Source organism: Megalobrama amblycephala, linkage group LG15 (assembly GCF_018812025.1).
Source record: "Megalobrama amblycephala isolate DHTTF-2021 linkage group LG15, ASM1881202v1, whole genome shotgun sequence".
Classification (NCBI taxonomy): domain Eukaryota; kingdom Metazoa; phylum Chordata; class Actinopteri; order Cypriniformes; family Xenocyprididae; genus Megalobrama; species Megalobrama amblycephala.
Genome location: NC_063058.1, coordinates 21170412 through 21293267, shown reverse-complemented (window position 1 = coordinate 21293267; position 122856 = coordinate 21170412). Strand labels below are relative to the sequence as shown.

The 122856-nt window shown below is 36.0% G+C and overlaps 2 protein-coding genes across 3 annotated transcripts; one reads left to right on the top strand and one right to left on the bottom strand.

Annotated features, from left to right (window-relative positions):
- Positions 1 to 1966: 1966 nt before the first annotated feature.
- On the bottom strand, positions 1967 to 13855 carry znf277 (zinc finger protein 277). The gene is made up of 12 exons (XM_048158750.1): positions 13724 to 13855; positions 12651 to 12861; positions 12457 to 12545; positions 8405 to 8487; positions 7172 to 7263; positions 5906 to 6016; positions 3247 to 3379; positions 3075 to 3142; positions 2896 to 2992; positions 2756 to 2798; positions 2484 to 2658; positions 1967 to 2323 (listed from the first exon to the last, which is right to left on the bottom strand). The coding sequence occupies exons 1-12, from the start codon at positions 13755 to 13757 to the stop codon at positions 2137 to 2139; spliced, it is 1323 nt and encodes a 440-aa protein (XP_048014707.1). The 5' UTR covers positions 13758 to 13855; the 3' UTR covers positions 1967 to 2136.
- A 69-nt stretch (positions 13856 to 13924) lies between these two features.
- Positions 13925 to 119840, top strand: dock4 (dedicator of cytokinesis 4). 2 transcript variants are annotated; one of them, XM_048158748.1, is made up of 52 exons: positions 13925 to 14098; positions 35704 to 35787; positions 39866 to 39906; positions 40110 to 40165; positions 40644 to 40740; positions 42934 to 43082; positions 45444 to 45528; positions 48181 to 48332; positions 50192 to 50273; positions 51641 to 51701; positions 52368 to 52500; positions 53017 to 53105; positions 63683 to 63808; positions 64686 to 64810; positions 67661 to 67823; positions 67964 to 68070; positions 68515 to 68671; positions 71412 to 71509; positions 71623 to 71706; positions 73617 to 73717; positions 82539 to 82620; positions 83625 to 83795; positions 87654 to 87846; positions 88167 to 88291; positions 89401 to 89535; positions 89626 to 89724; positions 89809 to 89903; positions 89995 to 90070; positions 91306 to 91406; positions 92521 to 92579; positions 92668 to 92816; positions 93239 to 93324; positions 95360 to 95386; positions 95485 to 95580; positions 95694 to 95754; positions 95931 to 96024; positions 97737 to 97885; positions 98253 to 98339; positions 98738 to 98842; positions 100647 to 100788; positions 104131 to 104297; positions 104418 to 104504; positions 104712 to 104888; positions 109240 to 109323; positions 109691 to 109810; positions 110226 to 110353; positions 110591 to 110711; positions 114789 to 114870; positions 115035 to 115144; positions 116691 to 116763; positions 116866 to 116927; positions 119091 to 119840. In XM_048158748.1, exons 1-52 carry the CDS (start codon positions 14062 to 14064, stop codon positions 119493 to 119495), a joined length of 5775 nt encoding a protein of 1924 aa, XP_048014705.1. In that variant the 5' UTR covers positions 13925 to 14061; the 3' UTR covers positions 119496 to 119840. The 2 variants fall into 2 exon arrangements, with proteins under 2 accessions (XP_048014705.1, XP_048014706.1); XM_048158749.1 differs by lacking the exons at positions 13925 to 14098; positions 35704 to 35787; positions 39866 to 39906; ... (3 more) ...; positions 45444 to 45528; positions 51641 to 51701 and having other exon boundaries at positions 48275 to 48332.
- The last annotated feature ends 3016 nt before the right edge of the window (positions 119841 to 122856 follow it).

Below are 122856 nucleotides of genomic sequence, written 5' to 3'. Positions count from 1 at the left end.
CACAGATCCAGCAGCACAGCATGGAGTGCCTCTTCTTAACTGCACTAGACAAAGCACAGCCTTATATTTGGCATCTATACAAGGGACGTAGTGTGCATTTAACACTATAACCCACATTCAGTCTGTCTATTGGAGGAGTGTATTTGTTTTATTTGTTTATACAAAACAAGGTTTTCTACTGCCCTTTATAAATTGATCAATTTATATTATTTTGTATACTTTGGTTGGTCTCATTTAATTATATTTGATTCATTTGACTAATATTTTGTGTTGCTAGCACTTATAACGGTTCTAATCATGACAGTTTGGGTTGAGTGTTTATACTAGTCCAAGTAACATGTTCTGAAGTGCCTTGTGTAAGACTAGTCCTCACCAAAAGAGTGAAATATGCAATATTTATTGATTGATTTAAGACCTAACGAAACCTGCGAATGACTTCAACAAAGAATGAATGAGAAGCTGGGATGATTTCAATGATTGTTTGCGTGTATGAGATCTGACAACATGAGAATGAGTTTGATATGAATAAAAGAGCTGCTCTTTCTGCAACCTCTTGTACGGAATTGTTTTTATTCTGCTGACAAGTAAATAAAATAAAACTATTAACTTGCTGCAATAGTCGGTGTTGACGGCGGTACCGGTTACATGACTTGCCCACTGGTGCACAGCCCCCTGTCATTTTGATTTTTTTATAGTAATAAAAATAATTTAGTTCAGTTAGAGAACAGACACTACAATTAAAAACTAAACATGTCTGCTCAATGCAGCATGAGCCGAACGAGTCGCAGCACAGATCAGCAGCAGCAGTCAGATTTCACCTCACTCTTGACTGACAAGACAATGGCGGAAGATTTGGTTTTAAAGCGAAATGTAAAAGCGCCTATTTAAGTGAGTTAGTACGGTGGCCCAGTAGTGCACAACACATCGAAATTTAAAAAGCAAACATAAGTTCACAACACAACGGAATAAAGCCACAACACAACGGAAATGCTCCCTACCACTAGGGGGCTCTCAGAGCTCGGTATTGTTAGTATTCCTTGCCAATGTTTTATAGAGTGATATGAATACCACGATTAGTTTCAACAGTATATAACCACTGTATATCGACATGAAATATTAATTCAGAATCACCTACATAATATGAAAATAGCTTCATATTTATACCAGTGAATGATTTGACGCGCTACCATGATGGTAATGATGAAGGGAACGTCTGACAATTCCACCAAGTGGTTAAAACGTATAATTTGTATTCATTACAATGACTTTGTTTAACATTTAAAAACAGACATGTTCAAATTCCAAAGCTTGTTACTTCCTGTTGGTAAGATTGACAAGCTTTGTAATTTGAACATGTCTGTTTTTAAATGTTAAAAGTAATTTTAATGAATACAAATTATACGTTTACTTTTAACCACTTGGTGGAATTGGCAGACGTTCCCTTCATCATTCGCCGTGGTAGCGCGTCAAATCATTCACAGGTATAAATCATAGACTGTAGCTATAAATATGAAGCTATTGTGCACTCAAGTGATTTTTAATTAATATTTAATGTCGATGTACAACGTTTACATACTTAAAACTAATCATGGTATTGATATCTTTGTAAGACTGTCGACTTTATAGAACTTTGGCAAGGAATACTAATATTAACGAGCTCTGAGAGCCCCCTAGTGGTCGGGAGCATTTCCGTTGTGTTGTGAACTTATGTTTGCTTTTTTAATTTCGCTGTGTTGTGCACTACTGGGCCACCGTAAGTTTGTCAATGTACTGTTTTGTTGTTGTGTTTTTCATTAAGAATAATAATGAACCCAGCATTCAAGCAATTGCCACCCCCGAACTGCTGTCAAATGTAAATATACTACTAGACTGCACTTTCCAGCCATAAACCAAAATTTCCCAAAAAAACGGCAATGCAAGATATTTTCAATTCCTTTTGATTAAGGTTTCCAATGATCCACTGATGACATATGTAAATAAATAAAGTTTATTTGACTTCATTTACATGATGTGAGCATTGCCATCAAAATATATGAATAGAACTGAATAGTTACACCATTAAATTGAACATATTATTTTTACATTGAAAACAACAGGAACATCATTTAAACATAATTCTCTGGGTGTCTGTCATCCTCAGCTGGAGCCGCCCCTGTCTTTGAGAAGTTTGCCAAGCACACTGGTCTGTTTTAAGACCTTCAGGTTTGAAATGTCTTCAGCAATAACAGGAACTTCAGAGTTGCGATGTGGACCTTCAGATTCGCCCTCGCTGTCCGACAGAGCTGTAAGAAGAGCGTCGTTCTCATACGTAGGAAAGTAGTATCTGGAAAAACAAAAATATTTTTGAATAATATTTTAAAGAGACCCTTTTATGAAGTCTTGATTTTGTTTTTGGGGTCAACTAGAATCGGTTTTAATGCTTGTAATAATACTGCATAATATAAAATACTAAAGAAATGGTCATGTGAAGATGTAATACTCACTGCGGTTGGTCCCAGTGAGAGACCTCAGGCAGCTGCATCACATGACCTTTGTTAACAAGGTGTTGCACTAGTTCCTCTTTGGTTTCGAACTTCTCCTGACAGCAGTAGCAGCGGCACTGGTGAAGCTCACGGCGGATGTAATTCACTAGTTTGACTTGTTGATAAAACCTTAGGTCTGGACAAATTACACAAATTACATTAAAGACCTTCTGTGTGGTCATGGGTTCTTCTGAAAAACAGGCCAAAATTTCTGTTTATGCAATTATACTCACTTAAGTCTGTTTTTAATTTGTGCAAGTCAAATTCATGAGTTTCCTAGAGGAAAAAAATGTGTTATTATTATTAATGCTGATGTAAAAATGCATAGAAATAATTTTTATAAGCACTCAAATACATAAGTGGCATCATTTACCTCCATGTGTGTGTAAATTTTCTCCATCGTCTCTGCCTGCTGCTCACAAAACAGACACACGGCACACACGGGATGGGCCTGCCAGTCGGACCAATCGCTGTAGGGATTGCAGAATATCAGGATTGAGAATAAAACTGAAAACAGCCTCTGAAGATCAAGTTAAAAGATGAAGGCCTTACTCATCTTCATCTTCAATCAGCTCCCTGTCATCTTCAGACTGCACCTCTTCCCATGTCTTTCCCAACTCCTGCAACATTAAAACCACATAATAGTGTAAACTGGGTGAAATAGATTTCATGCCGAGTATTTGTTCAGGTGAGAAACATACTACAAACCAAAACATGGACATACCAGGTAATTGATGATGTAGAAGCGATCATAGTCATGGTTTCTGGCGTTTATTCGCCGATGCTGCTTTTTCCTCATGTGATCTTTCAATGTAGTTTTGTCTCTGAATGTCTTCTCACAGTACAGACACTGCATGCTACATAAAATAATAATAATAATATTAATGTTTAGTTTTACAGTCTTTTTATACTTTTACAATACAATGCTTATTTTGATGTCCTAATGCAATTTAAATATACAATTTAGTTTGTAAATTAAAATGATTCAATATTTAAAGGGAAAGTTCAGCCAAAAATGAAAATTCTGTCATCATTTATTCACCCTCAAGTTGTTCCAAGCCTGTATGAATTTCTTTGTTCTGTTGAACACAAAAGAAGATATTTTGAAGAATGTTGGTAACCAGACAGTTGATGTGCCCCATTGACTTCAATAGGATGGAAAAAATTACTATGGAAGTCAATGGGGACCATCAACTGCTTGGTTACTGACATTCTTCAAAATATCTTCAGCAGAACAAAGAAATTCATACAGGTTTGGAACAACTTGAGGGTGAATAAATGATGACAGAATTTTCATTTTTGGCTGAACTATCCCTTTAAGTAAACAGTTTTAGTTATCGAAAACATTATGCTTAAAAGTGCCAAAATGTTATATGGGCCAATTACAGAAGAGGATTAGGGCCAAGCAATAATAAAAAAATAAAACCATCTCAAGATTAAAGTTGTTAAATTTTGAGAAAAAAAGTCTAAATAAAATGTTGAGAATAAACTCATTAAATTACGAGAAAAAACTCGTTAAATTTCGAGAAAAAATTCGAGATAAAATGTTGAGAATAAAGTCATTAAATTATGAGAAAAGAGTCATTAAATTACGAGAACAAATTCGTTAAATTATGAGAAAAATGTCGTTAAATTTCGAGAAAAAAGTTGAGATAAAATGTTGAGAATAAACACATTAAATTATGAGAAAAAGTCGTTAAATTATGACATCGTAATTTATGATTATTGTAATTTAACAACTTTTTTCTCATAATTTAATGACTTTATTCTCAACATTTTATCTCGACTTTTTTCTCGAAATTTAACAACTTTAATCTCGAGATGGTTTTATTTTTTTATTATTGCTTGGCCCCAATCCTCTTCCGTAGTTAATGGATCAAACAAACAAAAGGATATTGTCAGTCAATGGATTCAATAACTCATAGGAAAACTAAAAAACTTTAAATAAATATATACAAATACACTACCAGTCAAAAGTTTGGAAACATTACTATTTTTAATGTTTTTGAACGAAGTCTCTTATGCTCATTAAGGCTGCATTTATTTCATAATAAATACAGAAAACTATAATATTGTGAAATATTATTACAATTTAAAATTATGGTTTTCTATTTTAATATACTTTAAAATATAATTTATTTCTGTGATCAAAGCTGAATTTTCAGCATCATTACTCCAGTCTTCAGAGTCACATGATCCTTCAGAAATCATTCTAATATGCTGATTTGATACTCAGTTATTATCAATGTTGAAAACAGTTGTGTTGCTTAATATTGTTTTGAATCTCTGATATATTTTCAGGATTCATTGATGAATAAAAAGGTTAAAAAGAACAGCATTTATTCAAAATATAAATCTTTACTCTCACTTTTTATCAATTTAACACATCTGTGCTGAATAAAAGTATTCATTTCTTTAAAAAAAAAAAAAAAATAATAAAATACTGACCCCAAACTATTGAACAGTAGTGTATATTGTTACAAAAGATTTCTATTTTAAATAAATGCTGATTTTTTTTTAACTTTTTATTCATCAAAGAATCCTGAAAAAGTATCACATGTTATAAAATAATATTAAGCAGCACAACTGTTTCCAACATTGATAATAACTGAGTATCAAATCATCATATTAGAATGATTTCTGAAGGATCATGTGACACTGAAGACTGGAGTATTGATGCTGAAAATTCAGCTTTGCATCACAGAAATAAGTTATATTTTAAAGTATATTAAAATAGAAAACCATCATTTTAAATTGTAATTTCAATATATTATTGTTTTTTCTGTATTTATTATGAAATAAATGCAGCCTTAAAGAGCATAAGAGACTTCGTTCAAAAACATTAAAAATAGTAATGTTTCCAAACTTTTGACTGGTAGTGAATATATTTAAAAAGATCTACAAAAATACATAAATAGATATACACAGTATAAAATAACTTGCATTATGCCTTTAAAATGTTTATTTTTTGCTTCTTCTGTCTATTTATTTGTCACTGACCCAAAAATTAACTAATGCAATGACAGCAAGCACCAAAAGAGGGCGTTCACACCTTCTCCATCTCTATTTTTAATTATTAAATTTATGATAATAATAGTACGGTCATTAATTAAATTAATTAATTAAAATATTTCTAATATATGTATATATTCTGTGCAGTATTGCAGATGTCCCATCCCATATATATATATATATATATATATATATATATATATATATATATATATATATATATATATATATATATATATATATATATAGTCATTAATACTAATACAACCATCTATGGTCATAGGGCTGGTGCCTATCGCAGTATATTTATAATAAAATAATTAATTAAAATTGCACATATATAATTTTGGATTACATCTTAAAACACTCACTTCTCCAGTTTCCACTCCAGAGTATCGAGGAACTCTGTGCAGTAGACAATGTTGTCGGGCAGGCCGATGCTGAACGAGTGTTCTTTAGCCATGTGGTTCAGCAGTGAAGACCTGCAGTGACAGCACAGGGAACAAATACAGCACTTTAAACCTGAACATGTAGTGCTGATGTTTGATACTTTGAAAACATTTTGTACTGTACAAAAAACACATCATAAAATAATAATAAAGCAAAAATAGCAGTTTATATCTAGATGAGCGTCAGAGTGGAGGGACGAAGATCGGTGGCTTGTGACGTCACTATACATGAATTTTGCTGAGCTCATTCTGACACTGCAAGGTAATCTGTCTAGGGGCCATTCAGTCAAATTAGCTAATTAAAGGGTTAGTTCACCCAAAAATGAAAATAATGTCATTTAATACTCACCCTCATGCCGTTCCACACCCGTAAGACCTTCGGGTTATTAAAAATTAAGATATTTTTGATGAAATCCGATGGCTCAGTGAGGCCTCATAGCCAGCAATGACATTTCCTCTCTCAAGATCCATTAATGTACTAAAAACATATTTAAATCAGTTCATGTGAGTACAGTGGTTCAATATTAATATTATTTGGTGCGCCAAAAAAACCTAAATAATGACTTATATAGTGATGGCCGATTTCAAAACACTGCTTCAGGAAGCTTTGGAGCGTTATTAATCTTTTGTGTCGAATCAAAAGTACATTACTTTTAGTACATTAATGGATCTTAAGAAAGGAAATATCATTGCTGGCTATGAGGCCTCACTGAGCCATCGGATTTCATCAAAAATATCTTAATTTTTAATAACCAAGAAGGTCTTACGGGTGTAGAACGACATGAGGGTGAGTAATAAATGACATTATTTTCATTTTTGGGCGAACTAACCCTTTAATATTCAGAACCTAGAATTAGGATTAATCAGAAATGAGTTTAAATGCAATTGACAGTGGTAAATTGCATCATTTATGAGATTATGTTTGTGTCTGACCCATAGACCTTATTCACAGCAGCGTCATCTTTGATGTTTAACAGGAATGAAAGTGAAGCTTTGAGGGATCCACATATATCTCTTCAGCACTATTACTTAATGTGTTTGTGGACGAAACACTGCAAATATATCTTTCAAAGAAGTTTCAGTAGTCAAAATGAACTGTGGAAAATTATAAGTGATCTAGGAGCTCTATACAGCTTTTTACAGTCTCGTTTCTGCTCTGAATAAGGTCTATTCAGAAGCAATAGTCACCTGTTTCCTGTAAACTCCTCACTGCAGAACATACACGTGCGATGAAACGTTGTATCGTCCCTCTCTTTTTGCTGCTGCTCCAGAACTTTCTCCTATCAAAACATATCAAACTTCATCACACACTTATCTAGCATTATAAGACCTCACACATTATAAATGTGGTTACATAATTATGAGCCTATAAACAATATTCATAATTGATATGAATCTCAGTGTGGTGCGTTTTTATCATTCTGCGTTTCTGAAAACCCGCTGTTCGATTGCCATAATCATCGATAATTAGCACAGATGCAATCTGCAAATGATTGGTGTTTAATAAACAGTGCTAATCCTCTCGGCTCGAGTTTCATCGACGTGCGGCGTGTCACCGAATGATTGAGAAAGGTCACAGCTGCACTGTTAAACAGCTGGTCGCCACACTGCAGAGCGACTGCAGAGGTGCTGAGAATGCTGGTTGCCTAGCAACCACAATCGCAGATTTTTGCCAGAGATGAAATGTGTGTAAGATGACTATGTTGACTCATAATATCTCTGCAAAAACAATCTGTAGGGGGGAGGGGATTGGGCTTTTCACTGAACATCGCGTTAATCGTTTCGTCAGTACTTTCAGGTACAGTACGTAACTACTGTGGAATTTCTGGCTACCCAAAATGCTTTAATTACACAGCCGCTGGATTTCAGCTGTAGTTCTTTTGTTACACAGTAAGATTCTTGTTTTGTTATATAACAAGACATCAAAAATTATGCTTTTAAACTTTCCAAGTGATACATCAGTTCACATTATCCATAAGTTTTTAAAACAAAAATAAGTTTGTTTCAATAATCTTTTAACAAAATTTAATAACATTTTCAATCTATAAAATTACATTTCCTGTCTGACATAATAGGATTTGTTGGTAGGAAAAATTATTAACCAAAATATCTATTCAATAACATTTTCTTTACATATGAAAATATGTACTATCATTATATGTCACTATTATACTACATTACATCTGCATTTTTCAATAACATTTTCACCATAAAATTATACTCATCATAAATATTATATTCAAAATACTGTCTGAAAAGAAAAAATACACAATGTCTTCCCCTCATATTCTAGGGTTTCTGCATATTAGTCTGACTGGAATCTGTGCTGCGGTTGGATCAACTGTTGCATCTGGGAACTGATCCCAGAGCAGCACTCCTAAACTGACAGTCGCAGGTCCTTGTCTTTTTACAGACACTCACCAGTCGTCTCTGTTGTAGCTGCTCCCTAAGGATTCTGTCCTCTGGCAGCGCATCACATAATAGGAAGTAGAGCTCTTGTTGTTCTAAAACGACACAAAGCAGCTTTTTGGTTATCAGAGTCCAGTCTAAAAACGACACAAGACTTCACATTTAAATCATACAATTTAAAGGGCAATTTCTCAGACCAGTGTTATTTTAGAATTATTTATATGCTATTATTGTATTTATTAATATTTTGAATTAGCTTTTATATTTTCAGTTTTTAATTTAGTTTTAGTAATTGTAGTACTTAACTTTATCTCAGTTAGTTGCCAAAGGCAACATTTCTCATTTTCGCTTATTTTTTTTAAGTTGTTTTTCATCTAACCATTTTTTTAAGCTTAATTTCAATTAATGAAATTGATTTTTATAGTTTAGTTAATAATAACAACACTGCCCAAGACTTTGAATGAAAACTATAAACAGCTATAATGGTAGATTTGTCCATAAATATTCCACTTTTATCCCATGTCTCAGCAGGCACTTTGTTTCTTATTTTCAATTTATTTTGTAGGAGGTTTGCCATTTCCTCACTTTTTGCGATTATACAGATGAACAGAATTTTATGTAAGAACTAAAAATATGACATGAGAGGAAAAAAAAATATTTCAATGCTTTTGTGGTCTCACAATAGTTTTGCATTCCCCTGACAAACTTTGCATTCGCTCTAACATTTTTCGGGGGAACGCAAACATTTTGTGAGCAAATCTATATAAATAGTTTTATGTTCCCCTGAGAAACTTTGCTCACAAAATGTTTGTTCCTCCAAAAATGTTACGTTCATTCACAAAATGTTTGTAACATTTTTCGAGTGAACACAAACATTTTGCGAACGAACGTAACATTTTTCAGGGGGAACAAAAATTGTGCAAGCATATGTAACATTTTTCGGGGGAACACAAACATTTTGCGAATTAACGTAACATTTTTCGGAGGAACGCAAACATTTTGTGAACAAATCTAACATTTTTCGGGGGAACACAAACATTTTGTGAGCAAACGTAACATTTTTCGAGCAAACATAACATTTTTCAGGGATCACAAACATTTTGCGAGCAAAAGTAACATTTTTCAAGGGGAACAAAGATTTTGCGAGCAAAAGTAACATTTTTCAAGGGGAACAAACATTTTGCAAGCAAACATAACATTTTTTGGGGGAACACAAACATTTTGTGAGCAAATCTATATCAATAGTTTTACATTCCCCTGAGAAACTTTGCTCACAAAATGTCTGTGTTCCTCCAAAAAATTTTATGTTCATTCGCAAAATGTTTGTAACATTTTTCGAGTGAACGCAAACATTTTGCGAGCAAACATAAAATTTTTTAGGGGAACAAACATTTTGCGAGCAAACGTAACATTTTTCGGAGGAACGCAAACATTTTGAAAGCGAATGTAACATTTTTCGGGGAACGCAAACATTTTGAAAGCGAATGTAACATTTTTCGGGGGAACGCAAACATTTTGAAAGCGAATGTAACATTTTTCGGGGGAACGCAAACATTTTGAAAGCGAATGTAACATTTTTCGGGGGAACGCAAACATTTTGAAAGCGAATGTAACATTTTTCGGGGGAACGCAAACATTTTGTAAGTGAATGTAACATTTTTCGGGGGAACGCAAACATTTTGAAAGCGAATGTAACATTTTTCGGGGGAACGCAAACATTTTGTAAGTGAATGTAACATTTTTCGGGGGAACAAACAAGTGAATGTAACATTTTTCGGGGGAACGCAAACATTTTGAAAGCGAATGTAACATTTTTCGGGGGAACGTGAATGTAACAAACATTTTGAAAGCGAATAACATTTTTCGGGGGAACGCAACATGAATGTAACAGTTTTCGGGGGAACAAACAAGTGAATGTAACATTTTTCGGGGGAACAAACAAGTGAATGTAACATTTTTCGGGGGAACAAACAAGTGAACGTAACATTTTTCGGGGGAACGCAAACATTTTGAAAGTGAATGTAACATTTTTCGGGGGAACGCAAACATTTTGAAAGCGAATGTAACATTTTTCGGGGGAACGCAAACATTTTGTAAGTGAATGTAACATTTTTCGGGGGAACGCAAACATTTTGTAAGTGAATGTAACATTTTTCGGGGGAACGCAAACATTTTGTAAGTGAATGTAACATTTTTCGGGGGAACGCAAACATTTTGAAAGCGAATGTAACATTTTTCGGGGGAACGCAAACATTTTGTAAGTGAATGTAACATTTTTCGGGGGAACAAACAAGTGAATGTAACATTTTTCGGGGGAACAAACAAGTGAATGTAACATTTTTCGGGGGAACAAACAAGTGAACGTAAAATTTTTCGGGGGAACGCAAACATTTTGAAAGTGAATGTAACATTTTTCGGGGGAACAAACAAGTGAATGTAACATTTTTCGGGGGAACGCAAACATTTTGAAAGCGAATGTAACATTTTTCGGGGGAACGCAAACATTTTGAAAGCGAATGTAACATTTTTCGGGGGAACGCAAACATTTTGAAAGTGAATGTAACATTTTTCGGGGGAACAAACAAGTGAATGTAACATTTTTCGGGGGAACGCAAACATTTTGAAAGCGAATGTAACATTTTTCGGGGAATGCAAACATTTTGTAAGTGAATGTAACATTTTTCGGGGGAACAAACAAGTGAATGTAACATTTTTCGGGGGAACAAACATTTTGCGAGCAAACGTAAAATTTTTCGGGGGAACGCAAACATTTTGAAAGTGAATGTAAAATTTTTCGGGGGAACAAACATTTTGCGAGCAAACGTAAAATTTTTCGGGGGAACGCAAACATTTTGAAAGTGAATGTAAAATTTTTCGGGGGAACAAACATTTTGCGAGCAAATGTAACATTTTTCGGGGGAACGCAAACATTTTGAAAGTGAATGTAACATTTTTCGGGGGAACAAACAAGTGAATGTAACATTTTTCGGGGGAACAAACAAGTGAATGTAACATTTTTCGGGGGAACGCAAACATTTTGAAAGCGAATGTAACATTTTTCGGGGGAACGCAAACATTTTGTAAGTGAATGTAACATTTTTCGGGGGAACAAACAAGTGAATGTAACATTTTTCGGGGGAACAAACATTTTGCGAGCAAATGTAACATTTTTCGGGGGAACGCAAACATTTTGAAAGTGAATGTAACATTTTTCGGGGAAACGCAAACATTTTGAAAGTGAATGTAACATTTTTCGGGGGGAACAAACAAGGGAATGTAACATTTTTCGGGGGAACGCAAACATTTTGTAAGTGAATGTAACATTTTTCGGGGGAACGCAAACATTTTGTAAGTGAATGTAACATTTTTCGGGGGAACAAACAAGTGAATGTAACATTTTTCGGGGGAACAAACAAGTGAATGTAACATTTTTCGGGGGAACGCAAACATTTTGTAAGTGAATGTAACATTTTTCAGGGAACACAAACGTTTTGCAAGCAAACGTAACATTTTTCGGGGGAACAAACATTTTGAAAGCAAATGTAACATTTTTACAGGGGAATGCAAACATTTTTCCGGGGCACGCAAACATTTTGAAAGCGAATGTAACATTTTTCCAGGGAACGCAAACATTTTGTGAGCGAACGTAAAATTTTTCCGGGGGACCAAAACATTTTTTTTTGGTAAAGGGAGAGGTCCTCTTTCCTCCCATCTCATATTTTCTTCCATCATGTCCCCTTAGGGGCTCCACCGAATTCATTTTATATAAGGTTTGCAATTTTTGGAACCCTATTACTAAAATTCAAAACTCTTGTGTGATTTTTTAATTCTAGCAATAAACATTAAAAAATACAAAATTACAATAAAATTTTAAAATAAATAAAACAAGATTTTCTAAGGTGTGTATATAGCAGGGTTGCATTTTTTGCCATGGATTTGATGTGTTATATGTCAGATAATTGCTCACAACAAAAAACATTTCCTTTTAAATTAGTTTATTGTAAATTCCATAGCAACTATTACAAAGTGCAAATACAAACTTGTTCAGCTCAAATGTGTCTTACCTTCAGGACCTTCAGAATTGGTCTTGATAACACTGCAGAAGTCTGTGATGGGTTGTTCTGTAAACCGTTTCTTCCAGAACAACATGTACCTGCAACAAATCAATGAAAAAGTTTTATTATTTTGTGTTATTTGTATTGTTCCAGTCTAATATCTCTTTAGAGATATGCAGGTTACAAATCAAGTGAAGTCTCACCGTGGAAAGTCTGCGATGAGTTTGACATCAGCAATGACCAGTTTGTGATCCATCACCATGTGCTTGAGAAGCTGGTCTTTTTCGGAAGAGGGAAAAGAGTCGGAACAGAGCACACAGGTCACCGGATGGCCATCGCTGGAGGAGGCGAGACAAGCGCTACCACACAGCTGCTCGGGGAAACAAAGCGGCTCTAGTATACAATCCTGCTCACCTAGCAATGAGAGAAAACACATTCATTAAAATATGACACACAAATATCTTTGTGTTTTTTAATGACTGAAGCCACTAAATTAATTCTCATTCAATTTATATCTCGTACAACCTTGCATGTTGTCACCACACAAACAAGCAGCTGATTCACACAAAATAAAGGTGTGACTCATGTAAACAGCAGGTTATCCTTTAAAAACCTGATACATTTGTGCTCCTAAGTGCACTTTATGAGTTATTTTGCCTCTAAGAAGTGAGCTTTTGCAGATCAGCTATTAGAAGATAGTTCATCCATAACAAGCTATGGTAGGTTTTGAAGCTGGTTTGAGATGGTTTATGCTGGTCCTGGACCAGTTTAAGACCAGCATGGACCAGCATAAACCAGCTCAAACCAGCTTCAAAACCTACTTTAACCAGCATATGCTGTTTTTTTGAACAGGGAAAACAGCTTAAACTAGTCTAAGATGGCCTACTGGTTTGAGCTGGTCAGTCAGACTGGTCAGTTACTGTTTTTAAAGAGTTTTTGGCTGCTTTCCATCTCTAGAAGACCAGATTTGCAGGGCTGAGAGACATATAAACAAACTTTGACGAGTAAACCCCCAATCCAGACCAGTATTACAAAAGGACAAGCTATTATCCGGTGTCGTTGTCAAAGAAAAACCGCATCATGCACATGTGCCATAAAAAGCAGATGACAAACTTGTTTCATTAATGCAGACTAGCTGGCATTTGCAATAGGCAGCTGTCGGGCATGTTTAGGAAAATCAAAACAGAACTTTTAAAGATTTAAACATTAAAATAAACTCAAACAAAGCAATATAATGCCAGCAAATCTAACAATGTGTTTAATTTGGTTAACCAACCTGTCAAATTAGTGTTGTGCATCTGAGCTGCCATGTTTTTTTTCTCCAAGTCACGTGACCTGGGGAATGACTCATCGACCAATCAGAGTTAAAACACCGCTTGGTGTGGGGTTTATGGGTATTGTAGTACTCAAACCAAGCTCTCTCATTCATTTCCTACATCTCCCGTGAGGCGGTGGTGTTTTCTTCAGGGCTGAGAAGTGTGGTGTATGTGGGATGCTGCTGTGGCTCTGCCCTCAGAACAATACAGTGCAACCCTGTGTAACAACAATATGGATAGTATCCGCCGTAATTGCCCTGTTTTATAGCACATTTTATTTTATTTGACGCGGAAAAAAATGTGGATACCGACTGAACATGAAAAATATGGCGTTGGTAAGTAATATATTTACATTATATTGCCGCATCGTTAATAAAACGCAAGTTACATCGCTGCAGGTGCGATAATGAGCCGTGACATCTACAATCTGATGGCAGATGAAATGTCACATCATGATTTAAAATATTCAAGTGACAGAATAATGCATATCGAGCGTTTTTATTAATTTTATTAATTTTAATTTTTCGACCGAAATTATTTATTTTGATTTCCTTCATTAATTGGTCATCTTGAATTGCTCTCACATGCAGCAATAACAAGAAATAGCCGCAGTAAAGGCTTATCTTTTGTCTTTCTTCAAACAGACGCTATAATTCATTTACTGAGAATATGATTTTACATCTAAAATCGAAACAGTGCGGCTTTATTTGAAAAATATCAGTCCTGTCTGTTATTACACCAATAGCGTATTCATTTACGTTCAGTTAATATGTATTTAATGTTTATATATTGACATTTTGTTAACATATTCACATTTAAATATTTACATTTGTACATTATTGTGTGTATACCTATCTGTCTGTCTGTCTGACTGACTATCTGAAGAGTTTTTAAATGAATCTGTAATCTTTCATCTCCCTGTATGTGTACACACACACACACACACACACACACACACACACACACACACACACACACCCTGTTTTCATAAAGATAAATCAATTATGGACTAAATTGCATTAAATATTGCTTGTATTAAGTGCAACCAAATCTTCAGGGCAAGTTAAATGATAACCACATTGATTTTATTTTGATGTATTTTTTGTAAGTTTGTTGTGATAGCAGCTGACAGTTTGAAGGATGATTTTTGGCAGTCTGGAATCTGCTCATCCCTCATTGGCTGACGGCTAGAGACAAAGTCAGTTGAGCGGCGTGAGGAGTCCAGTAGTACAGAGGAGTTCACATGGACCTCGGGTCTTCTGTGATTTCGTTCACTACTGCTTTGCTCAAACGAACAACAGGATGACATTTGGTCATTTCTTCACTTAGAAGGAGAGAAGGTCATAGCAAAGAAGAGAGGTGGTTTGAAGGGGCAGGGAGGGTTGGACAATAAACAAAGTGCTTAAAGTGTAGTTATATTATGGCAAATCGGGAAATTATTTTCTTTATTCACATTCGTGACAAGCCACATCTGGAGCATATTGCACTGGAAAATGGCTGCATATTACAGTGCTGCTCTTGGAAAGTGAACACAGCTACCGAAACCTTTATCAGTCATGAAATATGGATGGAGTCCAGCCGGGATGGCACACACACACACATAAATGCATGCATACACATTTACACACAGGCGTGAACCGTAATCTTGGCCTCTCAGCCCTTTTGGTTGCAAATTCAGCTTAATGAACCATCTGCTATTTACAGTAAATGTATCATTAAATGCAATGGCATTTCAAACAAGAATGTGTCTGTTGATCATCTTCCCACACCTGGCTTTTCCAAGCTGATGAAAGGAAATGAAGCTATTAAGAGAAGAGAATTTTGCCAAAAAATAAACATTTTTGTCATTATTTTCTCATCTTTAGGACTTTTTTTCTGTTGTGGAGCCCAAAAGGACAAGTTTTTGTCCCTACAATTACATTAAATGGGGACTGGAGTGTTCAAAATTCAAAAAAGGCCCAAAAGCACCTCATACATTTAGTTTATATGATTTGTGTGCATTATCCCAAGTCTTCTCAATTAATTCAAGTAGTGTTGTGTGAGTAACAAATGAAAACTTAAAGATATAATTAACCCTGTAAATTCTGTAATCATTTACTCACCCTCATGTCATTCCAAACCTGTTTGTCTTACTTTCTTCTGTGGAACTTGCAAGAAGATGTTTTGAAAAATTGTCTTGGGCATTGTGTCCACAAAAGCATTTTTTATTTTTTACAGCGGCTAGCGTACTTTTCCAATTGTTTTTGCCACGTTTTTTTAAACGCCAAGAGTGTAACGAGGCACTAAGCGTCTTTTTCATGCTCTGCACTTTTTACTGGTCGCCTCGAGTTGAAGAATGTTCGACTTTGAGTAAAAAGCTGAGTGCTTTTTAACCAGCCGTCCAATCAGAGTGGACGAGGGGCGGGACAAACACAACACTGACCAACTGTCACAACATTCTGCTTATACAAGGTCAACAAGAAGCATAATAATGGAACAAAATCATTTAAAGATGCCATTGAATTGAAAATTGAATTTACCTCGGCATAGTTGAATAACAAGAGTTCAGTACATGGAAATGACATACAGTGAGTCTCAAACTCCATTGTTTCCTCCTTCTTATATAAATCTCATTTGTTTAAAAGACCTCCGAAGAACAGGCGAATCTCAACATAACACCGACTGTTACGTAACATTTGGGATCATTAAAATGTACGCCCCCAATATTTGCATATGCCAGCCCATGTTCAAGGCATTACACAAGGGCAGCCAGTATTAACATCTGGATCTGTGCACAGCTGAATCATCAGACTAGGTAAGCAAGCAAGAACAATAGCGAAAAATGGCAGATGGAGCAATAATAACTGACATGATCCATGATTACATGATATTTTTAAATTGTCTTTCTAAATGTTTCGTTAGCATGTTGCTAATGTACTGTTAAATGTGGTTAAAGTTACCATCGTTTCTTACTGTATTCACGGAGACAAGAGCCGTCGCTGTTTTCATTTTTAAACACTTGCAGTCTGTATAATGCATAAACACAACTTCATTCTTTATAAATCTCTCCAACAGTGTAGCATTAGCCGTTAGCCACGGAGCACTATCAAACTCATTCAGAATCAAATGTAAACATCCAAATAAACACTGTACTTACGCGATTAGACATGCTGCATGACGAACACTTTGTAAAGATCCATTTTGAGGGTTATATTAGCTGTGTGAACTTTGTTTATGCAATGATAGAGTCGAGAGCTCTGGGGGGGCGGAGAGCATGAGCAATTAAAGGGGCCGCAGCCTGAATCGGCGCATTTCTAATTATGCCCCAAAATAGGCAGTTAAAAAATGAATTTAAAAAAATCTATGGGGTATTTTGAGCTGAAACTTCACAGACACATTCAGGGGACACCTTAGACTTATATTACATCTTGTAAAAAATCGTTCTACGGCACCTTTAAAACAAGAGCCAGAGCAAATACTTCACATTGTATTGACATTTTTTATATAGAAACAGTACAGAAACAAACACTTTCACGGATATTCCGTATCATAGCAAGCAACGTGTCTCAACTGAAAAAACAAAACAAAAAACGCTGCGCCGCTGCAAAGCGCTCTCAAGCGCTGACAGCTAGGCATTTTCAGCAGAGCATCTTGCGTTTTCAGCTGGCTAAAAACACTTTGGTGGATGCACGGCACACAATGAAAGTCAGTGGCCAGTGTTGTTTTGGATCCCATGTATGGACAAAAACAGTAAAAACATTCTTTCAAATGACATGAAAATTTTCATGTTTGGGTGAACATTGAAAACTTGAAGTCACATCATCCTGAATGTCATCTCTGCATCCCTGTTGATCGGCTAGCGATGAAAACCACCATGTGGAATCTGCAGACAACAGCTGGGAACAGACAGTTTGACAAGACCATATTGGTTTATAATTATGCCATAATGTTCAGAACATTTAATCAGTAAAGTGAAAGCTAATGTCACCAGCACATAACACTTTTCTTGTTACTTCTTGTTCCAGACACCCACATGTGTATCAGCACCATGTGACATCTCTTCCGATTGTTGAAGAATTTAGCATAATTGAAACATCAACCACTTTACTTAGCATCAAACCAAAAGCTGATCTCAGTCAAAGTCTAAAGCTGATAGTCTGGGATCGCCGCGTCCCGTTCCCGTGCTTCTCGGTTTGGATTTATGATGGGAGCGCATTCGGCATACAAATGAGTCTGTCGCTTTTGTCACATGCTGACTGGGCGCCTACTGTGCCCTGGTCAACAGGCACGCTGCCACTCCGAGAAAGAGATAAGATTGACAGATAAAGCTAGAAGAGGCCTAGTCAGCTGCTAGATCTGTGAGACGCTGGTGGGAATTAAATGAGACTTCCAGTGCACACATAAGCTCTGTCTCTAAACCTAGTGAGGCATTTTAAGGCATCATGGGATGCAAAAGCTGTTCCGAAAGGTTGGCAGCAACATTATGTGGCCCTCTAAGATACCTAATTTTGGCCAAATCATGAGGCAGCACTCCATGTACCCTTCACATATAGACCTTATGTGCCAGAGATGCAAGCGTGCAGCCATCTTTTGAATTTTGTGTTTGAACTTCAGTTTTTGCGGGAGCTCTGTATATTTCTATGGCATCGCTGTCGAAGAGTAATAATCTGGTGAAGTGGATTTGCTTATTGTAGGGTTAACGAAAGTTATCATGAGCATTGTAATATTTGAAGCGTATGTCATAACAAATGTCAGTAGACGAGGAAGATTTGGAAGGAGTGGTTCATACATAAATCCGTAAGCAGTATTGGGGAAAGTAATGCATTACAATATTGAGGTACTTGGTTACTTTTTATGGAAAGTAATGCATTACATTACTTTTGCGTTACTTTTTCTCATCTGGGCTGGGCTGTTTGCTTGTTTGTTTTTAAAACAAAAAGTTATATTTTTGGCCCTTTCACACCAAAAAGTGAAATGAATAAGCCTCAGACTGAAAGAAATGCAAATTCACACCTGTACAGTAGAGGGCGCAGCTCAAACAAACAAGCCTTTCAGCTGTGCTGCTGTTCTGCAATACAGAATATGACACAGGAGAAGTAAATGAGTAAATGTATGTTCACATTTACTTGTTTAAAAAAGTAACTCAGATTTTTTGTTGTAAATTTAAAAGTAATCTGTTACTTTACTAGTTACTTGAAAAAAGTAATCTGATTACATAACTCGCGTTACTTGTAATGCGTTACCCCCAACACTGTCCGTAAGATCTTACCTTAGCAACATGCTAAAGGCCCCGATATACTTCAAACAAAATCGAAGAAAGAACTGATGTGACGTCATATCGAACAAAATCAGGCCAAAATGAAGTTCGTTTTGTGTTCTTTTTGGAAGTTTGAAATGGTTTGCCAAAGTGAACTTTCAGGAAAAGTTCGCTCCAGCTGCAAAACACCTTCGTACTACCATTGGTCCGTGACGATAACGTAATAGAGACAGTAACGTAAATATCGCATGCGGTTGTCACGTGCATTTCGTCAGTAAAGCCGGTTCCCTGATTACCGCTAAATCGCCATCACCTGCTTTCAAATGGAGCGGCATATAATAGACAGAGCCGTAGATCACTGACAAGCTACGCAATATTGCATTATCGAAGGCGATTCATCTGCGATAATGAACGCGATATTGCGTAGCTTGTCAGTGATCTACGGCTCTGTCTATTAAATGCCGCTCCATTTGAAAGCAGGTGATGGCGATTTAGCGGTAATCAGGGAACCGGCTTTACTGACGAAATGCGCGTGACAATCGCATGCGATATATCGCCCAGCCCTACAATCCAACAGTCCCCATTGACTTTATATAGCTTGAGGCTGCCTTTTTTTCATTTCTGGCTTATAACAAAAAATAGAACAATGTCTAAAAGCTGCTATGTGACATTATGTACTGCAAACAAGCTAAAAAACTTAAAACTAAGTTTTTATAAGCTGTCGACCCCAAAAAACGAATGTTTAAGGACACAAAATTGGAAACAGGCAGTGAGACAACGGGTCAGAAATGCATTGGAGGGGAACGTATTCGGCAACAGGTGAAATAATTCTTTGACATTGTTAAAAATAATGAATGTTTTTTTTTCTTTGTTTGTTTAGCATAACCTGTCGCCAATTACGACCCCCTCCAATGTATTTCTTATAGTAATATGACCCGTTGTGCTCTGTCTCACTGCCTGTTTCCACTTTTGTGTCCTTAAACATTCGTTTTTTGGGGTCGACAGCTTATAAAAACTTAGTTCTGGGTTTTTTAGCTTGTTTTCTATACACCATGTCACACAGCAGCTTTTAGACATTGTTCTGTTTTTTGTTAAAAGTCAGAAATGACAAGAAGGCAGCCTCACGCAATACAAAGTCAATGGAGATGGTTGGATTGCCTCCCCCCCCCCACGCCTTCATTCGCGTGGAACTGTTCTCTGACTCATTTCGTCTGTAGAATTTGTTGAGGTAAGATCTCCGCGGGTGAAAACATGAACACACTGGATAGCTGCTTTATAGTACAAAATGAAAGCTTGCAGGCGATTGTAAGTAAAGGGCGGGATTTATGTGGAGAAGTCCTGCATACATCACCAGAGATGGATAAAACATTCACAACAATGCAATAAAATGCATTTAGAAAATAAATAAGGTGAATTTTCATTTCATACCAACTTTATCACGTTGTTATTGTAGCAACATGCTAACATCAAACTCTGCGAATCGAGTCTCTTATACGCTTACCGTGATTGGCACTGTTGTTGTTAGACTAGTTCAGTCAAATTTTAAATTGACTTTCACCCAATGTTTGTGTGTTATGTATATGTATAATGTTGAAGTAACATGCTGTTATCTTAGCATCATGCTAACGTGAAACAGTATTTGTGTGACGAGTTGCTACCGATGTAGAGCAATTCAAAGCACTCACTTATGAAGTTTAATTTCAGTAGGATGCTGTCTTTGTAGGCAATAGATAGCAAGACAGCTTGATACGTTTTGGAACACATCTATACTTCATAAATACTGACATATACTTAAAGATTTGTGAAAGCTTAAAGGTTTATGGCCCATAGCGAGCTTTCACAGTTCAAATAGCTGCATGTCACAAGAATCACAACAAGGTGTAGAAGTGTCACTAGTGAGTTCTTTGAAAGCGATGATCTAGGAGCGTATTTTTAAAAATATCCTGTCATTGCAAAGACTCAGTTTAGAGAGAGAGCAGAATAGAGATTTGAATCATTCATGCAACAATCTCAGCAGCTCTTTCTGCATAATTCATTGCATGGTACCACTTCAATAACATACTACGTGCTACGTTCTCAGTCACTGCCAAAACAATCGTTAGCGTTTTATTCTTTGTTACAATCAGCTCATCCAGCATCCTGTTGCCAGGATCCACTCATATTTTACTCCCATAATTCCTTTCGCCCTCCAGGAGATAGCAAAAAGAAGCCAATATTGGATTCATTTTTTCTGTGGCCTTGCCAGGAACAGGAATCTCTACAGATTTCAGGCTTTGAGCTTTTGATACTTCAGAGCTTCTTTCTAAATTATCTCATGGGTTTAAAGGGATAATTTACCAAAAATGAGAATTTTGTAATTATTTACTCACCGTCATGTGGTTCCATCCAAATCCATGTGCTGGTTCCGAAATTGAATATTTCCCTACTACCATGGGATAGTAGGGAAAAACAGTATACCAAAAGAGTAGTATGTCCGAATGCAGAATAAGTCCCCGGATGACCTACTGCTGCCAGCGAGATTCTGAAGTGCGCATTCAGTGGACACTTTAATATCCCATGAGGACACGGTAGAGGATTTATAAATGGAGGTGAAGCGACACAACTGACGCTGGTAGGTCACATGATAATGACGACATTGCAAATGTAGTTTGTCCGGTTTACATTCATATTACACACATTCATACTATTTAGAACATACTTTTTTAACAGTCGTGAGCATTAGATGTAATCTAAATGTAATGCATTTAATACGTTGAAACTAGCACGTACAATTAAATATCCAATACTGAACAATACCAATAAATAAAAAAATATTGTGTATTGGCCACTTGTATGGATTGTGCGTTCACTGTGAATACACATGCTTTGGCAAATAACTTTTTTGGTCTTTTTATGGAAAGAGTTAATATTTTTCTCATTTGTGACTGATGGGTGAGTAAACAATGCTCTTCATTTTTGGTTGTACTGTCCCTTTAAATCCATCTTTGCTTACAGTAGTTGAGCTCTAGGTTTTTTGGCCCTCAACTGTTTTAGTAGATTTCATGTTTTATGTGAGTTTTGAAATATCCAAGGATGAGAACTGACCGTATGCGCTGGAGCCTGTCTGTCAGGTAGTTTACAGTGTGACTCGAACAGTTGTGCTCGTTGGTTGCTGTCAAAACGCATGTAGAGCATGGCTGTCTGTGTGGGAAGGGTTTGAAAAGGCCACTCACTCGCCAAACTGCTGCCTTTGTGCTCGTTACCATCTGTCAGAGCTCATCGGCTGTTTTTCATAGCAACCACGTTGAGAGTCAGGTGGATTTACTCTCACCTACTGGTTGGAGAAGTTGCATTTGGTTTGTTATTCTCTGAGAAACCTGTGAGGCCGTACTTGACATGCCAGTTTTATTATTGGACCCAGTCGACAGGCAATAATCGCATGATATATAGTGATGGGAAGTCCGATTATTTTCCGGTGAACAGGTTCTTTCGGACGGTTATTTTTAATGAACTGGTTTAACGCAATGACATCATTCACGAATATGCAATTCTATTATAACAGGATTAGTTCATCAAATAATTAAGATTCTGCCATCATTTACTAACCCTCTTGTCATTCCAAACCCGCAGGATTTCACAAATGAAGGTCTTTCAGTGAATTCTAAGAGATTTCTGTCCCTCCATTGACAGTCTACGCAACTACCACTTCAAAAAGTTCATAAAGAGTCATTCAGTCAAGAGCACTGAGTGATTTTTCTCTGTCTTTTGTTGTTAGATTAACATTGAGGCAAAGACAGCAGCAGGTTTATTAGGCTGCTGTCACTTTAAGAGCTGCACGTATCCAACATGCTGTTACACACGTGTGTTCTTTCTCAACTGTTTGTTCACTTAAGACATAACCGACTATAGGTGCGTCCCAGTTCACCTACTTATGCACTATTCTATAACGTTTTTAAATATAAATAGTGCGAGTAGTGTGTTCACACTGAAAATTCCAAAAAGAAAAGTGCACTTTAAATACCTGGATGATGCACTAAATTAACAGAAAAAACGAAGTGTGGAATGGTGGACACTTCATGCACTCTACTTTCATAGCTTTAATAACATAGCGGAGGGGAAAGGGCTGTCAGACTCCAATGTTTAAAGGTGCCCTCGAATGAAAAATTGAATTTATCTTGGCATAGTCAAATAACAAGAGTTCAGTACATGGAAATGACATACAGTGAGTCTCAAACTCCATTGTTTCCTCCTTCTTATATAAATCTCATTTGTTTAAAAGACCTCCGAAGAACAGGCGAATCTCAACATAACGCCGACTGTTACGTAACAGTCAGGGTGTACGCCCCAATATTTGCATATGCCAGCCCATGTTCCCAACATTATGAAAGGCATTAGACAAGGGCAGGCAGTAACGTCTGGATCTGCACAGGTGAATCAACAGACTAGGTAAGCAAGCAAGAACAATAGCGAAAAATGGCAGATGGAGCAATAATAACTGACATGATCCATGATATCATGATATTTTTAGGGATATTTGTAAATTGTCTCTCTAAATGTTTTGTTAGCATGTTGCTAATGTACTGTTAAATGTGGTTAAAGTTACCATCGTTTCTTACTGTATTCACGGAGACAAGAGAGCCGTCGCTATTTTCATTTTTAAACACTTGCAGTCTGTATAATTCATAAACACAACTTCATTCTTTATAAATCTCTTCAACAGTGTAGCATTAGCCGTTAGCCACAGAGCACAGCCTCAAACTCATTCAGAATCAAATGTAAACAATATAACAGTATACTATACTCACATAATCCGACGCATGCATGCCGAACACTTTGTAAAGATCCATTTGAGGGTTATATTAGCTGTGTAAACTTTGTTTATGCACTGTTCAAGGCAAGCGCGAGCTCCGTGGGCGTGGAGCATGAGAATTAAAGGGCCAGTAGCCCTGAATCGGCTCATTTATAATGATGCCCCAAAATAGGCAGTTAAAAAAATGAATTAAAAAAAAGCTATGGGGTATTTTGAGCTGAAACTTCACAGACACATTCAGGGGACACCTTAGACTTATATTACATCTTTTAAAAAGAAGTTCTAGGGCACCTTTAATGACAAAATAACCTTATACAATTCACAAACTACATGGATGAGTACATAGTGCATAAGTACATAGTGTATAAGTGCATAGTGTATAGTGCGTCATTTGGGACGCAAGTTATGTTTTACAAGGATACTTGCCTATATGGGCATTTTGTCAATTTTGTGTGAATTTGTCCGTTCAAGTGCAAGAAGTGTAATAGGCTATTCACACGCTGTCTGAGAGGCAGCTTTCTGGAAGCATTCTTCAGATGTTTGCGCACAGAAAACATCTTGAAAACATCATGTGATTACTGTACCGCCTTCCTGTAAAAGTGTACGGAACCATTCATTTTGCATAAATCACATAACAGTTCATGTTTTTATGATTTAGTTTTAATCCAAATGACGCATGTGTACTAAGTAAGCGATCAACAAAACTAGCAGTTAACAATAGTAATTTGCTCTTCGTTTTCCTTTCTTTGCTATTGCCATATCTGGACTACAAACTTTCCAGCGATGTCTACAAAAAAGGGATGTGATCGACAAGCTCGGGCGTCTGTGCTGCTGCGCACTCAATCCACTCTGCGTGTTTCGCATATCAGCTCACGCACCGCAGCTATAGCATGGATAATTAGTTTGTCATGAATATTTTGAATATTTAGTCATGAATATTTTTATTTTGGTGTCACCATTGTCCTGTGCATTGGGTTACCAGCACCAAGTTCAAGCCTATTCATTTCCACCCCCAATGTAATAGCAAATGCAGCATTTTAATCAATCTATTACTATATGTCTTGGAGTATCGCAATAATATTGTATCGTGAGTTCAGTATCGCGATATGTATCGAATCGTGACATGAGGGTATCGTTACATCCCTACAGCTAAGCGATTAATGCGGTTCTGAAATGTTACATGCTCTAGACTTTCTCAGACTGTCAGTACAGTTTCTCTGTCTTCTGTAACAGAAGTGACAGCCGAAGACAAACAATTCCCAAAAGTGAGTTTGCTGTGTGTTTTTCACCACTCTCATCCAGTTCTTTCTCTCCGTCTCGGTTGTTCTCTCTCTGGGCATTTTGGTAATAACGGCCGTCCTGTGCTCCATGGAGACATTCCCATCTGAGTGCCATGCTTCACTAATGAACACAGACTACAAACACATTTAGACTCCATTCGGTTGTCAGAAAATCATCTGAGGATGCTCTCTTATTTAATTTCGAAACTGTGAAAAAATGTTTGATATTTCTTAATAGATTAAACAAGGAAAAAAGATTTAGGCTATTCACTTGCCAATCTTCACTCAAATAATGACTCTTTGCAAACAGGTTTCCAGAACACTCACCGGTCTTTCATTGGTCAGTTGAACAGACAGCCACTCCCCCCAACTCACGCTATTGGTTGAGCCACTGTTGCTATGTCAGGATGGTCGGGGTTCTTAAACAAACAGAGCAATGTTTCGATAGTACATCAGAGCCACAGTGTTTACACTTTTGGGGGCTTATTTATAAGCTAGGAGAGGAAAGCCTGGGATATATTTTGATGTGTTAGAAACATCTTTTGACAAAAGTCAGTCACTTTTATCAAAGAATCATTGTCAAAAAGGCCCTGACTCCTCCAGTATAGAGGTTACTTGGGTTTATTTCTCTGGAGACAAATCTGGAAACTCGCAAAAGTCTTCATTTTAATAGCGTTGATATCTAGGAGAAACAATTGAGATGTTAAAAACCTTTTTTTGTGATTTCTCTTCTTTTTAAGCCTGCTAATCCTGTATAGTAGATTGCTGACAGAATTGATTTGTTAATCTAAACGTTCTTTGTGCATAATAGTGGCCTGTATTTATTTTAAGTGAGATGTCTTTACAGTGATGGCATTTTATTTTTGTAAAACTACAATAGGACCGGTACTGTTTTATATGCAAATAAAGTGTTAATATAGAAAGATGTTGTGCTCTGGGAGCGAAGAGAACAAAGCAAAATACGTGAGAGATGTAATATCAAAACTAATATTCTCATTACTGCACACAAGGGCTGAGTCTGGGAATCATTACCCATCAAATGAGAAAACTGCACTGCTGGTGTACCTCTGATACATGATTTTTATTAAAGTTTGTTTTTAGAGGCTGGCTGAATCATTTTCGGCCAATATATTGAAGTCACGTCGACTCCTAATGTGTGATTAAATGAACCAAAAGCTTTATCATCATCCTGTAGATTTTCTAGGCTTCCAGCTTAACCCTATAAAGCCTAATGTATCATATTTGATATAGTAATAATGTCTAAAGGTTCAATAAACTGTTCCATTTCCAAAAATTAGATTTTTCAGACTATTATTTCATATGTCAGTCTTTATAGTTTTAAAAAATGGCTCGATGAGCGTAGTTTTGACGTGTTTCTTATTGAAACATGAACCGGGATTTGCTTTTTCCTTTGTAGGGGCAAGTGGTATTAGGGGGAAGGGCATTGTCATTCTAGAGTGCATTTGATTGAGCAAAAATATAGACGCCCCAGAGTGCAAGATGAGTCATCAATGTTTTTCAAAACATTCTCCCACAATTGAAACACTGTAGACTAATTATACAGTGCTTCCCACACATAGACTTTACTTGGGCGGGCCGCCCAGGTTTATTAACGGCCGCCCAAGTATATTTGGAGACATTTATGCTTTTATTATTTTTATCCTCGTATACTTTTGTGTCCGCCCAAGATAATGGCGGTAAAGGCGGCGCTGTTGTGCGTTCTACAGGCTCGCGCAACAGCGCTTCAGACTGCTTCAAAGTGATTCTCAATCAATGAAAAGCGCGGATTTATGCCAAGCGATTGCTAATGAACTCAAGTTGATGAATTATGAAAATGTCTACTTTATGGCCTTTATATAATATGTTTTAGATGATTGTAAGAATCTGAAAGATCAGCCTGCAATTGTGTAGACATTTCAAAATAAGAGTCCCAGTGAATTTCGGGCTTGTTTATAATTAAAAGTCACACATTACGTTTTTTTTTTTTTCTTCTTCTGGGCATTATTGGTATTTTGGTTACACAATAAATTGTATTTAATTTTAATTTAATTCATAGTAAATTATTGTAGTCTCCCCCACAGGAAGAAAAGACTAAGAACATAATTTGACAGTTATATTATTCATTATTTAAATTTTACTAGTAAAATCTGTGTCCCAGTCACTGAGAGAGACACTATATAACATAGCAAGGAGAACATAGGAAAAGGATAACAATTTAAATGCTGTAATTTTGAATAATTTACAATGCATAATAATACATAATATTAGTATGTAATTAAATGTAATAGTATGCTATGTAATTAAAATTAATTTCAATAAATAAAAAATCCTGTTAAAAATCTCACATTATTTGTTTGTCACATACAGTAGACCATTTTTGTGCCGTGGGTAATAGGAGGATTTTTCACCCGACTACCACCGCAAGTATTTTTCAAACCTGTGGGAAGCACTGTTATATATGTATATATAATTACAATTTATAAATTGTATATTTAATAATATAAATAATAACAACAATGATGATTATTATTTAATCATTTATAAATTCTAATTATATATGCTTATGCTTAATCATGGCTTTTACATTCAAATTAAGTTCCAAAGGAAACAATCGTATGATCAAAAAATTTATTAAAAACACTTGAAATATTTGTGATTTTATGTTACTGCCACAAATCTTACAGGTATTTTTTTGAATGAATTAAAATTAAAATTAAAATGAATTAAAATTTCTGATAATTTACTCACCCCCATGTCATCCAAGATGTTTATGTATTTCTTTCTTGCCAAAATTAAGGTTTTTAAGGAAAACTTTCCAGGATTTTTCTCCATATAGTGGACTTCAACGGGAACCAATGGGTTGAAGGTCCAAATTGCAGTTTCAGTGCAGCTTCAAAGGGCTCTACACGATCCCAGACGATGAATAAGGGTCTTATCTAGCAAAACGATTGGTTATTTTCTAAAAAATCAAAAATGTATATACTTTTTAACCACAAATGCTTGTCTTGCACTAGCTCTGCGAAGCGCCATGAATTACACAATCACATTGGAAAGGGAAGTGGAAGTACCGCGGTAGGGTGAAACACTCATTTTCTCCTCCAACTTCAACATCGTTGTTCGCCGTTTGACTTAATCTTTGCACATTCTCTTTGTAGGCTAACTCTTGCTCGGTACTTTTGCCTACGCCATGCGTGACCTTTCCAACATGATTACACAATCCTTGGTGCATCGCAAGACAAGTATCTGTAGTATATAATTTTTATTTTACTTTTTAGAAAATGGCCGTTCATTTCGCTAGATAAGACCCTTATTCCTCGTCTGGTATCGTGTAGAGCCCTTTGAAGCTGCACTGAAACTGCAATTTGGACCTTCAACCTATTGAACCCTGTTGAAGTCCACTATATAACGTTTTCCTCAACCTTAATTTCTTTTCGACTGTAGAAAGGAAGACATAAACATCTTGGATGACATGGGGTGAGTAAATTATCAGGAAAATTACATTCAGAAGTGAACTAATCCTTTAATTGGAGCAAACAGTGTTGTAACATTAGGTCCTGTCCAGCCAAATCCTTGTGGTCAACCTCTCCGATTGTAGTCCAATCCCATGTAATATTTAGTTGTCAATCCCAGCCTCACTCACTACAAGAAAAACTGCAGGACTGATCCCAGACGTACTCATACAAACATCCCTTCCATTAGCATTCTAAGTGTTGTGTTAGTATTTCTGTGTATCAAGAGTATCGTGCTCTGCCTTCGGCTGGCATTGTCCTCTCTCGAGGCTGACTCAATGCAACATTACAGCTAGCGTCAAAAAGCAATATGAAGAGAGTTTAGTGCGCACACCCATCCATCACACTGACATGCAGACAGATTTCAGCCAGCTCTGACTGTCTACAGGGGATTCATTCTGCTGCTGGATTAACGCTCTGACATCAGCCTTTTACTGTCTCTGATAATGGTGATAAATGGCATTTGCATTGAATACGTTAGTACATGTAAAATATAGTAAGTAATGATGGAACTATAGATTGTACAGGATAAGTGTTTTGTAGTAACTTTTATTGTGTCAGATGATTAGATCAGTGGGATTTTCAGTTGTGTTTCCCATGAAGCCTTCAGTGCGAGAATGTTTCAGGCCAGTTGATGGTACCTTCATTTGCCAAATTTGATTAGTGCTTGTGCTTTAGATTTGTCAAAATTATGGATGTATCAAACAATTTAGTAATGTTTTGCATTGTATGAATTCATAACTTTCATAAAGTTACAGTTACTATTGTAAGTTTTAAACCCTAGTAAATTGTTGCTAAGAAAATTTAACATTAAAATAATATTATATACATTTTTTATTTATATATTAGGCCTATGTATTAGTTAGCCTATATATTAGTTAGTGTTAGTTAATAATGCGTTAACTAACATTATCAATGAGCAATAGCTAAATTTGTTACAGAAGTTATTATTCTTTGTTAGAGATAGTTTAAAAATACAACTTTTCATTTTAGCTCAGGTCCATTAAATAATAGAGTTACAAATGTTGAAATTAAGATGAATAAATCATTTAGAAGTATTTTACACTGTCAGTTTATGTTAACTGAATTAACTGATGTTAAATAATGGAGCCTCGTTGTATTAAAACAATGTCTAGGGCATGTTGTAGTCCAGATTAAAATATAAAAATGTTTAAGTTTGAAAATAAATAGCCTTAAGTCTTTAAGAATTTGGTGCTGTGATGAACACACTAGCGAATACAAAAATCTGAATTTATAACATTTATAGACCTTATGTAGCCCCGCCCCTTTTCAGCGTTGCGCTCGTTGTCTTTTGACTTCAGGCTTGTATTTCCACAGAGATCTTATGTATTTATGAATGAACTGCTCATTTTAAAATCCTCCCGTTCTACTGTCATTTGTTAAGACACCCGCTTTAAACATTACAATGCTCATGATAACTTTTGTTAACTCTACAACATGTAAATCCACTTCACCAGCTAATTATTCTTCAACAGCGATGCCATAGAAATATACAGGGCTACCGCTAAAACGGAAGTTCAAAGACAATATTCTAAAGATGGCGGCGCGCATGTTTCTCTGGAAAATAAGGTCTATAACTGTTTATAACATTTATACTGTAGTAGCTGTAGCGCAGCTGCTTTGTTTACAGGGGTTACTGGGGTAACCGCTGTATTTCTGCTGTTCCTTCAGCGCCAGCTGCTGTCATGTGCATTTTCATTCAGTGTGTCTCCTTCACTAGTTCGTCCATGCGTTGCTCATGCACGTTGGGCTTGTTTACATCAGTGTGTGTCTCTTTGATGAAGCATACAGCTGTGTTGTGCATTTTAAACGGTTGATGGATAAAGTATTCTTAAATGCATTCTAAAAATCAGAATAATTCGTAATATATTATTCACAGTATTGTGAAGTGCCCACGATAACAATATTGTGTATTTTGTGCATTATCGTGATATACCGTATTACCGTATACCGGTCTGGCACGTCTAATTTACAGTACCTGTCAAAATATTGGAAACATTACATTTTTTTTGTAAGAAGTCTCTTATGCTCACGAGGGCTGCATTTATTTAATCAAAATACAGTAAAAGCAGCAATATTGCGAAATATTATTACAAATTAAAAGGACTGTTTTCTATTTGAATATTTTTAAAAAATGTAATTTATTCCTGTGATTCAAAGCTGAATTTTCAGCATCATTACTTCAGTATTCAGCATCACATGATCCTTCAGAAATCATTCTAATATGATGATTTTGCTGTTCAAGAAACATTTATTATTATTATCTTTTTCCAGGATTCTTTGATTAATGGAAAGTTCAATGAACAGCATTTATTTGCATTTATTACATTTATTTATTAAAACCATTTATTGAATAGAAATCTTTTGTAACATTATAAATGTCTTAACTGTCATTTTCGATCAATTTAATGCATACTTGATGAATAAAAGTATTAATTTTTCTCTTTTTTAATCTTACTGCAGATGTTTGAAGGGTATAATTGTTTCCACAAAAATGTTAAGCAGCAAAAACTGTTTTCAACATTGATAATAATAATAAGAAGATATGTTTCTTGAGCATCAAATCAGCATATAAGACTGATTTCTGAAGGATCATGTGACACTGAAGACTGGAGTAATATGCTGGAGTAGCATAAGAGACTTCTTTCAAAAATATTAAAAAATTGTAATGTTTCCAAATTTTTGACAGGTACTGTAATATAAAAATGTTTGCTAAAAAGTAAAATTATGTTCATTTTGTAATGTGGCTATTAACTTAATATTTCATGTTATGGTTGGTTATCCAATATACAGTATAGTCTGTATTAAAATTCAAAACTATTTTGTCCAAATAAATAAAAAATAAAACACAAGTTGTTTTAAATGGTACAAGTGAATTGAGGCACCACAACATTATAATGTACAGTTAAAAAAATTATTTTAATCTGCTAATTATATATTTACTTAATATACATGTAAAAATAGGTTTATATAGGTTACAATACTGGCTCACAAAAAAAAATCTGTAATATCGGCTGATATTTTGTGCATCATATACTATACTGATTATATTATGAATGCACAAGCTAGAAAGCTTTGTACATACCTGAATTTTAATTGTTACACACTGTTCATATACAGTTCATAACAGTCTAATTTGAGGGGAAATTATTTCTGATAGCAACCGGAGTGATGCAAGGGACAATCACTCAGTCCATCATCACCTTTTTCCCAAACATAGCCAGCTCAGAAATGTGCTGTGTGTGTTATTCCTCATATCCACAGAGATTTAAAAGCTGTAAGTACATAATATAATTCAGTCTCTAAATGTGGCCACATTAATTAATGCCACCTTAACCTTTCTAAAATGCTTAGATGTCTAATAGCAGCCGCATTATCTCAGAAGCAACCTGACTGAACCTTCCTGCATTATGCCTGTAGATCACAGCCACACGATTGAATCACAGGGACGGCGTTATAGGGGTCCGGAGGGCTCTTTGCACCTGGTAAGGGTTATGCGAGACGGGCCTCTGGCTGCCCTGTCTCTCTGCCAAGCAGCAGTGTGTGTCCACAGCGCTGACAGCAGGACCGTGGGAAAGCGTTTAGCACAGGCGCACAGCTCAAACGGGTTTGCTCGTCCTATTACAACAGAGCTTTTGTCACTCCCGTTGGCGATGGCTGAGGTTCAAATTGAGGTTTAAGCTGTAATAAAAAATCATATGCAATTTAATATTTGACTCTGTGAACTAGATTTGTGCATTTCCTGAAGACAGTGTGACTGTTGTTTGTCCATGCAAACTCACCGCTATGACGCTTGTAGGTTGTTGCCAGGGTGTTGCTATGTGCGTCAGACTTGTTTGTAAACCATAGTGAAGTTCAGTTTGTGAACAGTTGTTCTTTTCTGGTTCACAAAATGAGTCATTAGTCATTAGATTCATCTGAATCAAAATGATTATTAAAAATCCTTAATCCAGTCATTCTATATGATTGGTCATGGAAAAGACTGTGGAAAATTCATTGGTTAAATAGGATATTTATACACTGAACAAAATTATAAACGCAACACTTTGGTTGTTGCCCCCATTTTTCATGATCTAAGACTTTTTCTATGTACACAAAAGGCCTATTTTTCTCAAATATTGTTCACAAATCTGTCATAGCTCATAGTTCATGTGCAGTAAGGTCTGAAGAGCCAGTCAAGTGAGTTTGTGGCAAACCTTTTACAGTGCTTGAGTATTGTTGTCTTTTACTGCATATGATAATTCATACTCGGGAAGTAGAACTGAAATGACATTCATTACAAGATGATTAGTTAAAATATTTCAAACCACCTACAGACTATTTTTCTAGTCATGTATTTCGTCATATTCAAAATACTATGTAAAAACCTCGTCATGTCTCGATCTCGCGAACTCCAACTCCATCTCCATCCATGAATTTGATAAACTAACACAATACAACAAGACGAAGGCGTCAGCTAACATGACATTACAAAGTTACCATAGTATAATATTGTGTAAGTTAATAATGAGTTAAAGGTGCAATATGTAAGAATTTTGCTGTACAATATCCAAAAATCCCTAGGCCAGTGTTATATATTTTGTTCACTTGAGTACTTACAATATCCCAAATGTTTTCAACTATTTGTAAATCGTGAGAAAATTGCAGTTTTAACCAAGGCTCCGGGACGTGTGAGGAGTCGCCTGTCAATTGCGTCATACCCGCGTTACCTTCAGTTTCCGCTTTTATTTTGTAGAAACCATGGAAACACCAAAGACGCTTTAATATTTACAACTGTTTAATATTTTACAACTGGACAACTGTTTTGATATATTTATAGACAGAAAACTAATTATTGTTATATAGCTCAAAACGTTTAGTCTTATTGTTTAAATCTAATCTATGTTTTTTTGCGAGTACCATGCTTTACCATGCCTCAGAGAAAAACACTATTTTGTGAAGTAGCTAACATAGCATAATCAGATGCAGCTTTATTTTTACTAACAGTAATACAGCATTTTCTCCATCATACAATACGTTTTAAAATTAATTGCATGTCATTTATCAACACAAGCCATCCAGCATTTAATATGATAATCTAAAATCAATCTATCTTACTGCAGTGTGTAACAGTGTCTCACAGCAGCCGCCGAGCGAACGCACAGAGTAACTTTATAACATTTTAAACACACTCAAATGTATCTAATATGATAAACAGAGCTGCGTTACCTCATACTCATGACCGGAAAAGCGGAAGTGGCGCCTGCGACTGTGTCATAATAAAAGTCCCGCTGCTCATGAGGTGTGTGTTGCACAATCGCTCCAGCTCCTCATTCAGCTCTCACAGCACTCGGTCCTGCTCTGCTTCATACTGCAGTAACGTTAATAATCGCATCCATTGACATGATTTCTTCCAGAGTCCTATCCCGATTCTTTTGCACCGTCCGTTGAGGTGAAGACCACATGTCCCAAGATTCCGCACTCAAACTTGGCGTCATCAAGCTACGCCTTTGTTTTGAATAGGCCTCTAGCGACCTCTAGAGGACAGAAAATCTTACATATTGCACCTTTAATAGTCAATACATATAAAAACACAACATATTCTCATCTGTGAAAGGTTATCCCATTTCTTCAGGAATTTAAAGGTCCCGTTTTTCGTGTTTTTTTGAAGCTTTGATTGTGTTTATAGTGTGCAATATAACATGTGTTCATGTTTCGCGTGTAAAAAAACACAGTATTTTTCACATAATTTACTTATCTGTATACCGCTGTTTCCACTGTCATAAAAACGGGCTGATGACTTCCTTGTTCTATGAAGTCCCTCCTTCAGAAATACGTAACGAGTTCTGATTGTGCCAGCGGTTCCTGTGTTGTGATTCGACAGCAGCTTAGCGCTCCTTGACCGGAAAGGTCACGCCTCTTACCATAACGTGGAGATGCATGCGCTCAGTGTTATTGTAAACATGTCTTTAATTTTACCCTATCAATCTGAGCCGGAATCAGACCAGGTGATTGGACTGCTGGATGAAAATAACAGCGTTTCGACGACATGGCGACAAACACACTCTACAAACGCACCTCTTGTGTATTCCTGTGGGCGGAGGTTAGTCAAAAAACTGTTTTAGTGACGTCATTAAAGAAGGAAATAGAGGGATGTAGTCCAAACTGGCCGTTCGATGTAGGCGACTTCTGTTAAATAAAATATCTCGCTTGGCATTGAACTTTGAGCTTTAAAATTTTACAGATTTTATTTATACTCTAACAACAACATTACACACTAACTAAAATTTGAAACATGGGATCACGAAGAACGGGACCTTTAAATCTCAGCTGTTTGACAACCAGAAGCTACTCGATGTTGTGGCATCATTGATTCCTATTCTGAGTGACGACATGCTGACATTGCAAGATGGCGGTCATGTTGACGTGTCTGGAGAGGTCAAATGTGGCATCTATGTATACATATCTATGGTTGCCCTTCCCTACTTGCAACATCTCTTGTGGGTTCAGGACGAATGCTGTGCGTTTGCTTCACATCTCTGACAGGCAGTGAGCACAGCAACACATCTCGTCTTTAAAGGCTGACGTGGCTGTTTTGGCAGCCTGCTTAACCTCTGAGCAGTGTCAGAACTCTGTCAGTTTTGTTTATGCATATGATTATTTATTTATTTCCATGTCAGATAGTTTCCTAGCCCAGTTGATATGCAAATGAGCACTCAAAATTAACATATTTGTGCATAAAGAGTGAACGCATATGGATGCAGAAAGTGGTTGATAGATTGAGCCTATGTGCTCCTGTGTGGAGAGATCTTGTACTTGTTATGTAACTTGTGCTTTGGGAGGTGACTCAGGGTTTATTTAAGAGCAGTGAGATAATGTTAGAAGTGCAGATCTAAGCATAGTATGGTTTATTTTTCATAAGGAAATGTGTGGTGGGTTGGGTGTTATTTAGAAGTGAATTGAGAATCACTTTAAATTCGCAGTGAATATTGAATGTGATGTTTATGAAATCCAACTAAAGTTTTGTGAAGACAGATGGTTTTGTCACCTTGTGGTCTGTCAGAACTGTAACTTTGCTCATGAATCGCATGTTGTTTTACTCATTGTTTGTTTGTTTTTCCCTCAGTGCTGGCAAATTTTCGAGGAATGGTTCAGCATGGACTCCCGCTGGAGATCGGCGACACAGTGCAGATTTTGGAGAAATGTGAAGGTAGTCAATGTTGTTGTCGTGTTGCTGACAATCAACTTCTTTAGAACTGTAGATCTTCAGCTATAGAGACAGATTCTGTTGAATTTATTTGTTGATATGCAGTCAGTTGGTAGATTTTAACACCCCTCTTTACAGTTGATTCCTCTCTCAACTCTCTCAAAATATCTGAGTGGTTGATGGGTAGATTCTTACTATTCTTATGTTGTTTACATCTTTTTTTTATGGGTGCTTCTTCAACTATGACCACTTTAATGTCCTGGGGTATGATTTTTAACAAACAGTATTTATTTATTTAATGTTAAAAACTAAACTAATTGACTGAACAATTTTGGTAACTTTTAATGGCAATTATTTATAGATTTGTACAGTACAGTCCAAAAGTTTGGAACCACTAAGATTTTTAATGTTTTTAAAAGAAGTTTCGTCTGCTCACCAAGGCTACATTTATTTAATTAAAAATACAGTAAAAACAGTAATATTGTGAAATATTATTACAGTTTAAAATAACTGTTTTCTATTTGAATATATTTCACAAAGTAATTTATTCCTGTGATGGCAAAGCTGAATTTTCAGCATCATTACTCCAGTCTTCAGTGTCACATGATCCTTCAGAAATCATTCTAATATGCTGATCTGCTGCTCAAGAAACATTTAATGTGTACAATTGTACAAAATATTTGTGTACAATATTTTTTTTCAGGATTATTTGATGAATAGAAAATTCAAAAGAACAGTGTTTATCTGAAATCTAATCTTTTGTAACATTATAAATGTCTTTACTGCCACTTTTGATTGATTTAATGCATCCTTGCTGAATAAAAGTATTCATTTCTTTAATTTCTTTTCAAAAAAATAAAAATAAAAATTCTTACTGACCCCAAACTTTTGAACGGTAGTGTATAATGCTACAGAAGCTTTGTATTTCAGATAAATGCTGTTCTTTTGAACTTTCTATTCATCAAGGAATCCTGAAAAAAAAAAAGTACACAACTGTTTTCAACATTGAAAATAATCATAAATGTTTATTGAGCAGCAAATCAGCATATTAGAATGATTTCTGAAGGATCATGTGACACCGAAGACTGGAGTAACGATGCTGAAAATTCAGCTTTGCATCACAGGAATAAATTACTTTGTCAAATATATTTAAATAGTACACAGTTATTTTAAATTGTAATAATATTTCACAATATTACTGTTTTTTACTGTATTTTTAATTAAATAAATGTAGCCTTGGTGAGCAGACGAAACTTCTTTTAAAAACATTAAAAATCTTAGTGGTTCCAAACTTTTGGACTGTACTGTATAGATTTGTTTTTTAATTGAAGACCTTTTACACACATTATGACTGTCCCTTAGTTTAATTTTCGCCACAACCAACAATTTTAATGAAGTTTTATCAAGTTCTTTACTTGAACAACTTTGACAAAAGTAAAGAAATATGAGACATTTGATGTATGAAGAAAAAAAAAATCAAGGTAAATATCACATGAAGATTAAATATTATATTTTGTGTCAGTAAATTATGTGTAAAGTGTAAAAAATATAATTTAATTGTGAGTTTATCATTTAATAATAGAGTTTTTTTTTTTTTTTTCAAATGTCATTTCCACCACAAAAATGCTATTAAATATGTGTTGGAAATGAAATTGCATTGGTTCAGAGCAATGATGGTTCAGAAAAATGACAATAATTAAAGGATTCTCATTAGATATGCTCGCTGTTGGACATTGCTAGCAAACAAATCAAATAAACTCTCATAAACCACACTTTTCACACTCTCACTAGTAGGGCTGCACGATATATATCGTTTCAGCATTAACATATGTGCTTTGTATTCCCTGACAGTTTAAACATTTAAGCATGTTTAAAGCATTCAAGAGCAAGAAGACACAAAAGAGAACTCAATTCGGACAGCACGTAAACACCGAATTCATTTCTCTTTCTCGTCTTTTTGGGCCTGAATGTACACATACGCCTCAAAATTATATCAAAATGCCCATTTCTGCTGTTTGCTTCATTAATGTTAAAGGTGCCCTAGAATCAAAAATTGAATTTACCTTGGTATAGTTGAATAACAAGAGTTCAGTACATGGAAAAGACATACAGTGAGTCTCAAACTCCATTGCTTCCTCCTTCTTATATAAATCTCATTTGTTTAAAAGACCTCCGAAAAACAGGCGAATCTCAACATAACACCGACTGTTACGTAACATTTGGGATCATTAATATGTACGCCCCCAATATTTGCATATGCCAGCCCATGTTCAAGGCATTAGACAAGGAAAGGCAGTATTAACGTCTGGATCTCTGCACAGCTGAATCATCAGACTAGGTAAGCAAGCAAGGACAATTGCGAAAAATGGCAGATGGAGCAATAATAACTGACATGATCCATGATATCATGATATTTTTAGTGATATTTGTAAATTGTCTTTCTAAATGTTTCGTTAGCATGTTGCTAATGTACTGTTAAATGTGGTTAAAGTTACCATTGTTTATTACTGTATTCACGGAGACAAGAGCCGTCGCTATTTTCATTTTTAAACACTTGCAGTCTGTATAATTCATAAACACATCTTCATTCTTTATAAATCTCTCCAACAGTGTGTAATGTTAGCTTTAGCCACGGAGCACTATCAAACTCATTCAGAATCAAATGTAAACATCCAAATAAATACTTTACCCACATGACCCGATGCATGCATGCAGTATGCATGACAAACATCTTGTAAAGATCCATTTGAGGGTTATATTAGCTGTGTGAACTTTGTTTATGCACTGTATTATAGTCGCGAGCTCGGGAGGGCAGGGAGCACGAGATTTAAAGGGGTCGCGCGCTGAATCGTTGCATAGTTAATGATGCCTCAAAATAGGCAGTTAAAAAAATTAATTAAAAAAAATCTAAGGGGTATTTTGAGCTGAAACTTCACAGACACATTCAGGGGAAACCTTAGACTTATATTACATCTTGTAAAAACTGGTTCTAGGGCACCTTTAATCAAATGACAAAGAAAAAAAATCACTTTTGTAGCTTTAACAAAGATTAATTATATTTCATTTATACAGTTAAAGGTGCTAAAGAGGATGTTTTGTTTTACACATTTTTGCAATATTACTTGAAACTGTCTTTACTAACTGATAAAAGACGATTTATTAGGTGCACTGAAAGGAATAATATCAATATACATCATCTGTGCACGAGGTAGGGCCTTAAAAACATCAGCCAATCGTTTACGTGATCATCGCTTAAACGATTGGCCCTCTGGCTTGTCAATCACTGCCGTGACGTTCCTTGTGAGAGACGAGCGCGGCTGCGCGCTCCAGTAACTTTCCACACTCCACAGGCACTGCATGCAATGTTTTTGTCAAGAGTAACAACTGCAGATTATGAGTTACCTGCGGTGAGTCCGACATAATGAATCCACTAACACGACACCGCGAATGCCGGTGGTAAACACTCGTGTTCCAATACTCGCGCACGAGTTTTGGGAGGCGTTCCCTCAAAATGAGCTGTGAAGGAGGAGGGTTGTTCTTACGCATGCGCTCATTTCAAAAACTCACTAACGGTCTTTGGTTTCTCAGTCGACGAAAATATCCTCTTTAGCACCTTTAAGTCTATGCAGTGTTATTTTACATTTGACAGTTTCTCTACCTGAACACTGTTAGACTTGCCTGGAAAACATAAAGCCTTGTTTATTTCCTTTATATCTTTGCTCTATTGGTGCTTGTAATTTGTTTATTATTTTCTATGCAGATGCACTCAAATCACCCCAATCATTCGATAATGATTAATTCTTTCCAGCTATTCAAGTCATCAGGTGAAATTGTTTACATACAGAAAAAAATGTCAGTTTTTTCCAATATACCTACCGACTCACTATTATATGTTGTATATAAGTCCACAGGGTCAAAAGTGCCCAGAGTTGAAGAAACACCCTTAGTGAACCCTGTATATTTTTTTAGTATCACATGCTTAAAGTTTAAATGGTTTGGAAATGGATTATATAATACATAATCCATTATGCTGTTGAAATGCTGTTGAAAGTGTGAAATAATTATAAATGGCATTTTATAGGATGGTACAGAGGATTCATCACAAAGAATCCAAATGTAAAGGTGAGAGCTATCCTACGTCACTTCATGATTGACAGAAACAGTGTGCAAAATTGAAATGATTCCTTTATTTTTGTCTGTTCTTTTTGTCTCTGCTTTGAATCTCAGCATATTTATATACAGATGGTAGTGCATGTTTGTTTACTCTTGTGTGTTTTACATGCAGTAATTGGCTCGTTAAATACCTTTCTGTGGTTTCTCCCCAGGGAATATTCCCAAGCTCCTATATTCACCTCAAGAATGCCCACGTCAAGAACAAAGGGTACGAGTCTGGAAAAAAAAAAAAGACCATATACTGTAATATATTGTAAATAATGGTAATTCTTACATGTACAGTATTTGGACAATTAAGCCACAACTAAAAATGTAAATGAAATTGTTATTGCATTTATTTAAAAGAAAGACAGTTTAGAATCGGTTAAAGTAAGGGATAATGTGTTCGATCCCAGGAATTGGTGACCCATGAACTGGCCGGCTAATGAAATCTCACCTTTGACCTGCCACTAGTGCCCTTGAGAAAAACACTGAAGTGCTACTATAGACCGTCTTTGTGCGTGACACATCTGCTGTATTGAAGTGACAGGAGCCTTCACTATCCCACAAGCCATTGCAAATGTATTTGCGGACATGTCCTTGTGAGTCAGTGTTACTCCTCAGGGTCATGTGAGGTCACTGCTCTCCATCCTGTACTTGTGCAGATGAGTGTGTTTGAATGTGTGTTTGTGTGTCTTGCCCCGCAGGCAGTTTGAGACCGTCATACCCACAGAGGACTCGGTCATTACAGAGATAACTATGACCTTGAGAGACTGGGGCACCATGTGGAAGCAGCTCTACATGGTAAATATCACTCTTTGTGTTACACTGAACAAATTTAATTGTCAATAATTGAGTGAATTTATTAGGAATAGATATATTTACATGGTTCACGAGGTCATGGGAAACCTGGAAATATCATGGAATTTTTAAATTGTGGTCTTCAGGCCTGGAAAAATCATGGAAATGAATTAAATCTTAAGCCTAAGATTTTTTTTTTAGTGGTTCAAGCACATAGTTGTTAAAATTTCCAAGGATCAGCATTCTCCCCTAAATCAGGCAGACCAAACACAACGTCAGCAAGGCTCGCCCCAATCGGCCTGACGGGGGCGCTACAGTGGTGAAAAGTACGTTATTGTGTGCCGAAAAGTACGAGTGACATATATCATTGGAATCCTTGGCTCAGGATGGACAAATGCATGCCTCAGATTTGATCGTCATTTGCTTTGGATTCGATTCGGATTTGCTTCGGATTTTTTTTGAAAAACCTATTTTTGCGAACTGGTCCTAGGTTTTCAGCCCGATAGGAACCAAACCAGTGCAACAAGATTCTCCGGAGTCTGGTTGTCAATAATTATCAAAAAAAGTTGTAATTTCTATTCACAGTCCCTAAAGGATTAGTTCACTTTCAAATAAAATTTTCCTGATAATTTACTCACCCCCATGTCATCCAAGATGTTCGTGTCTTTCTTTCTTCAGTCGAAAAGAAATTAAGGTTTTTGATGAAAACATTCCAGGATTATTCTCCTTATAGTGGACTTCAATGGACTCCAAAAGGTTGAAGGTCAAAATTACAGTTTCAGTGCAGCTTCAAAGGGCTTTAAACGATACCAGACGAGGAATAAGGGTCTTTTCTAGCGAAACGATCGGTCATTTTCTGAAAAAAATACAACTGTATATGCCTTATAAACAAGTGCTTCCGCTTTCCGCCTTCCGTATTCTTCAAAAAGCTTACGCTGTATGTGCTACGCCTTCCTTATTCTACTTAGGGAAAAAACGAATCCAAATGTACACCGCGTTTGTTCCGTAAGTTGAATAGGGAAGGCGTATGACATTCAGCGTAAGCTTTTTGAAGAATACAGAAAGCGGAAGCACGTGCAAGGTGATCATTTGTGTTTATAAATACAGTTGTATTTTTTTCAAAAATGACAGATCGTTTCGGTAGATAAGACCCTTATTCCTCATCTGGTATCATTTAAAGCCCTTTGAAGCTGCACTGAAACTGTCATTTTGACCTTCAATCGTCTGGAGGCCATTGAAGTCCACTATAAGGAGAAAAATCCTGGAATGTTTTCATCAAAAACCTTCATTTCTTTTCGACTGAAGAAAGAAAGACATGAAAATCTTGGATGACATGGGGGTGAGTAAATTATCAGGAAAATTTTATTTGAAAGTGAACTAATCCTTTAAGTTTGACCAAAACATGTGGGCAGAGCCACTTCTATTAAAATGTCTATAACTCGGGAATGAGATATTTTCACCAAACTCAGCACACCTATGTAAGAGTCTCATTCTGTGGTCGCGTGAAAAAGGACGCAGCGACTTGCCACTTGGTGGTGCAATAACAGGAAAAAAACATGAAAACGGCTATAACTACTTCATCATTAGTCCAATTGACTTGAAAATTGGCATGCAGTGTCTTTGTCCAAGATGCCAATCTGAGCAGCTTTCAGACAAGGTTAATGGAGGATGATCGGAATGAAACTCGCTGGGCTTGTTTGACTTTAGAGGCCTAGTGTTTTGGCTCAGCCTTGATAACTGTTAAAAAGCTTTAAAAACATATATTTCCTATGATAAATTGCCTGTATTGGCTGTAAATGGTCTTTTCCATCTATGATCGAGATGGTTACAGGCTTGTTAATTAAAACATAATACCTTTTTACACATGTGCTTAAAGGTCTTAGTGCTTGAACCCCAATAATTGCTGTATATATTTTTTACTTAGCCAGAAATTACAACTGACTGGAAAAAATGACTTGGTGTGTGTGTATATATATATATATATATATATATATATATATATATATATATATATATTATTATTATTATTATTATTATTATTATTATTATTATTATTTTTTTTTTTTTTTTTTAATGACTTGATGATTTGAAGCCAACTAGATGATTTTGATTTTCTTTAAGAGCTAATTTACTAAATTGAAACTAAAAGGTAAACAATTTCTCTGTCACCCACTCTGTTTTTTCTGTATCTCTCAGAGAAATGAAGGGGATCTCTTTCACAGACTGTGGCATGTGATGAATGAGATATTGGAGCTGCGGCAGCAGGTTCTAGTGGGTCACCTCACTCACGACCGCTTGAGTGACATCAAACAGCACATCACGGCACGGCTGGACTGGGGAAATGAGTGAGTTATACCATTAGATACACCTCAAGAGCTTGTGGTGACCAAAAATACAAATTCTGTCATTATCATGATGGTATTGGTATCGAATACTGAAATTTTGGGTATTGTGACAACTTTAATGCCATGCATAATCATTCGGTTTGATTCATTTATGCCATTAGAGATTTGCTTTCCTGTCATTGCCACATTGTGTTTTTTTTTTTAAGTGATTGCAAATGTATTGTGCAGTACACATAAAAACAGTGGGTGTAACGCAGTGGCGGGGACGGCCATGATGAATTGCCGGCAAATGCTGGGCAATCTGTCAGCCATGTGCTCAAATGCTTATATGCTGTTTTTCTCTAAAAAAAAATAAGTCGCAGATGGTAGTAACGAGTGGGACGTGTTACGTATGGTTTTTTTGTGTCTCTCAGTACATTGTCATTTTGGAGGGTTTACAATGAAACTGATTATTCTCACATTTGATTCATGCTATGTGAAAGTTACTGCAGATTGTTGTCTGAAAATTACTTGGGTGGTTGTCATAAATTGGGTCCTATGATCCTATGATTATGAAGTGGAAAATGTGGACGGAATCCAATTTACTGTATAGTGAGGAATGTCATGGAATTTGGCAAAATTTGGATGAATAAATCAAAAGTATGGCTATAAATTTCGAGTTGCGATATGGACTAGTGTCTGTAAATATTAAACAGAAACACTGCTATTTAAATATGAAGTCTGCATGTTCTGCGAACACATGAACTTGAGTCACTTCACGAGAATTTTACCATTTCATTTGATTTAAACTGTTGTCATCATATACACACAGAAACTCAGAGGCCTCTACGACAAACAAAATAAAAGTTCAGTTTAACTTGAGAAATTATGACACAAATATATTACTATTGTACTTCTCAAAGTGATATCAGTAATAATACAGTTTAAAACATTATTTACATCAGACAATTTTTGTCCATGTTTTAATTTTAACAGTAAACCTCTGTTGAAAGGAATTTTCAGATTTAATTTGATTTAATTTTTGATTTAATTATTTAATTTTAATTTCATTTACACCATTTTTAATAATAAATTTGTATTAAATCATAAAACACAGAATCCAGAAAATTGTAATACATTATTAAATTGCTAGTTTTATGAATTCAATTATTAGAGTAAAAGATTTTAATAAAACTGTTGATTTAAAATCAGTTTCATTCATTTGAATAAAAAAATATATATATATAAAATATAAAAAATATTATATAAAAATGTGTCCATGAAATAAAAATTAAAGTGTAACTAACAAATCTATTGCTAAACTAAACTGAAATTAAAGGTGCCGAAGAACGTGTTTTCAAAAGATGTAATATAAGTCTAAGGTGTCCCCTGAATGTGTCTGTGAAGTTTCAGCTCAAAATACCCCATAGTTTTTTTTTTTTAATAATTTTTTTTAACTGCCTATCATTATAAATGCGCCGATTCAGGGTGTGCGGCCCCTTTAAATCTCGTGCTCCACGCCCCAAGAGCTCGCGCTTGCCTTAAACACCATAAACAAAGTTCACACAGCTAATATAACCCTCAAAATGGATCTTTACAAAGTGTTTGTCATGCAGCATGTCTAATCGCGTAAGTATAGTATTTATTTGGATGTTTACATTTGATTCTGAATGAGTTTGATGGTGCTCCGTGGCTAAAGCTAACATTACACACTGTTGGAGAGATTTATAAAGAATGAAGTTGTGTTTATGAATTATACAGACTGCAAGTGTTTAAAAAATGAAAATAACGACAGTCTTGTCTCTGTGAATACAGTAATAAACGATGGTAACTTTAACCTCATTTAACAGTACATTAGCAACATGCTAACGAAACATTTAGAAAGACAATTTACAAATATCACTAAAAATATCATGTTATCATGGATCATGTCAGTTATTATCGCTCCATCTGCCATTTTTCGCTTTTGTTCTTGCTTGCTTACCTAGTCTGATGATTCAGCTGTGCACAGATCCAGACGTTAATACTGGCTGCCCTTGTGTAATGCCTTGAACATGAGCTGGCATATGCAAATATTGGGGCGTACATATTAATGATCCTGACTGTAATGTAACAGTCGGTGTTATGTTGAGATTCGCCTGTTCCTCGGGGGTCGTTTAAACAAATGAGATTTATATAAGAAGGAGGAAACAACTGTGTTTGAGACTCACTGTATGTCATTTCCATGTACTGAACTCTTATTCAACTATGCCAAGGTAAATTCAATTTTTGAATCTAGGGCACTTTTAAAAGTAAATCTAAAACTAGTATTAAATGCAAAACTGTAATAACCATGGTGAGACTTGATGGGTAGAATAAAATGTGTATATTTGTGTGTGACAGGCAGCTGGGTTTGGATCTGGTCCCCAGGAGGGACTTCGGCATGGTGGACCCTGATGAGATCAGCATCACAGAGCTGTATCGGCTGGTGGGTAGTCATACATTCACGCTCACGTACATGCATACACACACACATACACATTCCCATTACCCATGAGTCACCTCAGCTCCCTCCTCTGCCGCCCATATTCTTTGCTGTGTTACTATGGCAACTGCAGCTCGACCTGACGCCAAGGCTCTCTCTCGAGTGCTTCATCCTCTGTTTTAACAAAGAGACACACACAAACACACACACACCTCCAGTCGCCTGTGCATAGGGAAATGATAGTAATTAAGAACAAGAGAGAAATGCTAAATGGCACATTAACAGGCTGTTTGCAAACTGCAGAGACACTTCACGCATGCAGTTTCCTGCCCTTATAATTTGGCATACATGCAGCATCATTGGCACAATTGGTTCAGATCTCTCAAAGCCACAACAGTGTCTGTGTACAGATCTTTGGAATATAATATTGGTTCCAAAACCTACTCAGCTGCCTACTGCCTACCTAACCAGTTGCCTTCTAAGGGAGCATCCTCCTGACTGACATGGAACGACATAGTTTGTGATTTTATTTTATTATTTTTAATACTATAAATGGTGTTTTTTTTTAACAGTGCCTCTCAGTATGGCATAGCACACATCAATTTTTTTTATTTGATTAAGTTATTAATTACTTTATTACTGCCTACATAAGCAGTTGCCTTCTAAGGAAGCATCCTGACTGACATGAAACGACATAGTTTGTGATTTTGTTTTGTTTCATTATGTGTTTTTATTTTGTTTTGTTTTGTTTTATTATTTTTAATACTATAAATGGTGTTTTTTTTTTTTTTTTTAACAATGCCTCTCAGTATGGCATTGCACGCATAAATTTTTTTAATTTAATTATTTTATTACTGCCTAAATAACCAGTTGCCTTCTAAGGGAGCATCCTGACTGACATGGAACGACATTGTTTGTGATTTTATTTTATTTTATTTTATTTTTTTATATTATTTTTAATACTATAAATGTTTTTTTTTTTTAACAATGCCTCTCAGTATGGCATTGCACGCATACATTTTTTTTATTTAATTAAGTTATTAATTATTTTATTACTGCCTAAATAACCAGTTGCCTTCTAAGGGAGCATCCTGACTGACATGGAACGACATTGTTTGTGATTTTATTTTATTTTATTTTATTTTATTTTATTATTTTATATTATTTTTAATACTATAAATGGTGTTTTTTTAACAATGCCTCTCAGTATGGCATTGCACGCATACATTTTTTTTTTATTTAATTAAGTTATTAATTATTTTATTACTGCCTAAATAACCAGTTGCCTTCTAAGGGAGCATCCTGACTGACATGGAATGACATTGTTTGTGATTTTATTTTATTTTATTTTATTTTATTTTATTTTATTTTATTTTATTTTATTTTATTTTATTTTATTTTATTTTATTTTATTTTATTTTATTTTATTTTATTTTATAAATGGTGTTTTTTTAACAATGTCTCTCAGTATGGCATAGCACACATCATTTTTTTTATTTAAGTTAATTTATTTTATTATAAATTTATATTTATTTATTTTAATGTATTTATTATTAAATATTTTAAATACATATTATAAATAAAATATATTATTATAAATGATTAAAATACATATTATTTCAATTATTTAAAATACCATAAATACTGTTGTTTTATTATAATTCCATTGCTTACTTAACAGTATTAAATATACATATTTTTATTTTTATTTATTTATTATTATTTATTTAAAATACTATAAATAAAATAAATATTCATTATTTTAAATAGTATAAATACTATTGTTTTATAACTACACTTATATCTATAATCAGTATTAAATATACATATCACACAAATTTGGGGTAAAATATTTTATTTTATTATTAATAATTTTCAACTTTTTTATCTATACTTAATACTCTGATTAAATAAAACACTTTTCTCACATATTATTGCATTATGGAATTTCATTCATTCTCTGCAAAGGGAACATACAGTTCTGCATTTGAATTCCGTTAGAAGAAAGCATCTTAGTAGCCTGCATTATTAAGTTAAGCCTTTGTATCAGGAGAATTCTATAATGCCTTAAAATGCCTAGCTCACTAGGTTTTCAGAAGATTGCTAGTGAGACGACTTCAATGTAGTTAAAATTCTCTTTCTTTTTCTCTGAGCTGCAGCCCTGACCACACGTGTCCCAGTTTTCACTGGTCCATGGGTGGGCAGAGGTGTGGGGGTAGGGGTTAAAGGAGGAAGGAAAGAAACAACAGAGAACAAGATGTGGGTGAAGATGTACTAGACTACAGAGAGCGTTTAAAGCATGGATAGTAGGAAGTGAGGGCGCAAGCAAAAAAGACACCAATGTGGCGTCCCCAGGGTTAAGTGCCTTTTTGAAGGTTCTTTGTTTTTCAGAACAACAAAAGAAAGGTCCAAAACTTAAATATAAAACCACAGTGCTGGGGTCTGTTTTTACCTTATATAACATAATAATGTTAATGAAAGTTATTATAATTTGAAATATATTTTAACAACAGACAAATTTAGTATCTTACACAGAGATACAGTATGTGCAGGCGTGGTAGGTATTGGGGTACTGTTAGATAATTAACGAAAATTTTGAGTGATCTTATTGTTGTAAATGTCTTTGTCATTGAAATGATGTTTTCTTTTAAATAGATGGAGAGACGTCATCGGAGACGAGAGGCTCCCCCGCAGGCCAGTATGCACCACCTGTTCCTTCAGATGAAGAGCATGATGAGCTCAAACCTGGGGGAGGAGTTGGAAGTCTTCTTCTCTGTCTATGACAGCAGGGAAATGCGTCCAATCAGGTGCCTTCTCTGACCCTAGACACCCTATCTCAAATCTTTAATTTAACTAAAGTATGATTAATTCACCCACAGATGAAATCATTATTCAGTCATTCTCACGTTGTTTAAACCTGTATGAACACTAAAGAAGATATTTTGAAAAATATCTCATTTTCCTCACAATGAAAGTGAATGGGGTTCAGTGTTGTCCATTCAATTTCATTGTACTAACAAATACAGCTGAAACATTCTTCAAAATATCTTCTTGCATATTTAAAGGGATAGTTCACCAAAAAATGAAAATTCTGTCATTAATTACTCATTCTCATGTCGTTCCACACCCGTAAGACCTTCGTTCATCTTCGGAACACAAATTAAGATATTTTTGATGAAATCTGATGGCTCAGTGAGGCCTCCATTGCCAGCAAGATCATTTCTTTTTTCAATGCCCAGAAAGCTACTAAAAACAGTTCATGTGACTACAGTGGTTCAATCTTAATATTATTAAGCGATGAGAATACTTTTTGTGCGACAAATAAAAAACAAAATAGCGACTTTATTCCAAAATATCTAGTGATGGGCGATTTCAAAACACTGCTTCATGAAGCTTCGAAGCTTTACGAATCTTTTTTTTTTTCGAATCAGTGGTTCAGAGCGCCAAAATCACATGATTTCAGTAAACAAGGCTTTGTTATGTCATAAGTGTTTATAAATTTCAATACTTCACATGACTTTGGCAGTTTGATACGCGCTCCGAACCACTGATTCAAAACAAAAGATTCGTAAAGCTTCGACGCCTCATTAAGCAGTGTTTTGAAATCGCCCATCACTAGATATTGTTGAATAAAGTCGCTATTTTGTTTTTTTTTGACGCACAAAAAGTATTCTCATCACTTTATAATATTAAGGTAGACACATGAACTGTTTTAAATATGTCTTTAGTAGCTTTCTGGGCATCTGAAAGTGTTAATTATCTTGCTGTCAATGCCTCACTGAGCCATCGGATTTTATCAAAAATATCTTAATTTGTGTTCTGAAGATGAACGAAGGTCTTACGGGTGTGCAACGGCATGAGGGTGAGTAATTAATGACCGAATTTTCATTTTTGGGTGAACTAACCCTTTAAATACATAGACATTTGCGTTAGTAATCAAAAGGTTGTAAGTTTGAGTGCAACAACAGTCTGTCACTGTTGACTCCTCACTAAATTCCACCAGATCTGGCAAAAAAAAAAAAAAAAAAACACAAAACAGAAAAAAATTCAGTCTGACCTTGATTTCATTAATTATGAATCGCTGTATTCCTTCTAGCTGTCTGAAAGACGTCTCCAACCCCAACCAGTCATCCCTCAGTGCGTTTACCTTGAGTATATTTTTATGACGTTATCAGACTATTACGTTGATCGTGCCACTGCTGGGAACTAATATCTGGAACTCAATTCGGCTGTGACGTCAATGCATCTGTTTACCACTCTACATCAGCCTGAGGGATGTTTTAGTTTCACATCCATGATGGAACTACGGCCTTGATGTGTTTGTTGAATTTTTCATTGGTTTCTGTCTCTTTTTTTCTCCCTCCTTCTCTTTCGCCACTCGTGTTAGGGAGTGTACTGCTCAGGCACCCCTCCTCGTTGTAAATTATTCAGAACGAGTGACGCCCCAGGGCACTTAGTGAAAGTGAAGGAGAATCGAGGAGATATTGAGCCTCAATGGGCCTCTCCTTGTAATTACCTAGCACAAGTGTCAGAGGAAACCCACTAACACATGCAGTTGTGGATGCACATGTACACACTCACGCTCACACTAGTCTTGCTGTGATTCCTTATGCTTCATGCTGTGTCTGAGGTGAACCTGACCATCTCTCTCTTTCTCTCTGTGCAGTGAGAGGTTCTTTGTGCGCCTCAATAAGCAAGGGCTACCTAAGTCTCCAGAGAAGACCGAGAGGCAGTGTACACTCTTTGTTGTAAGTATGGACTTTTTCGAGGTGCACCAAGGGCGTGTCCTTGGTCCTTTTTGCTTGTTTTGGCTTTAAATGGATCTGGTGCTGTTGTCGATAAATAGTTATCCTTGACTTAACATTATTTTTGAAAATGTGGGAGGTTTTTAATTTAATTGTGAAGAAAGATGTCTTTTGTTTTTTTGCGATGTGAGAAAATAACTATTTTAGATGTTTTCTCAACAGTTTACATTTGCTGCCAAATTTTTATAATTTAAGAAATTAGATTTTTGTGGCAAGACATTAAATCAACATTACAAAAAGGATTTAAAAAATATTGTTTTGTTTCGCTGTTTATCAGGATATAATGTCATGAACACCCAAATATTTAAATTGTTGTGCTCCTGTTGTTGTTTTGTTTTGTTAGTTCTTTTATTTTTTGTTCTGTTTTGTTTTGTTTTGTTTTGTTTTGTTTTTGTTTTGTTTTGTTCTGTCCTGTTTTTTTTTGTTTTGTTCTGTTCTGTTTTTTGTTGTTTTGTTTTTGTTTTGTTTTTGTTTTGTTTTGTTTTGTTTTTTATTTTGTTCTGTTCTGTCCTGTTTTTTTTGTTTTGTTCTGTTCTGTTTTTTGTTCTGTTTTGTTTTTTGTTCTGTTTTGTTTTTTGTTTTGTTTTGTTCTGTTTTTTTGTTTTGTTTTGTTCTGTTTTTTGTTCTGTATTTTGTTTTGTTTTGTTCTGTTCTGTTTTTTGTTCTGTTTTGTTTTTTGTTCTGTTTTGTTTTTTGTTTTGTTTTGTTCTGTTTTTTTGTTTTGTTTTGTTCTGTTTTTTGTTCTGTATTTTGTTTTGTTTTTTGTTCTGTTCTGTTTTTTCTTGTTTTGTTTTGTTCTGTTCTGTTTTTTGTTTTGTTTTGTTCTGTTTTTTGTTCTGTATTTTGTTTTGTTTTTTGTTCTGTTCTGTTTTTTCTTGTTTTGTTTTGTTCTGTTCTGTTTTTTGTTTGATTTTGTTTTGTATTTTGTTTTGTTCTGTTCTGTTTTGTTTTGTTCTGTTTTTTTGTTTTGTTCTGTTTTTTCCGATTTATTTTGTTTTGTTCTGTTTTGTTTTGTTAGTTCTTTCTTTTATTTTATCACTATTGTTTTGTTGCATTGCATTGCATTGTTTTTGTGTATTGTTTTTATTTATTTATTATTTATTATTATTATTTATTATTTATTTATTGTTTTTATTTATTGCATTGTTTTTGTTTTTGTAGCAGTAAATTACATGAAACTGACAACCCTAATTTTCAGATTTTTATTTGATCGATTAAATAGTAACTTTTAAACAGAGAAGGTTTAGAGAAATGTTTGGTACATGTAATCTAGTAAATGTTGCTCAATGAAACGTTTGTCTTTTTTTAAGGATTTGGGAAGTAGCGATCTTCGCAAAGATGTGTATGTTGTAGCTCATATTTTTAGAATAGGTAAGAGCTGTTGGATGCATATCACCTTTCTCGCCGAGTGACCTGTCATAATGCCTCAGATACACTATCATAGGTGTCATATGGATCTCACAACTTGATAGTGCACAACCTGATGCTTTAAGATTTGAAAAAGTGACAGATTACATCAAATTATGTCAATAGTTGTGGCTAAATGACAGGCCACTTCAAGTCAAATGTGACTAAGATGGTGTCTTTGTCTGTAAACGTCACTTTTGTGTCTGTGTAGCAGTCGTCGCTACATGCATGACCTGCATTGGTACAGAAACTGTGATGTTACAGTATAGATTAATGCTCATTTGCATGTATGTAATTCATGTCACTGTGGACTGGGAAGTGTTTGTTGTGTAACGGTTGTTGGTATGTCTTTTTGTGTTTTAAGCGTCATTATAAAGTTATATAAGTGTTAATCATTCTGCCATAAGAGCTACATAAAACTGACAAGTCAGCTAGAGTTTCTGGGTAAGACACGGCTGTAATGCTTAAGTGTCACATGATGCATTCTCTCTTGTGACAGTGCTATGTGTTCTTTGAGGCAGAATAAGAGAACATCTCTTTCTATGTTGCAAAATGACAAGTCTGTTTGTATTAGAATATGTATTTATTCTCATACAAGCAGTGTGTGACACTCAATGTGTGTGTTTGCAGGGCGAATGGTTGCAGGAGAGAAGAAGAGTGTGAGTAACACACAGTACAAACGTCCATATGGATGTGCCGTGATTAGTGTGGCCGACCTGTTAACGGCTGACTTCAAGGATGATCACTTGCTAAAGATCTACTCGTGAGTATCGCACCCTAACTTTTTGAAGTGACTTTATGAAGCTAAATAAGTACAATGCATTTTTTTAGGGCTGGGTGATATATCAATTTTCTACAACTAGGGCTTAGACAGAATTAAAGAAGCAAATTGGTGCTCCAGTTCAAATTTTGTTCATAATGTAAATTATAAATTATTTTATTTTTTATTAATTTTCGCATTCAATTTTTTTTTTGTTTTTGCTTTGTTTATTTTTAATTAATTTTATTTAATTTTTTTATTCAAATTGAAAGTTTGTAAAGTTTGTATCTTACCAATATCATTCTTGATTCGTTTCAGTTTTTTGTTTTGCGTTTGATGTGAAATGGCTTTAATCCTATTTATGTCTAAATGACAGAGTGATTTGAAAAAAGTGCATTATAATCAATGCTGTATTCCCAATTTTCCTTCATTTCATATTACCAGGTAAATCATATTCATATACATCACATTGTAAGTGGTTACATACTGTAGTAAACGTGTGGTGCATTATATTTACAGATGTAACACAGAGAGTGAGTGGTACCAAATCCATGACAGTATTATCAGGAAAGTCAGCTCACGGTACAGCCATATTGGTTCAAATACAGGTAAGATCCTCACAATCCCAAATTCATTTTGCTTGTATTCTTAAAGGGGTAGTTCAACCAAAAATAAAAATACTTTAAATTTTAACTTCGCAGATTTTTAATCCGCTTTGTATTGTTACAATTAAGGCTGGCTATTGACACAATTTTCACAATTCGATTCGATTACTATTCACATGCTTTCGATTCGATTCGATTATGATTTCGATTCGATGTCGATTATTTTGGATGTAGTATTTCAGTTACAATACATTTGGCACATTTATTTGGCAGACTTTTGACAACTCAAGGGTTTTCTACAGATTATACTTCAGCATTTTTTTATCCCGCCCACGGACAGTCGGATTAACAAAACTGAAAATTGTATCGTATTATGTCTACTCTTTAAACAGCATTATAGTAAAAATGGAACTCTATGGCAACAGCTTTCTTACCTGTACATGACAGCATTTTGCTTCGAGCGGAACTGACAGAACGGTCGTTTCTTTCAGTTTTTCCCCAGTGTTCGTGGTCATGCAGTTTGAAATGTTGACTCGGTGTTGAAATCGGTTTTTCCGTCGCAGTGTTCTCTCCGTATTTACAATTTTTCGCAGCCTTTAGCCACTGCCTACAACACGCTGAATTCTTCACAGGAAACTGAAACTAACTCACTTACGCTTTACTCTTTGATTCTTGCACCTGGAAACAATACAAGTTGACACCATTATGACTAAAAGTTTGCTAAGAAGTATTTCCTACTAAAGCAAGGCGGTATTTGACTAGTTAGCAGACTGTTGGGAGTGTCCTTGGATGGCAACATGCCCAGTGCATTATAGGTGTTGAACTTTTCCAAACTATTTGGAAGACAACAGACTTTTTTCTCAGTTTTCTCTAGTCAGGTTGTACCCATTTCAAATAGTATTCGCCTTTCTACTGCATAAGCAGCCAAGTTTTATTGAAAGCCCATTTTTGCACACTCTCATGTCATTCCAAACCTATATGACTTTCTTTCTAAAAAAAGAAGAAATTTTACGGTCTGTTCCTCTCACAGTTTTCTTACAACTTCATAAGACTTGGACTATAACTTACAGAGTTTCCAATTTTTGGTGAACTGCCCCTTTAAAGAACATTTTGTCTGTCATAGCAACAGTGTTTTTCTGAACCAAGTGATCCATTTAATTGAAGTATTCAAATCGTACCAAATCATGCTGCAGAATTTCTTTTCTTCTTGCTCTTAAGATATAAATAGCAGAACTCTTTACAGAGAAATGCTGGGTTCTCTCCTAGCAACAGGTTTTGAGAAGCAGAAGAAGGCTGCAGTCAAAGCATACGCCAATATGTATTCAACAGAGAGACCGAGAGCTGTTATTCAGGCGCTTTTGTTTTTATGACGTCTGTATGACTCAAAGAGCTGCAGTTTTAAGCATGTTGCTACACTATGTGGTGGCTACAATGTTTGTTTGGAAATTGTTTACTGGCCCAAGTCAAGAGAGTCCATCTTTGATATTCTGATCTCTAAGCCTCTACTTCAATGTGATCCAGTCATCTACAGTAATTCAGTTACAGTAAATGAGTTTGTTTTTATCTGCTGACCATTAGTAGCTATTAATCAGTCACACACACATCGGCTATCAATGTGAACTAGAACGCCATATCGATCGCGTGCACAGAGAGCAGTTGACCCTTTTCATGTCATTGCTATCACTTGAGATGTTTTGAACGAGTAAATCGCCAGTGCTTCTAGCTAATCGCTGGGATAAAAGCCAAATTACTGTTATTGATTTTATTGCTGAGTTAGAAAACCTAACAACAATGTTCGTTTTAGGTTTAAAAAGGCAAACAGATGAAAGACGAAGTGGGGTCTCTGAGTGCATTTTGTTGTGTTGTTGATGCCATGTTTTGTGGAGGTGGTGGAGTAGTAGTTATGCAATCTTGGTGTGCATCATCTCGCAAGTGGTTTCAAAATGAATGGACTGCTGGTGATTTCACTCGTGTGGGCAGCTTACTCTGAATACATTACGAAACCATAATGAAGCCATGATGCTTCTAGAGCTTATAAACACATCAAACCTCATCTATGCAACCCAAAACTGAAAAATTACCCAGAATGCATTTGTAATGTCTGTTGTTTGTGAGGTATGGGACAGAATGGAAAAACTCAAGGACCATGAGGAAGACATCAGAGGCTTAAGCAGGAAGAGGGCCAGATAAAAAAAAAAAAAACGGAGATAGTCGATCAATCAGGAAGGAGATTATGCAGTTTCTCATGTCAATCTAAACCGCAGGCTGTGTCCCTCAGCAGATGTACAGCAGGGTTACACTTGAGATGAAAGTCATTCAGACAAATGAAAGAATGGGCGAAATTTCCATCTGTAAGAACTCAACATCTAGCTCGGCTTTGTGATTAAATAACTCAGAAAAAGAAAAAAACCCAAAAGTGTTTCTTCAAAGAGACTTGGGACTTTAAAGTGTAAATCTAGTGCATGGATGTCAAAATCATTGGCTTTCATCAGTAGTATAAATGAGGGAGGCAGAGAAATGCTTGTCGTTAAATGTGGTGGAACACAATAAGATCTTTCTGATTCGATGGAGCTGTTATGGTAACCAGCACAAATGTTACAAATGGGGATTAAGGCATTGGATTACCCATAATTCATTTACTCAAGAGGCAGTCGGGTCATTCCTGTTATGCAGGACCTTTTTAAATGTAACTTAAAGGGATAGTTCACCCAAAAATGAAAATTTGATATTTATCTGCTTACCCCCTGTGCATCCAAGATGTAGGTGACTTTGTTTCTTCAGTAGAACACAAATTATGATTTTTAACTCCAACCGTTGCCGTCTGTCAGTCTTATAATGCATGTCAATGGGAATTCCATCTTTAAGAGTCAAAAAAACATGCACAGACAAATCCAAATTAAACCCTGCGGCTCGTGACGACACATTGATGTCCTAAGACACGAAACGATCAGTTTGTGCGAGAAAACAAACAGTATTTATACTGTTTATAATTGCGTTCAGCATTCGTTTAGTGAGGTCTGATCGCGCTCTGACAACGGCAGTGATGTCTCGCACTTATACTTCAATGAGTGCTAGACATTACTGCCGCTGTCAGAGAGCAATCAGACCTCACTAAACGAGTGCTGAACGCAGTTGGACATAGTGGTGTTTTAGAGGTAAAAAATGATATAAATACTGTTCGTTTTCTCGCACAAACCGATCGTTTCGTGTCTTAGGACATCAATGTGTCGTCACGAGCCGCAGGGTTTAATTTGGATTTGTCTGTGCATGTTTTTTTTACTCTTATAGACAAAGTTCCCATTGACATGCATTATAAGACTGACAGACGGCAACGGTTGGAGTTAAAAATCATCATTTGTGTTCTACTGAAGAAACAAAGTCACCTACATCTTGGATGCGCTGGGGGTAAGCAGATAAACATCAAATTTTCATTTTTGGGTGAACTATCCCTTTAAGATGAAAATTTAACAGGGTGGATCATAACAGAGTGGAAATAAAACAATGTAGCTGTTGTTTAGAAGGATTGTATGGAAGCTTGTTTCCCCCACTAAATAAAAAATAAAAAAGGTAATTGCGACTTTTTATCTTACAATTGTGACTTTTTTTTTCTCGTAATTGTGAGTTTGCATCTCACAATTCTGACTTTTGTCTCAGAATTGTCAAGTCAAGTCAAGTCAAATTTATTTATATAGCGCTTTTACAATTGGTAATTGTTTCAAAGCAGCTTTACATATTAGAAGCACAGAAAAAAGGGAAGTGGTTAAAAATAAGCTGTACAAACAAGCGTGGTAATATGTAACATATACAAGATGGTGCTACATTAAGCCAATGTCGGCTGACTCCCAGGGGTGGAAAAAACCCCCTAGGAGAAAAACCCAGCGTGCTAACACTGGGAAAAAAGTCCTAGGAGGGAAAAAACCCCTTGGAAGATATATATAATATATGTAAATGGATATGGAGATCAAAATCTGAATTATACATTTTTATTATAGAGATTAAAAATAGATTATATATAAATATATGTAAGCGGATACGGGGATTAAAAATCTGAATTATAGATGCAGCCAGAACTGGATCTGTAGGCCCATTGTCTCCTGGGCTACGTTGTAGTCAGGTCCAGACACAGGTTCTCCATCTGATCTGGATACGGCCTGGATCCAGCACCCGGCAAACCTCAGGATAAGCAGAGAGACAGATATTAGCGTAGATGCCATTCTTATTCTGATGTACAGGTATATCTAGTGTTATAGGAAATGTTCTCGGTTCCGGCCGACCTAATTATTGCAGCGTAACAATCCTTTAACGGATTTGAAAAATGTTAATGTATTGATAATGTGTTATGTGTATGCAAGAGCAAAGAGATGTGTTTTTAGTCTAGATTTAAACTGACAGAGTGTGTCTGCTTCCCGAACAATGCTAGGAAGATTGTTCCAGAGTTTAGGTGCTAAATAGGAAAAGGATCTGCCGCCTTCAGTTGATTTTGATATTCTGGGTATTATCAACTGGCCTGAATTCTGAGATCGCAATAAACGTGAAGGACTATAATGCATTAAGAGCTCACTTAGGTACTGGGGAGCTAAACCATTTAGAGCTTTATAAGTAAGTAGCAAGATTTTAAAATCTATACGATGTTTAATAGGGAGCCAATGTAATGTTGACAGAACTGGACTAATATGGTCATACTTTCTGGTTCTAGTAAGAACTCTAGCTGCCGCATTTTGGACCAACTGTAGTCTGTTTAAAAGCCGAGCAGAACAACCACCCAGTAGAGCGTTACAATAATCTAGTCTTGAGGTCATGAATGCATGAACCAACTGTTCCGCATTTGTCATTGAGAGCATATGTCGTAATTTAGATATATTTTTTAGATGGAAGAAGGCGGTTTTACAGATACTAGAAACATGACTTTCAAATGAAAGATTGGTATCGAAGAGCACACCCAGGTTCCTAACTGAGGACGAAGGTTTAATGGAGCACCCGTCAAGCGTTAGGGAGTATTCAAGGTTTTTTCGTGAGGAAGTTTTTGGTCCAAAGATTAGGATATCAGTTTTTTCTGAATTTAATAATAAGAAATTTCTTGTCATCCAGTTTTTAATGTCAGCTATGCATTCTGTTAGTTTTGTGAATTTGTAGGTTTCGTCAGGGCGCGAGGAAATATAGAGCTGAGTATCATCAGCGTAGCAGTGAAAACTAACACCATGCTTCCTAATTATCTCTCCTAAGGGCAGCATGTACAGAGTGAAAAGCAACGGTCCTAGTACTGAGCCTTGTGGTACTCCATATTGAACTTGTGAGCGATACGACATCTCTTCATTAACTACTACAGACTGATAACGGTCAGATAAGTACGATTTGAACCATGCCAAAGCAATTCCACTAATGCCAATATAGTTTTCAAGTCTTTTTAAAAGAATGTTGTGATCGATAGTGTCAAAAGCAGCACTGAGATCTAATAACACTAATAGAGAAATACAGCCACGATCGGATGATAAGAGTAGATCATTTGTAACTCTAACGAGAGCAGTCTCAGTACTATGGTATGGTCTAAATCCTGACTGGAAATCCTCACAGATTCCATTTCTTTCTAAAAAGGAGCACAGTTGTGTTGAAACTGCCTTTTCTAGTATCTTTGACAGAAAAGGTAGATTCGAGATTGGCCTGTAATTTACTAAATCTCTCGGATCTAGTTGAGGTTTTTTAATAAGAGGTTTAATAATAGCCTGCTTAAAGGTTTTTGGCACGTATCCTAGTGTTAAGGATGAATTAATTATATCAAGAAGTGGACCTACGACCTCTGGAAGCATTTCTTTCAGTAGTTTAGTCGGCATTGGGTCTAACATACATGTCGTTGATTTTGATGATTTGATAAGTTTAGATAATTCTTCCTCTCCTATAGCGGCGAATGATTCTAGTTTTACCTCAGGGACACTACAGTGCACTGTCTGAAGCGAAACTGTGGACGGTTGCATGTTTTTAATTTTCTCTCTAATATTATCAATCTTGCAAGTAAAGAAGTTCATAAAGTCATTACTGCTGTGCTCTATGGAAACGTCAGCAGTTGAATCTCTGTTTCTAGTTAATTTAGCCACTGTGTCAAATAAATACCTAGGATTATGTTTGTTTTCTATTAAGAGATTTGAAAAATAAGTAGATCTAGCATTTCTTATAGCCGTTCTGTACTCAATCATTTTTTCTTTCCACGAAAGGCGAAAAACTTCTAGTTTTGTTTTCTTCCAACTACGTTCAGTTTTTCTAACAGCTCGTTTTAGAGCCCGAGTGTGCTCATCATACCACGGCGTTGGATTAGTTTCCTTAATCTTCTTTAGACGTAAAGGAGCGACTGCATCTAATGTGCTGGAAAAGAGAGAGCCAATAGTTTCTGTTGCAGCATCGAGTTCTTCTAAGTTGTCAGGTATACTAAGGCGATGAAACTGCTCAGGGAGATTATTTATAAAGCAATCTTTAGTGGTAGACGTGATGGTTCTACAATATTTATGGCTGGGTGGTGGTTTTGTAGCCTTGGCTAATTGTATTATACACGACACTAAATAATGATCTGATATATCATCGCTCTGCTGTAGAATTTCAACAGCATCAATATCAATTCCATGCGACAGTATTAGATCTAAGGTATGATTATGACAATGAGTGGGTCCTGACACGTGTTGTCTAACTCCAATAGAGTTTAAAATGTCTGCAAATGCCAATCCAAATGCGTCTTTATTATTATCTACATGGATATTAAAATCACCAACAACAAGGACTTTATCCGCAGCCAGTACTAACTCTGATAGAAAATCAGCAAATTCTTTGATAAAGTCAGTATGGTGTCCTGGTGGCCTGTATACAGTAGCCAGCACAAATGTCAACTTACATAATGTTACATAAAGCACCATCACTTCAAAGGAGTTATATTTGAAATTCTTTTGAATGATTCTGAATATATTACTATAAATTACAGCAACACCTCCCCCTTTGCCTTTCTGTCGAGGATTGTGTCGATAATCATAACCTTGAGGACTAGATTCATTTAAAGTAATGTAATCGTCTGGTTTTAGCCAGGTTTCTGTCAAACACAGCAAGTCTAGTTTATTGTCTGTGATAATTTCATTTACAATAAGTGCTTTTGAAGAAATAGATCTAATATTCAGTAACCCAAGCTTTATCATTTGTTTATCTGATTTATCTGTGATTTTCATTTTTTGAACATCAATTAAATTTTTACCCTTAAAAGGTTTCGGAAGTTTTTTGTATTTACTAGTTCGAGGTACAGACACAGTCTCTATGTGATAATATCTAGGTGAAAGAGTTTCTATGTGCTGTGAATTATTTGAGTTCTGTGACGTGAGGCGGCTAGCAGACGGTCGGTTTAGCCAGTTTGTCTGCGTCCTGATCTGGGCCCTGGTTTGTCATGTTTCAGCTCTAAGACTATTTGCCAAATTTCTAGAGAGAAGAGCAGCACCATCCCGGGAGGGATGAATACCATCTCTTTTCAACAGATCAGGTCTGCCCCAAAAGCTTTTCCAATTGTCTATGAAACCTATATTATTCTGCGGACACCACTTAGACAGCCAGCCATTGAGTGATGATAACCTGCTAACTATCTCATCACTCCGACGAACAGGAAGAGGGCCAGAACAAATTACTTCTGCTGACATTGAATTTGCGAGTTCACACACCTCTTTAATGTTAATTTTAGTGATCTCCGACTGGCGAAGTCGAACATCATTTGTGCCGACGTGGATAATGATTTTAGAATATTTACGTTTAGCATTAGCCAGCACTTTTAAATTTGCTTTGATGTCAGGTGCTCTGGCCCCCGGCAAACATGTGACTATGGTGGCTGGTGTCTCTATTTTCACGTTCCGTGTAATAGAATCGCCAATAACTAGGGCACTTTCAACAGGATTCTCAGTGGGTGCGTCACTGAGTGGGGAGAACCTGTTTGATGTTTTAATCGGAACGGAAGAGTGGTGTTTGTTCTTGCCATTATGCCGCCTCACAGTCACCCAGTTAGCCTGCTGCATGGCTTCTACAACCGGAACCGAATGTGCAGTGTTTACTAGGCTAGTCGCATCCAAAGCAGTATCTAAGGCCCTTTCATTCTCACTATCCTCAATTAAAGTTTGGATGCGTGTCTCTAATTCTGAGATTCTCTCTGTCAGCCTGACAATATCCCTGCATTTATCACATGTGTAAGGCTCACTGCTGACAGAAAGAGCTAAGCTGTACATGTTGCATTTAATACACATGATAATCGTCGGACATGACTGACCGTGTGTTTGATGAACGCCGTCCGAAAAACTGCAACGCACACGGGACTCGCTGGCTGGATGTCTCGGTCGCTTGCCGGTGCCTGGGGCAAGGGTGATGTGCGGGACGCTGTACCTCGCGGTGGATCGATGAATGCCGGGCAGCAACGTCTCTAGAATTGTGAGATTTAAGGCATGTTCACACCGAGTAGGATAACTATAAAGATAACTATATTTGCGTCCACGCCAACAAATGATAACGGTCTGTTTATTCTAAGATCACGCACTGCGGTTTCAAAGTGTGTACATGTTTTTGCTGTTCTTGTTGCATTTACATGGCTTTAACCAGCAGATGTTCTCAGAATGTTTTTTTTTTTGAGTGAGTAGCTAGTGTAATCGATCTAATCTAACAGTGAATTTAGCTGACGAAGTCAATATAGTGGAATAAAAACAACTCCTAGTCTTTTTCACTGCAACTTCAAAAGAAGCAAGACAATGTTGTCATAACTAGCGCTGGATACCTGAGGTAATTTTATGTTCGCTACTCTGGCATAATGATCTCATCTCCATTAATTATACGTTTCTTACAGTTTATTCCGAGGTGTGACTGATTTGTTTTCCATGTATCCATTTTTTTTTTTAAAGTATTCTTGACTTGTCAAACAGTGGTGGCTTTTTCTGGACCTCGGTGATTAACTTCTCCGCAATGTCGTCTGCCATTTTAAATGCACGAGCCTTTAAAGGGTTAGTTCAACCAAAAATGAAAATTCAGTCATTAATTACTCACTCTCATGTCGTTCTACACCCGTAAGACCTTCGTTCATCTTCAGAACACAAATTAAGATATTTTTGATGAAAAAAAAATGTGAGGCCTCTATAGACAGCAATGCCATTGTAAATCTCAAGATCCGTAAATGTACTAAAAACATATTTAAAACAGTTCATGTGAGTTTGGTGGGTCTACCTTAATATTATAAAGCGACGAGAGAACTTTTTGTGTGCCAAAAAAATCAAAATAACAACTTATCAACAATATCTCATGATGGCCGATTTCAAAACACTGCTTCGGAGCTTTACGAATCGAATCAGTGATTCGGATCTCCTATCAAACAGCTAAACTGCTGAAATCACGTGATTTTGGCGCTCCGGACCGCTGATTCGATTCATAAAGCTCCGAAGCAGTGCAATAAATGACATCATTTTAATTTTTGGGTGAACTAATCCTTTAAATTAGAATGGATTCTGATTGGCTGTCAATGTTTTATCATTCAACAGCTGGAAAAAAAATCTTTCTGAAAAGGATCACAACAATATTGTTTCTCTATATTGTTATCGTTATAGCTGTGGTGTGGACAGTGCAATTTTTGTATATTTAGAACGATTTTTAGAACTATATCTTTATCGTTATATTTACTCTATAGTTATCGTTCTTGGTGTGAACGGGCCTTTAAACTCACAGTTGCGTGTTATAAAATCAGAATTGCAATATATAGTTCAAGTTTTTATCGTGTAATTCTATATATGATATAAAAGGCAATTCTGCCTTTTTTTCACAATTACGAGTTAATATGCAATTCTGACTTTATAACTCGCAATTCTGACTTTATATCTCACAGTTAAAAAAAAATGAAGACTTGTAAGATAAAAAGTCACAATTACTTTTTTTATTTTTTATTTCATGGCGGAAATAAGCTTCCATGAGATTGACGGTTATCTTACGTGATGTGCGTTTTGAATTTTTTTTATATTATAATATTTTAACATTATGATGGTGATAATGTCATCAACAGGGTGGAATGTTTCAAAGAGAGACAAACCAGCGAATATTACAAAATTTATCACATTCATTGCTGATACTTACTGATGTGCGTGCTGTTGTTTTCCATCAAAAATGATGTCACTTCCTAGTGGATGATATAGTTAACTAGTTAAATTTATTGTATGAATGTAACAGGGTGGAATTGTGGTGTTGAAGACACTGGAAAAAAATCTAAAATATAATTACAGATAAAAAGTGCAATGACATTTAAGCTCTGCGAAATTTTGAAGGTGAAATCTAGTACTTTTAATAGGAATCCACGCAAAATGCTGGTTTATAAGTAGTGAAACTATTTAGTAAGCTGTGAAACTATTTAAAATGGATCCAATAAAGTGTTGTAAAGTGTGATTTGAGTAATCCATATTCTGTTAGGATTAATGTTCCAGATATGCTTTACTAACCAAGAGTTACAGCTGTTTTTGTTGGCAGGCTCTCATGGACTCTCATGTTACAGTATTGTCAGATGTTACCGCAAAGGTTCATTAAAAGCACTTGTGTTTATTTTGTAGGCCTTAATGTGTCTCTTCAGCTCTTACACGGAGATATGGAGCAGATCCGTAAGGATTATATGCGTCTTTTCACCCGCAACGTCTCTATTACGAAGAGGCTGGGTTTCTCCGATATCATCATTCCAGGTGGGATAATCTTGTTTTGATGTTATTATGCTGCTCTTTTACATCACATTACCATTGAATTTATAGTTTGCATTGTTATGTAAATTAAAGCTCTAGCTTTACGATATCTTTTGTCATTCAATCATCATATGATAATGTGGCCGCTCTGTGGCATCTGTAGTATTGGTTTAATCATGTCATTATGCAGTAAATTAATTGCTTTGCAGTGTAAAAACAGCTTTTACAGGAGCAAAATACTATTTTTATTGAATTACCATGAACTTTGAGGTATCACAGTGTCCTTTATACCATAATATAACACAGACACACTTACTAAAGATAGCACAGTCTGAAAAAACGTCAATGTTGTACAAAATCAGATTGATTTTACAGGATGTTCTCGTTTTGCTCACTATCACATAATGTACGTACACGACAAAAGAACAAAAGCAGTGGGAGTTTTATGTATTTGTTTTACTAAGTGCATTGGTTTGACCACATTTTATTTGATGTTTGCTTTCACACTCTTAGCGATGAAGCACCTTTGAGCCACATGTGTTGACAGAGTAATTAGTAATGTATTGTGGTGTTTCTAACATCTCAGAGAAGCTTAAATTTATTGACTAAAAAGTGTGGATTGGCAAAAGAAACATTTTTGTTGTCCTGCCTTGATTGTACAGTATAAACAGTATGTATAAAGGAATATGCCTTACATAAATAAATACAACAATATTGTATTGAAGTACATTGTAAACAAAGTGTGCATGGTCACTGTATCAGCACACAATAGAAAAAAACATTTTCAGCAATCCCTCCTGATTTCAACACCTGATAACCGCTTGAAAGTGCTGTGCTTGTAGAAGAACATTTATGAGATACAGTTATCTTCCTTCTGCAGGTGAAATAAGAAATGATCTGTATGTGACCCTTGAGAGGGGCGAATTTGAGAAGGGTGGAAAAAGTGTGGCACGTAATGTGGAAGTCACCGTCTATCTGCTAGGACGTGATGGGCAGCTGCTGAAGGTGAGAATCGGCACTGGATGTCATTTGTTTCCTGCGTATAAATAAATAAATGTCTCTCTCGCTTTTAGTTTTCAGATGTTTTATTTCCTATTTATTAACTTAATATGTGTTCAATTTTGTGTCACTTTTCTTTTTAAAAATTGTATTCCTCTAGTCTTGAAGTAAAAGTGTATTTTATCAGAGTTATATACACGTGTGTGTGTGTGTGTGTGTGTGTGTGTGTGTATATATATATATATATATATATATATACACACACGTTTTACTTTACTTGAAATAGATTTTAAAGTCAATATTATAATGATCAACAATGGCACAAAATCATGCTATTTGTTTTCTTTTTATACATTTTTCAGTGTTTTCAAAATATCTTTGTTTTTATTTTTAGTTATGTTTTACATTTTGTTTTCACAATTTTTGTTTGTTTTGTTTTTATTGTAAAAATAACTTAAATATTATGTATGGTATTTAATTATTTAATTATTTATTTATTACTTATCTACTCACTCACTCTCTCACTCAGTCACTCACTCACTCACTGACTTACTCATTTACTCACTGACTCACTCACTTACTCAATCACTCACTCACTCATTTACTCACTCACCTACTCACTCACTGACTTGCTGACTCACTCACTCACTTACTCAATCACTCACTCACTCATTTACTCACTCACCTACTCACTCACTGACTTGCTGACTCACTCACTCATTTACTCACTGACTCACTCATTTACTCACTCACTCACTCATTTACTCACTCACTCACTCATTTACTCACTCACATACTCACTCACTGACTTGCTGACTCACTCACTCATTTACTCACTGACTCACTCATTTACTCACTCACTCACTCACTCATTTACTCACTCACATACTCACTCACTGACTTGCTGACTCACTCACTCACTTACTCAATCACTCACTCACTCATTTACTCACTCACCTACTCACTCACTGACTTGCTGACTCACTCACTCACTTACTCAATCACTGACTCACTCATTTACTCACTCACTCACTCATTTACTCACTCACTCACTCATTTACTCACTCACATACTCACTCACTGACTTGCTGACTCACTCACTCATTTACTCACTGACTCACTCATTTACTCACTCACTCACTCATTTACTCACTCACCTACTCACTCACTGACTTGCTGACTCACTCACTCACTTACTCAATCACTCACTCACTCATTTACTCACTCACCTACTCACTCACTGACTTGCTGACTCACTCACTCATTTACTCACTGACTCACTCATTTACTCACTCACTCACTCATTTACTCACTCACATACTCACTCACTGACTTGCTGACTCACTCACTCACTCACTCACTTACTCAATCACTCACTCACTCACTCATTTACTCACTCACCTACTCACTCACTGACTTGCTGACTCACTCACTCACTTACTCAATCACTCACTCACTCACTCACTCACTCATTTACTCACTCACCTACTCACTCACTGACTTGCTGACTCACTCACTCATTTACTCACTGACTCACTCATTTACTCACTCACTCACTCACTCACTCATTTACTCACTGACTCACTCACTCACTTACTCAATCACTCACTCACTCACTCATTTACTCACCTACTCACTCACTGACTTGCTGACTCACTCACTCATTTACTCACTCATTTACTCACTCACTCACTTATTTACTCATTCACTCACTCACTCATTTACTCACTCATTCACTCACTCACTCACTCACTCACTCACTCATTTACTCACTCACCAATATAAGTCTAAGGTGTCCACTGAATGTGTCTGTGAAGTTTCAGCTCAAAATACCCCATAGATTATTTTTTATTAATTTTTTTAACTGCCTATTTTGGGGCATCATTAACTATGCACTGATTCAGGCTGCGGCCCCTTTAAATCTTTGCGCTCCCCGCCCCTGAGCTCGCGATAAAACAGTGCATAAACAAAGTTCACACGGCTAATATAACCCTCAAAATGGATCTTTACAAAATGTTCGTCATGCATGCTGTATACATGCTTCGAATTATGTGGGTAAAGTATTTATTTGGATGTTTACATTTGATTCTGAATGAGTTTGATAGTGCTCCGTGGCTAAAGCTAACATTACACACTGTTGGAGAGATTTATAAAGAATGAAGTTGTGTTTATGAATTATACAGACTGCAAGTGTTTAAAAATGAAAATAGCGACGGCTCTTGTCTCCGTGAATACAGTAAGAAACAATGGTAACTTTAACCACATTTAACAGTACATTAGCAACATGCTAACAAAACATTTACAAATATCACAAAAAATATCATGTTATCATGGATCATGTCAGTTATTATTGCTCCATCTGCCATTTTTCGCTGTTGTCCTTGCTTGCTTACCTAGTCTGATGATTCAGCTGTGCACAGATCCAGATGTTAATACTGGCTTGTGTAATGCCTTGAACATGGGCTGGCATATGCAAATATTGGGGGCGTAACAGTCGGTGTTATATTGAGATTCGCCTGTTCTTCGGAGGTCTTTTAAACAAATGAGATTTATATAAGGAGGAGGAAACAACGGTGTTTGAGACTCACTGTATGTCATTTCCATGTACTGAACTCTTGTTATTCAACTATGCCGAGGTAAATTCAATTTTAAATTCTATGGCATCTTTAAAAGAGCATTTTTGGTTTTCAACTTTTGGCCCAGTGGATCCAAAATGTACAAAATCATCATATAATTTTTGGTTCATGGTTACTTCAATATAACATGCACTGTTGAATGGTTCACAATATGACTAGAAATATTTATTAAAAATGTAGTTTGACCCTCAGTTTCAAGTTCTCTTTTTCTCTGTCTCAGGGTCTGGTGTGTTGCGGCTCCGGGGAGCCAGGAGTAGATGAGCACCGCTCTTTTGTCCTGTATCACAGTAACAGCCCTCGCTGGGCCGAACAGATCAAACTGCCCATCCCTCTGGAGATGTTTCACGGCACACACTTGCGCTTCGAGCTCAGGCACTGCTCCAGTAAGACTCCGCTATGCTTCACATGCACTTTTTTCTTGAAAATTGATTTTAAGTCTACTTGTTATTCCACCTTCTGAGATTTTAGACTTTCCCATTATCGACTCATTTCACATAACTACTTGTTCTCTCTGTTTATGCAGCAAAGGAAAAAGGTGAGAAGAAGCTTTTTGGCTTCTCTTTTGTCCCTCTGATGCAGGACAATGGGAGACCACTGCCTGATGGGACACATGAGCTCATTGTACACAAGGTACTGTGTCTCTTTGTGAATCTGTCTCTAAGTGTACGATTTTGCTATATTTTTTTATGTTATATTTTAAGTTTCTCTTCAGGTTTATACTAAATCTTATAGTACACTAATTGTGGGTAGAAAAAAGGATTCAGATATAGAATTATTCCCCTGATAATATTGTACACATTATCATTAACACACATTAACATTAGCATTACACAATAACGTTACATGTTATTAGTTAGGAAAGAAGTCTCTTGCAAAATGAACATCATATTTAGGGGTTCGTGGCATCAAAAAGTTTGAAAACCCAGATCTAAGTAATATGAATGATCTATGCCTTTGAATGGTTGTGTGAAGAAAAGAATTGTCTTTTTTTTTTTTAACAAAATCACCCCGATGGTCTCACTGTGTGTGTATGCTATGAGCGTCTGTTGTCTTTGTACTTCCTGCTCATAACAGTGTGAAGAGACAGCTGATCTTCAGGATCCTGCTCGATACCTCAAACTGCCATTTTCCAAAGCCAGTCTCCAGCCGGCCAACAACCAGACAATAAAGAACAGCAAAGAATCCTTCTGGATCCAGTCATCTCTCTGCTCCACTAAACTTACTCAGAATGGTGAGACAAAGTTCTTCCTCACAATATGCCATAAAACCTAATTTTTCAAATGATGTTATCTGGATTTAAAATTTGTGATTAAGTCAAATCTGATCTGGGATGAAGAAGAAACAATCAAGAAGAAAACCAATAAAATTTCCAACAATCAAAATAGTCTATTGTAATAGAAATGAACATCTCAGTCAACTACTCCATATGATCTCAAATCTATCCCGTCCAGTCTGTTGGAAAGCAGTGATTTCAGAAATGGCATTTTATCTGTGCCATATGGCCCCGTCTCACGACCTTGATATTGTGATATATTGATCTGAGCCCTTCAGCAGGTGAATGTCATGGTAACAGTGGCAGAAAACAGAGAGGTCTGCGTTTGGACTGGAGATCACAACGGGCTGAGCCCACACCTGTCTCTGTTGACCTTGGAAGTTCGCCCAGTGTCTCTGCGGCTCTGCCGCGCCTTCGCCCAACTGCACACATATCAACGGCCATCTGGCTGTTATTTAACGAAGGCACTGAACCCGAGTTAGATTCAGTTTATATTGCATCTATACTCAGCTAATCTTTAAAAAGCCTGAAGCTTGAGACTGATTCTATTCATCTTAACCTTTGAGCTATAATGAACTATAAACAAAACCACTTATACAAGTATTCAAGTTGAATGTCTTTATTTCTTTGTTATTCTTGCATTATCCCATCACATGTAAATGTTGGAAAGGCACCTTTAAAGGTTCATAGACCATTTGTCCAGTTGATTTGCCAGTGGTTGATTCACCAATGGTTGATATGACAATGGTTGATTCACCTACAGTTGATTTACTGCCGGTTAATTTGCCAGTGATTGATTTATTACCGGCTGATTCTCCAGTGGTTGATTCACCAATGATGACGGTTGATTCACCTTAGGTCGATTCACCAGTGATTGATTTATTACCAGTTGATTTGCTATTGGTTGATTCACCAATGGTTGATATGACAAGGGTTAATTCACCTACAGTTGATTCACCAATGGTTGATATGACAAAGGTTGATTCACCTACAGTTGATTCGCCAGTGGTTGATTTTGTACCGGTTGATTCACCAGCGGTTGACACCAATGACGACAGTTGATCCGCCAGTGGCTGACACCAATGCTGACAGTTGATTCACCTTAGGTTGATTTGCCAGTGATTGATTCACCAATGGTTGATATGACAATGGTTGATTCACCTACAGTTGATTTACTGCCAGTTAATTTGCCAGTGATTGATTTATTATCGGCTGATTCTCCAGTGGTTGATTCACCAATGATGACGGTTGATTCACCTTAGGTTGATTCGCCTTAGGTTGATTCACCAGTGATTGATTTATTACCGGTTGATTTGCTATTGGTTGATTCACCAATTGTTGATATGACAAGGGTTGATTCACCTACAGTTGATTCGCCAGTGGTTGATATGACAAGGGTTAATTCACCTACAGTTGATTCACCAATGGTTGATATGACAAGGGTTGATTCACCTACAGTTGATTCGCCAGTGGTTGGTTTTGTACCGGTTGATTCACCAGCGGTTGACACCAATGACGACAGTTGATTTAACTTAGGTTGATTTGCCAGTGATTGATTTACTACTGGTTGATTCACCAATGGTTGATATGACAAGGGTTGATTCACCTACAGTTGATTCACCAGTGGTTGATATGACAAGGGTTAATTCACCTACAGTTGATTCACCAATGGTTGATATGACAAGGGTTGATTCACCTACAGTTGATTCGCCAGTGGTTGGTTTTGTACCGGTTGATTCACCAGCGGTTGACACCAATGCTGACATTTGATTTAACTTAGGTTGATTTGCCAGTGATTGATTTACTACTGGTTGATTCACCAATGGTTGATATGACAAGGGTTGATTCACCTACAGTTGATTCGCCAGTGGTTGATATGGCAAGGGTTAATTCACCTACAGTTGATTCACCAATGGTTGATATGACAAGGGTTGATTCACCTACAGTTGATTCGCCAGTGGTTGGTTTTGTACCGGTTGATTCACCAGCGGTTGACACCAATGCTGACAGTTGATTTAACTTAGTTTGATTCACCAGTAGTTGATTCAGTACTGGTTAATTCACTAGCAGTTGATTTGCCAATGGTTAATTTGCCACCATTTGATTTGCCAGCAGTTGATTCGCCAATGATGATGGTTGATTCACCAACATTTGATTCACCAGTGATTGATTCATCATTTGGATTTGTCAATGATTTGGATTCATATCCAAATTCATATCCAAATATGTTTTCATATCAGCAGTTGACGAATCAACCACTAAAGAATTAACAATTGGCAAATCAGCTGTCAGCATATTAACCAGTGATAGATTCATCAACGATTGATTGAATTCATCAATGGTTTATTCACTCAACAGTTGATTTCTCAGCAGGTGATTCGTCAATGATTCACCACTGCTTAATATGTTGACCAACAGTTGATTTGCCAATTGTTAATTCTTTAGTGGTTGATTTGCCAACTGCTGATATGAAAACAGGTTATTCGCCAGTGTTTGATTCAGTAGTTGTTAATTCGCTAGGGGTTGATTCTTCAACATTTGATCTGCAAATGGATTTAATGGAGCCTTGAATGTTTGATTCACTAAAGGTTGATACCCTAACAGGTGATTTAGCAATTGTTGACTCAGCCACTTTAATAATGAAACCCAGTTTAAATGGTTTATCTTCAAAAGTGCATGTTTCTTGTGTTTTTTTCAGGTGACATGTTGGACCTGCTGAAATGGAGAGTCCATCTGGACAGAATCATTGACTGCCTCTCCAAACTCAAGGACATTGATGGCACTGAAATTGTTAAGGTGAAAACCATATACAGCAACTTGTTTTTACCACTGAAACTGCAGAAATAGCATAGAATATTTTTTCCCAAAAATATTTTTTGACTTTATAACATTTGATTATCTCTGTACAGTTTTTACAGGACACTCTGGACACCTTGTTTGGGATTTTAGACGAGAGTCCCCAGCGCTATGGACTAAAGGTGTTTGACTGCCTGGTGAGTGATGTTTTGTTCAAACCTTTATGAATGTATAAAATGTAGACAATGCTTTGCTCTCAAGTTTCTAGTTTCCACAGATACTCACCATATTTTGACTGCAAACTCATACAAACTCATCCATCTCCTCTGCAAGGAGACAGTTTCTTGCTGTTAATGAGTACAAGATGCTTTCCTCATCTCTCCTCCACTGTGTTACCAGGGTTACATGCCAAATATGGCAACTCATAAAATCCATCTTAGATTTCTCTTGCTATTATCCAACTCCTGTCCTCATATCCTCTTTATTTCAGGCAGAACAAAGTACTTCTAGATCAGAAAGCTTATTTTAAATAAACTCTGCATGATTGAGTGTTGTTTTAGGCTGTGTGGGAAGTGTTATATACAATAACTTTACTGTTTACATGGCTTTCTAGAATGCTTGATTCTGATTGGTCAATTGACCCTTTGAAAAGACCCGCCCCCCTTAGTTACTGTTGCTTTGTCCGACGAGCCGTGGCGCTGTCACGCCACACGCAGTGAAAAATACATCGCGGAGCAAAGAGGACACTGACAACACGTCGACAGACAAGACAAACCAGATTACTTATGATATTAAACAAAGTCCCTGCTTTCAAACTGTGTAGTTTTTTTAAAGAAATTCAAACAATAAAAGCCGTTTTGTGGCTCTTTAATGTGTTGTGACAGATTGCTGTAGCGCCTCAGCTCAAGCGGCTCGTAAACCGATCATCTCTTCCTACTAGTCCATTTATAGCATCAAATAAACATGAATGAACATGAGAATGAATGTTGTTTAAAACGCGGAAAGACGTCAATATACACAATTTTTCAAGTTTAACTCCACCGAGGTTAATCTTCTAACTCCTGACTGCTTAGTTGGACAAAATGGCAGATTCGGCGTTCTGATTGGTTAGATCGCTTGTCAATCAAACTCCCTGTGAAGGGTCAATTGCTCCATTCTGCGGCCCATTATAAAAATGATTATTGTCTTGGGAATTTGATTTCCTACATAGCTGTGCTAGTTTCAAGTCTCATACCATTCCACAGCCGCCTCTTTTTCACATAATAAAATATTTTAAACTGAAATCAATATTTAATATCATTAATTTGGTATTATACACCAGATAATGTGTATTAACAGTTGATTCACCAGTGGTTGATTCATCAATGATTAATACACCAGTGGTTAATAGTATGTTGATGTTTGATGCACAGACAGTCGATTCAGCAATTGGTTGATTCGTCAACTGCTCATATGAAATGGTTGATTCGCCACGGTTTGATTCAGCAATTGGTTGATTCGTCAACTGCTGATATGAAATGGTTGATTCGCCATGGTTTGATTCAGCAATTGGTTGATTCGTCAACTGCTGATATGAAATGGTTGATTCGCCACGGTTTGATTCAGCAATTGGTTGATTCGTCAAATGCTGATATGAAATGGTTGATTCGCCACGGTTTGATTCAGCAATTGGTTGATTCGTCAACTGCTGATATGAAATGGTTGATTCGCCACGGTTTGATTCAGCAATTGGTTGATTCGTCAACTGCTGATATGAAATGGTTGATTCGCCACGGTTTGATTCAGCAATTGGTTGATTCGTCAAATGCTGATATGAAATGGTTGATTCGCCACGGTTTGATTCAGCAATTGTTAATTCGCTAGTGGTTGATTCGTCAGTGTTTGATCTGCCAATGGATTTAATGGATCTACCAAACGATTGATTCACCAATGGTTGATTCACCAAAGATTGGTACACTAGCAGGTGATTTGGAAACTGATTCAGTAACTCAGTATTGATTCTGCTGATCAGTATTGAAAATAAACTCTGAGAGGAATTCAAATGGATTTAATTGACATAAAATAGTTTATGACCATACTGAGGTGATGATTTGTATTTTCTCCTCAGGTTCACGTTATAAATCTGCTGCAGGACAGCAAATTCCAGCTCTTCAAGCCCGTAATGGACAACTACATTGAGAACCACTTTGCTGGTGCCCTGTCCTACAGGTAAACATTAGGGATTGGGGGGAAAAAACAATTATTACAAATCATGATTCTTAAGACAAACGTTTTTTTTTTAATCGTAACTGATGAAAAAAATGTCTTCAGCGGTAGGTATGTCCAGTCACACAGAAAATTTTTCGTTCACCTGTGCTTCTTTTCCATTGTTTTTCTATGTAAACATGGATTTGACGGATGTCTTTGACCGTTGGGTTCAAGTCTTTTGCGGCGTCGTACACACAAAATGCAGCGCAAGTTTTTAAGATGTCAGTCAAGTCAATTTTGAAAACGTCTATCTTGAGACATGTGTTCTAGGTATTAGTAAATTGTGGCCCATAGTGGCAAAATTATTTGGAATGCGCTCTGGCTAATTTTGAGCTACATATAAAACAAGTCACGAATGTCTATTTTGTTCGAATTTGAGGTTTCCACAAAAATGAGTCTCGTCATTGGGAGTCTCTCGTCAAGCGATCCCAATGCTCCAAATAGCAATTAAATATCTAAAAGTATCTTTATTTGCATGTTTTCTGAGAGGAGTACCTTTCCTTTGACCATGAAAAATGCAGTTTCTCTGCTCGCTTCACCACTCGCGCTTCCCCTTGGTATCATTTTATGGCGCAGCATTCCAACTTTGTGAATATTCATAGCAAATTTTTGATGGACTGACCCAATGAAATGTAACTCATGCTGATGTAAATATAAACAAAATTACAGTACTAGCTCAGTCACTTGTTCTCTGATTCCAACAAATCATACATCATTTTGAAGGTTTTTTTTAATAGAGATTGTGAAAATAACAATAACTCATTTTTGAAAATTTGCTCATTGCGACTCATTTTGCCTGCATGGGTCACAATTCTAATGCTTGTACAATGCAAAATTTCATGTTAAGAAAAAAAAGGAAACAAAACTTTGAAAAAATTAGTAGCTTAAGTCCTGAGAATGAAAGCACTCTTTGTTTTATTGCTTGTAATATGTCTCTTTTGTCTATTTGTATTTTTAAGCTATTAAGTTAGCTGTTGGCATTAATATTTAATAAGTAATCAATACCCAAAATTAAAAAAATTATAAATGCATAAAAAATACTTACAAGACATCACAATACATATCAAAACGGCAGCTAAATATAATTTAATATGGAATTATTTAAAGGTGCCCAAGAATGCTTTTTCACAAGATGTAATATAAGTCTAAGGTGTCTCCTGAATGTGTCTGTGAAGTTTCAGCTCAAAATACCCCATAGATTTTTTTAAATTAATTTTTTAACTGCCTATTTTGGGGCATCATTAACTATGCACTGATTTTTTTCAGCGCGCCGCCCCTTTAATTCGCACGCTCCCTGCCACACGAGCTCTCGATTATATTACAGCACATTTACAAAGTTCACACAGCTAATATAACCCTCAAATGGATCTTTACAAGATGTTCGTCATGCATGCTGTATGCATGCTTCGAATTATGTGAGTAAAGTATTTATTTTGATGTTTATGTTTGATTCTCTATGAGTTTGAGGCTGTGCTCCGTGGCTAACGGCTAATGCTACACTGTTGGAGAGATTTATAAAGAATGAAGTTGTGTTTATGAATTATACAGACTGCAAGTGTTTAAAAATGAAAATAGCGACGTCTCTCTTGTCTCTGTGAATACAGTAAGAAAGGATGGTAACTTTAACCACATTTAACAGTACATTAGCAACATGCTAACGAAACATTTAGATAGACAATTTACAAATATCACTAAAAATATCATGTAATCATGGATCATGTCAGTTATTATTGCTCCATCTGCCATTTTCGCTATTGTTCTTGCTTACCTAGTTCACCTGTGCAGATCCAGACGTTACTGCCTGCCCTTGTCTAATGCCTTTCATAATGTTGGGAACATGGGCTGGCATATGCAAATATTGGGGTGTACACCCCGACTGTTACGTAACAGTCAGTGTTATGTTGAGATCCGCATGTTTTCCGGAAGTCTTTTAAACAAATGAGATTTACATAAGAAAGAGAAAGCAATGGAGTTTGTATGTATGTCTTTTCCATGTACTGAACTCTTGTTATTCAACTATGCCAAGGTAAATTCAATTTTTGAATCTAGGGCACCTTTAATTAAGTTCAAATTACGGTCTATGGCAATTCATAGCCCTAGTAAACAGGCTACACTAGTAAAAATTATGTATTCAAGAATTATATGAGTTTCGAAACACTCAAAAATGCTGGAGCTTCTGTGGTGTTCAGCTGAAATAGTGTGTCATGCTATTGAGAGAGTTGTGTTTGGTTATGTAGAAAGATAAAAGGTGTTTTATGTTTGGCTCTAGGCCTTGTATACTGTAACCGGTGGAGTTTCTCTGAGTTTACAGATCCTCTCAGCACAGAGAGAGATGTATGTCAAGCCCAAAGCACAGCACAGTCTTGCTTTCATCTGTCATAATCTGTTTCATTTTACTGACAATGCAGTTTTTGTCCTGTATGTGTGGTCAGGAAGGTAATACAGCGTGTGTTTGTGCTGATGGCGAATATTAAAGGGTTAGTTCACCCAAAAATGAAAATTGTCATTAATTACTCACCCACATGTCGTTCCATACCTGTAAGACCTTCGATCATCTTCGGAACACAAATTAAGATATTTTTGATAAGATCTGATGGCTCAGTGAGGCCTCTATTGACAGCAATAACACTCCCTTTTTCAATGCCCAGAAAGCTACTAAAAACAGTTCATGTGACTACAGTGGTTCAACCTCAATATTATAAAGTGATGATTATACTTTTTGTGCACAAAAAATAACAAAATAGCGACTTTATTCCACAATATCTAGTGATGGCCGATTTCAAAACACTGCTTCATGAAGCTTCGAATCTTTACAAATCTTTTGTTCCGAATCAGTGTTTCAGAGCAGCAAAATCACATTATTTAAGTAAATGAGGCTTCGTCCCGTCGTAAGTGTTTTGAAACTTCAATAGTTCACGTGACTTTGGTAGTTTGATACACGATCTGAACCACTGATTCGAAACAAAAGATTCATGAAGCTTCATAAAGCAGTGTTTTGAAATCGCCCATCACTAGATATTGTGGAATAAAGTCACCATTTTGTTATTTTTGGCGCATAAAAGTATTCTCGTCGCTTCATAACATTAAGGTAGTACTGTAGTAACATTAAGCACTGTAGTCACATGAACTGTTTTAAATATGTTTTAGCAGCTGTCAATAGAGGCCTTACTGAGCCATCGGATTTCATCAAAAATATCTTAATTTGTGTTCTGAATGTGAACGAAGGTCTTACTGGTGTAGAACGACATGAGGGTGAGAAATAAATGAGATAATTTTTGGGTGAACTGTTTTCAGATTGCATGTGTCACTCAATAGGTTGATACTCCTCAAAGGTCCTCATTTGATTTTTGTTGTTCTATGTCTGTCTTTTCCTCCTAATATTTCAGTTTTTCCCACTCTTTTGTTTTTCTTCCTCAACACACACACCTTCTGCTTTCTGTCTCTCCGTCTCTTTCCCCCTAATGTTTACCTGTCTTTTCTGTGTGTGCGAGTGTGTGTGCGCGCGGTGTGTTCTGGCCATGCTGTCTGTCAGTAATGAGGCGTGTGGTTGTGTTGTTGTGTGTGGGCAGTGATGTAGTCTCTCTTCTGTAACACACTGAGGTGTGGAGCATCATGTCAGAGCTGAGCTGGATGTGGGCGGCTTGCAAAATACTCACTTTCACACTGTTCCCGTCACTCAGTTCCTTAATGCTGTGCAGCGTTTCTGTCCCGTGTCCTTTGTAATGCTGTTTCTTCATTATTTTATTTTATTTTATTTTATTTTATTTTATTTTGTGTGTTAAATGCATGTTGTGCCTAAATTCACACATTTTAATTATTTTGCATTGTTATAATATATTTTTTATTTTTGTATTTATTTAATTTTATTTTGCATTAAAGTGTAACAGATTTTCAAACTGCTTTGTATTGTTACAATGTTGGTAGTCTATGTAAATGAACAATGTTTACTCATTCCACTTGTTTCATGGACTGAAAAATTCACATTTATTTGTCAGCAAAAGTCCACTGGACTTTTGACAGCTCCAGGGCTTCAGTGAAAATTATAATACTTCTGCATTATTGTATCCCACCCACAGACAGTCGGATTGACAAAGGGTTATTAACAGAACAGTTATTGTAAGGGTATGTTTATCACTAAAAATTGTATCGTATTATGTCTGCTCTAAAAATGGAACACTATGAAAACAGCTTTCTTACCTGTACACGATGGCGCTTTGCTTCCAGCGGAACTGACGGAACGGCAGTTTTTCCCCTCCGTTTGGCCTAAAACACTGCGTTCGTGGTCCAGTTTGAAATGTTGACTACAAACGCAGAAGTGTTTCGGAATTTCTGTCTTCTCTCTGTATTTACGATTCTTTGCAGTTTTTAGCCACTTCATACAACACTCTGAATTCTTCACAGGAAACTGAAACTTAACTCACTTACGCTTTACTCTTTGAATTATTGCACCTGGAAACAATGCAAGTTGACACCATTGTAAAGTTTGCTAAGAAGTATTTCCTACTAAAGCAAGGTGGTATTTGACTCTGGTAAGCGTATTCATAGCAGACTGGTGGGAGTGGCTTTGGACAGCAACATGCCCAGTGCATTATGGGTGTTCAAGCTTTCCAACCTATTTAGCAAAAGGAAAGACAACAACCTTTTTTCTCTGTTTTTCTCTAGTCAGGTAGAACCAATTTCATTTTTTTTTTTTTTTGTGCCTTTTTTACTGCACAGACAGCCAAGTTTTATTGAAAGCCCATTTTTCCAGTGAAGTACCTTTTTAAGTGTTTACATTACTTATTTTTGTATTTTGTTTTGCATTGTGTGTAAGTGCATATTTACATTTCTTATGTTGTTATGCCTAAATTCACACTTATTTTATTTTGCATTGTATGCATTACATGTATTACAATTTTGACATTTTTATATTTATTTTATTTTGTTGTGCACATTAAATGTATGTTTACATTACTTTTTTTCTTTCTTTTTTCTTTTTTTTTTGGCATTGTGTGCATTAGGCATATGTTTAACTATTATATTTCAAAAGAGCCAGGAAAATCCCACTTGATATGTTCCCTATAGATTTCAGACAGTGTTTTTTTTTTTTCTTTTCACAGCCTGTTTTCAGTTTAATGTTATGTGCTTTGTAACCACACTCACACAGACACATCTTCACACTGCACTGTCTCTCCCAGCATGCTCAAAGACACACTAAGGTTAATCTGCAGTCAGGATGGATGCTGTGGTGATGAGGGTCTGTTTGTCTCAGGGTAGTGAAAAACAGAGCCGCTGGGTTCAAACTGCGTGTCAGTATTCCTGAAGTATCTGAAGTAAATGTAGCTGATGCTGCCAAGGCATTTACTGCTGTTATCTCTAGTGAATAAACAGTCAAGGTCACATAATAGTATTCACACTTGCAAAGCAAAGTAGTGTGAAATAAGAGGTGCGTATTATATTAGTAATTTATGGCACAATCTAGGTGTAGAAATTTGCTAATGAATTGAATCTGATCTAACATAACATATTTGAATCGATGGAACAAAGCAAACTGAACTGAGCTTACCTTAATCAAATACAACTAAATCAAAGTGTATTGATTCTATGTGAACAAAGCTGAATTAAATGAATAGGGTAAATAATATATAAAATGATACATTTCTTGATTGCTTTTGATATGGTTGGACTATTTTCAAGGCAGTTGATTTTATCACAATCACAACATGAGGTGTTACAGTGCGTTTAATTAAGATCTAATTGGATTTTAAGAGAAATCTTTAGGGGGAATGAGAGCTGGTATTACACTGTGGTTGACATTAATTGTAATCCCATGCTGGGAATGTTAACATTTTCCTCCTTATGGCCAAATTACTCCCTTGGGCTTCCAAAATCAACAAGAGCCTCATAAAAGACCCAGTTTTCCTCCAGTTTTTTTTTTTCCCATTTGTAATTAATCATCTTACTTTAAAAATTAATGTTGCATTAAGCAATGTAGCCAAACAGAAAAGTTTAAACAAAAGGAAATTATCCTCACTATTATTTCTTTAAGTATTCCTTCCAGGTTTTCCAATATTTTGACCTACTGTAGATGCCGTCCACAGACTGTGAATATATGTACACCTTTGCACACACTGTTCTTCTCACACAGATCTTGATGGATTGGACCCTAAGGACGTTTTAATGATTTTAATGGGTTTTGACTGGCAATAGAGACCAATAAAATGAGGTCTATTTACAAAGCTTCCTGGCAGCTGCATCAAGTATTCATGAAGACCTGTGCACTTTAACTCCTCTGATTCATTGTCACAATCACTCAAACATCTCAGACGTTTCATTGCCTGAGTGGTTAAGACTTCTCATGGGATACACTGGACCGTTAAGGACGTTTTATTGATCTTGGAACAGCATTCAAGCTGTCAGAGCCTTCTGATTCTGGGGGTCAGTTCCTAAACTTTACAAAACCTGTTAGGTGCATGGACAAATTTAAAGGTGCCCTAGAATTAAAAATTGAATTTACCTCGGCATAGTTGAATAACAAGAGTTCAGTACATGGAAATGAGTCTCAAACTCAAACATTGTTTCCTCCTTCTTATATAAATCTCATTTGTTTAAAAGACCTCTGAAGAACAGGCAAATCTCAACATAACACCGACTGTTACGTAACCATTATTTGCATATGCCAGGTCATGTTCAAGGCATTACACAAGGGCAGCCAGTATTAACGTCTGAATGTGCACAGCTGAATCATCAGACTAGGTAAGCAAGCAAGAACAACAGTGAAAAATGGCAGATGGAGCAATAATAACTGACATGATCCATGATATCATGATATTTTTAGTGATATTTGTAAATTGTCTTTCTAAATGTTTTGTTAGCATGTTGCTAATGTACTGTTAAATGTGGTTAAAGTTACCATCGTTTCTTACTGTATTCACGGAGACAAGAGCCGTCGCTATTTTCATTTTTAAACACTTGCAGTCTGTATAATTCATAAACACAACTTCATTCTTTATAAATCTCTCCAACAGTGTGTAATGTTAGCTTTAGCCACGGAGCACTATCAAACTCATTCAGAATCAAATGTAAACATCCAAATAAATACTATACTTACTCGATTAGACATGCTGCATGACGAACACTTTGTGAAGATCCATTTTGAGGGTTATATTAGCTGTGTGAACTTTGTGCACTGTTTTATAGTCGAGAGCTCAGGGGCGGGGGAGCACGAGAATTTAAAGGGGCCGCAGCCTGAATCGGCGCATATTTAATGATGCCCCAAAATAGGCAGTTAAAAAAATGAATAAAAAAAAGTCTATGGGGTATTTTGAGCTGAAACTTCACAGACACATTCAGGGGACACCTTAGACTTATATCACATCTTTTGAAAACACGTTCTACGGCACCTTTAAAGATATATAAAGCATATGTCAGATTTGCTTCACATACCTGATTAGCAATCTTGGAATAACATCTACCAGTCAGATTTTAGGAATACTTTAAATTTGGGGTTCAAGGATGGACAAATTACTTATCAAGGTTATTATTGTTGATGAAAATACAATAATAATATTATGAAGACAAAAACTAGCAGTGGTAAAAAAAAATAAAAAAAAGTGTTAAACTCAAAAACTCAAAACTATACTAACAATTGAGCAGCAAATCAGCAGAATTAGAGATTTCTGAAGGATCATGTGACACTGAAGACTGGAGTAATGATGCTGAAAATTTTTGCATCACAGGAATAAATTACAGTTTAAAATATATTCAAATAGAAAACACCTATTTTAAATTATATTTAACAATATTACTGTTTTTACTGTATTTTTAATCAAATAAATTCAGCCTTGGTGAGCAGAAGGGACATCTTTCAAAAACATTAAAAATATAGTTGCAGGCAGCGATACGGGGCCAAGCCCCTAAAGGGATTCTAGCCCAATGTGGAGCAGGAAGAGCAAAAACAGCAGAAATTGAACATACATGAAAAACAGCTGGTTCAGGAGTACAGGTGAGAATGAACTCAAAATGAGCAGAAGTTCAGATGAGAATGAACACAGAATGAACAAAGAATGAACGTTTACCCGGATAATAAAGGAATTGAATGACACAACATTACACACAATTTTATAAAGTTGCCTGACACAGGATTCGAACCCACAGTCTCTCTGTTAAGAGCCTGAAACTCATCTTGTTGCACCACTGGGAAGATTATTCACCCAGATGCAAAATTTTCATATTTCAAGTGAGAATGAACTCAAAATTAACATAAATTCAGATGTGAATGAACACAGAATGAACAAAGACAGACTTACTTCTAATCCTAGAGGAAGAAAGTCTAGAACAATACACATAGGGATAATAAAGGAATTGAAATGACACAACATTACACACAAGTTTATAAAGTTGTCCCACACAGGACTCCAACCTACAGTCTTTGGGTCAGGCGCCTGTCATTTATCTTGTTGCACCCCTGAGAAGACTTCCATAATTCAAGTGAGAATCAATTCAAAATGAAGAATTTTTGTAGAAATGCACCGCATGTTATACAGCATTTTGCCAGTTACTCCACATGGGTAAATTACAATCGAGAAATCATGAAAGCCCTAAACGTGAGCATGCAAACATTTTTTCTTCTCCCTGCAGATGTCATTTCAGAGTCTGAGCACTGCCTATGAATAATTTGTGATATTATGCATGTTCCCTGCAGGACAAACAAAAATGTACAACATTCAAACATAAACAGCCAAATTTAAAAAACATATTTTTCTTGCTACTGATGTCTAATATTCACGGCTTGTGTCTGCAGGGATCTGATCCGTGTGTTGAAATGGTATGTGGATCGTATCATTGATGCCGAGCACCAGGAACAGATCCAGCAGGTTTTGAAGGTGAGAACGCTAACATACGCTTCATTCAAGATGTATGTCACAGTACAGTATGCATGCAAATCTATGAGGAAACGTATCTCTCTCTGTCGGTCTGTCATTTTGAAATAACCCTCACCCCCTGCTGTTTCTCTATCCTGATCTTAAGCTTCCTCTCCAGCAGTTATGAATACCCATGATGCATCTGTTGTACCTCTCCAGCCTCTTTCACCCACAGGAACTTCTTTTCTTACCCATCATGCAATTAAGCTACAAACATTCTTTTCTTTCTTTCTTCATTCGCCCGTTTTGCTTTTATGATCCGCCGTGGGACCACCAGGCACATTCTCCAAATGCATGCACGCTCATTTACACCCTTCAAAGGTGTTATTTAAAAGCAATTCCCACTTTCTAACCTTGAACTCTTACCTTATTTGGATTCAATGCGTTCCATTCATCTTTTGGTATTTTTGCTCTTTTCGATTGAAATGGTTAAAAGCAGAAAATGACCTTCACACAGTGTCTACAGATTTATGTATTTATTTTCAAAAAGTCATAATTGATTGATAGTTTATACTTTTTAGCAAGTAAAAGGCCTTTTGGTATAATTGTAAAAATGTCCACTTTCAGGTCGAGGTTCACGTATCTTTACTGTGAAATCTTTCCTGATTTTTGTAAAGTAAACGTATAAGAATAACTTTCATATTGTTAGTATTATTTCAAGATGAACACTTACTGGACTGAAAAATCATGTTAAAATGTGAGTATCAAATATGATCCATCAGGCTTTGAGGATTTATTTGTTCATCTCTCAATCATCATCATTGTAAATTTGAATATTATCTTATTAAGACATTATTATTGGGAGATATAGAGTGAAAACTTTTGTCTAAAGGTTCAATAAACTGTTCCATTAAAAAAAAAAATTAAGGGTTAAATATTTTTAAATATGTTTTGGATTTTTAGTTAGGATGTTTTTGAATGTGATTAAATATTAATTTCAATAACAGATGTTTGATGTCTGACAGGCGTCAGAGTACTTGTTTAAGTACATTGTGCAGTCACGGCGTCTGTACGCAGCGGCCACCGGAGGCCAGAACGAGGAGGAATTCCGCTGCTCTGTTCATGAGCTCTTCAAATCCATCCACCTGTTCCTGTCTCATGAGAGTAAGGGCATCAGTCCCATCACACACACACAGGTGAGACACACACCTACACTGGGTTCAATTTCACACACTTCTTTTACAAATTGTAACTATGTAGTAAGCTGGGATTAAGCTGGGACAACTATTTGTAAATCGTGAGAATTGCAATTGTAACCAAGGCTCCGGGACGTGTGAGGAGTCGCCTGTCAATTGCGTCATACCCGCGTTACCCTCGGTTTCCGGTTTTATTTTGTAGAAACCATGGAAACACTAAAGACGCTTTAATATTTACATGTTTTAATCAACAAGGGAACAACTGTTTTGATATATTTATAGACTGAAAACGAATTGTTGTTATATTGCTCAACACATTTATTCTTATTGTTTAAATCTAATTTTCTTGATTTACAGCGAGTACCATGCTTTACCGCGCCTCAGAGAAAAACATTATTTTGTGAAGTAGCTAACATAGCATAATCAGATGCAGCTTTAATTTTAGTAACAGTAATACAGCATTTTCTCCATCATACAATACGTTTTAAAATTAATTGCATGTCATTTATCAACACAAGTCATCCAGCATTTAATATGATATACTGAAATCGATCTATCTTACTGCAGTGTTCAACAGTGTCTCACAGCAGCCGCCGAGCAAACGCACAGAGTAACGTTATAACATCATTTTCAACACACTCAGATGTATCTAATATGATAAACAGAGCTGCGTTACCTCATACTCATGACCGGAAAAGCAGAAGTGGCGTCGGCGACTGTGGCATAATAAAAGTGCTGCTTGTGAGGCGTGTGTTGCGCAATCGCTCCAGCTCCTCGTTCAGCTTCCACAACACTCGGTCCTGCTGTGCTTCATACTGCAGTAACATTAATAATTGCATCCATGAACATGATTTCTTCCTGAGTCCTATCCCGATTCTTTTGCATCGTTCGTTGAGGTGGAGACCACATATCCCAAGATTCCGCGCTCAAACTTGGCGTCATCAAGCTACGCCTTTGTTTTGAATAGGCCTCTAGCGACCTCTAGAGGACAAAATTATTACATACTGCATTTTCCATAGCAGCGCTAAAACAACGTCCTTAGTTTACAAAAGTCCCTTTTAATTTAAAAGTCTCTTGCGACTGACTCGCTCATAAATTTTGCCGCTATCTAATGGCGTATTAATGTAACTTTCACTCAATCCATATTATGCACTAATGGACCCTTTCTCAATACCAAATACAATTTATATAAAATAATATTTATTGAACAACAATATTTAAATTAACAATAAAAGCCATTATAAATGACAATAGGAAATAAACACAATTGTACAATTCAGTCAAACGTACCAAAGCAGTGCTCTACTGGATTAAATATAGCCTTAATATTAAATTATTAAATTTAACATAGCCCAATTCGATTTGCTCAGGAACAAGTAATAGATTAATGAGACCAAAGATTGCCCGTTATACTACTTTAAGATATACTATAAAAGCCAGCAGCAAATCCCCGAAGCACTGGCCGAGATGAAGCTGTTCTCAGCGGGTACACGAGCACTGAATGGCCGCTGACGGCCTGGAGCTCGCATTACCGAAAACGTCTAAACAAATTGTAAAATAGGTGCTATTATTATAAACAAGTCACATATTTCAGGTCTGAACAACTACATTCTTGCCTAAAAACACTTAAATCTACAATTCGTGGTATAAAAAATGTAGTACTCGTAAAAAATACAGTGGATTTGCTCGGCTGCCATGACAGTCGCTTCAAGCGGAGTGATACAACCGGTGAAAAGGTAAGAATCACTTAAATATCGCACGGCTATCAGCCAGTCAGATTCGAGAACCATATGTGTATATATATATATAAAAAATAAATATATCTATAGTGATGCCATTTCCTATAACTACTCAATTATAGTGAAACAAGTATGCATGCTAGGAAGACACAAGTTATCAGTGTTTGAGTTCAGTACTTCTTTTTCAGCCCCACCCACATTTGTTCTGCTAGCATAGCAGCATTCAAAGCTCAGTCAGCCCATGGAGAGTTAAGCCAGCCTTGATATACACAAACAGAGACGCATGCTGTGCGCGCTAAAAGCCTGCCACACACTGTCACGGCCCACAAGCTCGGAGTCAGCTGAGCCATGTGTGTCCGCCATGCAGAGAGACCCGCTCCCGTTCTTTCCGAGATTCGTTTCGTTCCGACGAGCGTTAACAGCAGCACAGTGGGGACGCGCGCACACATTCGCACATTCACTCACACTGAACTCGCACACAGGTCTGTTCTTGTTATGGCAGCCCAGCAGGAGAGCAGATTTCAATTAACACAGCCAAGAAAACAAAGCGTCTTTGGACACCGCGGCATAATCCAAAGCACATGCAGGCGACTGGATCTGTGCCAGATTCGTGTCACCACAATATTTGTCTGTGTGTGCATAAGTGCCTTTGCTTACATCTGTTGTTTGACGTCCCCTACTGCACCAGAGGAACATTTTCCCACTAAATCAATGTGCAAAATGTGTTTGGAGAAAGATGATAGCAGTTGTATTACAGTGACACAAATGCACAAAACACATTACACATTTTATTAAAGTCGGCATGAAACGGAAGTTGCGATAGTCTTTTTTCCCCAATTGTGATGTATGTTTGGGTGAAACGGCTTCTCGAAAAAGAAAAAATGTAAGGCGGGACTTGATTTTGTCTATTGGGTATTGATTGGATGGTTGTGGTTTGCTATAGGTCAATCTCATTTGAGTGACAGGTTGATTCCCCCCTCTCACCAGTAGATGTCGCTGCAAGAGGGAGGGGAAGTTATTTTGATTAAAGGTTATGAGGGCGCATGAAGTTTTAAAGGTGCCCTCGAATGAAAAATTGAATTTATCTTGGCATAGTTAAATAACAAGAGTTCAGTACATGGAAATGACATACAGTGAGTGTACGCCCCCAATATTTGCATATGCCAGCCCACGTTTCCAACATTATAAAAGGCATTAGACAAGGGCAGCCAGTATTAACGTCTAGATGTGCACAGCTGAATCATCAGACTAGGTAAGCAAGCAAGGACAATAGCGAAAAATGGCAGATGGAGCAATAATAACTGACATGATCCATGATAACATGATATTTTTAGTGATATTTGTAAACTGTCTTTCTAAATGTTTCGTTAGCATGTTGCTAATGTACTGTTAAATGTGGTTAAAGTTACCATAGTTTATTACTGTATTCACAGAGACAAGAGAGCCGTCGCTATTTTCATTTTTAAACATGTGCAGTCTGTATAATTCATAAACACAACTTCATTCTTTATAAATTTCTCCAACAGTGTAGCATTAGCCGTTAGCCATGGAGCACTATCAAACTCATTCAAAATCAGAAGTAAACAATATAACAGTATACAATACTCACATAATCCGACGCATGCATGACGAACACTGTAAAGATCCATTTTGAGGGTTATATTAGCTGTGTAAACTTTGTTAAGGCACTGTTTAAGGCAAGCGCGAGCTCTGTGGGCGGAGAGCACGGGATTTAAAGGGGCCGCAGCATAAAATCGGCGTGTTTATAATGATGCCCCAAAATAGGCAGTTAAAAAAATTAATTAAAAAAAATCTATGGGGTATTTTGAGCTGACACTTCACAGACACATTCAGGGGACGCCTTAGACTTATATTACATCTTTTAAAAACATCTAGGGCACCTTTAAATAAATATTAATAAAAATATTAATGTGCACAGATAAATAGTTTATCGTAAATACTGCAATATTCCATAAAAAAATCAAGATTGGTCTATTTTGATTTCATGGTAACTTTACACTTTATCTCTTGGGTACTTTATCTCTTCACTGTTTTTTTTTTTTTTTTTTTTTTCATTTTAAACAAACACTTAGAGGCATGTTTATTGGCATTTTCTCAGGCCGTGTTCCTGAGATCGTTCCCGACTGTGTGCTGCGAGCTGCTAAAGATCTTCAGCATGAGAGAGGTGGCAAATCTGGCCCGTGACACGCTGAGCAGCCTGCCTGCCCTCACGCACAATGACTGCCCCCTACAGGCCGTCAAACTGCAGTGCATGGCCAAGACCGTGGAGAGTCCACTTTATGTCAACCCGGGTAAATGATCACATGCAGTTTTCTGTTTTAAAGCATTTAAAAATGTAAAATTATTGCTGAAAACACCATAAAATCAAGTTTAGGTCTTTTAGAGGCCATCTAAATTCTAGTGTACTTTGTATCTATGGTGTTTAACCCTGTAAAGCCTGAAATATGAAATAATTTTTTTTTTATGGAACAGTTTATTGAACCTTTTGACAAAATTTAAATATATATAAATATATGGTAGATTGTGTACAACAGCTTTTTTTTTTTTTTTTAGCAAAGTTTGGAGTCCTTAGATGCTTAAATCTTATTTATGTGTGTTTGTGTGTTGTCAGAGTCGAGGTGTGTGTTGTTACCTGTAGTTCTGCGTCTGCTGCACACACACCTGCAGGAGCAGAGGGAGCTGGTTCTGTGTGCCAACATCCTCACCAGCATGCTGACACTCAACACACCCGCCACGGTCAGACTCGACCTAAAATTGTATTTCCTTACTGTTCAATTCACTCTCATTTCTGTTTATTAGTTAGTTTCTAGCTCTTGTCCTTTTTTAATTTCTGGTTATCCCCTTTAGAATTGCTGGTGAGATTTGGTACTTATTTTAGTTGCTGATTTTGTATGAAGAAAAAATAAAAAATTATATAATAGAGCTTATTATAATTTATCTGAACATTTGAATTAGTTATCTAAAAATAAGTTTTAGAAAAATTTACAATTTTTACAATATAGTAACCATTTTTAACCTAAAACAGATGTTTCAGATGTTTATTTAATGATCTACCACAATAATATAATGTGACTTTTCTGATTTTATTTATATATATATATATATATATATATATATATATATATATATATATATAGATTAATTACATCAACATATTATAAAATGAATGCAATAAACATTTAAATCAATTGACAGTTCTAGTAAAATTATTAAATAAATACATAATATCACATGATTAATTTAAATGTATATATTTATATATGTTTAGAATTTGAGTTTTGAGATAAATTGAGTTCCCCATTTAATTGGCTGGTTAGATTTCGTACAGAATTTTTTTTTTAAAATGACATTGAATTTGTTCAATTTAAGTCTTATTCCTTCATATAAAAATTATAATTAATTATCTAACTTTGATTTTGATTCCTCAAACTATTTTTTTAACCTGAAACTGATGTTTATTCATTGATTTACTCTGCTAACACGGCAAAATAATGGAACTTTTGTTAGTAAACATTGATATATTGTGATGAATTGTAATTTAATATGCAATAATCATATTACAAAGTTACCGCAAAATGTAAATATTTAAATCGGCCAATAAAATATTATTTTAAAAAATGTAAATGAAAAATGTAATATCATATAATTAATGTTTATTTAATTTTTTAAATATTTAAAAAATAAATGTTTATTCATTTGTATTTATTAAAATAAAATAAAATAAAATAAAATAAAATAATAAAATAAAATAAAATAAAATAAAATAAAATAAAATAAAATAAAAAGATAAAATAAAATAAAATAAAATAAAATAAAATAAAATAAAATAATCATTCTCTCTGTAGGAGTGTGGAGTGTCCGAGGAGGTGAATCTGGTCATGGAGAGTCTGTCTGGAGTCTTACTTAGAACTATACTGGAAGTGACCAACCGGCCTCAGCCTGCTGCCTCCTCTCTGCGCCTGCAGTACCAGGACGTTACAGTGCGTCTGACCTTTTCTAATGACCTTTAATGTTTACTTCAGGGGAAGTATTTCAGCATATTGAATAACACTCAGATGTGTTTGTTTTAGGGTGAATTTGTTGCGTGTTTGCTCGCGCTGCTGCGGCAGCTAAAAGATAAAGAATACCAACAGCTTCTCAGCAGATTTCCCACTAAAGATGAACTAACGGTAAATTCATTTATAACCAGCCTACTCTGCGATAATAGTGATTGCTGTAGTCTAACTGTACGATCTCTTACACTGGTTTCCCAGAGTTTCCTCCTGCAGTTATTCACCGTCTTCAGAATACTTATCCGACAGGATATGTTCCCAAAAGACTGGACTGTCATGCGACTGGTCGCTAATAAGTAAGGGCTTGGAAAACAAACGATTCGTATGTAATCTCATTCAACCATAGAAATGTTTTATTGCTTGACATTTCTGTTTGTTTGTGTTTAGCGTCATTATTACCACCATTTTGTATCTCTCTGATACTCTGCGCAACAACTTCCTTAATGAGAAATTCGACTTCAAGGTAAGATTTTCCATTTTATGGATTCAGTAAGATTTTTAAAAAATAAATGAATACTTAAAGACATAAAGACATGTTACAAAAGCTTTCTGTTTCAAATAAATGCTGTTCTTTCTGTTCAGCAAAGAAAAATATTTATCATGGTTTCCACAAAAATATGAAGCAGCGCAACTGTTTTCAACATTGATACTAATAATAAATGTTTCTTGAGCATCAAATTATCACATTAGAATGATTTCTGAAAGATCATGTGACACTGAAGACTGGAGTAATGATGCTGAAAATTCAGCTTTGATCACAGGAATAAATTACATTTTAAAATATATTAACATAAAACATTTATTTTAAATTGTAATAATAATATTATATATATATATATTAATATATATATTATTACAATTATATATAATATTATAATATAATTTTTTTTTTGTCTGTTTGCATAATAAAAAAAAATAATTGTAATAATATTTCACAATATTACTGTGTTGATTAAAAAAAATGCAGCATAAAAGAACATAAGAGACTTCTTTCAAAAACATTAAAAAATTAACGAACCCAAACGTTAGTGTCACCTGACACGTTTCCCTGGAAATCGAACCCATGACCTGGCTGTTGCTAACAGCAAAAGTTCTCAAATGTAATATTACTACAGTGAATATAATGAAATCTGTGAAACATCTGCACATAATCTTCAAAAAAAAAAACTTTATTAACATGCAGTTGTTTAAATACTACAGATTATTAATTAATTTTCTGCTCTCCAGAGTACTGGAATACCAGAGAAAAATTTGCATATACTATATAAAATGATTGCCTGCCACTTTAAATATTTAATTAATGATGTTAATATATGCAGAAATCTGTGGTAGACTGAAAGCAGTATATCTAAAAGCCACGATCTCACATCTACACTCTAAAAATATATGATCAAGTAACCTACTTTTGACATCTAAATTAAATAAAATATTTAATATAACAGAATCAACCTGAATTCAGTAGGTCACATGAGGAAAAAATTTTTTTTTTTTTTTTTTTTTGAAGGTCAGATGAAGTAGAAATATTTCCTTAGGCTAACTACACATTGCCATTCTTTACAGTATGACATCAAAAATTACTGCATAGGAGAATTCTCTTTTTTCCTTATCTCCTGGTGCATCATGGGAACATGATAAACGTGTGCCTGCAATGCAGATAATCATAGTCAGCGCTTTAATTAGCTGTCTTTTTATCTGTAGGTATGGGAGTCCTATTTTTATCTCTGTATAATATTCATCAACCAGCCTTGCCTCCAACTGGAAATGTTCCCGCCCTCTAAGAGGAAAAAAGTCCTGGAGAAGTGAGACCCCTTCCTGTTCTTTTCCTTTATGTGATCAGAATCCAACAGAGAATGAGATTGAAAGATTTTACGGTGTAAAATAACACATTCTGTGTAATGAGATGCTATTACTAGCAGCTGGTTTAGGGATTTATTGTATATTGGCTAATTTGTTTTGCACTGTACACATTTTGCAAGCTACATCAAGGGAAAACCGTTGTAATATTACCACAATGACCATATCCGAAATCGCATATTCTCTAGAGTAGGTACTTATTTTGAATATTTGTGAACTCTAAAATAAAAAAAAAGTATGTTCTATTATAGTATGAATTAGTGTTGTCAAAAGTACCGTCTTCGATACCAAGTCGGTACTGAAATTTAAAAAAATGTGCCAATACCAGCATTTCACCCTAGAATTTTGAACGCTGTTGAGCAGATTCTTATACGCCTCTGATTGGTCGTTGTGTTCATGCACTCAACAGATACATCTGTGATTGGCTACAGTGAATGGGAGCTTTTGAAAGCAGCCATCTATTAGTGGATAGTGATATATTAGGGATCCGCTGATAGACGCCTGCTTTCAAACGTTCCCGTGTGTATCTGTGTAAGCGTCCGGTGAAGAACGTCAAAGATGTCTATTTACAACATGTTTTTGAAGCGTTGATCATTGTTGTCAATCACAGACGTATCTGTTGAGCGTGTGAACACAGTGGCCAATCAGAGGTGTTTAAGAATCCAGTCAACAGCGCTCAAAATGCTAGGGGGAAATACTGGTATCGTCACATTTTTAAAATTTAAAATAGCGAAGTCAACTCTAGTATGAATGTAATCTGTACGTACTACATTCGCCATGTTGTCATTATCACATGACCTACCAGCGTCAATTCAACGCTTCACTGCCATTCACAAACCCTCTCCCGTGGCCTCATGGGATAGTAAACCGTCCATCAAATGTGCTTTTCAGAAGTAGTAGGTCATCCAGATACTTTTTGCCTGCTCTTTTCTGACATACTTCATTTGTCGCACGCTGTTTTTCGCCTACTATATAGTAGAGAAGTATGCGATTTGGGACGCGGCCAATATCCTTTTCTATAACCACAGATTTGATAATATTATATGTGTGTTTTTAAAGGTACGGTGACATGAGAGTGATGATCGGATGTGAGATTTTCAGCATGTGGCAGCATTTGGGTATGTCCTTCCGTACAAATCAGCATTGAGCTTTAATGGAGTCACATGACTGTTGTGTTTAGGAGCAATATATGGTGTTGTCTTTCAGGTGACTATAAGTTAAATCTCATTCCCACCCTAATTGGCCCGTTCATGGAGGTGACTCTGGTACCACAGATGGATCTGCGGAACGTCCTCATTCCCATTTTTCATGATATGATGGACTGCGAACAGCGACGGAGCGGCAACTTCAAACAGGTGCTGAAATCGCAGCGACATAAACATGTTTCAGCATGCGAGAGCAGCGTGATGTTCATGTCACAGTACATTATGTGCGGGCGTCACAGTAAAACGCTGTGGATGCCAGGAAATCTAGCTTGTTTACTAAGACTGTGACGCTTTTGAATGGAATATAATTTGAAAAGGATTGTCAGCAAGAGTTTGAGCTACTTATGCAGATTTAAAATTAAACTATAAAGGGGCCATGTGATTTACAGTTTTTCAATTGTTATTTCAATTATCTTGCAGAAAGCCCTTCAAAATAATGCTAAAAATTGCAAATGCATGATTTATGATACATGATGGTGTTTTTGGTGCAGGAAACCTTGACTAACATTATAAGTGGACTTAAAAAACATGCTTTAAGAAGGAAAAATAACATTTTTGATTTGTCTTTAAAGGTGGAGGCCAAACTAATAGACAAACTAGAAGGTCTGATGTCAGAGGGCAAAGGAGATGAGACTTACAGAGAGCTCTTTAACAACATGTGAGTCCTAATTCTTTCTTTTTATTTAAAGAAATTAATAATTTTAATTAGCAATAATTAAAAGCATCAAAGACATTTATAATATTACTAAAAAAAATCTATTTCAAATAAATGCTGTTCATCAAAGAATCCTGGGTTTCACAGGAATATTAAGTTTTCAACATTGATAAGTAATTTTTCTTCAGCAGCAAATCAGCATTAGAATGATTTCTGAAGGATCATGTGATACTGAAGATTGGAGTAATGATGCTGAAAATTCAGCGTTGCATCACAGAAATAAATTATATTTTAAAATACAGTTGTGGTCAGAATTATTGGCACCCTTGGTAAATATGATAAAAGATGACTGTAAAAATAAATCTGCATTGTTTATCCTTTTGATCTTTAATTCATAAAATTAGCAAAAATCTAACCTATCATTGAAGGAAAAGAATTGAAAGTGGGGGGAAAGTTACATTATGAAATAAATGTTTATCTACAAAACACGTTGGCCACAATTATTAGCACCCCTAGAAATTTTTATGAGTAAAATATCTCTGAAGTATATTCCCATTCATATTGACAAACGTGAGATTGTCCAGCCATGACTTCCTGTTCCACAGGAGAATAAACATGACGAAACACAAAGGCCAAATTCCCTTAATCATTCATCACAATGAGTAAAACCAAAGAATATAGTTCTGATGTGTAGCAAAAGATTGTTGGGCTTCACAAAATAGAAAGTGGCTGTAAGAAAATAGCTAAAGCATTAAAAATCCCCATTTCCACCATCAGGGCAATAATTAAGAAGTTCCAATTAACTAAAGATGGTACAAATCTGCCTGGAAGAGGACGTGTGTCTAAATTGTCTTAATGCACGGTGAGGAGAAAGTTTGAGTGAACAAAGACTCTCCAAGGATCACAGATGGAGAATTGCAGAGATTAGTTGAGTGTTGAGTTTCAGAAAGCCTAAAAAAAATGATCAAACAGCACCTACATCACCACAAGTTGTTCGGGAGGGTTTCAAGAAAAATCCTCTGCTCTCATCCAGAAACAATCTCCAGCATATTCAGTTGTCAGACAAGACTGGAACTTCAAACGGGACTTCTATGCTAAAAAAAGAGCTTCTTGGCAGCAAACCCACCAGATGGGTTTGGTGCACACATGGATAAAAAGTACCCCATGCCCACGGTTAAATATACTGCTGGATCTTTAATGTTGTGGGCCTATTTTTGTGCTGGAGGTCCTGGACATCTTGTTCAGATACAGGGCATCATGGATCCTATCAAATACCAACAGTTAAAAAAAAATCAAAATCTGAACGCTTCTGCTAGAAATCCAATAATGGGCCATGGTTGGATCTTCCATCAGGACAATGATCCAAAACAAACATCAAATCCAACACAAAAATGTCACTGAGCACAAAATGAAGCTTCTGTCATAAAGGAATGGACTCTGATCTCTTGTCAGGTGTTCTCCAAACTCATCAGGCATTATAGGTGAAGACTCAGGCAAAAGAAGGTTGCAAAAAGTATTGAATAAAAGGGTGCCAATAATTGTGGCCAACGTATTTTGGAGAAAAACATTTATTTCATAAAGTGATTTCCCCCCCACTTTCAATTCTTTTCCTTCAATGAAAGGTTAGATTTTTGCTAATTTTATGAATTAAAGATCAAAAGGATAAACAATGCAGATTTATTTTTACAGTCAACTTTGATCATATTTACCAAGGGTGCCAATAATTCTGACCACAACTGTATATTCAAATACAAAACACTTGTTTTAAATATAAATTAAATAAATATATTTGAAATATTTATAATATTCCACAATTTTAGAGTTTTACCATATTTTTGATCAAATAAATGCAGCTTTAGTGAGCATAAAAGACAAAACATTAAAAAGTCTTACGGACCACAAACGGAAGTGCATAAATAAAATTATGTATTTTATATAAATATAAAATATTACAAAATATGAAAAACTTCAAACTTTAATTTTAAATATATATTTTATTAAAATATACTAAAATATTTTTTTTATTTTTCTGCATTAGAATTCCGTTGTTTGGTCCATATCCGAGGTAAGACCATCATTAAACACTATGTACTATATGCAGTTATTATTTTAAATTAGTTCACTTCCTAGAATATTTCTGAATACTGTATGTTTGTGATTTAGTCTGCTGAAGAAGATCGAGAGAGAGACCTGGAGAGAAAGTGGCGTTTCCCACATCGCTACAGTCACACGGCTAATGGAAAGATTACTAGATTACAGGTAAAGCAGACACTCATGCTCAGACACATCCATACACAGACTGTATACTGTACAGTATAAACACACTCGTGTTTCTTGCATGAGGGTCAGAGATGTTCTTCATCTCTTCACAGGGACTGCATGAAGATCGGAGAGGTTGATGGGAAAACGATGGGATGTACAGTCAACCTTCTGGTTAGTGTGGATATTACTGATGTTTTGTCATTTATTTGTCATGTACTTTACTTGAGGTCAGAAAACATATTTTAACACTGAAATATATGACATATTTTGCCTTTTTGTTTGGTATTTATTGAGATGACCTTCAGAGAAAAAAGGATGTTCTGCTCACTTTGTCCTGTTCTTTTCAGAACTTCTACAAAACTGAGTTGAATAAAGAAGAAATGTACATCCGATATATTCACAAGCTCTATGAGCTGCACCTGAAGGCACAAAATTACACCGGTAATAATCGCTCAATAAATTTGGGTTGATCTGAATCATTTGCATTTGCTTGATTATGTTCATTTTTATACTGTAGCCTACCTCTGATCAAAATATGTGGCAAGTAAATTCTGCAACAATTAATTGTATGTATGTTCATTTTTTTTTTTAAATATAATTTTCTAATAATAATAATTTCTAATAAAAATTATTATTTTCATTTTTTTATGATCTGTAACTTGCATAATAATAATTTCTATTATAAATGATTATTTTTTAAATAAAAATTTCTATTTTTTATGATCTGTGTAACTCTTGCATAATAAAAATAATAGTTTCTATTATAAAAAATGATATTTGTTTAATTTTCAGTCTTTATGATGTGTGCAACTGTGCTGCATAATAACAATATTTTGCATAATTATACTTTTTTTATTTTTCATTTTTTTATGATCCGTGTAACTGTGTTGCATAATAATAATTTGTATTATAAATAATTTTTAAATAATTTTTATCATCTGTGTAACTGTTGCATAATAATAATAACAACTCTATTATAAATTATTATTTTTTAATTTTCAACGTTTTATGATGTGTAACTGTTGCATAATAATAGTAATAATAACAATAATAATAATAATCATAATTTGTATTTCAAATACTTTTTAAATGTAATTTTTTTATGATCTGTGTTACTGTGTTGCATAATAATAATGATAATAATAATAATAATTTATATATTTTTTATTTTCATTTTTATGATCTGTAGAACTGTTTTGCATAATCAAAATAATAGTTCTTTTATAAAAAAATATAATTTTTAAAGTCTTTGATGTGCTGTGCTGCATAATAACAATATTATGTATAATTATAATTATTTTAGTTTTAATTTTTATGATCTGTGTAACTTTTGCATAATAATAATAACAACTCTATTATAAATAATTTTTTAATTTTAAATTTTTTATGATCTGTGTAACTGTTTAATAATAATAATAATAATAATAATAATAATAATCATAATCATAATTTGTATTTTAAATACCTTTTAAATGTGATTTTTTTTATGATCTGTTTAACTATGTGTTGCATAGTCAAGTCAAGTCAAGTCAAATTTATTTATATAGCGCTTTTTACAATTGGTAATTGTTTCAAAGCAGCTTTACATATTAGGAGCACAGAAAAAAGAGAAATGGTTAAAAATAAGCTGTACAAGCAAGCGTGGTAATATGTAACATATACAAGATGGTGCTAAGCCAATGTCGGCTGACTCCCAGGGGTGGAAAAACCCCCCCTAGGAGAAAAACCCAGTGTGCTAGCACTGGGAAAAAAGTCCTAGGAAGGAAAAAACCCCTTGGAAGATATATATAATATATGTAAATGGATATGGAGATCAAAATCTGAATTATACATTTTTTATTATAGAGATTAAAAATAGATTATATATAAATATATGTAAGCGGATACGGAGATTTAAAAATCTGAATTATAGATGCAGCCAGAACTGGATCAGTAGGCCCATTGTCTCCTGGGCTACGTTGTAGTCAGTAGCATAGTAGCATAGTAATAATGATGATATAATTTGTATAATAAATTATTTTTTACTTAGTTAAATTATTTTTAAATTTTCGATTTTTATGATCTGTGTATCAGTGTTGCATAATAATAATAATAATAATAATAATATTTTTTTCAATTTTCAGTTTTTAAAGATGTGTGTAACTGTGTTGCAGAGGCGTCGTACACCCTCCTGCTGTACGACGAGCTGTTGGAGTGGACCGAAAGGCCTCTCCGAGAGTTTCTCACGTACCCCATGCAGAGTGAGTGGCAGAGGAAGGAATGCCTCCATCTCACCATCATACACAACTTTGACAGAGGGAAAGTGAGTCCATCTCTCATTTTAAGATGCACTCCACCCACCATAAAGGCATTCATGTGACTAATAATGCTTAATGTTGAAGGATCTGGGCATCTAAGTAATAATCCATTCACACTGACAGATATTTGCAGTGAGAGTGTGACAGGAAATTCTTTATTTTCAATCACAATTGGCTGATGATCAGCTACTGTGACACAATGTATCTGTGTACAACATAAGAGCTGTTCTTTTGTTCTTACATACTGCCATCTTGTGGCTGAAACTTACAGCTGCAATTACTCCCCACTTTGATAAGAGCTGAACTTATCTATAACTAAAAATATACTTTAATGTATGAAGTGTTATTTAAAAACTGAACTCTTCCTTCCAGTGCTGGGAAAACTGCATCATACTGTGTCGCGAACTGGCCAATCAGTACGAAGCGTATTATGACTACAGGAACCTCAGCAAAATGAGGGTGAGTATTTCCTGTTTACAGACCATTCGTGTATGTATTTATGCATGTAATCATTTTTTAATTTGTATTTGTTAATTTTTTTAATTACTTTATTGTTGTATTTTTTGTTAAGGTGTATTTCTGCAATTCAAACATCCGCTTTATGTTTGCAGTGGCTTTAAACAGCACTTATTTGAACTAGATTGAGTTGTTATTACAGCGTGTTCATTACACTTATGGCCAATTGTTATCCTAATGAGGCGTTTGGCTTTAACTGTTAAACTGAACTTCCCCATTAGTTTTTTGTTTATTCTGTTACACAGTCGATTGCTTCACAGATTGTGGCAGTAATTTGTCATATTAACAGCTGTTTGTGTTACATTGTGCTCAATGGTCTGTTTTATTTGCGTTGTTGATAGATGATGGAAGCTTCGTTTTATGACAAAATAATGAACCAGCAGCGTCTCGAGCCGGAGTTCTTCAGAGTCGGGTTCTACGGCAAGAAGTTCCCCTTCTTTTTAAGGGTACAATTCTTATATATTATATTTATATATATAAACATGTATTATTTATAATCTAATATAAAGGTTCATTATTTTAGGTAAATATTTTGCAGATGTCATTGTCTTGTTTTGAACATGTTTTTAAGTTTTTGTTCACCAAAACATTATAATATAATATAATATAATATAATATAATATAATATAATATAATATAATATAATATAATATAATATAATATAACAAAGGTTTATTATTTTAGGTAAATGTATAAGGAATAGTTCACCCCAAAATATTTTTAATAATATAATATAATATAATATAATATAATATAATATAATATAATATAATATAATATAATATAATATAATATAATATAATATAATATAATAGTCTATACTATAATAAAGGTTTATTATTTTAGGTAAATATATAAGGAATAGTTTACCCCAAAATATTTTTAATAATAGTCTATAATAGTCTATAATATAATATAATATAATATAATATAATATAATATAATATAATATAGATTATTTTAGATAAATATATAAGGAATAGTTTACCCCAAAATATTTTTAATAATAGTCTATAATAGTCTATAATATAATATAATATAACAAAGGTTTATTATTTTAGGTAAATGTATAAGGAATAGTTCACCCCAAAATATTTTTAATAATATAATAAATAATATAATATAATATAATATAATATAATATAATATAATATAATATAATATAATATAATATAATATAATAGTCTATACTATAATAAAGGTTTATTATTTTAGGTAAATATATAAGGAATAGTTTACCCCAAAATATTTTTAATAATAGTCTATAATAGTCTATAATAGTCTATAATATAATATAATATAATATAATATAATATAATATAATATAATATAATATAATATAATATAATATAATATAGATTATTTTAGATAAATATATAAGGAATAGTTTACCCCAAAATATTTTTAATAATAGTCTATAATAGTCTATAATATAATATAATATAACAAAGGTTTATTATTTTAGGTAAATGTATAAGGAATAGTTCACCCCAAAATATTTTTAATAATATAATATAATATAATATAATATAATATAATATAATATAATATAATATAATATAATATAATATAATAGTCTATAATATAATAGTCTATACTATAATAAAGGTTTATTATTTTAGGTAAATATATAAGGAATAGTTTACCCCAAAATATTTTTAATAATAGTCTATAATAGTCTATAATAGTCTATAATATAATATAATATAATATAATATAATATAATAATTTAAAGGCTTATTATTGTAGTTAAATATTTTACAGATAGTGTTGTCTTGTTCATCAATTTTTTTTTTTTTGCAGTTTTTAAGCAGTAGTTTATATATTAGCACATTAATATAATATAATATAATATAATATAATATAATATAATATAATATAATATAATATAATAATGAAAGCTTTTTAATTTTGGGGTGAACTATCCCTTTAATATTAAAAAGTTGTAATCTTCATCCTGTAATTCAACATCATGTCCTCCAGGGGGCACTTTTCTTTCAGATCTCACTGTAACTCATCTATAATTTGCTACTTCTTCTTTTTATTGAGAAATTCGGTTTACCAAATGCTTTTCTTTGTATTTTCACACCAGATGCTTTTAATAAGAATGAAGGGGAAAGTGAGAAAAAATTAGGATTGAATTATAAAAGATTTATTCTATTCACATTCAGTCCCTCAAAGAGTCTGTGTTGTGTCTAGTTTCTTCCACTTACCTCATTACTTCTTTCTGTGTGTGTTGCCGCTGAACAGAATAAAGAGTTTGTGTGTCGAGGGAATGATTACGAGCGTCTGGAAGCCTTTCAGCAGCGGATGCTCAGCGAGTTTCCTCACGCTATCGCAATGCAGCATGCCAACCTGCCTGACCAGACCATCCACCAAGCGGACGCACAGTGTATCCTTAAACATATTTTTGTCGATAAAAGTGCCCCTGCTATGCTTTTGGGATATTACATTTGATGTAGTGTGTAATATAGCTGTTAGTGAATGTAAAAGGTCTACAAAGATCAAAGTGTATGATAAACGGAGTTATTGTTTCCCAAAAGAAAGAACCGATTCTGATCTGCCTGAAACGAGTACTCAGTAAATCCGGTCTTACATCCTGCACTAACCTACGTAGGTTTGTAACATATTTGTGTAATGCCACCTATTGTCTTTACTGGCTGCCTGTGTCTACTTTGACCCGTCCTCAAACACTGTTGTTGTAGCTGAGGCCTGGAAGAGTTTGCTTTGTGTGGTCAACATGCCGAGAAGACGCCCTTTTCTGTGCTGTGAAAGACAGACTCAACAGACTGGGCTATCTGACCAATCAGAGCAGAGTAGGCTCTCAGAAAGGAGGGGTTTAGAGAGACTGAATCCTTTATCGAACCATTTCAGACACTGTGAGAGAAGTGGTGATGCTCTAATGTATATAATGAGAAAATGACAATGATTTTTTTTTTCGTTTGATGAATGAAAATTTAGTCAGAATTATCCATGACTATTTTCGTCTGGTTTTAGTCTACGAAAACTGATGACATTTTAGTCTAATGTTAGTCAATGAATTTTATTTTAGTCTCTTTTTAGTAATGCAATTCTATTGAACCCAATCAATATAGTATAGTACTTAGTAGTATAGATGAAACTTAATTTTTTTTTTTTTTAGCCAAACCCATTGTAAACAAGGTTATCTTATTATATTGTTACCTACATTATATAGATAATACCTTATAATGCGAGATGTCTCTTAACCCTTTAAGACCTGAAGGCTTTTTTAGAGTTTTTTTTTTTCTTTTTCTGAGCGACAAACACAAAAGTAAAGACTCGTAACTCCAAAGCTGCAATTTCATTTTATAATTTTTCATTTTTTTATTTGACATGGAATAACTCAGGAAGGCAATAAGATCAGAGAAATTCTTTTTGGTGATGCTCTCCTACATGTGAGCTGCATCTTTTTCAAATTTTGTGGTGATAAAGTGTTATTAATTTTTTCGCAGCTAGATGGCGCCCATGGGCGGTAAATTCCGGTTTAGAGGCACTTCTCAGCAATCGTTAGGAGTTTTTCGAAATAGTTAGATGCATTAAAAAGCTGAGTTTCTAAGTTTTAAGATGATGCCTATTTTGTGTTATTCCATGTTGGAAAACGAACACGGATGGGTCCGGGAACATTGGATACACACTGCATCCCGGAAAGATGAGAGACATGTTTTTAGCCAAGTATGTTAAATCCTTCCATGAGTAATATTTTGTGATCAACGCAATATATTATGTTGATTGGATTAATTTTAATCATAAGAATCTGCTTTAAATAATGATGTGCATTTTCTATGATCTGTGCATTTTTCATTAAGTTATGAGCACGTGAAATCTACATATTTACCTACATATTTGTCCCTTTCTCTATGTCAGAGGAAGTGACGTCGCCTGCAAATGCGCAGTTTGACCTGATGCAGCCCCTGAAGTGAGACACAGGAAACAGAAATACTGCAAAATAATAATAATAACGCGACTAAACGAGACGAAATAACGTTATAACATTTCGTCTCGTCTCGTTTTGGTTAATGAAAATGATGAGACATTTTAACATACTTTTTATTTTGTAAACCACATTTAGTCTCGTTTTATTCCTCAACAATATTGCATTATTCATTTAATTATAGTCATCGTCACATGACCAGCATTTACGTTGCGTCTCGTCTCGTTTTCGTCACGTGATAAAAGTTCGTTGACGACGATATTTAGTCATAATTTTCGTTGACGAATGCAACACTACCTATAATGCCCCTTTTACAAGATGTAATATAAGTCTCTGGTGTCCCCCGAAAGTTTCTGTGAAGTTTAAGCTCAAAATACCCCACAGATCATTTATTATATCTTGTCAAATTTGCCCCTTTTTGGGTATGAGCAAAAACACACCGTTTTTTTTTTTTTGTGTGTGTGTGTGTGTCTCTTTAAATGCAAATGAGCTGCTGCTTCCGGCCACCTTTCCAGAAGAGGGCGGAGCTTTAACAGCTCATGCTTCGGTTGCTTAACAACAACAAAGCAGGAGAATCTCACGCAGCCAAAATGAGGATTGTCAGTAACGGTGTTCAGCCTTACATTGTTCAAACCGGAGTCGGACACTGATGGAGAGACTCAGGAAGAAGTTACACCTTTTAGAAAGCATATGGAGGTTTCTGAACGGTTAGTGGATAAATTTATGTAGTTGCTGTGGAGTTGATTCAACTCATCGACTAGCATGTGCCGTCATGTTAATCTTTTGAGCAAATCCAGTGTTGATTTGATCCTCGTTTGTGAAGCAGTTTGGCATAAAATGACGGCATGTTAACAACACTGTACTACAACAGCTCTTCCTCTTCTCTAAGGCAGCCCAACATGGCCTCACCCCTTTGTTGTGTGTTCTCAGGGGCAGGGTTTATGTAAATTTTAGGGTTTTTGATGTCACCAACCCAGGAAGAAGCTTGTTGTAGTTCCTACCAGCCGTTTGTTGTAGTCTTAAAAAGCGATTTCTGTAAAAAAAAAAAAAAAAAAAAAAAAAAAAATCTCCCTTTGCATTGAACTTTGAGCGTCATAGCTTTGCAGATGTTGTTTATGCTCTAACAGCAACATTTAAAACTTTAAAACATTTTCATTTCATTTTTTCTTTATGAAAGTTACATTAAAACAGTCTTATAAACTACTTTTCCATTTATACAAAACAATATACTTATGATATATAGATTTTTTTTACCTTTGTCCCAGTTTTTCAAATGTTAAAATATGAAAATTGTGTTGTAATTCTTGTGCACATCACTGTCTCTTTATTTTGAAAAAGTTTGTTCGGTAATTAATTGGATTTGTTTATTCAGAACGGTACAGTACAAGTTCACATTTAATTTCCTGAGATTCCCAAATTGCTCCTCAAGGGTTCGTAGATGAGGGCTGGTGTGAGTATAAGGGCAATTAAAGAGTGGAGAAGTGCTAATAGGGCAGCTGTTAGATGTGTAAACTATTGGTCGGCAGCCAGCAATACAGTTCCTAATCAGATGGGTATCTGAACTGAGTTCATGCTGCTCCGTGACCTCTTCTTTTCTCTGCTAATGATCTGATAGTTGAGTGTATCTGTGGCATAAGTTCATGAGTAGCTCAAACTTCTTTTAGAGGAAAGTAGTATTGCTCGATTAAACTTTAGGAGACTTAAGTGTTTTTGTTGTTGTTAAATGACCATCGCATGAAGACTGAATGTACTTTGTAAGTCCCTTAACTGGTCGTGATTCAGATCTGCAGATCTATGCCGTTAGTCCTGTCCCTGAAAACCAGGACGTCCTGCAGAGAGACGGAGTGCCCAACAACATCAAGAGCTTCTACAAAGTCAACCATATTTGGAGGTTTCGCTATGACAGGCCTTTTCACAAGGGCACCAAAGACAAAGAGAATGAGTTTAAGGTGTTGTAGACTTGTCTATCTATCCATCCATCCGTCCAAAGTCTTGGGCACCAAGATGAATCTGGAATGATAACATTTTTGAAAATCTGAAAATCTGATGTTGTTTGTGTTGTGTTGTAGAGCCTGTGGGTTGAACGGACCACACTGACCCTCGCTCAGAGTTTACCTGGCATTTCACGCTGGTTTGAGGTTGAGAAAAGGGAACTGGTGAGTCATAACTTTAAAAAAAAGCAAACATTTCACAAGACACCAACTCTTGATAAATCTTAAACATGGCCAGTCACATACAAGGCAAGGTTTTTCCAAGCGCTTCGGCACTGTCATGAATTTAAAGCTCCCAAGATGGCACGTCCGGCATCAAAACAATTTAAACATAAACAGAGAAATCATAACCCCAGTGTGCTTTCAATACAGGTGGAGATGAGTCCCTTGGAGAACGCCAGTGAGGTGATTGAAAATAAGACGCTGCAGTTGAGAACGCTGATCGCCCAGTGTCAGATGAGGCAGATGCTGAACATCAACCCTCTCACCATGTGCCTGAACGGAGTCATCGACGCCGCTGTCAACGGAGGCCTGGCTCGATACCAGGAGGTATGGGAATGGATGGGGAACAGGGTCAATCTGGTTCTGGTAGATTACAGGTGGACTTTGGGTTGGCATTTTGGATCAAAAAAGTAGAAAGAATGGGAGAAAATAAAGTGGCCCATTGTACAAAGCTGATAAGACCTACAGTATCCACACAGGCTCAAAGCTTGTCGCTTAAGGCCAGAACACACCAAGCCAACGCACTAGTGGCGACGAAAGCAGACTGTGGGGTTGGCTCACGTCGGCAGCGTTTGTATCCAAAGTTGCCCCGACACACCAAACCGACGCTAAACAGCCGACGGCTAAGTAGCACGTCAGTTCTGCACCTGCGCGAGATGAAATGCCTTTCCGAACCAGCAGGTGGCAGTATATGAACAGCCAATCAGAATGATCAGATGGCCCGACGGACCGACGAGCTCCAACGGCGATTCAATATTTCGAATCGGCTGAAAAAAAGCCGACGAGGACCAACTTCAGCCGACGGCGCGGAACACACTGAGAAAACTTAGTCGGCTGACGAAGAAGAACTGCCCGACGGCCGACCGTCGGCTTGGTGTGTTCCTGCCTTTACAAGCTAGAGTTTCAACATAGTTCAACTACTACAGCAATAGGGGCTTTCACACCGGAGAAACCTTTTCATAGTTCCTAGAACCATTGGCTGAGGTACCCGGATTTTCCCGTGTTCGCATTGCAGGAACTAGGAACGATTTTAGTTCTAGAAACTCCTTTTGGGGGAACAAAATTAGCTCCTACTTCAGAGTAGGGTCTAAACCAGCACTATAGGAACTATCAGTGACGTAAGTGTACGTTGATTGGTCAAACACGTCAAACACTGGCACCAAAAGACGTGTAAACATATTTACTTCACGAACATGGAAAACAGTGATTTTGGCATTTAGCTGTCTGCAGGGTTGTGTTCTTTTCTCCGCCCTGATGATATGTAATACTGAAAGTTGTCATAGGAGATTTCGTCTCTTGTTTGCCTTAAATTATGTGTTTACATTCCATCTCCATTATCACGAAACCCACGACGCACAACAAACACATCTCTGATCACAGCGTACTCCATCTACCAGTTTTTGACGTTTGTAAATGCCATGCTTAAAGACGCCACTGTCGGCCGCTTCAGAGTTCCTATTTCCGGTGCGAATGCAACCAGGAACATGGCCCAGGAGAGAAATTAGTTCTTGGGGAACTATCCTGGTGGCTAGTTCCTAGAACTACCTGGTGTGAAAGCCGCTAATGCTACCCTTTGGAACATTTAAATGAACTTAATATATATTGTATAGTTTTATTTTATAAAATGATTGTATAATAGTATGAATATAACTAACTTGACAAGCTAGAGTTTCAACATAGTTCAACTCATAGACTGTAAAAAAAGATGGACGACACACCTTCATTCTCTTCCATTTGTAGTAAGTGAAGTCGCCAGTGTCCCAATATGGCTCTGACATCTCGAGTCTCGAGTCTGCGCAGTAGTGAAGGCGAAGTGGAACCGCGAGATCAAGGTCCCGCCCGCACTCAAGCAGAATTGGTTAATACAGTTTACTGCAGAACAACTCAATATGTCGGTGTGAAATAAACAGTTCTGGAAATGTAGAAATGAAAGTTAAGGCTCAAATCTGGTGCTTTAGTGACTGCTTCACTCAGAGAAGCTTTAAAGGTGCCCTTGATTCAAAAATTGAATTTACCTTGGCATAGTTAAATAACAAGAGTTCAGTACATGGAAATGACATACAGTGAGTCTCAAACTCCATTGTTTCCTCCTTCTTATATAAATCTCATTTGTTTAAAAGACCTCTGAAGAACAGGCGAATCTCAACATAACACCGACTGTTACGTAACAGTCGGGATCATTAATATGTACGCCCCCAATATTTGCATATGCCAGCCCGTGTTCCCAACATTATTAAAGGCATTAGACAAGGGCAGCCAGTATTAACGTCTAGATCTGTGCACAGCTGAATCATCAGACTAGGTAAGCAAGCAATAACAACAGCGAAAAATGGCAGATGGAGCAATAATAACTGACATGATCCATGATATCATGATATTTTTAGTGATATTTGTAAATTGTCTTTCTAAATGTTTTGTTAGCATGTTGCTAATGTACTGTTAAATGTGGTTAAAGTTACCATCGTTTCTTACTGTATTCACGGAGACAAGAGAGCCGTCGCTATTTTCATTTTTAAACACTTGCAGTCTGTATAATTCATAAACACAACTTAATTCTTTATAAATCTCTCCAACAGTGTGTAATGTTAGCTTTAGCCACGGAGCACTATCAAACTCATTCAGAATCAAATGTAAACATTCAAATAAACACTGTACTTACAAGATTAGACATGCTGCATGACGAACACTTTGTAAAGATCCATTTTGAGGGTTATATTAGCTGTTTGAACTTTTTTTATGTTATTTAAGGCAAGCGTGAGCTCCGTGGGCGGAGAGCACGAGCAATTAAAGGGCCAGTAGCCCTGAATCGGCGCATATTTAATGATGCCCCAAAATAGGCAGTTAAAAAAATGAATACAAAAAAATCTATGGGGTATTTTGAGCTGAAACTTCACAGACACATTCAGGGGACACCTTAGACTTATATTACATCTTTTTAAAAAAGTTCTAGGGCACCTTTAAAGAATGAACACTTGAACTTTCATCAGCGTGAAAAAAACTGCTTCAAATGACAGAAACCATCTTTGGAAAAAAAATATTTGACGTAATTTGATTGTTTACATTGTCTCACGTCCCATTACATTACATGGAGAGGACAGGGTTTATGACCTATACTGCATCCAGCCACTTGGGGGCAATCAAGAAGCTTTGGCTTCACTTTTTAGGACTCCTGTGCAGTGTTGGGTTTTCCCGCGGAATTAGGCTATTTTATCACTGTTGCCGTGGGTTGTTTTTCCTATCCGCGGGTTAAAGCGACCCCTAATAACATTATATTTAGCCTCTGGAATGCAGTTTTTACCAGGGGAACCCTGCCAAAAACACGGATTTTACCCCCGGAATGCGATTTTTACATGGGGAGAAATGCGATTGAGCTAGTTTTGAGCTAGTTAGTAGCAATTGGGAGGGTTTTGTTGTGAAAACCTGAGCACGCTTGGTTCAACTACAGAAATGGAAAAAACAAGTTGGTGACATTATAAGCTGCTAATAAAAAGAAGAAGCTACATTGAACCTTAATTGTATGTTATTTTTGCAAACAGAGCAGTGTTTACAATATCTTATAATTTATAGTTGGAAACAAACTGATGAACATTTAATTAAATATTATATTGTATAAATTCCAGAAATTATTGTATAATACTATAACTACTGTAAAATATAGGAATATGTAATTTTCTCTCCCCACTAAAATAAGTCTTTTTAATCAAAGTTAATAGGTGACTGATTAATTAAAGTTAGTAGCAATATTACTGTTTATGTTGCAATGTTACTTATTTACTCCCCAATACTGATTGAATACATTTTGTGTTCAATTACTATTACAGAAAAAATAACACAAAAAAGGAACAAATTTGAGAAAATTGTATATATTATTATTATAAATTTATATAAATTATATATATATATATATATATATATATATATATATATATATATACGCCAAATATATATAACTATAAATATAAAATATATGGCGTTTTATGACATGAGGCAGAAATATTTGAAATATTTGAACTGTTGTAGTCCAGAAAGCCTTGACTTTGTTGTTGTCTTTTGACAACATGAATTGTCTGTGAAGTGATTTAATGGTCTGAGTGTAATGACTCCAGTTTCACCTTATTCCTTTTAGCAAGATGAAAGACCAGTTTCTAGCTGTTGTTTTCAGCAAAACCCTCAAAAGAGCATTCAGTGGATGCTTAATGACTACTCCACATCCTCACACTTCATAGGACTGTTTGCTGCATGTATCTCTGACAGTTGCCAAGCAACAGCATATTGAGCACTAGCCTTTTGTGAGCGTGAGCTTCAGCTAAGTCTATTAAAAAAAGGAAGAGCTAACTGCAGGGGTCCTCCTGAATCCCAGCATGCACCTCACTGCACAGATGATGAGTTTACCACAGAGCACAGGGCTGCAGTTCTATGACAGCTGGATCAAAATGTCACTCACACATGACAATTAGCATGATATATTAAACAAGAGCCGTAGAAACATTCTCAGCGTTATTGTAATGTTGTGTAATGGTTTCTGAGAAATGAGTAGGAGTGCAGGTTAGTTTACAGCAGAGAAATGGCTGTGAGACATGCAGTGAATTTCAATGTGTGGGTTTAATTATTAACTCTTCTTTTCATAAAAAAAGAGACTGAATACAAATGATGGACGCCTCTCTACTTTCTCTTGCAGGCATTCTTTGCGAAAGATTACATCGCAAATCATCCAGAGGACGGAGAGAAAATTACTCGTCTTAGGGAACTGATGTTTGAACAGGTACAAAACCAAAAGTTTATTTATATTAAAAATTCAATTCATACATACATACAACTTATCAAAAATATAACGTTTATGCAATAACAATTAATTATATTTGTAAAAAAAAAAAAAAAGGACTTTTATTTTGAAGATATATTTTACATAAAAACAGAACAAAATTTTGAATAATATTTTACTTTTTACTTGATGGTTATTCCACATTACATTTTTAAACTCATTAAACGTAAACGTTTTTTGAAAATTATATATAATTTTTTTTTTTTAAACCATATAAAACCAGCATTCATACAAAGAGTACATTTTTTTTCTTTTTTTTATATAGCATATGTAAATATTTAATATGTTCTCTCTGACTTGTTTACAGGCCCATATTCTGGAATTTGGTTTAGCCGTCCATGAGAAGTTCGTCCCACAGGATATGAGGCCTTTACATAAAAAACTTGTTGACCAATTTCATGTAATGCGCTCCAGTCTGGGAATACAAGTATGTTTACTTTTACACATGTGGATATAGATATATATTCACAGGTCTTTAAAGCTGAATTGTGTACATTGTTTGATTTCTAAAATGCATAACCTAGCTTAATATGCAACTGTAAGTAAGACATTTGTAGCTTGATTTCCCTGAAAAGTGTCTCCACAGTGTTTTCAAAACATTTTTATGTTTGTTTGAAAATCCCGACCAGTCTGACATAGCAACACTGGCTCAACCAATGGCATGAATTTGGGGCGGAGCTATTGAGTTTTTCTGACCAATAGCAGATGGAGGGAGTGTTTTGAGAAGCCTGTTTGAAAAGTTAATTTGGCGCTGTAATTACACACTTCACCTTTATGAAATGGTGGTATTAATTTTCAACCAATGAACCAAGTGCTAAAACAGTTTATATTTTGTCATCCAGCCACAAGAGTTTCCGGCTTATGTGCGAGTTAGTCCGCTGCATTTTGCCAATGGCAGTCCGCGCACATGCAGGACCCCCGTACCTAATGCCATCAGCCCAGAGGGAGGCCGAATCGTGGCGAGACGCAGGTTTGTGTCATCTTAACTGCATGTTGAGACTTTGTTTCTTGTAAGGGTCCTTCTGTGGATATGGAGATAAAAAGTTTTGTAAAAGTTCGAAACTCAATTCAAATCACAGCCAAGTAGATGCTATTTAGGAATGCTTATGTTTTGCATAAGGGTTGACAGATTGGCAGCGAGAACACACCCACACGTTTGCTAAATTTATCCTGAGTCTTTCTCTTGTGTCTTTCAATTCACTTTCAGTCCCCTCAGCTATCCAGCCGTCAACCGATACTCCTCATCCTCACTGTCATCACAGGCCTCAAACGAAGTGAGCAACATCACCGGCCAATCAGAGAGCTCGGATGAGGTCTTCAACATGCAAGTGAGTTATATTATAGGTATTACAATTTTAAAATTACATAAACAGGCATAACATTATGACCACTGACAGGTGAAGTGAATAACACTGATTATCTCTTCATCACGGCACCTGTTAGTGGGTGGATATATTAGGCAGCAAGTGAACATTTTGTCCTCAAAGTTGATGTTTGAGGACAAAGCAGGAAAAATGGGCAAGTGTAAGGATTTGAGAGAGTTTGACAAGGGCCAAATTGTGATGGCTAGATGACTGGGTCAGAGCATCTCCAAAACTGCAGCTCTTGTGGGGTGTTCCTGGTCTGCAGTGGTCAGTATCTATCAAAAGTGGTCCAAGGAAGGAACAGTGGTGAACTGGTGACAGGGTCATTGGCGGCCAAGGCTCATTGATGCACGTGGGGAGCGAAGGCTGGCCCGTGTGGTCCAATCCGACAGCCGAGCTACTGTAGCTCAAATTGCTCAAGAAGTTAATGCTGGTTCTGATAGAAAGGTGTCAGAATACACAGTGCATCGCAGTTTGTTGCGGACTAGTCAGGGTGCCCATGCTGACCCCTGTCCACCACCGAAAGCAGCAACAGTGGGCACATGAGCATCAGAACTGGACTACAGAGCAATGGAAGAAGGTGGCCTGGTCTGATGAATCACATTTCCTTTTACATCACGTGGATGGCCGGGTGCATGTGCATCGCTTACCTGGGGAACACATGGCACCAGGATGCACTATGGGAAGAAGACAAGCCGACGGAGGCAGTGTGATACTTTGGGCAATGTTCTGCTGGGAAACATTGGGTCCTGCCATCCATGTGGATGTTACTTTGACACGTACCACCTACCTAAGCATTCTTGCAGACCATGTACACCCTTTCAGGGAAACGGTATTCCCTGGTGGCTGTGGCCTCTTTCAGCAGGATAATGCGTCCTGCCACAAAGCAAAAATTGTTCAGGAATGGTTTGAGGTGCACAACAATGAGTTTGAGGTGTTGACTTGGCCTCCAAATTCCCCAGATCTCAATCCAATCAAGCATTTGTGGGATGTGCTGAACAAAAAAGTCCGATCCCTGGAGGCCCCACCTCGCAACTTACAAGACTCATACCCCCTTTCCACCAGCACGAACCAGGTGCTAGTTCAGAGCTAGTGCTAGTGCCAGTTCGGAGTTGGTTCAACTGACGAGCCTTCTAAGAACCAGTTTGCCTTTCCACAGGCTAGAGAGCAGCACAGAGCCAGGTCTTACGTCACTGTATACGTCTCATATTTCACAGCAAAGCTAGCACCGCAGCGCCAAACACAAATACACCAGGCTCGTTTGAGATGCATCGGCTTCTCGCAAAGCGATCGGCGCATGACATCAAAGCTCCGCGAGAATGATCCAAAAGCACAAGGAGTCGTATGCTCTACAAACGCTCCCGCGGACCCGCGGCACCCACCGAATTGGTCCGCGCTGCTCCAGTGCATCTCGAACAAGCCCTCTATCAACAATCGCGGATGTTTCGCTACTGTTGATGCTCATGGCTTTGCGAACCTACATCGGCATCCAAACACGGCTCGCCGTAATTTGTATATAGACGGAGATTACAGTCAAGCTGCTATTAGCTCGATTAGCTGCTATTTCAAAAATGGCGGTGTGGCGACCAGGGCGGGCGAGAGCCGTGAGGGAACGGCGCGAGGCCGGTGGCGCGAGTGTTAATGAGCTTCACCTGGGAGGCGCACCGGCCTTGAGTCCCTCACGGAGGAGCTCCGGGAGCATAAAAGGAGGAGCGACTACAGTGAAGGACGAGAGAGGACCAGGCCTGGACTTTACGTTATGTTTTATTATGTTTGTGTGGCCGGCAGACGTCCGCGAGGGTCTGCCGGCATTACTTTCGTTTTGTTCTTTGTTTATTTTGGTATTAAAGTTTTGTTCAACGTTCGCCGGTTCCCGCCTCCTTCTTCCCACATCTACTAACCTCGTTACATTGGTGCCGAAACCCGGGAGGAAGGAGGGACATGCTGTCGAAGAGCCCTCGCTGCTGAGGGGGATCGCGGTGCTGCGGAGTTCGGGCAGCGCGGGAGTGTGTGTAGACCGCGAGAGGCTGCCCGAGGCGGTGGTGCTGGAGCCTAGTGAAAGGTGGGACGGAGACCCGGATGCCGTGCTCCTGGGACGAGGTGGGGTGGCTGCCGTCCAGGAGGGAGCGGAGGAGTCGCCGCCGTTCGCCGTGGGCCGGAGCCTGCTGCCGTCCGCCATTAAGGGGAGGAGCAGGGGACGGGGGACTCGCTGCCGGCTGCCCTCAGTCGGAGGAGCCATCGCCGGCCGCCAGGAGGCGGTCGAGGATCGGGCCGTCCACCAAGCGTCCAGTGCCATCGCATGTGGCACCGCGAGGAAAAGCCTCTCGGCAGGCTGAGGACCGAGCGGCAGTGTGTCTGGGAACCGGACCCAGAATTTTTTTTTCCCCTCTTTCTTTTTCCTCTCTCCCCTCTCTCGTCCTGTCGCTCCCCTTGCTTCCGTCTCCTTTCTCTCGTCTCGTCTGTCCTTACCCCAGGTGCTGCGGCCGCCGAGACAGGCCCCGGGGGGAGTAGAGCGCAGTCTCGGGAGTACCCCCCGGCCTGCGAGGGGCGATGGGGGTATGTGGCGACCAGGGCGGGCGAGAGCCGTGAGGGAACGGCGCGAGGCCGGTGGCGCGAGTGTTAATGAGCTTCACCTGGGAGGCGCACCGGCCTTGAGTCCCTCACGGAGGAGCTCCGGGAGCATAAAAGGAGGAGCGACTACAGTGAAGGACGAGAGAGGACCAGGCCTGGACTTTACGTTATGTTTTATTATGTTTGTGTGGCCGGCAGACGTCCGCGAGGGTCTGCCGGCATTACTTTCGTTTTGTTCTTTGTTTATTTTGGTATTAAAGTTTTGTTCAACGTTCGCCGGTTCCCGCCTCCTTCTTCCCACATCTACTAACCTCGTTACAGGCGGTCACAGGTGTCTTGTTGGTCACGGTAACCCCAGCCCCTGACGCAAGCGGTTCTTACTTCTAGCCCAACAATGTTTTGGTGCTACCTACGAATCACTTTTTCTGGTTTGGAGCTGGTGCTTTTTGTGTCGAAAGACAAAGAACTGATTTGAAACTAGGCTCTGGCTCCGAACCAGCACTCAAACTGCCTTGGTGGAAAAGGGGTATTAAAGGATCTGCTGCTAACATCTTGGTGCCAGATACCACAGCACACCTTCAGGGGTCTAGTGGAGTCCATGTCTCGATAAGTCAGGGCTGTTTTGGCAGCAAAAGGGGGACCAGCACTATATTAGGAAGGTGGTCATAATGTTATGCCTCATCAGTGTATATGAGCAATGTCACACAAGTACAGTAGGAGTGCGATATGGCTCTATATCAGCATGGCTGTGATTGAGTGCCGTAGGTATATAGAGCCATATCGCATGACTACAAAATCGCATGTTTATGTGACAGTTCGAGGGCACAATTGTGTAAATAAATAAGAAACAAAATGGGGTGTCTTAAAAATCACTCTTGTATGTGGAACTATGCAAGATGACAACCAAGTCATCTCAATGGCAAAAAGTGGCCCAATCACCCTGAATTCACCCTATGTAAAATAAAGCTATATGCTATTAGATGATTACCTGCATCTGATACAACATTCATTCTTCAGGTCAAGCTCATATTCATAATATGCTGAGGAAAGTGATATCTTTGTCGTAGTATCCTTTCAACGGTTATTTCTTATGACAACGCTGGTCAATTTGTTTGTGTCTTGGTTGTGTAAAAATGTAACCTGCACTGAAGTCAAAATCACCATCACCTACACACAGACTTTGATACCAAGTCGGTACTGAAATTTTAAAAATGTGACACTTTGAGCAGTGTTGAGCGGATTCGTAAACACTATGATTGGCCGTTGTGTTCACGCGCTCATCAGACATGATTGACTACAATCACAGACATATCTGATGAGCGCGTGCAATTACTCATAGATAATAAGGCTATATAGTAATAACCTTTATGTTATTTACATCAATAATTTATATGATCATTTTTATTATTTAAACTGGCTCATTTACTTGAACAAAAATACTAAATCACATTTTGTATATCTTTCTTCTAGCCCAGTCCATCTACCTCAAGTCTCAGCTCAAATCACTCTGGCTCACACAATGTGAACAGCTCTGCACCCTCCAGCAATAGAGGTGAGTGAATTCAATAGACTATAAGCAATCCGGCACTCGAAAGCAAGCAGTACTTACCATGCCTCGCAACATAATTGGCATCATTTTGTAGCATTGCCTCATTTCCTCTGTTATTTCATATCCTTTCATCGCACGCGCTACGTGTCTTTATTCCTCTTCATTAGCTTCACCACTGCCGTCTGACAAGCACAAGCACTCCAGAGAGAATGCCTGCCTTTCTCCGCGGGACAGACTCTGCAGCGGCATTTTCCCCAGCCCGCTGGACCCCACGCAGGTCAGTTTAAAGACACATTTAACAATTACAAGCGAAACGCAATATTCAGTGGGAAATCATGTAGTGCAGGGCTTCATTTTTCTTAATCAAGATTTGATTGTTGTGATTATTATTTTAAATTCTCATAAGCTTACACTGAAAGAGGGACCCAAGCCATATCTAGTAACCACTCAGAGCATTCTAGCAACCGTTTTATATTGTTATATTATATATTAATATTATGTATTATTTTTTCTGTTCACATTATATCACTAGAAAAGAAAATAAGAAAAATGAAATTGAATTAAATATTGAAAATAGTAATTAATAATTACTATTTACATTATATAATATAAAAATATATTATTATATATAATTTATTTAGATTTTTTTGTAAATAGTTGAAGTAATAATTTAAACTAAAAATATTAAATTTTTTTGTATTAAAAAATTATTATATGCATATTTAAAAATTATACATTTATATTTTGTCAAAATATATATAATTTATTTAGACTTGATTTTTTTTTAAAGTATACTTTTCATGACTCAATATTCATTATTTTATATATATATATAAATAATATATATGATGTATTAAATATATTACTTTTTTTCTGTTCACATTATATACTAGAAAAGAAAATAAGAAAAATAAAATTGAATAAATATTAAAAATAGTAATTAATAATTACTATATACATTATATAATATAAAAATATATTTATATATAATTTATTTAGATTTTTTGTAAATAGTTTAAGTAATAATTTTAACAAAAATATAAGTATTAAAAACATATTTATTGAAAATAGTACTTAAAAATTATTATATGCATTATATAATGTAAAAATAATATAAATCTATATTTTGTCATATATATTTATATATAATGTATTTATACTTTTGATTTTTTTTAATAGTATAAATTTGCATGACTCATATATTCAAAATTTAATTTTAAATATATATATATATATATATATATATATATATATATAATGTATTAAATATATTACTTTTTCTGTTCACATTATATCAGTAGTAAAGAAAATAAGAAAAATGAAATGTAATTAAATATTGAAAATAGTAATTAATAATTTCTATATACATTATATAATATAAAAATATTATTATATTATGTCATATATAATTCATTTCTCAGAATTAGTTTAAGTAATAATTTAAACTTCAAATTTTAAGAGAATATAAAAAATTTATATATGCAATATATAATGTAAAAATAATATAAATCTATATTCTGTCATATATTATTATGTATAATTTATTTAGACTTTAGATTTTTTTTAAATAGTATAAATAATCATTTAAGATGTAAATATTAAAAAAGAATGTTTTTTTACATTTATTAAATGTAAAAAAATCTTATAAATGGAGTAATGTGCACTGTTGAATCTGTTACATTTATTATTAAAGTAAAGTCCATTTTTCTTTCATGTTGTCTTTAAAAGTCCAGCTCACAGTGTTCAGTAAACGTCCAGAGAGAAAGAGAGTATAGAAGGTGTAGCGGATTCACTGAGATTTATATCATTTATATCTTTTGCAGAGGATGATTCCGTTCCAAATACCAGTGGATTCACCATTACGGTGTGAAGCCAATCTCCCCACACCTGAGACAGGTATTGCAGCTTTGTGCTGTGAGATAGAACACCCGTTACACTTGAATCGGTTATGTACAGCTCAATGACACGTTCTTTTGTTCATGTGTGTGTGTTGAATAGGATCTCTGTGCAAGAACGTGAGGTCACTGTCTCCCATGCCAACCGCCCGCTCCCCTCAGAAGGTGAATCCTTTATGCTTAATTCACTCTATGATGGGGCTGCACGATACTGGAACAAATGACATTGCAATATTTTTTTTCTGCAATATACTGTATATTGTGATATAATGAAATACAGGAACGTTCACCAGATGCCCTGAATAGCTATATTTGGAAAGAATTAATCATTCTAGAATGAGGGGGGTGATTTTGAAAAATTATTAAAAAATCTGGAAAATTACTTTTTTTTTTAATTATGGCGTTCACACCGTAAAGTTAACAGAGTTTACAAAAATATCTCTCCACTTGAGTTTGCAAAGGTACATTCCCACAGTTTTTGACTAACTGAATATAAAACAATAATAATGATTGTGATTTTTATTGTGATTATTTTCAAATAATACATTAAACAAAATAATAAATATATTGCAATATTGTAACTGTTGTACTGTAAAATAAGAAATCATAAGTATTTTTTAAATTGTATTTTATAGTACAACAGTAATATTACAAAACTAAAATTTTCAAATTTTTATTTTGAATAAATATGAATATTTTGATTAAAAACTAAATGGAATTAAACTGATACATCAGTCATACAGTGCTATACAGTGCATTAGCGCCCGCACCCTTTTTCAGCGGCGCTAATTCCGGAAGTATTTTTTTCATTCATTTTTTCCATAGGGATTTTAAAAAAGTCTTTGTTAAAAAGTTAAAAGTCATGAACCAAGCCAATCAGCTACGAGATGAATTACAACACTGCAAACTTTGATTTGAAGCAAAAAAAAGTTTTTGAAAATCAAGACAAAGGTACAAGACTGTGTACTTAACTTTAGTTGAGGGAAAGAACTACAATCCCATTAGGCATTGTGAACAGCATTAACTAATTTCATGGGAGAAGGCGGAGCTAAGGGGCTGTTTTGGCAGATGTTGCTTTTTTGACTCACTGATTGGTTGCTTTTCTGTACAGCATCATGGGTAATGTAGTTTTTTACAAGGAATTCTGCTGTTCAACACGATTATTGTAAAATAAGCTGACATAATGTGGGCTGACGGCTTCAGCAGAAGCAAATACCATGGATTAAAGGATTAGTTCACTTCAGAATTAAAATTTCTTGATAATTTACTCACCCCATGTCATCCAAGAAGTTTATGTCTTTCTTTCTTAAAGGATTAGTTCACTTTCAAATACAAATTTCCTGATAATTGACTCAACCCCATGTCATCCAAGATGTTCATGTTTTTCTTTCTTCAGTCGAAAAGAAATTAAGGTTTTTGATGAAAACATTCCAGGATTTTTCTCTATATAGTGGACTTCAGTGGACTTCAAATGGTTGAAGTTCAAAATTACAGTTTCAGTGCAGCTTCAAAGCGTTCTACACGAAGAAGCGAAACGATCGGCCATTTTCTAAAACATTTTTTAAAATGATATACGTTTTATCCATAAATGCTCATCTGGAACTAGCTCTGTTCTTCTTCTCTATTTGAATTCCAGCAGTGTAGACACTGCTAAGTGTATTACTGCCCTCCACAGGTCAAAGTTTGAACTAAATTGTCATATTCAATATGCTTGTGCAAGTATATAACAATTAGTTCAAACTTTAACCTGTGGAGGGCAGTAATACACTTAGCAGTGTCTACACTGCTGGAATTCAAATAGAGAAGAAGAGAGCTAGTTCAAGATGAGCGTTTGTGGTTAAAACGTATATAATTTTAATTTTTTTTTTTTAGAAAATGAGTGATGGTTTCTCTAGATAAGACACTTCTTCCTAGTCCAAGTCCACTATATGGAGCAAAATCCTGGAATGTTTTCATAAAAAACCTTAATTTCTTTTCGACTGAAGAAAGAAAGACATGAACATCTTTGATGACATGGGGGTGAGTAAATTATCAGGATTTTAATTCTGAAGCGAACTAATCCTTTAACAACCTTGTAGCTCACAGTGGTCTGTCTTTAAAGGTTTATAAGTTATCGTTCAAAAATGAATGAGTTTTTACTTGCAGAACCCAACTGTTGCACTCTATTGTGGCTGTGGTGTGTCACATGACAAGTTTGACATGAAAATATTAAGGTGACATTCTAAAATTACAGCCGCCTTAAAAAACTTACGCCGGAGGCTTAGCTAGAATATTTTAAACTTGCATGTGAAAGAGTTGATGAATTTTGTGCTTTCTTTTGCTCTGCAGTCAATGGTGCCGCCCCTCACGCCCTCTCCGACCGATGGCTTGCCAATGGGGAGTCTGGCATCTCACTCCCCTGCCCGCTCCGGCAGCTACAGCAGCGGTATCTCATCCCTCAGCCGCTGCAGCGTCTCTGAAACGTGTGGGATCGACCTCCCGCCGCCCGACCCTCCTCTGCCCCCTGCCATTCCCACAGACATGCCCATTCGCCGGGGCAGCAAGACTCCTCCACCCTACAGCGTCTACGAACGGAACAATCCCCGGCGAGCGACGCCACTGCCTCACAGTCTATCAGTGCCGCCCAGTACTGACAACCCCAGCCTGACCGCAAAACCCCAACTGAACCGCACACAGCGAATTAATTCAGAACCCCGCCACCGGCCCACCCCCAGGAAGGTCTCTCAGCTGTAGTGTGTCTGCGGTAACTGGAAACTGGGACTGTTTTTTTTTTGCAGTTGTTTGCTGTAAAATTACTGTAGGTTGTGTATCATAATTGGGAATGTTTTCAAATGCAAGAAGGTGCATTTATGTGAAGGATTGGGAGTGGCATATTCATAAATAAATCTATTAAATAAGATTGTCAATGAATAAATAAGTCTATGTCAATACATACAAAAATATGTTAATAAATGCATCAAAGTCCAATGCAAAAAAATTAGCTATTTATTGACACATGTTATATGACACAAATTATCTTTTAAATAAGTGTCAATAAATAAATGTTAAGTACGGAAGAGGATTAGGGCCAAGCAATAATAAAAAAATAAAACCATCTCGAGATTAAAGTTGTTAAATTTCGAGAAAAAACTCGTTAAATTTCGAGAAAAAAGTCGAGATAAAACGTTGAGAATAAACGCGTTAAATTGCGAGAAAAAACTCGTTAAATTTCGAGAAAAAAGTGGAGATAAAATGTTGAGAATAAACTCGTTAAATTACGAGAAAAAAAATCGTTAAATTTCGAGAAAAAAGTCGAGATAAAATGTTGAGAATAAACTCATTAAATTACGAGAAAAAACTCGTTAAATTACGAGAAAAAACTTGTTAAATTTCGAGAAAAAAGTGGAGATAAAATGTTGAGAATAAACTCATTAAATTACGAGAAAAAACTCGTTAAATTTCGAGAAAAAAGTCGAGATAAAATGTTGAGAATAAACTCATTAAATTACGAGAAAAAACTTGTTAAATTACGAGAAAAAACTCGTTAAATTTCGAGAAAAAAGTTGAGATAAAATGTTGAGAATAAACTCGTTAAATTACGAGAAAAAAATCGTTAAATTTCGAGAAAAAAGTCGAGATAAAATGTTGAGAATAAACTCATTAAATTACGAGAAAAAACTCGTTAAATTTCGAGAAAAAAGTCGAGATAAAATGTTGAGAATAAAGTCATTAAATTATGAGAAAAAACTCATTAAATTAACTCTGTAATTAAATTAGTCGTAATTTAACGAATTTGTTCTCGTAATTTAACGACTTTTTTCTCGTAATTTAACGAGTTTTTCTCGAAATTTAACAACTTTAATCTCGAGATGGTTTTATTTTTTTATTATTGCTTGGCCCTAATCCTCTTCCGTAGTTAATACATCAGTGTAATTTAAAATAAAATTGTATAACAACATACATATATATAGTTGTTATATAATGGTATTTACCAACAATAAGTACATTTATTGTATCAATAAATAAGAAAATTAATTAAATCATTTAAATCTATTGGACTTCAATGCATTCATTGACATATACACACATTTCATGATTTATTGACATTTTTACTAAAGATTTATTTATTATTATATCTCACTCTTAGTCCTCCTTACATTTTAGTTTTTTAATTTAGCGATTTGTATTCTAAAAATCAAAATGAAAGTAAATCGGAATGCGCTCATGATGAATGTTTTCCTTTTTTTTTATTCATTGATATTAAGTAGATTTCATTTTACAGCTGCATATTTGGTGGTTTATTGACTATTTTGTGGAAGTCTGAAGTGCAGCTCAGAAACGTTTTTCACCGATGAACTGAACTGGACATCTCGGTATAGTCCTTCTGATATGCAGTTACAGCTGGAAATGATAACATACTGGAAAAGCCATGAAGAGATTATGTACGCTTTGAAATGGCATGTAATTTACAGCAAAATCTGAAGATCTGGCAGGTCCATATCCCATTTAGAGTGCTCTGAAACATATTGCTAGCAAGGTATTTTTGATAGAAGTACAAAATCAGTGTTGTACAGCTTTTCTTTCCACACTACGGCAGTCTTTTTTTTTTTTTCTTTCTTTTTTTTTTTCGAGGCGTGCAGCTAGACCTGCATCCCGTTTTAACCGCTTTGTACTTTCCGGAATGGCTAAAAGGTGCTACATATTTCTTAGTGTTTGGTTTTTTTTCTAATGTAGCCTCGTATCTACCGAAACTGCCTGACCGTTTAAATGTGCCATGTGATGAAATTGTGTGGTCTCCGAGTTTTGTGCCAAAGATGCAAACAGTATTAACTTCTTTGTCAGTGAGAGTAGTTAGGAAAGCTTAACTGAAGTTAGCGTGACCGCTAGTGCTCAACAATGTGCTTCTTAAACCGTGTGCAGAGGCGTAGATCAAGACTGCATGGGGCATGAGCAGTACAAAGCAATATAACCAATGTAGTTTGCAGAGAGTGATAGAAACAAACATCATCTAGTTCTGAGATGACTTTTCCCAGCAGCCTGATCTCAAATCAGGTTGTGTTGCCGCAGTCACTTCCGAACAATATTGAGTAGATCAAAATCTGTTTTTCTTTCTCCTTTAAATGTTAAATCTGACAGAATGTTTCGCATTAAGGTCAGAAATTCAATTTGGACTCTTATTTGGACTTTTGCTCATAGATGATAAACACAAAGTTTAGGAAATGGTGTGTGGAATTGATTTTCTTTTATATTGGGTTTACCTTTTATATATTTTTCCATTAAAAATGTCTTTAAATCATTAAAAGAAATCATTTTATGTGTAATTTTTACCATGGAAAAATAAACTTCAAAACATTCATTTTGCTATCAAAGCCAGCAAATGTTCAATGAAACATTTCAAAGAAAAGAGAAAAGTTGCCACATTCTGACGTAAAATTGATAGTAACAAACAGCTTTTTCACTGCCAGCTTGAAAGCCCACAATTCCTTTAATAAATAATGGATAATTTGATTGTGTAAATGCAACCTTCGTGAATCTCGGCTGTTTACTTTATCGACCGCGTATGAACAGTTGAAGGTCTGAATTTTATAAAAATTGTTCACAGCAAAAATGTCCCCTGTGCATTTTTGTAGATAGATACAAAGTATTTTTTGGCAACCTAAAAAGTCTGAAACGTGAAGAATCAAACCAACGTTGGAATGATGACAAAATACTTAAAGATGGGCACCGATTCATTTGTACACTATTTTATTAACGGCTTCGCGGCAATGTTCTCATATTCCCATGTTACTCGAGTTGCTCATTTTAGGCAATCATGTTTTGTAATTTCGATGGATTGCCAATGGTCAAGTCGTAGGACTTCAACTCTAGTTGCGCTTGTATTTCTCCTCTCCTTTTCTCTCCTTTCACTCTCCTTTTTATGGATTATACTCTTTCTGTTCAATTTTTTGAACTTGTAAAGTTGTACTTTATATCATACAATGGGATGAAAGTATTCCATATAGCCTGTGTTACAGATTTTGTACAAAAGGTGTTTATATGAAAATGTAACCAGTTCATAGCTTTGAATGTTGCAACTAAAGTTTTTATTTGTAAATGTTGAATATTAACCATCAAA

What these genes read in the sequence shown, in the direction of transcription:
- znf277 (XM_048158750.1), bottom strand. Translation starts at nt 13,757, where the DNA reads ATGGCAGCTCAGATGCACAACACTAATTTGACAG. An exon ending in CAATTCTGAAGGTCCTGAAG is followed by an intron (nt 8,488 to 12,456) that starts GTAAGACACATT and finishes GTGTCGTTTTAG; the next exon opens with AACAACAAGAGCTCTACTTC. An exon ending in TCTCACTGGGACCAACCGCA is followed by an intron (nt 2,324 to 2,483) that starts GTGAGTATTACA and finishes TTGTTTTTCCAG; the next exon opens with ATACTACTTTCCTACGTATG.
- dock4 (XM_048158748.1), top strand. Translation starts at nt 14,062, where the DNA reads ATGTGGATACCGACTGAACATGAAAAATATGGCGTTG. An exon ending in ACATGAAAAATATGGCGTTG is followed by an intron (nt 14,099 to 35,703) that starts GTAAGTAATATA and finishes TTTTTCCCTCAG; the next exon opens with TGCTGGCAAATTTTCGAGGA. An exon ending in CACTCAACACACCCGCCACG is followed by an intron (nt 88,292 to 89,400) that starts GTCAGACTCGAC and finishes TTCTCTCTGTAG; the next exon opens with GAGTGTGGAGTGTCCGAGGA.